This window comes from Lemur catta, chromosome X, assembly GCF_020740605.2.
Source record: "Lemur catta isolate mLemCat1 chromosome X, mLemCat1.pri, whole genome shotgun sequence".
Lineage (NCBI taxonomy): Eukaryota > Metazoa > Chordata > Mammalia > Primates > Lemuridae > Lemur > Lemur catta.
In genome coordinates, this window is record NC_059155.1 from 19,893,811 (window position 1) to 20,015,706 (window position 121,896).

Consider the following 121,896-nt stretch of genomic DNA (forward strand, 5'->3'; position numbering starts at 1 on the left):
GCCAAGAAAATCTCAAGATGAATTGAAAATAGAATCAACAGATGCCAACACCAAGATGACAGAAATATTAGAATTATCTGACAAAAATTTTAAGGCAGCCATCATAAAATGCTTCAACAAGCAATTATGAACACACTTGAAACAAATTTTAAAAAACCCAGAAAAACAGAAAATCTTAGCAAAGAGACAGAAGATATAAAGAAGAACCAAATAGAAAATTTGGAACTGAAAAATACAATAACTGAAATTTAAAAATTCAATGAATGAGCCAGATAGCAGAATGGAAGGGAAAGGGGGAAAAATGTCGGTGAATTCAAAGATAGAACAATGAAAATTACCCAACCTAAACAAGACAGACAAAATAGATAGGGCAAAAAATGAACAGAGCTTTCTGGGACTATAGCAAAAGGTATATCATTCATCTTATGAGAGTTCAAGAAGGAGAGGAGAAAGAGGGCAGGCCTGAAAGTGTACTCAAATAAATAATGGCTGAAAATTTCCCAAATTTGGCAAAAGACATAAGTCAACAGATTCAAGAAATGAGAAACCCTTAAACAGGATAAATTCAAAGAATTCTACATCAAGACAATGTCATAGTCAAACTTTTGAAAACTGATGACAAGGAAAAAATCTTGAAAGTAGCAAGGGAGAAATGACACCTTATCCACAGGGGAAATATAATTTGAATGACAATGGATTTCTCCTCTGAAACCATGCAGGCCAGAAGGAAATGGCATTATGTATTTCACATGCTGAAAGAAAAGAACTGTCAATCCAGAATCCTATACCCACAGAAAATATCCTTCAGGAATGAAGGGAAAATCAAGACATTCTCAGATGAAGAAAAACTAAGAGAATTTGTCACCATCTGCCATAACCTAAAAGAATGGCTGAAAGAAGTTCTCAAAATGAAAAGGAAATATTTTTTTAAAGAAAAGGAGTCTTGGAACAACAGAAAGGAAGAAAGAATGCAGCAAACAAAAAAATGGATAAATAGAATTTTCTTCTCTTAAGCCTTCCAAATCATGTTGGACAGTTGAAGCAAAAATTATGATGCTGTCTGATGTAGTTCTAAATGTACGTAGAGGAAGTCTTTAAGACAAATATATTGTAAAGAGGAAGTTTAAGAGAAAATAAAGTGAGGTAAAGTTTCTATACTTCTCTCAAACTGGTAAAATAAAGATACCAGTAGTCTGTGATAAGATACAAATAATGTAATACTTAGAGCAAAAAAAGTTACACAAAGAGATACACTTGAAAACACTATATATAAATCAAAACATAATTCTAAAAAATGTTCAAGTAACCTACAGGAAGGCAGAGAAAAAACAAAACAGAAGTAAAAGAGAAGGAGGAAAAAACAAAAAATAAAATGGCAGATTTAAGTTTAAAATAGAAATAATTATATTACATTTAAATGGTATAAATGTACAATTAAAAAACAGAAACTGGCAGAGTGGATTAAAAAACATGATTCAACTATGTGCTGCCTACAAGAAACTCACTTTATCTATAATGGTATACTCAGGTTGAAAGTAGAAGGACTGAAAAAGTTATAGCATGCAAATATTAATCAGAAGAAAACAAGAGTGGCTATATTAATATCAGAGTATATATAGAGACTATATATGCTCATATATATTAGCAACATGTATGTAATATTTACATAATAGATAATATAATTTTGTATATATATTTTATATTAAATTAAATAGATATATGTATATAAGTAATAACAATCATATAGACAGAGTATAATATAAAATACTCTTTGTACCCCAAAGATTTAACTGAGACAAAGAAAGATATTACATCATGATAAAAGGGTCAATTCATCATGACATAACAATCCTAATATATATATGTACCAAAAAACAGATCTGTAAAATATGTAAAGCAAAAACTAATTGAAGGAAAAGGATAAATAGACAAATTCACAACTACAGTGGGAGACTTCAACATCTCTCTCTCGATAATTAATAGAATAACTAGGTAGAAACCAGCAAGGATATAAAAGAACTCAACAGCACCATCAACCAACAGGATCTAATCAATATTTATGGAATATTTCACCAAGAGTGGCATACACATTCTTTTCAAGTAGCTACAGAACATATATCAAGATAGGCTCTCTCTCAGACCACAAAACAAATCTCAACAAATTTAAAATAATTGAAATCATACAGAGGATGTTATATGACTACAGTGGAATTAAACTAGAAATCAACAACAGAAAGACAAGAAAATCTCCAAACATTTGGAAACAAAGCGGCATGCTTCTAGTTAATCCATGGATCAAAAAGAAGGTATTAAGAAAAATTAAAAAAATATATTGATGTTAAAATGATGAAAAAAACAAATGATATTGAAATGAATGAAAATAAAAATACAACATATCAAAATTTGTGAAACACAGCTGAAGAGTGCCAAGAGAGAAATATATAACACTAAATGCATACAACAGAAAAGAGGAAAAGTCTGAAATCAATAATCCAAGCTCCCACCTCAAGAACTTAGCAAAAGAAGAAGAAAATAACCCCAGTGGAAGCAGAAGGAGGGAAATAATAAAGACAAGAGCAGAAATCAATGAAACAAAGAGCTAGCTTTTTTAAACGATAAAAAAGTAATAAACCTCTAGTAAGCATGACAAGGAAGAAAGAGAAAAGATACATATTGTCAATATCAGGAATGAAACAAGGGGTATCATTATATACTCTGCAGACATCAAAATGACAACCAGGAAATATTACCAACAACTTTATACATACATTCAACAATTTAGATTAAATGAACCAATTCCTTGAAGAACATAAATTGATACCAGTTCACCCAACATGAAATGGATCATCTGAACAGCCCTATAAGGAAATTTAATTAGCAATTTAAAAGACTTACAAAAAAGAAATCTCCAGATGGTTTCACTGTACTATTCTACCAAACATTTAAAGAAGGATTAATACCAATTCTACATAATTTTTTTCAGAAAATGGAAGAAGAGGGAAACATTTCCCAAACTCATTTTATTTTCCTAATACAAGAACTAAATGTAGTACAAAAAGAAAAAGAAACTATAGACCAATATTCCTTATAGCTATAAATACAAAAATTCTTAACAAATGTTAGCAAATAGAAATCGGTTATACATAAAAAGAATTATATACCACAAGCAAGCAGAGTTTACTCTAGAGATGCAAGCCTGCTTCAGTTTGAAAATCAAGCAGTGTAACGTACCATATTAATGTGCTAAAGAAAAAAAAAATAACACGATCATATCAGTAGATGCAGAGAAAGAATCTGACAAAATTTAAAACTCATTCAGGAAGAAAAAAAAATCAGAAAAATAGGAATAGAGGGGAACATTCTCAACTTGATAAAGAATATTTACAAAAACCCTACAGCTAACATCATACTTAATGGTGAGAAACTAGATGCTTTCCTTCTAAGATCAAGAACAAGGCAAAGATACTTGCTCTCACCACTCTCATTCATCATAGTGCTGGAAATTCTAAGCAGTACAATAAGGAAAGAAAATGAAACAAAAGGTACATAAGATCAGAAAGGAGGAAATAAAACTGTCCTGTTTGCAGACAATACAATTATCTGTGTAGAAAATCTCAAGGAATCTACAAAAAAATCTTTTAGAGCTAATATGTAGGTTCAGCAAAGTTTCAGGATACAAGATGAAATTGACTCCATGAAAGTCAATTTCTATGCACTTGCAATGAACACATGGACAGCAAAATTAAAAATAAACTTAACAATCACTCAAAAAAAATGAAATGCTTAGGGGTAAATCCAACAAAAATGTATAGGATGTGCATGCTCAAAATTACAAAATGTTGATGAAAAAAATCAAAGATCTAATTAAATTGAAAGACATCGCGTGCTCATGGATTTGAAAGACTCAACATAATAAAGAAGTCAATTATTTCCAAATTGATGTACAGATTTAATGCAACTCTTATCAAAATCCAGCAAGATTTTTATAGATATAGAAAAGATTATTTCATAATTTATATAGAAAGATAAGGGAACTAGAATAGCTAAAACGATTTTGAAAAAGAAGAATAAAGTGAGAGGAATCAGCCACCTGTTTCAAGATATTATGTAGCTACAGTAATAAGGACTGTGTGGAGGGACAGACACATAGATCAATTAACAAAATGGAGAACTCTGCTGCAAGGAATCTACTTTGTGCTTTTCCCCCCTTAATTTTACCAAATACTTTTATTAGAAGGAAATAAAATAAGATTAATCAAAAGATAAATACATAAAAACTACTGTTTATCCTAAGATCCAGAGATATTAATATTAATATTTTGGCATATATACTGTTTATATGCACATATACTCATTTGTGTAAAAACAAACGATATTAAATGGCACATTTTTAGTAATCTTCTCTTTTAATATATTAATATATTACAGATATCTCTTATGTCATTAAATATTATATATACATTATTTTTCTTTTTTTAAGGCCATTACCATTTCTTTAGGCATATTTTTACTTTCATAAGAAAATATATTTGTTGAGCAGGAACAGGCACACACCTGTAGACCCAGCTACTCAGGAGGCCGAGGCAGGAGGCTCACTTGAGTACAGGAGTTTGAGGCCAGCTTGGGCAGCATAATGAGACTCCATCTCTAAAAATAACTCTTTAAAAAAAGAAAATTTGGTGATTTTTCTAATTATAAAATTCATATTAGTTCAATGGGGGAAACATTAGGCAATACAGAAATATACAAATAAGAAAGGGAAAATTCTACTTAATCGCACCATCCATAGGTAATCACTCCTAACCACTTGGTCTAGATACTTTGAGACTTTCTTCCATGTATATATATATATATATATATATATATATATATAAATATACACACACATGAATTATACATATACATATTTAAACAAAATGGGATCACACTCTATATAAAGTCATATAATCTTTCTATTAGCCTATAAAATATGGATATATTTCCATACAAATAAATATATATCAATATATATTTTTATATAAATGAATCTTCTACATTTTATATTCTCCATCCTCATATTATGTCCTAACAGTATGTCCTAGATATCTTTCCCATGCCAATACATATAGACTTCTCTTATTCTTTTTAACAACTAAGGAGTATTTCATTGCATGAATTTATTACAATGAAACCATTCCTCAAATAATAAAAATGTAGGTTTTTTACTGTTATTCAATTTTAAAATTTACCACGACATTTGGTCATATGTGTGCATATGAGTGTTTACCTTTAAACTGTTTTCCAGTTATTTCTTTACAATAAATTGCTAGATGTGTAATGGCTGAGTTAAAGGATATGAACAAGAAATTTACACTTTACAATTCATGTTACGCAAATATGTGTAGCATCTTTACTTTTTTTCTATCTTAACTTTCTCACAAACCTCTATCTTTCTGTATGATACAGGAGGTATGCAGATTTAAATTTGCCAATTAAAGGCCGGGCGCGGTGGTTCACGCCTGTAATCCTAGCACTCTGGGAGGCCGAAGCGGGCAGATCGTTTGAGCTCAGGAGTTGGAGACCAGCCTGAGCAAGAGTGAGATCCCTGTCTCTACTAAAAAAAAATATAAAGAAATTAGCTGGACAACTAAAAACATATAGAAAAAATTAGCCGGGCATGGTGGTGCATGCCTGTAGTCCCAGCTACTCGGGAGGCTGAGGCAGGAGGATGGATTGAGCCCAGGAGTTTGAGGTTGCTGTGAGCTAGGCTGACACCACGGCACTCTAGCCAGGGCAACAGAGTGAGATTCTGTCTCCAAAAAAACAAAAAATTGCCAATTAAAGGTACCTTTGACTCTTCAAGTTTAAAAAACAATATTTTCCAAAAACTAAAAATAAAAAACAGTATTTTCTATTTCAAAAAATCTCCTTTGGACAAATTCCCAGACTTTCAAGTTTTCTCTCCCTTTTCTTTCCGAAGATGTCCTCATGGCAATGGAGGGTGGGACCCTGGCCTCTGCCTATTCTCTGGGTCTCTGCAGGTCTTTCATTCTATGTTATCACTGGCATTTTCTGAAGCCCATGGAGTCTGGTACTGGTATCTTCACCTAATCTGGTCTTTGAGACCAGTGATGTTTACTTTCTTGGTTCTATCTTTTTTTTTTTTGGAGACAGAGTCTCTCTCTGTCTCCTGGGACTAGAGTGCAGTGATGTCATCATAGCTCACTGCAACCTAGCTTCTTTTTCTATTTTTTGTAGAGATGGAGTCTACCTATGGTGCTTAAGCTGGTCTTGAACTCCTGGCCTCACACAATCCTCCCACCTTGGCCTCTCAAAGTGCTAGGATTACAGGCATGAGCCACTGTGCCTGGCCTTTCTTCATTCGATCTTATGGCACCTCCATTACAGTTTATTGGTATGGGAGTGCCTACACAGGCATGACTACTGTCCCTAGGACTCAACTCTAGAGATTGGTCACTCACAGCCTCTGCTTGGTGTCCTCTCATCCCACTGTCATTTGGGAAGTAAGCTGTCCCATGTCCCAGTAACTTTTCAGAGCCTTCTCCAGGCCCCAGTTATGCCAATCTTAATGCCCTGGTGAACTAAGGGATATTTTTTCCCTCTTCCAACTTACTATGCCATTGTACCATTTTAAATCTCTTATATAGGTGGCATAATGTTGGAAGTGGTAGTTCTGTGGGGGAGCTTACCATTTTCCCAGTCTGTACCTGGGGATAAGAGGAACTGGCTGTGTGCTCTAAGAATCTCCCAAACTTACTTGGGACCACTCCCTTCTCTTTCCTAGGCAGCCTCCTCTAGGAACTAGGAAGGGCTATATTTTACTTCCTTTACCTATATGGACAAGATGAAATGTCTCCTCCTTCTGGAAGTGGTATTCACCTTCTCCATTCCCTGGGGACTTAATAATGGAAAGTTATCAGAATACCAAAAGGGGAAATACATTGGAAGGTATTTCCAAAAATATTATCCGTGTCACATACATTTTAAGGCCTTAATAGATATTACCAAATTACCCTACAAAATATAGTACCAATTTAAACTCCCAAGAGCAGTATATGAAATGTCCTTTCGCATTGTCCTTCAATAGTGAACACTAAACTTGGCCAACCTATTTTGCAAAATCTTTTTATCTCAGTCTTTTAATTTTCATTTCTTCAAGTACTAGTGAAGTTGACACTTTTTGATACGTTTATTTGTTTTGTGAATTTCCTGTTCATGAACTTTGCTCATTATTCTATTGGTCTATTTATATTTTTCCTATTGATTTATGAGAACTCTATATATAGTAAAAATATTAACCAAAGTTTGCCATTTGCCTTTTCATTTTATTTATGATTTTTTTTGCTTTTCAAAATTTTAAAAATTTTTTATGAAGTCAAATCTATCTTTTTTCCCCTTTTATGTTTCCTGTTTTTGCCTTCATGCTTAGAAGGGTCTTCTACACACTGATTATATGAATGTGTATCTACATGTTATTCTGTACTTTAATGTTTTCATTTAAGTATTTAATATATTTGAAATTTATTTTGGTGCAAGATATAAGACAAGACTCTTTTTCTGAAATTATTAACGAGTTGTCCTAATGTCCTGGTGCCTTTTGTAAAGAAGAAAAATATAGTGCTCTTAATTTTCCAGAACACTGTAGCCTCAATATAGTAACTGTAAGTGACTACCATAAACTTATTTTCTGACATTACACCAACTCTGAGGAACCTAAGTCTAACCAAAATTCAACCTCCTAGGCACATACTCATCCGGACTTAGGTTGAGTGGTAAATATTAATAGAAAGGGTCCTTCCAGGTATATCTTGGAGACTTAGAGTATCTGATAATGGCTTCTTCCCTGTGTCACACACCCTGACCAATCAAAGGGATTACTCATAACCTCCTGGCTAGAGTTTCACTAGTCTTAAAAAACTTCTTGTGCCTCAACTGTCACAGTATTGTCCCTGAGCCAACCCACAGGTGTTTTTTAGAAAGAACAGAAGTGTGAAGGACACGTTCTCTTTGGTTGAGACATCTTCAAGATGCTAGACAAAGTATCAATTATCTTGGAGTGGAAATCCCCCTGAACTATTAAGAACATCAACCAATTAGTGGAGTTCCCCCAGTTTTCCACCCTAATAATCCTACTAACAGACCTTTTCAAGAAGAAAGGCCTTTACCTAGTTCCTGGCTACAGCCACAGCATGTCAGCAACTGAGATCCCTTTTACCTATGCCTTTATCCTTGCCTACCCTACTTTAACATGCTCCTAAGTTATTAAAACCAAACTCCAGTTCTATGGAAAGACCAATTTAATTCTATGTTTCCTCCAGAATATATTACCTTACTCTTGCATCTACTTTTTAAGGAATCTGGCTTTGGTCAAAGTCAAGTACATAGTGTGGAAACAGAAATTACTATCTTCTAGGCAGAGACATACTACTTCAAAGTCCTCAAGTCCCTGTGATTCTAAGGTCAGACACCACTGGCTGAAGTAACTAGGCAAATCAGAAAACTCAGTTTTTGACAAATAGGCAAAGCAGTATTTATAGAGATATTTGAGTTTCACATCTAATATAGGTGAGATCACTAAGCAAATACCCTATAACATAAGCCAAAATATCAGGAAGTCTCAGATACTGCCCACCCCAAGAGATGCCCTGGCCTAAAAAATTGTATCCATCTAGCATCATATGGAATTATAAATGTAATTACAGTAACACAGCAGGGAAAGAAAAGAAAACTAAGTAGAGCTATGCCTGGCTGGAGTCCAGGAATTCCCAGGGCATCCTTTGTAGAGATGGAAAGCAAGTAACAGAGTAAGGGTCTGAAAAGGGCAAAATGTTTTATGAGTTGTCTCTTTAAAACCCGCCACCCTTTTTGAGGAATTAAAAACCTGCACTCCTGCCCAGGGCCAGTAATCAGAGGGGCAGAGCTGTGATTTTTGTTTTTCGTTTTAAACCACAAGAGATGGCTCAACAGAATTGTCCAGGCAAAGGACATGAGGTCATCTTCACCAGAGATAAGGCCAACCAGGACCACCAACCGTAGTTAAACAATAGCCTGAAGCTGAAAACCCCCATTTAAAACTCTATATTTCTGCTTATAGGGAGAATGATGGTTCTTTAAGACAAGAGTCTCCCATCCTCCTCATTTGCCAACAAATTAATAAATTTCTCTTTCCTTTTCCTCAAACCATTTGTCCTCATTCTTCATTTGGCCACAGGGATGAGTGCCAAACTTAAGGCAACAGAAAGATGGATAGTCTTTACAAAGGACCTTTCATTTGTCTAAGGGGAGAAGCCCACACGTAAGTGATGTACTTCTGCCACAGGCAACACACACAGTCATCTGAAAAAGTACTCTCCCTCCCACATACCCACACTTGTGAAACACACACCAAAATCAAGAATGCACAAATTCAACAAATACTGAACATCATTTGTGTGCCACGCACCATATGAGAGGGTGAGAATGCAATGATGAACCAAACAATCATGGTTCTAGTTCTCACAAAGTTTAGGGTATAGTGAGGGTAGACACCTATTTATTACACATACATAATTACAATTAAGTTGATCATACTACTATGATTCAGAAAGTGCAGGGTAGATCCAGAAGTCCCAAAGGGTTCCCCTACTTATTCTTAGTTTCTAAAAAACCCCTGGGAAATTGTCCTCATTGATAATATCATACAGCTCTCCCTAAAGCTACAATTCATCTTGCTGGTAGCAGAGTCATGGACCTAAAACACAAATCTGGTGATGATGCAGATTTATTTCAAATTCCTTGGTACCTGCCAAATAAAGTTCAAGCTCTTTGATTAACTCAGCAATCAATATCCTTCACAATTTGGCCATATCTATTTTGTTTTCAGCTTCCAATGGGCACCACATTAAACTACTCCCCAAAGATACCATGTACTGTTAGGTTCCATACTAATCCTATTTCATTTTAAAAATATGTCCATTAAAATCTATCATCAGCTGCGCATAGTGGCTCATGCCTGTAATCCTAGCACTCTGGGAGGCCGAGGTGGGAGGATCAATTGAGCTCAGCAGTTCGAGATCAGCCTAAGCAAGAGCAAGACCCTGTATCTATTAAAAAAAATAGAAAAAAAAGAAAAACTTAGCTGGGCATGGTGGCATGTGCGTGTAGTCCCAGCTACTCAGGAGGCTGAGACAGGAGGATGGCTTGAGCCCAGGAGTTTGAGGTTGCTGTGAGCTAGGCTGACACCATGGCACTCTAGCCCGGGCAACAAAGCAAGACTCTGTCCCAAAAAAAAAAAATCTATCCTCAACATAACTGACATGATGATTGCAAAATGCACATGTAATTTCCCTCCTTAAAGCCTCTCAGTGGTTCCCCTTCACCCTTGCAGGATGAAATTCCAATTTTATAACATGGCATATAAGGCTGCCCATGATGTAATCTCCTCTTACTTCTCTAATATAATTCCTCACCACTCTCTGCCTTGCATTTCACGCTCTGCCAATTTAAACTGCTTGTAGTTCTCCACTTGCACCATGCTACTTCTCATCTCTGTCTTTCCTGGTGTTCTTCCCTCTGAGAATGCCTCAGCCACACTCACCCCCTTCATCTGCCTAATTCCTACATAATATTTAACACTCAGCTCAAATATCACCTCCAGGAAATTTTCCCTGGTACCTTCTCGCAAAGGCTGGGTTAAGTATCTCTCATCCATTCTCCCACAATATAGAATGTAAAGTTCTATCAGTTTTTAGTTCGTCATATTATAACCATATTTTTGTGTGCCAATGAACTCATTTGATTGGTAGCTCTCTAATGGGAGAGATTTTGTCTTATCTCTAGGTGTATTCCCAAGGTCTAACAATGTCTGGCACACAATAGGCCCTGGATAAATGCTTATTGATTAAATTAACAAATAAATGAACTCTATGCTGTCATTTGATAGCTAAACTAATTCCCCTCCCCAATCCAACAATGAAGAAATGCCTTGAGGGAAGACAAAAATCTGCTACAAACCTAGTCAGAAACATATTTTGAGAAACTTGTCAAATTTGGCTAAGACTATTTAGCATGGTGCATATGTAGCTTCCATACCCAAATATTTGGCCATAAGGACATCCTTATTGAGTGAGCTGACGTTCTAATAAAGAATAACTTGTATTCTACATAATTTCTTATTGTGATTATCTGTTTATGTGTCTGTGTCTCCCACAAAGGGTTTGGGCCATAATCCTGAAAGACACAATCCTGAACACCATAATGTGAAATGTTGAAATTCCAAAAGATCAGAATTCCTAAAGTTTAATATCCCCAAAATCACAATCTTAAAAATATAATTCTGAAAAAAATAAATTTAAAAAATTCTTTATTTACATAAAGGGGATTTATTTGAGAAACATATAAAAACATGAAAGAACACTCATAGGCTACTTTACACCACAAAGTAGGCAATAATGACATATATTTTTGCAAGCATAAACACTCAGGTATACTAATTACAGTCACATGAGTCATGAACGGACAAACCATATTTATGAAGAAACAGCTTATATAACTGCATTCATCTGAAATACCATGACAGACAACCTAAGTCTTTTGACAAATCAAAAACTTAAGTGAGTCATCACCGAATATGTAGTCGCCCAAAAAGCTGAGAGCTTGAGTAACTATCTTTCACAAATGTGGATGTATAAAAAGGACATCTCTTCATTTATTGAGGAAGTTTCAACATTTTTGCATACACACGTAATGCTTACAGACAAACTGAATGTTGTGATAATGCATTTTCATGGTGTCAAATTTGCAAAAAATACATAAAACGAATTAGAACCCTCTGAAAGTCTTTACACAATTTATACCCCCAAGTATTGGAAATGATGTGAAGATGAAATACAGAGCATAGTGAATTTTTTAAAAAATGCTGACAATTTAAAATAGTAGGGAAAAAAGCAAAAACAAAAAAAAGAAAGAAAGAACAAAGAAAAAACCACATGACAAATTAAAAAGCTTCTGCACAGCCAAAGAAACAGTCACGAAAATAAACAGACAGCCTACAGAATGGGAAAAAATTTTCGCGTACTACACGTCAGATAAAGAACTGATAACAAGAATCTATTTATAACTCAGGAAAATCAGCAAGAAAAAATCAAACAATCCTATCAAAAAGTGGGCAAATGACATGAATAGAAATTTTTCAAAAGAAGATATAAGAATGGCTAACAAACATATGAAAAAATGCTCAACATCCCTAATCATCAGGGAAATGCAAATCAAAACCACAATGAGATACCACTTAACTCCGGTGAGAATGGCCTTTATCAAAAAATCCCAAAATAACACATGTTGGTGTGGATGTGGAAAGACAGGAACACTCATACACAGCTGGTGGGAATGCAAACTAGTGCAACCTCTGTGGAAAGCATTATGGAGATACCTTAAACAGATTCAAGTAGACCTACCATTCGATCCAGCAATCCCATTATTGGGCATATACCCAGAAGAACAAAAGTCATTCTATAACAAAGACACCTGTACCCAAATGTTTATAGCAGCACAATTCACAATCGCAAAGATGTGGAAACAACCCAAGTGCCCATCAATCCACGAATGGATATGTATACCATGGAGTATTACTCAGCTATAAGAAATAACGGTGATACGACATCTCTTTGGTTCTCCTGGAGAGAGTTGGAACCCATTATATTAAGTGAAGTATCCAAAGAATGGAAAAACAAGCATCACATGTACTCACCAGAAAATTGGTTTCCCTGATCATCACCCAAATGCACATCGGGGAAGGATACCAATTGGATATCAGACTGAGACGGGGGGGGGGGGGCGGGGGATGCATGCCTGCATGATGAGTGCATTGCGCACCGTCTGGGGAATGGTCATGCTTGAAGGTGCTAACTCGGGGAGGTGGGGGGGGAGGGGATGGAGGTATGACTGCATGGTGAGTGCCAGGCACACTGTCTCGAGAGTGGACGTGCCTGGGGCTCTGACTCAGGGGGATGGGCGGGACACGGACAATGTATGTAACCTGAGGTTTTGTACCCCCATGAAGAGCTGAAATAAAAGAAAAAAGAAAAAAAGAAAAAATCAAACCAAAAAAAAAAACCAAAAACCCCAAAAAAACTAAAAAAATTTTTGACATATGAAAAGTGTATTACAGGGATAGATATGGGCAATTGTATGAAGGTAGTACACAATAGCTGGCCAACTTTCATGATCATTAACTATATTTTGAAGTCTTGCATTATGATAAATAGCTACTTTTTTCCTTTTAGGGCACGGCCCTACTCAGAGAATACATTTCAGGTTTATTTTCTACATAGCACTGCTCTTTTTGAAATTCTTTTATAATTCTATATACACTGACATAAGCATTCCCTATTAAATATTCCCTTCTTGGGTGCCTTGCTTGTATGTTGTTGTGGGTACATGGAAATCCATTCTGTGTGTGCTAATTGGCAGAAAAAACACTGTTTTGTGTTTTCTTATCCTGCCGCGTACATAATTATTTTTGAACAGTCAGTAACTTCACTGGCTTCTTCAGACAAATGTGGCTTTAATTCATTAAAAGCTCCTAGAATTTCATCAGCTGGAAGGAATGTCAATGCAGACAAATTACGCATTTTAAAACCGAAATTTCATCATTGCCATATCATGTGGCCAATTCACTCACCTGAATTTTCTGAATTTGGGCTGTATGGAGCAAACTTTATTGGCCAGACTTTAAAATTCACTTTTAGAAGCACTGATAGCACTTAATTATAAATCTGTCATTATGGCTTGGGGATTCAGTTAGAAGTTAGGGATTTTAGACTTTAGGGATTTAGACTTTAAGGATTATGGTGTTTAGGATTGTGTCTTTCAAGATTATGATCTGCATTGCCCACAAGACTAAGAATTTAAAGTCCCACACCAAGTATGATGCTTAACAGATAGTAGGCACTCAATAAATGCTTGTTGAATGAATGTATACTGTTTCCTCTACTAGGAATGCCTCTTCTGTCCCTTCTTTTCCACCTAAAAAAATTATACTTGTCCTTTAGAGTTCAGCTCAAATGTTCACCCATTTCGACTCAGCAGAAACAGAACTAATTACTTCCTCCTCTGGGCTACCATAGTTCATTATACATATAGTTCTTGTAGCTCCTATTACATTGTAGTGTAGTTAAATTTAAGAACAATCACCACTACTTGTGAACTCCTCAAGAGCCAGAACTTTGATTATTTACATTTGTATCCCTATATAATACTGTATCTAACACACAGAAGGCCCTAAATGATAGTTTGTCAAATTAGATTGAAGGGGCTGATAATAAGGATAGAATGGAGGAGATACATGTTGTAACAATGGGACCAAGACCAAATCAAGAGAAATTTCTGAATGAAAGTAGTGTGAGGAAGGAAAACAATAGAGAAAAAATCAAGGATGGTTTAAGGTTTTGAACCTGAATAACTACAATAATTGAGTCATTTGAACCTGAGTAGCACAAATAGAGAAATGGGTACTAGGCAAAGTTTGGGTAGGTGTGGGCAATAAGGTGTTTACATTCAATTTTGGAGATGTTGAGTTTAAGTTTCCAGGAAACATCCAGCCAGAATTTAAAACCCAGACCTGAATTTAAAGTGCAAGAGATGCAGGCTTAGCAGTCATGTATGGTTGGACCTATCAGGACTAAGGAACAAGAAAAAAAAATACTCACTTTCACCACATTGGTCTTAGTAAAAAAAATAAAAAGAAGAAAAATAGATGAGTGCTAAATATTGGAAAGGAAGAGCATATGTATTTGCTGATAATATGATCGTCTAACTGGGAAAATGAAAAGTATAAAATAAAAACCATTCAAATCATAGGAGTCAAGATAAAAGATGAATACTCAAAAATAAATTGCTTTCAGTATAATGATAATAATTAATTAAAATGCAATAAAAGCCTATTCATAATAATAAAACTATGAAATACTTAGGAAAATGTATAAAATCTATATTAGGAAAACCAAAATACTTTACTTAAGCACATAAAAGAACATCTTTAAAAATAGAAAAGCATACCAAGTTCCTGAATAGAATGATGCAATAGCCTAAATAAAATAATTCTTCCAAAATTAATATATAAATCTAATGTAATTTTTATCAAAAACCTAAAGAAAATTTTTTTGAAATATAAAAAGTTAATTCTAAAATTCATCTGTAAGAGCATATTCCAGAAATTATTGCAAAAGAAGAATATTGAGAATGGACTTGCTCTACCAGAAAGCAAAACTTACATAAAGCAACAACAAACAAAACAGTTCAGGAACATATCTATGTGTATCTGGGGATTCAGTATGTGATAATAGTGAAGTTTCATATCCAAGGGGAAGAAAATGATTATTTACTAAATGGAGTTAGAGCAGTTTTTATTCATTTGAGAAAAAAAATTAGGATCTCTATTTTATACCATAAATAAAAATAAATTCCAGATGGACTAAAGATCTAAATGTGAAAAACAAAATACAAAAGAACAGAAGGAAATACAGAAGACAGTGACAATATTGAGATAGGAAAAGCTTTGTAAGTAACTCACAAAACCCAGAGGCTGTAAAGTAAAAAAATGATAGCTCTGATTGCATAAAAATCTAAAATTGTACAACAAATGACAGCATAAACAAAAATCAAGTGTTTTTATTTTTAAAAGGACTAAAAATAAAACTGGGAGAAAATATATTAGCAAATTAAAGGATTTAATATACATTAAGAATAAAGAGTTCCCTCAAATCAATAGGAAAAGAGAATCCAAAGAAAAAATAGGCAAACAGGCAATTCAAATATAAGTACAAATTTTCAATAAAATATTTTAAAATGCTCAGCCTCACTAGTAATAAGAAATGCAAGTAGAAACAATGAAATCTTTTCTTTTTACTATCAGGTTGGCAAAAATAAAAATCATTAAACACTTGTTAATATCCAGTGCTACTAATAAGGGTATGTGAAAAGAACTCTCTTAAAATCCATTAGCAATAGTAATTATAAATCACTTCAAACTTTTCAAAGGCAAATTATTATTGACTATTAAAGCTCTACATTAAAATCTATAAAAATGTTAATTATGTATTTAAGTATCTATAACAATTTTAAACCTATATACTCAATCACCCAGCAATTCCATAGTGTGCTGTACATACTGTTATGAACTGAATGTTTGTATCCACTGCCAAATTCACATTTTGAAGACATAATCTCCAATGTGATACTTTTGGCAGGTAATTAGGTTTAGGTGAAGTTATGAAGGTGGTACCCTTATAATAGGACTAGTGTCCTCATAAGCAGCTACACCAGGCCAGGCGCAGTAGTTCATGCCTGTAGTCATAGCACATTGGGAGGCTGAGACAGGAGGACTGCTTGAAGCCAGGAATTCAAGGCCAGCCTGGGAAACATAGTAAGATCCCATATCCATAAAAAAATAAAAAATTATCTGGGTGTGGTAACATGCTCCTGTAGTCCCAGCTACTCAGGGGATCTCATGAGCACAGGAGTTTGAGGTTGCATTGAGCTGTGATTGCACCACTGCACCCCAGCCTAGGCAACAGAGCGAGACTCTGTCTCAACAAAAAAGAAAAGAAAAAGAAGCTACATCAGAGAACTGGCTCTCATTCTCTCTCCTCATCATGTGACTATACATCTGCAAGCCAGGAAGAGGACCCTCACCAAGAACTGAATCTGCCATCACTTTGACCTTGAACTTCCCAGATTTTGGGACTATGAGAAATAAATGCCTGTTGTTTAAGCCACCCAGTCTATGGCATTTTGTTATAGCACCCCAAACAGACTAAGACACATACCAGATTTCCTTCAGTCACACCAGACATCCAAACCTCTTATAATAATTTATCGTATTATAATTTAAACCTCAATTCTCATACCACTCTATTCATCTTTAAGATAAAGCAGTCTCACTCTTTTTACTCTCCCAAATTCTTCTGCCTTATGGAACTCAATTTGTATCAAATTAAACTTTGCTATATCCTCAGCTTCTTCCCTACATGTTACCTTCAACTTCTTGTTCTAATCAAAACCTCACATCCCCCTGAGCACATAGCTTTCCCTGAAGCCTCCCCGAGCAAAGGCTGTTTCCCTTCCATATAAATCATACCACTAGACTTGGAGGTAAAGTGCCTTCCTTGTTCCTCATTGTCCTTATAGCCATTTCTATTAATAATTCATTCTTCCTTAAAACTTACCAGCTCCACACCTGGCTATTGTCATCTAGCCTTCAGTCATCTATGGCTTTGTCACCAGGCTTGCTATCTTGTTCACCACTGCTGCTGTCATTATTCTTGGTGACTTTTGAGATTCACGTGGATGATTTATGAAACCCCCTAGGCAATTAGTTTCTTGACCTCTTCACATCTAATGATGTTTTTCTCCAGCCTACCTAAGCTGCTTACTTCCATTGCAATAACCTAACCACATAATCACCATAACTGAACCACCTCTGAATGTAACATTGCAAAATCAAAGACGATAGAGTAATGCCTTCAAAGTTCTAAAGGAAAATTATTTCCAAACTAAAATTCTATATCAAGTCAAACTACTAATCAAGGGACAGGGTAGATTCAAACAGGCAAGATCTCATATAATCCCTAAGGCCCAGATCAGCTGAGGATTCTAATTTCACCCCCACAGAAATGTTATGGTTTGACCTATCCTTAAGAGCTGGAGGCTAATGATGGTGAGTTTAACAAATACACAGCAGCCCATTCACTCTGGTCATATTCCTGCAGGATATTCACAACCTAGTCCATACTATATAGCCTTGCCAAACATCCTGACTATTGTGAACCATGTGTTTCTCAGGACAAGTGGTATTGTGGTTAGCTGGCTTTCCAAAAATATTTTTTTAATTAAAAGGAAAAGCCCTGATTTTAGAGCTTGTCAATTTTCATGATGTAAATATTTCCACCACGTGTAATTCCTTTTTAAATTTATTTTTAATTGACAAAAAATATATATATTTGTGTTGTACAACATGATGTTTTGAAATATGTATACATTGTGGAATGCCTAAATTGAGCTAATTAACATATGCATTATCTCACATACTTATTTTTTGTGGTGAGAATATTTAAAATGTACTCACTTAGCAATTTTCAAGTATATAATACCTTGTTATTAACTATAGTGACCATGTTGTACAGTAGATCTCTTAAATTTATTCTTCCTGTCTAACTGAAATTTTGTGTCATTTGGCCAACATCTCCTCCAACCCCAACCTCCCCACCCCATATGAATAATTTCAAACTGCTAACATGACATCAGTTTTCTGAAACCATCAGCCAGCTCCAGCCCTCCACTGAGTGACACAGCAGCACTCACCACTTTGCCTACTAACTTCCTTAGAAGGGATTCTTTTTTAAATTTCAAAATATTAAAGGGGTACAAATATTTTTGTTTCATGGATACCTTGTATAATGCTTAAGTCAGGGCTTTTAGTGTGCCTATCACCAGAATAGTGTACATTGTACCCAAGAGGTAAGTTTTTACCACTCACCCATCTCCCACTCTCCCCCCTTCTTGGTTTCCAATGTCCTTTGCATCTCGTTGTGCCCATGTGTGCTCACATTTAGCTCCCAAACACCACATGTACTTAGTAGAAGGGATTCCTACAAACTCTCAGGGAAGCTGAAGACAGGCTGTGCCCCAGAGACTCTTCCTCTGGGAGCTTTTATTTAATAGTGACAATACTGTCCTTTCCCAATACAGTGAGGTTAATGCTTGCTACTAATTTTTTCAAAATTAAATAATATTAATGTATTATATGTAGATGGTTATGTTATAAAGAATAAAACAAATGTCTGAAACAAAAGGCAAGATAGTGATTGCCTCTTGGTGGTAAGGGAAGTGGAAGTAATTGAGGAGGAGCACACAGAGGCCTTCTAAGGTATTGAAAATGTCCTATTTCTTAAGCTGGATGGTAGGTACATATGTGTTTATTTTATTGTTTTACGTCTATACTATTTTTATGTGAGATACATTTAATACTTAAAAATGATAAAATACAAAAAAGAAAGGAAGCACTTAAGTGAAAAATTATGTATTAAGATAAAATACAGTAGAAGTGAAGTATCCCAAGAATGGAAAAATAAGCACCACATGTACTCACCATCAAATTGGTTTCACTGATCATCACCTAAGAGCACATTTAGGAACAACATTGACTGGGTGTTGGGCAGATGTGGGTAGGGGAGGGGCTGGGTGTATATATACATAATGGGTGCCATGCGCACTGTCTAGGGGATGGACATGTTTGAAGCTCTGACTCAGGGGGGTGGGGGGGCAAGGGCAATATATGTAACCTAAACATTTGTACCCCCACAATATGCTGAAATAAGAATAAAAAAAATTTAAAAAAATAAATAAATAAAATAAAATACAGTAGAATATTTTTATATAATCTTCAATTAGGAGGAACTTCTTTAGCAAGATTCCAAATCCAAAATCCAAAAAATTGACAGATTTGATTAGGTAAAAATTTAAAACATCTATACAACAAAATATTTCTTAAACAAAGCAAAAAGACAAGTAATAGAGTAGGAAGGAAAAGTTTCCATTATGTTGGGAAAGGATTAATACTTTAACTATATGAAAAGCCCCTATAAATCAATGAGAGAAAGACAACCCATGAGAAATATGAGTAAAGAATATCAACAGAAAATTCACAGAAAAAATGCAAATAGTATACATATTTCAAAATATCCAATCACACTAGTATTTAGGGAAAAATAAACAATACTGAAATGCCAGTTTTCACCAATCTTGTTGGCAAAAATGCAAAAAATTGATTAAATTGAGTGTCGGTGAGGGTGGGGAGAAACAGGGTCTCTCAAACACTATTGGTGGGAGTGTAATCAGGTACGTTTTTCTTAGAGGACAATCTGGTTATATATCTGATAAAGTATCAAATGCATTTTCAACCAGGCAATTCCTCTGCTAGAGTGGTAGCTTTCAGATGCACTCACACAGGTGCACAAAGTATAGGTGTAAAAATAAAACTAAATGCCCATCAACAGGGGACTGGTTAAATATATTGTAAGATATTTACACAATGAAATTTATGCATTTGTTTAAAACTGAAGATGCACTGACATGGAAAGATGCCTCTGGTTTATTGTTAGATTTTTAAAAAGCAATGTGCAGATGAACACTTACAGTATGATTTTGTTTATGAAAAATAATATAGAAAAATATATGTGCATGTGTATATGTGCGTGCATATGTATACACATAAAAGCGTAGAAAAATATTTTCAAGAAAACTCACTGAACTGTTCATTATGGTTATCTCTTGTGGGAGAATGTGACTAGAGGATGACTAACAATTATAACATTTAACTTCTGTATTATTTGAGTTTGGCAGCATGTATCTGAAGATTTCTTGTGTAATTTTAATATAAAAATACTCATGTTTGCATAGTTGAGGGGAATTTTTACCAAAAATGTATCTGATAATGTACAATTTAGTATAGGTTTGATTGAGACAAACCTTTTATGAGTAATCCAGGTTACCTTTGTCCAAGCAGCCTATTGATAATATGAGATCACAATCATAATCACAAAATTGTATATCTCTGACTCCTCTCCTATATGCTCTACTGAAGTTATGAATAACCCTTCTTGAGATTTTCCTGAATATTAAATACATGGAGGCTATTTCGCATGTACTCTATAAATGAATCTGCTTTGCTGCCATGTGATGCCTGCCATTTTCCTCCAGTAATGATGTCTCCTGTTCTTGTCACCACAAAGAATGTCTAAGTATGTCAACAATTCCCATGAAGCCTGCACGGGCTGATGTCTGAGCCGAAGGCACCAATGCTGTTTGTCAAAGTCATTGAAGCTACCACTGCCAACAGAGCTACTACCCTTCAACAATGCCACTGCCAATATTGCTGCCACCATCACCATCATTTTGGTACCTCTTTTTCCTTCACCCCCACACCTAGTTTATCTAAAAGTCCTATAGATTCAACTTCCAAATTATATCTCAAATATGCCAACTTCTTTCCAAGTCCACTATTACCACCTTGGCCCAAACCAACACCATATTTTATTTGTGCTATTGCAAATACCCTACTAATTGATCTCCCTGTTTCCATTCTTACACCAATCCAATCCATTTTCCACAACAGTAATATGAATGATCCTTTAAAATATAAATTAGGTTTTACCATTTCCCTGCTCAAAATCATTCAGTGAGTCTCCATCATAACTTAGGTTAAAATTCAGGCTCCTTACCATGATTTGCTTGGTTGTACATGATCTGGCTCCTGGCTACCTCTAGAATCTCATCGTATGTCACTCTCTCCTCAATCAATTTGGTCCAGCCACATTGGCCTCCTTTGTGTTCCTCAGACATGCCAAGCTTGCTTCTGCCTTAGAGTCATTGTATTTGCTATTTCTTTGCCTAGAATGTTCTTTGCCCTGTTCTTCATGTGGTTAATTCCTTGTCATTCATATTCTACCTCAAACATCACCCCTGTAGAAAGCAATGTTCCATGACTTAGCAATCTAAAAGGCACCCATTCATTCTCTATCATATCACTATATTTCAAGCTCTGCACAGCAGTTAGTACTGCCTAATATTTTTGTTTGTTTGTCCACGTCCACCAAAAGACCCACTATAAGCCATGATCCAAGAGAGAAAGAATCTTGTCTATCCTGTTTGCCATTGTAACCTCAGCACCTAGACTAGTGCCTGCCACATAGCATAGGCTCTCAATAAAATTTTGCTGAATGAAGGGGTCATCATCATCAATACCTCCAATGTTGTTGCCAATGCCAAAGCTGTTGACTCCTTGAGCTTTTACTATCCTACTAAGTTTAGAGGACACCATTACTTCAGCTTTTACTTTTTTATTGTAACTTCTTAGACCTAGGTCTCACGTATTGCAATTCAAGTATGACCTCAGGTCTGACTCCCTGGGGACTGAGTTTAGGGACAATTTGGTTGCTAGACACATGCTGCACCCAGCAGCACTCTTCTCCTGCCTCATTGTTCAGTGTCCTTGACTCACACCTGTACATCTCTAGGCTCTCATCATCTATAGCAGCAATTCTCGACCTTGGCTGCACAAAGAATTACCTGAGTAAATTTAATAAATATTAATGTCTGGCCAGGTTCCACCATCAGAGGTTCTGATTAGTTGGTCTGGGATGCATACTGGGCATCAGGATTCTTTAAAGCTCTTCGGGTGATTCTGATGTGTAGCCAAGGTTGACAACTACTGATTTAGAAGAAATCCTTTCACAGAGAACCCTTGAAGTCCTCACATAGAAGACACAAATAGATTCTTGGTAGGGCAATTTCAAGTTCTCTAGATTCTCCTTGAATTATAATGAATAACAACCTTAGGATCAAGCTGGGATACTTGGTGCATAGATGTTCCACCACCCACTAATATTGAAATATTAGTACAATAATATTTCGACCAAACCCAAGGTCCTGAATATTCATTTCATGATCCCATTAACTAAGTTTATGCACTTCTAAGAAATGTAGTATGTGCTTGTTGTCACTAGAGGGCTGTCAGGTAAGGTAAGCCAGAGGAAGAAAAGAAGAAAATTTTCAGACTTTCAGAAAATCCATCTACTCTGACAGTTCCTATCACTTTGATGAGTATAAATCTAAATTTTCCATCTCCAGCCCTGTCCACTTTTTAAATGTCCAGTCCTGCATGTTCAAATGCATCCTAGTAATTTCTTCCTAATTGTCCATCACTCACATTTACCCAAACACTAAAATCAAACACATGCCTCCCAAAACTGACTTCTCTTTCTAAATTTTGTTTTGTCCATGATTTTTTTTCTCCTGGTCACCCAAATGAGAAACTCCACAGTTCCATGCCTCTTTTTCCCATGTGTCCCCTCCCTCCATGCTCCAAGCTGATTTGACTTCCCAAATATTTCTCACATCCATTTCTTCCCCTTTATCTCCATTGCCATGGCCTAAATCCATAACCACAGGACTTTCCACCTGTGTTATTGTAATAACCTCCTAACAGGTCTCTCTGACTTAGTTTGAGGTCGTCAACTCCTTCCTTAACACTGCCACCAGAGTGAGCTTTTAAAACCAAAATGTTGATCATGATCATGGTAATCCCCTGCTTAAAACCCTTCAGTGGATCCATAAAAAATACATAAAGTACAAATATCTCTCCAGGGCCCTTCAAATTCTGGCTCCTGCTTACTTCTCCAAACACATCTTTCATAGCCCCTTCTCTTGCATACTAAGATGTGACATTTCTGAACTTGCAGTTCCCCCATCTGTGCCTTTGCAAGTAATATTTCCTCTGTCTATAATGCCCTTCCTTCTCTTTTTAATCTAGTGAGCTACTCAGCATTCAAGACACAGCTAAGGAGTTTACTTCTCTTTCCAGGCAAAAGTGATGACTCTGGTACTACCTGGGCATCAGGATTTTTAAAAGCTCTCCAGATGATTCTGATGTGTATCCCAGGGTGAGAACCCCTGCTACCATATATCTTAAACACTACACTGTATATCAACTAGTTTTTAGCACATCTTTATTCCCTTCTAGATTCTAAGGTCTTTGAGGGAAGAAACCATATCTTATTCAATTTTGCAATCCTAGTACCTGTTGAGAATAAATGAATGAATGAGTGAATAAACCCTACTAGTAACATAAAAACACAAATTTCCATTAATACTTTTGTCATATCATAACCATATATAGTTCTCTTTTGTAAAATTATGATGTAGCATTACTTTATAAGAGTATAAGAGTTATCCTGCTGATTTAGGCTAAATATTGTCACCAATAGTGTAAAAGTACATGGTTGTCCTCACTGACATCAACCTCAACTTGCTCAGAGATATATCTGTACTAATTCTATCTTCCTGTAATAATTTATTATAAAACCCTTATAGGTGAATTAATAAATCTCTTCGGAAGCTATTTACAATTTTAGCCAGTCCTATTTCCTGGAGATAAATTTACTATTGGCATGCAGCAACATTCCAGGGCCTGGCAGCAGACTCAGAGGGCATGAAGCTGCCTAAAATTTTTCTTTTTTAGATAGAACTCTATCCTGGGATCAAGGACAATTTATCCCCAGTGCAGCTTCCCTAGATGGCTTCATTACACCATCACATTCTTACCAACAGCTGCTTAGCTAAAAAGTCCTGAGGACAGTTCAGCCAGCCCAGCTCAGAAAACTTGAAGATATTTATGGAATTACAAAAGAGAGAGTTATGAGAACATGGAAATAGAAGACATCTGTTGTTGTCATTTCACAACAAAGAAGACACCACAAAACTTTAGTCCTTGTTCTTCCTATATTCAGGTCTTAAAGGGTAAACACCTTGTTCTTTAATTGCAAGCTGTTTTGGGGGTTGCAGATGCACTGAAATAGACCTGAGCACCCTTCTACCTGGCTCCTCATTTTATCTCTACTGACTGGCTCCCTCAGTCTATTCCAGAACACAACTAAACCAAAAGCACTGACAGGAAAATTTGGGAAACAGTTACTTAAATTTGTAGTAATGGCAAATGATTGCTCAACTTTTCACAGGTGAAACTACTAACTAGGTCCTTCCAGTATTCACAGTTAACATTCCCTTTAATACAGAGGAGTGATAATAATCACTAGACCCCAAACTTGAAGTCCTAATTTTTTAAATTAATTTTCCCTACTTCCACTTTCCAATCCTAGATTACAATATACGCTTTAACTTCCTTTTTGGTTTCTCGAGGGACAAAGTCCTTTGTTATCTGGCCTTTAACAGATACATTTTTTGGCTTTGGATTGAAACAGCACTAACTTCCTGACTACCTCTCATCACCCATTTGGCTAGTTTCCCTCTGGCTGCTCCTAGGATGTCCTGTTTCTCCCTATCTCCTGCTCCCTTCTTGCAAAAGAGGCTCTGCTCCCACACTGTTCCTGATCCCTGTCCCCAAGATTATAACATCCTGAATAGTCTTCAGTTTCTCTCAATTGTCTCTCTCGAGACTCTCTCCCTGCCTCCTGCACTTTACAGCCACCACTATATATCCTGTACCCAGTTCTCATGAGCTTCTTCCCAACCCTGACACTGGTCATCCTGCATGTTTTATGTCCCTTCTCTTTTTTCCCAAAAAAAAAAAAAAATCTTGCATTTTGGATTTGTTTTTTACAAGTCTATCCTTAGGAATTACCCACCTACAATGTTGGGCTTCATCTCCTTACATCCCTCCAGTTTAAACTTTCCCCTCATTCAGAATTTAGCAATATACATCCTCAAAAGCACTCCTACCACCACCAATTGCCATCAGGTATTTACAAATACTTAAGATTCTTGTATTTATGTTTTAATATGCCCATTTTTAGACCCCCCCTCCCCAATTTCACAGTCACTTGGAGAAAGGAAGGCATTTCTGTATAGATCTCTTTGAGTATCTGTGGCTGGAATCCTCAATCTGATGGAGAAATGGCAAATTCTTACGATATGAAAATATAATGTGAAGCCCTTCAAATAAACCTTATTTAAAGTCTTATCTAAGGACTCCTTACATCATAGTCACTTTGGGGTAGTTTCTTAAAATGCTGATTGCAGGGCCCTCTCAGAGATCAGAATGCAATAGATCTGGGGTGAAGTTCCAGAATCTGTATTCCAACAGGCTCTCCAAGTGAGTATACAGTTTGAAAACCACTGCAGTAAGACATGCTGCTTACTTTTGGATTTACAATGGACTTCCTCAGAGATCAATGGTGTCCAGAGTCTTTCTGACGCTGCTATGAGAAATGGCTTAGATTTCTAGTTCCAACATATGCTATATGACAAGGGAAAACTGGTTTCTGCTACCGGCCTCATTGATTTTCATTCCTCAATCAAAATGATGGATTTTGAATAGCTGTCCACTAACAAATGCAGACCCAAAGGAAGAAGACTTAGAGTCCAATCAAAGAAATCAATGATCCCTTCTTAGACAAAGATTATGGCTCCTCAATAATAAGGTAGCTCAATTTCAAATGGACTGAAGCTTCATACTTCCTAGGCAGACTAGATAGCCTCACACACTCCTGGAAAAAAAATTGACTCTCACCTTCTACCCAAACAGTGTTCAATCTACTTTCTGCAGTTCTCCAGCCCAGAAAGTAACTGGCCTCTTCAGGACCTGCTACTAGTAGAAGTATTTATCGCATACTACCTAATCCAGGACCTCAAACACCCTTGTTTTCAAAGACATGTCTGCTGCAACAACTATGTAATGGCCTAATCAATATAGTCCCAAAGGCAGAACATGTATAGTTTTACATTCTGCCTAAAAGACTGTTGCCATGACAATTCCATCAGAACTTAATCCACCTATCCAAATCCTCATCTTTCTGTGGAACAGAATTGAATTGAGGATCTATGAAAGAAGAGATGGCCAAAAAAATACCTCCCAGTATAACATATCTTAAAATGATGATATGGGATTCCAAACTAGTACAACCTCTATGGAAAGTAATATGGAGATACCTCAAAGACCTAAAAGTAGAACTACCATTTGATCCAGCAATCCCATTACTGAGCATCTACTCAAAGGACAAAAAAGACATTCTATAAAAAAGACATCTGCACTCGAATGTTTATAGCAGTACAATTCACAATTGCAAAGATGTGGAAACAACCCGAGTGCCCATCACATCATGAGTGGATTAATAAAATGTGGTATATGTATACTGTGGAGTTCCACTCAGCCACAAAAAACAGTCGTGATCTAGCACCTCTTGTATTATCCTGGATAGAGGTGGAACCCATTCTACTAAGTGAAGTATCCCAAGAATGGAAAAATAAGCACCACATGTACTCACCATCAAATTGGTATTAACTGACCAACACTTAAGTGCACATATAGTGGTAATGTTCATCGGGTATCGGGCAGATGGAGGGGGGAGGAGGGGATGGGTATATTCACACGTAATGGGTGTGGTGCGCACCCTCTAGAGGATGGACATGCTTGAAGCTCTAACTGGGGTGGGGCAAAGGCAATACATGTAACCTAAACATTTGTACCCCTGTAATATCCTGAAATAAAAATAAATAAAAATGATGATAAATGATAGGTAGGATAGATGGAATATATCGTTTTAAATGCGTGGCTGATGGTTGAAATGGTGGGGATAAGAGTCAATAAGTGTATGTCAGCATTAATCCAGAATGAAAAAGAAGCTATGGAGCTGGCATTTACCTTTGGATAGCTTCTGGTTCCCAATAACTCTAGAGAGTAGCTTTAATGGGCCACTCAAGTGCAACGGACAAAGGAGACCAATTCTGGGACCCAAACAAGGTTAGAAGATGGATCAGGCACATACCATTCCCCTTGTTCTCTAGTTAAAGTCAGACCCCTAAAGGGTAATGAATGAACAGGGGAGTAAAACTACCACCCAGAGGCAGATGGTAGAAATATGTGCCTGTCTTGGTTTTGGCTCTGGGTGATATGGAGGAAAAAATGAGAAAAAAAAGTCCCTTGAGACTTCATAACCCCAAACTTGTACTCAGGCAGGTCTGGGTCCAAGATTCACACTATTTGTAGGACCAAGATACCTCATACCATAAATTAGTCTTAAAATACTTTGGGGCTGGTCCCAGGTGACTAGCAGGATTAAGTGCAACTGTTCTGTAGAAGAATGCACTTTAAACCCAGATCTCAAAGAATTTCCAAAGAGACAATTCCAATGAACCTATCTTAACAAATAAAGATCACAGTGCATATAAAGGAAAATATGAAAGACTGGTTAAGGCATATGGAGGCTACAATGAGAAAGACCAATGTACATCTAATGGGAGTTCTATTTAATAGAGGGAAACATTAAGGAGAATAGGAGAAAAGCAATATCTAATAGTTAATGGCTGAGAATCTTCTAAAATTAGTGAAATAAACAAATTCTAAGATTCAGGCTGCATGTAATTAGCATTCTCACTCTGTCTACTAAACCTAACAGGCTAATGCCAACCCTTTGTTTGCCACATACGTGATAATCCTGAATTAACCCAGTCATGACTTTATCCTCGGGAAAAAAAAAAAAAAAAAAACAAGGGACAGTGAGTACAGTTGCTTGAGTAAGCTTCATGGGTTGTTTCAGAATACTAGAACTGAGATTATGTATAGTCAATGTACACCTTACCTTCAGAATCTGAATTGGTATCTAGTAGGTGAGTTCTGTTAATTCCAACTCCTAGCTCAGCCATTCTGCAACCTTCAAAAGGAAAAATAAAGATAAAAGTATGCATTTGGTGTTGTATACTGAGAAAAACATATATTTAAGGGTCAGGCTCACCTAAGTTCAAATTCTGACCCTGCCACTGTGCTTCAGATCCCTACCCGAAATGAAAATAAAAACACAGTGGGGTAAGGTTTGAAAACTGAATGATTGAGATAACTTGTAAAATACCAGCCAGATTACAGGTACAGAATAAATTGTTATTCCCTCTTTACCCCCATCCCTCTTCTTAGGTCATGACTTGTAAACTTTTGCCCAAGACTGAAGCCAGATCCAGGATGAGTTTTTAAACAAGTTGTCTACTCTTAAAAAAAAATAAAATTAAAAAATTACAAAGCAAGTTGTCTACTCTTGACAAAATGGTTATTTTGGGTATAAAACTTTGTCAGAGAGTTGGAAGAGCTAAAATTATGTCTACTATTTCCCAACTTCAAGATGTATATGGGAAAGCCAGGTCTAAGGAAATAGATATTCCCAACTACAACAGCCAGCCAATGTGACTCAGGGGGGCAGGGTAATAAAGGTGGACAGGATAATGGAAGCTGGCAAAAAGATCCAGTAGGGCAAGCTAGGTTTTGAGTTCTGAACTTAGTACTAGCCAGGGGACATAGGAAGACTGTGGTCACGGCTGAATGATATCCAGAAGATTGGCTTCAAAGATGAGGAACATAGGCAAAAAAACACAAATGAAAAGTTAGAGGTTTAGTTTTTCAGCGACTGGCCAATAACTAATGGGAGCACCAGCCCCATCCCCAGATGAACTGGGTCACATGTGTCAGATTCCAGGCACAAAGTACTGGAGTTACAAATCAAAGCTCAAATCAAGAGCTTAGATGACAAGAATGAAAAGCTCAATCAAGAAGGACTGGGCCATACCATGTTAACCCAATATGTAGTACAATACCTGGTATATAGTGAGCTTTTAATCTATTACTAATTCTCTTGAAGAAGGGGTGAATGATCAAGCAACCACAGTGAAACCAGATAATGACACTGGAAGGTCAGTAGTAACATTAACATTGAGGAATACTATTCAGCCTTAAAAAGAAGGAAATACTGTTGTTTGTAACAACACAGATGAACCTGGAGGACATTATGCTAAGCGAAATAAGCCAGGCATAGAAATACAAGTACTACATGATTTTACTTATATGTGGAATCTAAGAACGTCAAACTTAAAGACAGAGAGTAGAATGGTGGTTGCCAGGGCACCGGGGAAGTAGGAAGGCAACCCAGAAATGGGGAGATATTGGCCAAAGGGCACAAAGTTTCAGGCAGACAGGAGGAATAAATTCTTGAGATCTATGGCAAAGCTTGGTGATTATAGTTAATAACAATGTATGTACACTTGAAAATTGCTAAGAGAGTAGATCTTAAATGTTTTCACCACAAAAAGTGGTAAGTATAAGGTGATGAATATGTAAATTAGCTTGATTTTATCATTTCACAAAGTATATATATCAAAACATCACATTGTATACCATAAATATATACAATTTTTATTTGTCAATTATACCTTAATAAAGCTGAAAAAAAGTATTTGAAATGAAACAAAAAAAGATTAACATTGGAACTAAGCCCAAGTTCTAAAGGTAAACAAGTTCACCTATTGGGAAAAGGCCACAGAAGCAGGGATCAGGCAGTCCCTAACATCCCATGGGTAGGAGGATTGCCAGGGCTCTAAAGAATATTTTGCAAATGGAGTTGAATTTTGGGTACATTTTGTGTATGAGTGTATGTAAAGTTGAACACTTCTTTCATATTTTAAATGCACGTTAGGTTATTTTTTATGATTTTATTGTTTAAGAGAGAAACACCTTAACGGTTACTCCAGTGTTACATTTATTTCCAAGTGCTTCTCAAGGACTTCTCCAGAAAGCAAACAGCCCCTGTTGATGTATTATTACACTTGTCTTTATCGTGTCCTACCAAGATCCATGGTTCTTAGGCAGGAGAGGGAAGTTAGGAATATTTACCTCTGTAGCAGTTTTCCATTGCTTCATAACAAATTACCACAAGGTTAAGGGCTTAAAACAACACCAATTTATCAGCTCACAGATCTGTAAGTCAGAAGCCTGCATACAATGTGGCTGGGCTCTCTGCTCAGAATCTCACAAGACTGAAATCAAGGTGTCAACCAGGTTGTATTCTCATCTGGGTTTTTTTTTTTTTTTTTTTTTTTGAGACAAAGTCTCTCTGTTGCCCGGGCTAGAATGCCGTGGTGTTAGCATAGCTCACAGCAACCTCAAACTCCGGGGCTTAAGCGATCCTACTGCCTCAGCCTCCCGAGTAGCTGGGACTACAAGCATGTGCCACCACGCCCGGCTAATTTTTTTTCTATATATATTTTAGTTGGCCAGATAATTTCTTTCTATTTTTTTTTAGCAGAGACGGGGTCTCGCTCTTGCTCAGGCTGGTCTCGAACTCCTGATCTCGAGCGATCCACCTGCTCAGCCTCCCAGAGTGCTAGGATTACAGGAGTGAGCCACCGTGCCCGGCCTCTCATCTGGTTCTTGATCCAAGCTCCTTCTGGCTGTTGGTAGAATTCAGTTCCCTTCAGCAACAGGACTGAGGCCTCCATTTCCTTGCTGGTTATCAGCTGGGAGTCACGGTTGGCTCCTAGAGGCTTGCCCACATTCCACACAGAGTGACCCCCATAGCCAGTTCATAACATAGATATTTGCTTTCTTCCAGGCCAGGCAGAGTGCATTTTTCTAACTTCCTCTTCCTCACTAGCCAGAGAAATCTCTGCTTTTAAGGAGCTCATGTGATTAGGCCATATCCACCTGTATAATCTCCCTAATCTTAAAGTCAACTGATTTGGGACTTTAATTACATCTGCAAAATTCCTTCACAACAGTATGTAGATTAGTGTTGGAGTGAATAATTGAGTGTGTATATCAGGGGCTATGAATCTTGGGGACCATCTCAGAATTTTGCCTACCACAACTCCCAATGTTGAGATGTACTCATTTATTTAATACATAAAGCATATAATAAAAAATGAAAAAAAAGAAATATCAACAAATTTCTTTAATTTTTACTTGTTGTAATATTATTTTAGATACTTCACTCATTAACATGGCTCATTTGCTACAAGGTAATAAAACTAGCACAAACTCTGGGGCGATAATGAAAAAACAAAATAATAAAATAAATCAAAGTGTGACCTTAGTTTCATATGTTGAAACCTACCAATGTGATGGTATCTAAAGGTGGGAAGGGACTTTAAAGATCACTAGTCCAAGCCTCCTGTCTGATACATGAATTCCTTCTACAAACTTCACCAATAAATGGTCATTCAAGGACATGGAGCTTACTATTATTATAAAAATTCCCAACATCTCAGTTTTCACACTTGTAAAGTGAGAATGATAATGTGATCTCTCCTACCTAAAGTGCATAAGAATTCAGGCTCTGGATTCAGATTGACATGGGCTCAAATCCTAACTACTAACTGTGAAATTTTGGGCAAGTCACTTCACTCTTCTAAACCTCAGTTTCCCTACCTATAAAATGAGAATAGTAGCATCTTCCTCATATAGTGTATGGATTAAGTGAAATAATATATGTGAAGTACTTAGTATAGTGCCTGGTACCTAGTAAGCACTAATTTAATGATAGCAATCATTATCATTAAGATAATAGATGAAACTGTCTCAGAAAGTATGAAGAGCTATTCTAATATAACATATTATCACTAGGTACACATACAGAACATAGCATTAAACAGGTGCTGTTATATATATGGTAGACATGTTTAGTATGTACACAAATTACTGCACATTTAATGTACCACCTTAATTGTGCAGTTGAAATTCCCAATTATCTGTGTCTCTGAACACATTCAGTATAAAAATATCAGTGTATATTCCCAAGATAAAACATAAAGAGAATTGATAATCATCTTTAAATAGATGAAACGTTTTGTATGGATTTAGTAACCAGAATTATAGTCAGCAGATGGAAATTAAAGAAATGCAGACTGGGGCTAAATAAAATGAAGAAATTTGTTAACATTTGAGCTTATCAAAAAATTGATTGGGTAAATAGTAAGCTCCACGTCCTTGAGTGACCATTTATCGGTGAAGTTTGTAGAAGGAATTCATGTATCAGATAGGAGGCTTGGACTAGTGACCTTTAAAGTCCCTTCCCACCTTCAGACACCATCACATTGGTAGCTTTCAACATATGAATCTTGGAGGTACACAAACACTCAGTCTACAGCACCATAAAGTTCTACTTGTTGCCATGTATGTGTACTTGTATATTAGCCTGGTAATTAATAGTTCTATATAAATGTTTACCATTAGGTTAAGTTTCAGCAATTAAAAAAATAAATAAAGATGCCATGGTGGCCTAGGGGAGACAAAAGTTGTCTTCTCCAGTTTACGATTCAGAGTAATTTTCTGAAGCATAAAGTTCACATGTTTTTGATTTTCTCTCTTTAAATCAGGCCACATATACTGTTTATTGTTTTGAAAAACAAAATTATGCTTAGTCCATATTATTAGAAGTGTACCTCCAATATTGTACCTTGCTCCTAGAAGCTCCACATCAGTTTCCCAGTTTTAGTGTTTCACAGCTGCTTTAGAAACTACCATTACTTATTCTCTTTGTATGTCAGACCTACAGTGCATAAAATATGACTTTTTACTGGTAGACTAAAATTGCATTCCAAAATTTGCTTTGTGGGTATTTTTTTCCAAGTCCAGCTTCTTGGTGGCACCTACTGAACTATTAGAGAAACTAAGTGTTTTATCTACAATAGGCCCAGGATTCATAGTCATGCACTGTTGGAAATGAATCTCAGGTCTTAATTTTATATGTAAATCTAACTTGTTTATGATAGGTTATATATTTTTTAATATTTTCCTTTTATTTACAAATTAATATATATTCAATGTTGAAAACTCAATCATTAGGCAAAGGTACAGATAAGGTACAAATCTCTTGTTATTACTATTTTAATCAGCAACCAAAGACAATCACTATCAATCCTTTGTGAATGTTCTTCCAGAATTCTCTATACACATAGCTATACACATATAGATACACAGAATATGATTTTACATGAATGGGATTATTCTATACACAGTATTCTGTAATATCTGTTTTTATTTAACATATCATGAGCTCTTGTCATGTCAATGAATATAGAGACTTAACCCTTAATAACTTATGGTAAGCATTGTGTTCCTGTCTGCTAGTATCTTTTTCTTGGGGAAAAAAAAAACCATCGCATACTCTATGCAGTTCTAGTGAGGAGGATAATCATGGTAGTCTCTCCCAACTTGGTTTGTGGCAGGCAATCAGCTGACCCAGGCCTGACAAATGAGAGTTTTCTATGCCCCTAGCTGGATGGGCTTCCTAAGACCAATCAACATCATTCCTGAGATTTAATATATAAATAGTGAAAGAGAGAAAGTTTCATTTCCTTTCAGATTGAGAGTTATTAAGACATTATAAGCTGAAGTTGCTTGCAGCCATCTTCAGTAACTATAAGAAGGAAGCTGTCTGCAATAGGAAAATTGAAGCCAAAGCACAAAATGCAGCAGAGATAAGCAAAGATGAAAGATGGACAGAAAGAAAATCGCCACATCTTGGGTCCTGGATCTATCCAGGCCTGAAGCTACCCCATATGGACTACGGTCAGTTATGCTACAAGGTGACACAGGCATTCCTAAAAATCACTCTGCTATGCAAAATTGTTCAATAAAAACCACAGGGCTTGTGGGGAAAATGGAAAAATGGAACTAGGGGCACAACATTCAAAAATTCCATCAGTGATACATACACAAGAAGATATGAACCTAATAAAAATGGTAGCATAGTTTTAACATGTTAAATGGTTAGGAAATACATAAATACTACAATAACTATGGTACTTTATTTTGAAAAAAACCCTGAAGTTTGCTTGTAGAAGTAGGTATCAGCAGGGTTGCAACTTATGAGTTATTATGAAGTGGTGGCTAAAGGGTTATCCAAAATCAGATCGAAAGTTGTAACACTAGATGTGAATGGGTGGGACTTAAAACACCACAGTGAACCGGTAGTTAGTAGATGTTTGATGCATGTGTGTGCATTTTGTATATTCCTATGTGGCTTGAATCAGATAGGTGTAGTTTTCGGCTTTCACCTAGTGTTTCTGGCTGACGAAATTGTGCATAAGCAAATGCGAAATTCACCTTATGTTCAATTATTCTCCGATATATTAATTACAATAGAACATACAAGTATAATACAGCCTGTATTTGATTATGCAAGCTAATAAATTCCCTTTTTCTGTTTAAGATGATTCCAGTTAGCTTTTTTCCAGATTCCTGAACAGTAGTACACTGCTATATTCCGTTATATAATAATAACACATTTTAAATCCCAGGCTGGCTTTTCTGTGTCTCTTAATACATTTCTAGACTATCTTTCTCTACTTTCAGTTCTTGTGTGCTCAGGGATTGAAAATTCATTTTAATATTAACATAAACTAACCATAATTAAGAAGGTAAACTGGTTGACTCTGAAAAGACATATAAAGATTCCAGAGCCAAATAGAAACAGTTCTCAAAATATTAACCATTATAATCTGTAACACAACCAACCTTTCAAATAGATAATTGAGGGTTGATGGTTATAGTATTTTATCTTGGCCCTGACAAATTTTGGCCAGTTTCAGAGTGATATTTTCATGGATTCTGATACTTCAAAATCCATTAAAACTCTCACAGAAATTATAATATTAAATCTTTTCATATCAATATTCTGTCTCAAATCACCTAACTCTGTACATAATCTTTTTTTTTCCTGGGCAGGATGCGGTGGCCCATGCCTGCACTTTGGGAGGCCAAGATGGGAGGATCGCTTGAGGCCAGGGGTTCGACACCAGCCTGGGCAACATAGTGAGACCCCCACCTCTAAAAAAAATAATTAGCCTGGCATGGCAGTGCACACCTGTAGTTCTAACTACTCAGGAAGCTGAGGCAGGAGGATTGCTTGAGCCCAGGAGTTTGAGGTTACGGTGAGTTATGATCACGATCACACAACTGCACTCTAGCCTGGGAACAGAGCAAAACCCTGTCTCTTAAAAAAAAAAAAAAAGCTCTACAATATACTTAGAACACTGATGTTCTGAGTGATTACCCTTGGAGTTGGGGTAATGAGGCTCCATGAATACTGCCAGTTTTTATTATTCTTGCCAAGAGGAGAGAGCAAACATCCCACAGACAAGTTGTTCTATACAGTAGCTATGACCTCTAGCTTTTGGAGAGTAGAGTTCTCACTGCATCGATAAGGAACTTAGCCAAGCATAAAACTTTTCCTTAAACCCATCTTAGACTGAGACCTGTGTAGTTTTTGTAGTCATTGGGAATGAGATAGGTGGGAAAAGGTTTTATTTTTATTTTTATCTATATAGATGATTTTGCAGCAATGTATGACTCTGTTTAAACCATTTAATTTTAGATCTGGTGTACCCTAGAAAATAGTACCCTATGGAGCAAGGATCAGCAAAATTTTTCTGTGAAGGGCCTGATAGTAAATATTTTAGGCTTCATGGGTCATACAGGCTCTGTCTCAACTACTCAACTCTGCTGTGAAAGGAGCCATATACAATACATAGAAAAATAGGCCCGGCTGTATTCCAAAAACATGTTATTTACAAAAACAGACAGAGGGACAGATTTATCCAGTGGGCCATAATTTGTCAACCTCTGCTTAGGAACAATAGTTTTCCATTTCTTCTTCTTTTTTAATGGGGCCTTAGGGCAGTCTCTAGAGACTAAAAGAAAACCAAGCAGGCAGGGACCTGAACGACCCCTGTTTCAAATAGAGCAGTTTTTATTTTTATGATATGTGGACTTTTGCATGAAATTAGGTTTGATAAAAGGGTTCCATTTCAAATACAGAGAAAAGCTTAAAAACCACTGCCTTGTACTAAACTTAAAACCTGCTGCTTTAAAACTCAAGAACAGGTGGTTCAGGCAAAATAAACACATCTTTTGACATCTTTAAAAATGATGATGGGTGGTATGTATATGTGTATTGATGTTTCCAGCAATTCATTCTAGCAATTTACTTTCTCATGCAATTGATAAAAGCATTTAAACAGACAAGCTTAATAGTTCTTAAAATGTTACCAATTTACCATTCTTATTCCATTTTAACTTTTTCTAAGAATAATGTTTAAGGTACCTTAAAGGGTCCAGGAGAGGGGGTATGTTACATCGGGGGGGGGAAAAAGCACCACACTGGGACTCCATATTTGTCTTCTCTGCTAGATTGCGAGATCCTGGAAGGCAGAAACTAAGTTGTCTTCTTCATCTTTGAATTGTCCTCAGCACCTAGAACAGTGTATGACACCAAATAGTATATGTTTACTGAATTGGGTGACTGGTTTCCTCACATGGCCTTTTGAAAAACCATTTTTTCTTTTAATATGTAAAGGGGTCAATACCTCTACCATATACAGAAAACTAACTTTACTTTTTGAGGAAAATATAAATTCACTATTAGATAACAAAGAGGAGAATAAATTCAGGGGAGTTATACCTTTCCTTATAAAGTTCTATCTTTCCACCAAGGTATCTTTCCAATCTTATAATTTGCCATAACCCAAAAAGGAAAAAGCCTATCTTTCTTAGTGAGCAAAAAAATTTAAAAAGTTAGTACTTTGAGATGCATTTTTGTACCTAGGAAGTTAATTAATATGTTTAAAACATATAAAACCTAATAATTACTAGCTTTTGACAAAAGTCATAGCCTCTCAAGGATCCACGAATCCCTTGTCTGCAATTCTGAAATCCAAAAAGCTCTGGAAACTAAGTTTTTATTTTTTAGTAACTTATTTGACAATCAAATTGATTTATCCTAAGCTTATTTGGCAGAAGTATCTGACCTGAACTGAATGAGGCTATTTGCTGCTATTTATTTACCCCGTATTAGCATACATTTTGCTGCAAAAATATTAATATATTTCATTATGTACTGTTTTCCCGAACCCCCCTGGGGTGTTAGAGAATATACAGTAAATGGCATTTGGTTTTATTCAAACCCACCAGACCACACCAAACCTTGCCCTGGTTGCTTTACAAGAAGTTTAGAGCCACTTTCCAGCCTTTCTGAGGCCATGCCCTTGGCTCCAATCCAGTCTTTTCTGCAGCCACCTTGAGTAATAGTTGAGGCTGCAGGAACAGCTCAAAAAGTCTGTCTATCATGACGTCAGTGGGAGAAATAAATATGCTTTGTGATCCTTTTGAAAGTCGATGTTACTACCTTGATGGTCAGTGACCCGTTGTTTAAGAAAGAACATCTCAGTCTTTCAAAAAGCACCTTTCTATTTTCATCACTGTACGCTGGGCAGTTGAGGACCAGAATTAAGTTACTAGCTCTGGGCCTTGCAACGGTATCTGCTCAATATATATTTACCATTTGGCTGACGCATATATCTTGGGCAACATGCAAGAATTTCTCTCACATTAAGTGTGGGCAGTGACAGATACGTGTGGAGAAAAAGTAACCGGAGGCCTTATATTGGCTCAGCTCCAGCAATAAATCCATCATTACTCCATGGAACTGGCACACTCCCCGAGTATCTCTCAAGGACCCCACCCTCAATTAGAGATCTTGTAGTGAATGGGACGAGTTATTTCTGTAACGCTAGAGGTGGTGGACCTGCCTACGCCCTAGAGTGGGATATTCTGGGCCTGGATAAGAAAACGTAAATACAAACCAACGTTTCCAAACAGCATTTCCTCACGAGAAAAGAAACAGACTTAAAATCATCCCTCTCAACATGCCTCTCTTTGAAACTGCAGTTAGTGGGTCAGACGCTCCGCTAGACGCCACCTACGTTGGGCGCGCGCCCTCAGAGCCGGGGAACCACGCTGCTCCTGCGCAGGTCCTAGGCTCCTCCCTTCAGGAGGCTCAATCCCTCCCTTTTCAGCTACTTCCGGCCCCCACCGAACGCCCTCAACGCGCTTGCGCCATTTTGATAGGCTTCTGGGGCAGAAGTAATCAGAGCGCTGCCTCTCTGGAACCGCCCCCGCCACCTCTTCGCCCCGCCCACGCTTTACCGTCCCCTCCCGAAATCTCGCGAGGGTAGGGGCGCGTCGGTATTTTGCGGGCAAGTAGCTCTCCCAGCTGCTGTAATTGCTGCTGCGGGAGAAATTGGAGCCGCTGTCGCCGGCGCGCCCGCTCTCCCCCACTGAGAAGAGCCGCCGCCTCCTTCGCGCTCCGTATACACCTATCGCTGGGAGCGGTGGTAGCAGCAGTCCGTGGACCTACCGCCGCCTCGTCAGGCGGTACCTCTGCTGGTCATTCCCGAAGCCAGGGAACTGAAGGCGCCCCCCTTCCCCTAACCGGCTTCTCACTCCAGGTCGTCTGCTCCCTCCTCAGCCTCGACTGGGACCCACTTCCCCAGTCTCGCTGAGGTGGAGGACGACCAGGAGGAGACGAAAGTCACCCTTCCTCCAGGCGGCGCCGGCCCCCTCACCCGCGGGTGTGTCCTATAAATGGCGTCGGAAAGCGACACCGAGGAATACTATGATGCCCCTGAAGATGTGCACCTAGGGGGCGGCTACCCCGTAGGGTAAGTAACTGCAGCTATGGCCCAGAAGCCGGGCATCCCGGTCCCCTGGCATCTCCTGTATCTTCCCCCTACACCACTCCCAGGTCCCGCTGTGTCCGCCACCTATGTTCCTCTCAGTCTCACTCGAGTACTTCAGAACCCAGACCTGGGGCTCCTTAGGGCGGGGTGAGTTGGAGAAAGGGGAATCGCCCACCTCGGGCACCCCCCCGCCCCTTTCCCTGATGAACGGGCCCCGGAGGCTCTGTTGGAGCCCCTTTCCCGTCTTGTCCGGCTTTCTGTGAGGTGGGACAGACAGCTTACGTGCCTTAGAGCCACAGATTTGTATCTGTGGGGTTCGGAGCTTACCTTTTAAAACATCCGTTTTGGCCTCAGGGACCATAGATTAAAGGAGCAGTAACAGAAATTGAACTTCCAGTTTTCTCTTTTCCTTTTACCGCTAACTTACCTATTCGTTTCAGAGGTGGCTGTAACTCTCCCCTATTTGTCCTCCTCTTTTCCTTGTACAGAACAAAAAGGAGCTGGGGCAAGGCTGGGTATTTACTTAAGAAAGTCCTCTAGCTGATGTACTCTAGATCAACAGTCTTTTATTAAAATAGCAATAGCACCTTACAGTGAGGCAGTGGAAATTGAAGACAAGGTACCATTAGGGAGAATGCAGAGTCTAAAAAGGTATCCGGACAGAAATGTTCACAGTCAACTACAGAAATACAAACAAGTGCTGAGTAATCTGGTGGTTGGAAGGAGAGCCCCAGCTTTGTGCTCTTTATCTAATTCTGCAAGATGTTTTAGTGGTGATTAATATGGGTGATTCTGAGTAGGAAGTACGGCAGTTGGAATGTTTTGCTTGACAAGGACTTCTACTTTCTTACCGACTTTTCCAGTTTTTGAAGTTGGAATAGTGTTTAAAACGATTTTACTGAACTCTTCTATAGACGTGTGTGGAACTAGAGGCAGTGAAATATATTTTCATGCTGTAAGAACTTGAGAATTGGTAAAATTTGTATGTTAGGGTAAATCACTAATATGGTTCTGGAGCTCAACTGCCTTCAATTCTCATGCTTACAAATGTGGAAGAAGTACCCCGTTTGATGCAAATAGAGTTATGCATACATTTAGAAGTCATATATTGGTATCCATTGTGTACCAAAAAAGTTACAGCAACAGAATCAGAAAGACATGTATGTTGGTAGATTGCAGATGTGTGTGTTTCCATCAATCTTAATGTCACTGTTGTGGGATTTTGGGGTGGCAGTGGCAAATCTTGAGATGGCACTGAATCTTCTTCAAGTTCAATATCTGAGACAAGTTCATAGCCACATACTAGAGGATAGGAAATACTTTTGGGTTTTCAAATGTAGTGGATTCCCTTGAAATTAAATTTTTTGCGTGTGGTTTTCCCTTCAAAGTAGTGAACTATCAATTCACATTAAATGAGAGACCAAATCCTTTAGTACTTTTGTGTATGTGTGTTGGAGTGGGGAAGAGAAATATCAATCCGTTTACATGATTATTATCAATTTAGAACTATGTGGATATGTTTTCTTTTCATTGAATAAGTTTAATTTCAAAGGACAATTACGTTTTATCAGGACCTGCGTAAACTGTCTAGTACAGTACCTGGCACAGAGAAAGCATTCAAATGTTAAGTCTCTTTCCTTTCTTGGCATTAGCAAATTTGTTAATTGTGGTAAAGTGTTTACTTTGGGAGAAAGTATACAGAACTTGGAGCTATTTTACTTTTCTAAACAGGATGAGTCATTTTGATAGAATTGATAGTTTCTTCTTCTTCCATGGGATAATATAGCTTCTCAAGCACTTTGATCCTCTGATACTAGGTGAAAAGTGAAAAAGTCTCTTGAAATCCAGCTTTCTAATTGTAACTCTAACCTGCCCAAATACTGAGCATGTTGAGCTCTATGGATAAAACTGCAGGGTCAGTTAGTGAATTATATGGCTCCTTGGCATACTAAGTGAGAGGATTTCGAAGAGAATAGACACTCATCTGGAGAATTGCATCTGTAAAGAACTAGCAGTACTGAGAGAATAGAAAAAGGTTAGCATCATTTACATTTTCCTCTGTCCCCTGTGGCAGATTTTGTTATTTGCATAAGGCACTGTGAGGAGACTTGGCTGAGCAACTACCTACTTAGAAATGCAGTAAGAAATCTTGATTTGTGGAAAAGGACGGCATCACTGGATATTTGGTCATTAGGAATATCTTCTGTCCCTTGATATGAACTGGAGTGGCGTACCGTACAAACTCTTAAGAGGTTTAATAGACTGAATTGGGTACTTTAAGAAATGTTCCTTGCTGTTGTGTGTTTGGGAGTATACAGACTTATTTCACCAAATTGTAGTAAACTGAGTAGGCAGTTGAGACTTACCTCGTATGTTTTGTTAATCAGCAGAATCCAAATATGCAGTCCATTTCCTAAAATTAATTTATTTCTTGCAATTCTTTTCCAATGGTGTCTTCAGCTTTATTAATCTACTCTTCGAAAACAAATTTAATAAGTTAAAAATCAGCCCACTTTTTTACAGAAAGACTTTTGATTCCAGTATAGCACACTTTTCCACAGTGGCAGATCATTTTCACTTGCCAAGCTTTGCAATATATATCATATTTATAATACTTTGATTGATATTTTAGGTCTGTTTTTATTATTCATATCTACATTTTTACATATGAAGAACCTTAGGCTCAGAGAGTATTAAGTGAATTGTTCTAGGAGATACAGCTTGTAAATGGCTGAGCTGGGACTTGAAACCAGCTCTTCAGACTCCTAGTCCAGTATTTTTTTTTCTAGTATATCATAGCTGCCCCACACTATGTGTAGAGGGTGATGGTGCGGTGACGGGGAATTGGGGAGAGATCCTCCCCTAATAGATCCTAGAGTGAAATGTTTTAGGACCAACTTGCTGAATTGAATTGATGCATCTATTTAAAACCAGCAGCCCAAACTTTTTAGTTCTCTTGGCTAGAAATTTTCACATTATCTTTCAAGAAAGCATATTTTTGTTTTGTCAAATAGGAATTTTATAAGATCATAGCCTATTACAGCTAGAAGGGACATCTCTTTCATATAAACTGTTGTGAAAACTGAAGCCCAGAGAGGGAGAGTGACTCATCCAAGGTGCCACAGCAAATTAATGGCAGAGATAGGACTAGAACCCAGACCAGTTTGACAGTCTGATGTTCTTTCTGCTACTGTGCTGTCTTTTGATAGAGCAGGAAAGGGAGGAGGAACTGTAGTATAGTAGAAAAGAGCCCCGGACTATGAGTCATTTCATTTCCTCATCTTTAAATCGAGATCATACTCTTGAGAACACTTCCAGCTCTAAATGTCTGTCATTGTATTGAGGTTTAATAGTGTATTTTTATTGATAAGCTTTTGTTCTTGGGAAATCTTTCCCTGATTTCTTTTTTGCCTTTTAGTTTAACAAACTTAATGGTGTTTGGTACATGGTTTAAGACCCATAGATTTGAAATTAAGTATTTACTGGGTAATTATATATGAGGTGACTGCTCTGGGTAATTATATCTGAGGTGAATGCTCCTGCTAACTCTTGTGGTTTATACCTACACGTACTAAAGACTGGCACTGAGAATATGTTATAAAAATAAATGTTATCTTTTCAGCACTTTATTTTTTTTACTGGCAGCCAAAATATTTTTGAGGTCTTGGAAGAAGGGTAGAGTCACAATATTTTTAGAGTAGGAAGGGAGCGGAGATCATTTAGCCCAGCTGTCCCATTTAACCGAAAGTGAAACCTAGGCTCAGAGGGGGAAAGCAACACATTGCTGGTTAGTGGCATACTTGGAACTAGAACCCAAGTCTCTTAATTCCTAATTTATACCATGTTGCCATGTCTGTGGAAGGAGGGAAAGTATTGCTGGGTATAGCTGCTATAGGTTTCTGGCACTTACCTTGTTAGCCGGGATCCTAAGATGGTCTACTGCTATCTAACTTGACCATTTCTTCATGCCTTGCCCATCAGAGGACATTGACTGTTTTAGGATCCTAACTTTTGCTCAGTAATTTTCTAAATCAGGATAAAAAAAAGTGGCAGGATAGCTTATCTAAGAACAGTGGTTGTTATTTATATTATTTTATTTTTAGGAGTTAGTTAGTGTTGACCTCAATCTACCACATTCAGTTTAGAGTAATGGCAATTAATTGATGAAATCATGAGAACTGAAACCAAACTGTCCTGAAGAATTGTTAGGTCTAAAAAAGTTGCATAGCCGCCTTTGTTGAAAACTCACCTTCTCACTTTACTATGGCATCAGAAACATTTCTCTCTAAATTGAAAATTGATATAAGCCTTAATTTTAAAAATATTTATGTGATATGAATTACTTTAGGAAAGTTTCCTTAGAATGGCTGTTTATTCATGAGTTGGCATTTGATCAAAGATTATATTTGATTGCTGTTGGCTTTGTGGATTGATAGAAATATATTTATAAATGCTGTTTTATCACACTCATGTAGTATATTGAAGTAGGGGAAAACCTTCTACATATTAGTAAATTCAATTGTAAATTTAGTGACCTCCAGCTGTGGTGACTCATGGAGATAGGACAGTCCCTAGCTGTATATGGCAGTTTGGGGGCTCAATCTGAATCTGTACAAACTCCTGTAAATTGAAGACTGTATTTTGTTCTTCTGATAACCTACTTCATAATATAGGGTAGATAAAATTTGATTTTTAAAAATGTAAAAACCTAAATAATTTTAGGATGTTAAGTTCAGTGGTGGTTTTATAGAACAGAAAATAATTTCTAATTATTGGTATTTGGGACTTACTGTATAACCTTTACATTACACAACACTCCCTATGTTCTCTTCAGTTCATTGTTATGACTTTGACAAAGTCAAGTGAATTTGCCAGGCAAGCCCTTTGGAAAGCCGTTTGTTTCCTCCTCGTACTCTGTCTACAATTTGGTAGTTACTCCTGAGGTAGTAGAGGTGGTGGTAGTGGAGATGGAGGAAGGGAGTATGAAGAGGAAATCATGGAGTTTGTGGTGAGGCAGGTGAAGGGAGCCCCAGCAGCGAGTTTAGAAATCTGGTTATAAGGCTGCTTCCTGGGGTATGGATAGCTGAGATAAGACAAATCTCACCATTTAGGTACACACATACACAGTGTGATTTATATAATCCTTTCTGTAGGAGGTTAATAACCTGTAAGAAATACCTCAAACAAAAGTTAAAATAATAAAAATTGTAGATATTTTATGATGCCCTACTGATATTTAACTTGAATTGATACTTAACCTACATTTCTGTTTTCTATCGAGAGCTAAGCTGATTTCTGTAAACTTTCACAAAGTCTCTTCCCCTCTCACTGTTGGATATTATTCAGCTAAACAGTTAAACCTTTAATTGGGTGCTTTCCTTACTCTTCAGAGTGGAACTCTGTCTATTCTCTTATTTCAAACTGAGCAGTCTTTGTGTTAGTCTGTCATCTCATGATTCAGAATTGAGGAAAAAGCACCTAAGACATAATGTGGGCCTCATACCTGATGGCAACCCCAGTGTTTTTCTCCAGTCGGTATACAAATTTATCTTGGTTACTATGGCAACCAGTCTATCAGTTATTCTTCTAGCTCTTTTGCCTTCTCTCAGATACTAGGATTACCATATAATCAGGTTCTGCTAAAGCACTTCAGGTTTTAGCATTTTATTACCAGCTGCAGCTGTCTGGCAGTTTACAATTTGGCATTCCATCAGAGTCAGTTGCTTTTAAGTCCACAAAACCTTTTTGTCTCCAAACCTTTTTTAAACATACAGAATTTAACAAAAACATGTTTAGGCAGCAATTTCCTCATACTAATTTTCTCAGTTTCAATGTTAGTCATTGCCTTGAAGACTGAATGCCTTGCATCATTGACATCCAATGGCCATCCCTTTGTGATACCAAGTAAAATAAATTTCAAGATCAAAGGTGACCATTTAAGAAATATATTTACAAATGTGATTGTATCAGTATCATCACGAACTAGCTAAATGACTTAAAAGTATCTTGATTCATCAGCAGCTACCAAATAAATAATCTGTCTTTTAACAAAAATGATTTCTATAGGTTGTAGAAAGAATGGCCTTTAATTCTTTTTAATTTGAGAAAACTGTTTAGAAATTTAATATGAAATGTTATCTTTGTTTTACAGCCCTTAAATAAACAGGAAGAGAAAGGTATAGACATATGTGTCTTTGTTTTAAGTCTTTCATATTACTTGATGTACATTTTTTATCTCTTAAAAATTTCAAGGCTGGGTGCAGTGGCTCATGCCTGTAATCCTAGCACTCTGGGAGGCCGAGGCAGGAGGATCACTTGAGCTCAGGAGTTCAAGACCAGCCTGAGCAAGAGCGAGACCCCCGTCTCTACTAAAAATAGAAAGAAATTAGCTGGACAACTAAAAATATATAGAAAAAATTAGCTGGGCATGGTGGCGCATGCCTGTAGTCCCAGATACTCGGGAAGCTGAGGCAGTAGGATTGCTTGAGCCCAGGAGTTTGAGGTTGCTGAGAGCTAGGCTGACGCCACGGCACTCTAGCCCGGGCAGCAGAGTGAGACTCTGTCTCAAAAAAAAAAAAAATTCAGAATTCATATAACTAAAATAGTTTTAGAAATTATAAATATATTTACTTATTAAAAATAAGGATAGTGAAGAAATATTTAGAATATATAAGCTGTTCCTGTTATTGTTTGTTTTTGGTGTTCATGCTTAATATTGCACTGTGTAGTAATAACTTCTAAATATGCACAATTAATCTCTTGGGTTAACTGAATTGGAGCTGGTTACTCCGTCAATGAATTAACCAATATTGCCACCTATTCCCATATATAACAACATATGTCATTTCTTTTTTAAAAAGAATTTTGCTTTTAAAATATTATGTATACTTTTAAAAAAGTATTTATCTTCCTGAATTAGAAGATTATTATAGTAAGCTTGTGAGTTTGTATTTTTGGTAGTGAAATGATTTAAGTGCCCAGGAGTTTGAGACCAGCCTGAGCAACATAGTGAGACCCTGCCTTTACCCACCCTCAAAAAATTAAGTCTCCCTGGCTTGAATTTTTATTTAAATCATGATTTGAATGGTTTCATTTTAAGATTAGTATATCCTATCCAAAAACTGTAGTTAAATTCTGATAATGCCCCAAGGAGAACTTTAATTGCACAAATAGACCTAAGAGCAGTTTTCCTTTCTCCACAGAGCCCTGATCCTTAAAACTTTCAAAGGGGGAGGAGTGTCAATTTTTTAAAAATCCAAGGGTGAAGTGTAAGCTTTTTGGAAACTTCCTGTAGAAAACTTTAACAGTATTTTCCAATAGGCAGCCTGTACAGAACAAGGCATATCTGTATAAAACCTACTTAACCACTACTAATTGTAATAAACTATTCCAGTACAAAACTTATTGAATTGTGGGCATTCTTATGAAGCACAAATCAAACTTTCTAGAGAACCAGTAAATGGTATGTAGTGCTCTATGCAAACTCACTTTCTCAGAAGTAGGCATCTTGGTTATTAAGTGGGCTCAAGAGAAGGGGTGGGCGTGTTCTTTCTGACATTGCTCTTGAACTGGTAAGAATAGTTGCAGATGAACTTAATCTGTAGTCCTCTTTTAACTCTGTCCTTGAAAGTCTTTATTTAAATTGAGAGACTGATGGAATCATCGTTCTGGTTATTAGCAGTACTATTAACAATTTGAGTGTTTCTTTAAACCTCTATTTTGAAATATGCTTATCTAACCCACATCATACTGAAACCACAGGTGATTTGAACATTTCCCTCAGCCAGAATTTTGCCCCTTTCACTGCCAGTTTTCTCCTTCTTAGTTTACCCAATGTCATTAGTACAGAGATTTCCTAGCATAACAACTTCTTGTTCCTTACAACTGAGAAGGGTCAGTGATAGAAGAAGAATAAAGGGTGGGAACTTCTGGAAGGAGTAAGGGAAAATTGGTTAAATTGGAGAAAGTGGAAGAGTTGGTAAGTAGGATTATTTAGTGCAGCAGCCCCCAACCTTTTTGGCATCAGGGACCGTTTTCATGGAAGACAATTTTTCCACGGACCGGGGAGGGGGTCATGGTTTCGGGATGATTCAAGCACATTACATTTATTGTATATTTTATTTCTATTATTATTACATTGTAATATAATGAAATAATTATACAACTCACCATAGGTTGGGCAACCCTGGGTTAGTCACAGGTAGGGGTCAGTCATTGGATTAGTGGAAGATAGGAGAGTGGAATGAATCGGTAGCGTGATAAAACTAGTACCTTTGTGAGTGAAAGCAAGTAGATTTGTCCATACTTTGCAATGGATATTTTATCTTTATTGGATTTGTTTAAGGGATTAAGGTTAATGACTGGGATCAGTCCTTTTTCCTTTAAGTGAACTTTACTATCCACATTATGTCCCTGGTCATAGCTCTTAGCTGTTGACTTTAAATTTTTGCCTTATTTCCCAGGACAGAGATGTCCACAGTTGATGTATAGTAGTGGCAGAAGATTTAGGTGGGGATGGGTGTGGTAAAGTAGGCATGCTTTGTGGTGTCTACTCTTCACAATTTCTTCTACTTTTGAACTTCCTGGTTCTCTTCAATGTCCACCCAGTCTCCCCCCAAAACACATACACACACACACACCCCAGTTCCTATAAAAGGAGAGAGATAAGGGAGGGAGCTGAGGCAAGGCGAATGATTTGGATCTATGGGATCTTTGTAACTTGGGGACATCTTGTACTTAGTAAATATCAAATGTTAACAGTGAAGCCTTGGGAGGTGTTGCCAGTTATCCTGTACTCATGTCAACTCCTTGTTACCAAGTCTTTTTTCCAGGGATGAATATGTTCACAAGTAGAAAGAAGTATTATAGTCCTATATGTTGTTACACGCAAAAGAATGATAATGCCAACTAATGTTGGTCATTCATTTTCAAAGTTCTTTCACTCGTGTTATTGCTTCTGTTTATCCTGCAGTTCTGTGAGATAGGTAGGACAATTATTGGCAGCTCAGGGTGGGTAAGATACAACCATCAAAAGGTGGAACTTCACTAACTTGTGGTAACTAGATGAATGGAGACATAGAACATTAGGTTCCTCCCTACTTTACTTTTCTAAACTGTAAACATTTTATGATACTATATTTTAAATGTGAATTATTAGAATGACAGAGCTAACTCTCCTACCATTTGGGTATGTACAATTTACTGTGTAAAACAATAAAAAGAAGTATTGTTACGCCCTTCGTTTTAAACTTTGATATTATTGATTATTGTATGGTAGCCAGATCAGAAAATGACCTTGCTACTGAAAGAGCTGGAATTCCAGACGCTGTTCACTGCATTTCAAAGGGTATGGTCTTTGTTCCTAAGGGAAACCCCCTCAGGGTATGAGCCACTGCTAATTTGGATTTCGGTGCCACATCAAAAAGTCTTAATCCCAGATATTTTTTTTCTGTAATTGTGTTACAGATTGTTGTCACCTGTTAGGCCACATTGCTTTTGTTTTTGTTTTAGTTTAGTATAGTTCTGATTCATATTTTTGGCCACAAGTCACTAACTAGAAACACAATGTTTCTTTTTGTCCTCTTCCCCCTCAAATGTTTTCTAGCGCTCACAATGACTGTATGTAGTAGTTATTAACATTTTCCACCTAATCAAACCTCTGTTGGCTATCAAATTAATGGGAAAAATGGATTCCTAATAGCTAGGTAATTAGAAAAATCAAATGATTAGTAATTACTATTAAAGATATAAATAAGATTAAACAATCTTTTTTGTAATTAATAAAGGGCCTAAACTTGGCCTACAGAATGGTTTTATGTAGGTAAGCATTGTAGGTAAATCAAGATTTTTCTAGAATATTTATCAAGTGCTTGATACATATTTCATAAAAGAATGCAGAAGTAGAAATTCAAATACATAAAGCATAGAAATTGAATTTATAAAATAAAGTGCTTAATATTAAATCTTACTGAAATATGTTTGGTTTTCTATTATTCATGATATTGAGGAAGAACGTGAATAATTGAAAGCTACCATTTACACCAAAATCTCAGTTCAGCCATTAGTTTACAACTTCCTTTCCCATCAAACCTTTTATCAGAGATAATAACAGTAGATTGTCTTTAATTAAAAAAACAATATAAATGGTTTGATTTGAGTTTTGTTCCTCTGCTCAACTTTGGTGATGAGCAGTGAACTCAGGAAGAAAAATATGGATCTTGAAGAGTGAATAATCAGCTCACTGATAATAGAATTGATCAATTTAAATTTTTTAAAGGGGGAAGTTGTGACAGGTGCTTTAGAGTACTAATTTTTATTTAGAAGTTACTGGCATTTATTTTTTAAGATTAGTACTCAGTTGAATATTTTAGATAACTTACAAAAATCATATTAGCACATTAACTTGATAAAGCTTCTGTAATATGGCCATAGCCCAACATCTTGTTTGTTTACTTTTTTAAAAGTAAGTAACAAAGTAATTTAGCGTGATTACATTAGGTATTGATTTCTCCAGGCAGGCATAAGTTAGTTATCTATTTCTGTCTTGATTTTACTAGCAATTACTTTAAATAATTAATACATGTGACTTTTATTCTAACTTACTTTGACAGATTGGGACATTGTGATATAGCTTCCTTACCCTGGAGTTATTGTTTTAATGTAGCTATTTATTGAATGGTTGTAAACATATAGAGTAGAATGTTTTTAGCTTAGAATTCCTGAGCAGGCCCAGGGAAATGATTTATTTTTCCATTATTTTGTCAATAAATATATTATCAAGCTGTTATTTTAGGAATATGGCATAAAACTATACTATATAAGTCATTTTTGAAAAATCAGTTTATCATTTTAGACAAGATATACTTGCTTAAGGGTCTATTTTTAAGTTCATAGTTACCGTATATGTGAACAGATTCTTATTTCACAACAAAGTTTTCTTTGATTCCATTGAAGATCATTTACAAATATTGCCACAAAACCTTTCAAAAAACATACAGCTATTGTGCAAATTTTCATACCATCTATTTCTATTAATATCATTGATGAAATTATTAGGTATTTTTAGATACATTCTACTTCTAGGCTTTCATAATATTTAAAACTTAAATGTCCTTTCAAAGGATAATAAAAGTAGTAATTCACATCTTGAAGGTTCAGTTAATTCTCTGTTAGATAATTGTCATAACGGTATTCCCAGCTTTTCGTTAATCTTGTTAATAAACCAGTGTTGCCTTATGTCAAGGTGATTTTGAGTGATTCCTATTTTCTACTGCCTAGTTAAAACATAACATTTTAGGATATATTAGGAAAATCAGACTAGTTTATGATTGCCTAACACTTATTTTTTTCCAGCTGTTTGCTAGACTTCTTAGGTTTAGTTGGGATTGTTACTTTTGGTAGTAGCCAACTTAAAATAGTACTATGAGAATGGGAGTGATACTGTCAGAAATGATTTGGATTTGAAAGTTTAGCAGACTTAGATGCCATTTCTTCAATTTGAGTATTGTTGCTTTTAGGTTGAAGGTGCTTCTTGACTTCCCAGTCTTCTATGAGGGGTTTTCATGCTTAGCATAGAATCTAGTAACTTTCCACAGAATATGACTAATTAATGCAATCAGTATATACAGTTCAACTCCCAGTGTATTATACAATACTGCATACCAAATTTTAAAAGCTATACACTTACAGCAAGATTTAAAAACAAAGAAAAACTATCTCTTGTTGTCTAAATATGAGCTATTTTCAATTTTTGGTTCAACCTGGGGTTGGTTGGTCTGTTTTTATTTTTGTTCTCTGCTTCATTTTTGTTGTTGTCATTGCTGCTGCTGTTTTTCTGCCTGGCCTCAGTGAGCTAAAAAAAAATCAGCATTTTCTGAGCACCAGAAATCTTCTGATTCCCTGTTTAGACTTAGCACTTTAGTGTTGGTCTTAGTTTGCTATCAGATCTTACTTGTTCGGCTTTAGAAATTAAAACGCTTTAAATTAGCTGCTTACTTTAATGACTGGCTAAGGCTTTATCTATGCTCATATCCTGTTCACTTCAAGGACCTTAGAATCCCTGCACCTTCTTAGTACAAGCAAGCAATTCCTTGCTCTTCTTGATTCAATTCCTTGATGTACTGCTTAGGCTCATCTTATTCTTATATTAATATTTTCCTTAAGGGAAAGGATAGAGAGGGATAAAAACAAAATTAAGCTGTAGGGTAATTCCCTGTTAAATCTTTTGTAATCACTTTCCTCTAAGAAAAATGTTTCTCAAGCAACCTGCTTTATTTCAGCTGACTCACTACATACTCCCTCCTTCCATGTCATTGCCCCTTTTTACCTCTGTAGGAGCCTGTGAGGAATTTTACAACCTTACAAGAGGCTTTCTTCAGAGCAAATCATCTTTTTTTTCTCAGAGCCTTAAAGAAAAAGTGAGTCTTCATATTACTAGAAAAAAGACCTTGTTAGTCCATTTTTCTGTGTTTTCCAGTTGTTTTGGTATATTCTTTTCATTTAGTGTAATGAGGGTCTGGAAATGGTGTTGTTAAGTGTGAGATTGTTCTTATATTTTATTTTTGTACTTTAAGAGGTGGTTCTTCGAGTTCCCAGTTGTTTAGTTGAATGTGAAGCAGGTGGCAAAGACAGATTTAGTCTGCAAATATAGATTCCTCCCTATTCGCAGAGGGGTTTGTTTGTTTTTCTTTCAGATAACCCTCAGGTAAGGAGTAGAGTAACACCAAACACAAAAAGGCAGAAGGATTTATCTGTAGCTAATGGGTGAGAAACTAAAGGTAGGATGGCTTTATGGGCTCTGGCTCTTTGAAACCACAGAAATTCGATGTTCTTTTTAAAACATATACAAAAGCACTGCACCAAGATTTTAAGTCCTGATTACCCCAAGGCCATAGCACATGAGTGATGAAGATATGAGTTTAAAATGAGAAAAGGTGATCCACTAATTGCCTGGAGAAAAACCACTTGGGGAAGCTCTGAAAAACCCAGGTTAGATTCCTACTGTAGTCAGCCATGTCAGTAGCTGATTTTGAAACGTGGGTTTTGCAGTAAGCCAGTCAAGGCAGTGCAACTGGCTTCTATTTGGGGAATCTAATCTATACAGGTTCTTAATACAAATTTATATTCATTACCATTCAAATCTAGAAGCTATTAGTGCTTCAGGTTGTGGGAGGATGTAGAGATTGTGTGTTGACAGAACTGAGCGACAAATCTATTTCATATTGCAGAATGCTCATCAGGTATTTTATTGATATAGAAATAATATGACTGAAGTATTTCTAATATCCGTTTTATACAGTGAGGAGAGCATCCTACAATGACTTTTGTGGATGGAAAAATCCAAACTCTGAAATATTTGAAAGAAGTTTATTCTAAGCCAAATTTGAGAACCATGACCCGGAGCCACGCCCAAGAGGCCTTGAGCATGTGGACTCGCTGTGGCTGGGTTACAGTTTGGTTTTATACATTTCAGGGAGACGGGGGTTACAGGTAAAGTCATAAATCAATACGTGGGAATCATACATTGGTTTGGCCCGAAAAGGTGGGGCATCTCGAAGAGGGGGATGGCTTACAGCTTATAGGTGGGTTTAAAGATTCTTTGGCTGAGAGAGTTAGGCTTTATCTAAAAGACCAGAAAGGAAATGCTTAATTTAAGATAAAGGTGCAAGCACCCTAGGAGGTCCAGGCAGGAGAATCTCTCAAGATAAGGATCTGCTGGAATGCTTGAGTTAAGATGGGAGCCTTCTATCTTTTAGGTGTTGTTAATGCTATACCCAAATCAGGTTGGGAAGTAAACCGTACTATATTTGGTTAACAAAAACCTGCTTAGTGGGATTTTACCATTTGTGAGCCTGACTCATCTGGCCTCCTTAGGAAGGAATTTGAACAAAAGGAAAAAATCAGAGTTCAGTCCTCACTTTGTATGTGTAGGAACTGAATCCCTTTTTTAATGACAATGTAAGTTTAATTGATATTTATCTAGAAAGTTGGCTGTTGATGTTTATTTGACCTGTATAGGTTAACTTCATTTTAAACACATTGACTGAGGATGGTTTCGTGTAAATATCTTTATAAATAATGGTTATATGTCAATTTACACGTCTAGAGATTTTGTCAATGTGTTAGAGTAGCCATCTTGTTTTTTTGGAGGGTTCGGGGAGACAGTCTAAGCCAAAAAATGAAGCTGTTAATATATCTTCCTACTCTTCACTGAGCTTTTTTTGATAAATGTACATAATACCATACATAGTATTTGCATTAGAGCATACATACTAAATGCAGTCTGGAAGAGCTCAGACTGAATACACATGTACAAATTTTTTCCCCTTTCAGTGAACAGTATTGAATACTTAGATGAATATTTATGCAATGATATTGGCCATGCAATTCTTCCTGCTTTGTTTCTTCATTACACTAACAGATCATAGGATTAATTGTCTACCTAATTAACTTGGGCATGGGGTAGAGTGGCTAGATAAAGTACAGTACACTCAGTTAAATTCCAATTTCAGATAAACAGTAAAAATGTATTTGTTATTTTAGTGCAATGGTATTTATTTTAGTGTCTAACACTTTTGGAAGTGCATCAGTGGAAAAAAAGTTGAAAAATAGCAAAACTTATATATTGTTTAGGGATACATGCATCTTCAATGAAACTTTTTAAAAATGAAAAAGTAAGAGAACAATAAACAAAATCTAGAATAGTGGTTACCTCTAAGGGAGAGGCGGGCAAGTGGAATAAAGCACACAGTAGCTGCACTGGTATTGATGCTGTTCTAATTCTCAGGTAACATGGTGAGTCACAGCAGTTCATTTTATTTGTTAATGCTTCATAATTACACATACACATTGTACATATGAAATACAGAATAATAGTTTAAATGTTAAATTAAAACATAGATTTCAATAAGAAAATCAGCCTATATACAAAGTTTAACTGTATATACTTTCCAAAATAAATCCAAAGTCCCAAAAGTAAGGTGAAGAGGCACCAGTTTCCTAAAGATCATATCAAGTAACTAATGGATTCTAGAATGATTACTTGCCTGCATCTAAAATAAACTCCTCAATTTAGGAAAATTTCATTTTTGTTATTTGATCTCTACAGTGGCGAAGCTTCAGTGTTTTTCTTTACTTGAAAGATTACTAATTGTTTGCCTGGCACATGGTAGATAACCAATAAGGATTTGTTGATTTAATGAAAGGACCTAAAGGCTCAACTAATCCAGCTCCTTCATTTACAGGTGTGGAAATTTGAGGTATAGAGAGATTGTGACTTTAGAAATAGAAACAAGAGACCATAGGGGTTGTCTGTTCCAATCTTTTGCAATATCTCCGTTAAGGTATCATTACATTTCTGTTTGAATACTTTATCAGGGAAGCAGCTCATTCCTATTTCTAAACTCCAGTTGTTATTAAGCTCATTAGGTTGAGCAAAAGCCTACCACCTTGTAATTTCTACGTAGTCCTAGTTCTGCTGTGTGATGCCTCAAACATTTGAGGACAGCTACTTTTTCTTCCTTATCATCTCTAGATTAGACATCCTTAGTTCTTTATATCATTTCACTCAGTTTCTAGAACATTCACCAGATTGGGTTATCTCTTTTGGATATGTTCTATTTCATCATTGTTTCTTTTAAAATGTATCCCAAATAATACACAACGTTCTTTTTTTTTTTTTTTTTTTTTTTTTTGTGAGACAGAGTCTCACTCTGTTGCCCGGGCTAGAGTGAGTGCCATGGCGTCAGCCTAGCTCACAGCAACCTCAAACTCCTGGGCTTAAGCAATCCTTCTGCCGCAGCCTCCCAAGTAGCTGGGACTACAGGCATGTGCCACCATGCCCAACTAATTTTTTTCTATATATATTTTTAGGTGTCCAAATCATTTCTTTCTATTTTTTTAGTAGAGACGGGGGTCTCACTCTTGCTCAGGCTGATCTCGAACTCCTGACCTCAAGTGATCCTCCCGCCTCGGCCTCCCAGAGTGCTAGGGTTACAGGCGTGAGCCACTGGGCACCCACAACATTCTTAAGTATACTCTTATCAGTGAGCAGTAGAGTAGAATTTACCACTCCCCTTGCTCTGGACATGATAGTTCTGTTAATTCAGCCTAAGAGCACACTAGTTCTTTGGCAGCCATATCACAGTCTTCACTCTGAGCAATCAACAAAAATACATGAAATGTTTGCACATGATTTGCTGTTAAACCATGTCTCCTCTATCATGCATTTTACATTACATCTACTACATTTCATTCTTTCAAGATTTGAGCCATTGTTCTAGCCCATTGAAATTTTCATGGATCCTGTAGCCAGTATATTACCAATCCCTCTCAACTTTGTGTCATCTGTGAATTTGGTAGATATGCCATCAGTGTTCTCATCCAAGACATTAGTAAGAACATCAAGTGGAATAGAAAATTTAGTGTTTAAATCCAGATTGTTTTGTGTACAGTATTCCCTTTACAGTCTAGGTAGTAACCCTATCAAAAGGGAAATTAGGTTAATCTTGCATGATTGGCTTCTGTTAATGCTTGCTGACTCTTAATGAGTATCTCTTTTCCTTGCCTAAAGATCTTAAGCCATTTAACAATATGTTTAAGAAATTTGTTTGGGATTGACATCAAGTCAATCTGTCCATAGTTTGTGGCATCTACCTGCTTTCCACTGTTGACTATTAGAGCATTTTCCTTTCAGCATCGTCTTCCATTCTCCCTGATTCTTCAAAGGTTTTAGATGGGGATTGAGCTTTGCAAATTCTCAGATACACTGGGATATAATTTATCTGGGACAGTAGAAATGAACTCATTTAGAATAGTTAGGTACTTTTATCTCCTTGAATGCTTTGGGATTCAATTTCCCCATTCTGCAATTTGTTTTTCCCTTTCTGGGTTGACTATCAGTAATCTTAATTGGAAAAAAAAAAGAATTGAGGCAGCCTTTTACATTTTAATAATGTGTACTTATCCACTATAAGCAGACCTGCACTTTCTTTTTGTTGTTCTTGTTCTGAGTATAAATTAAATCTTTGTCTCTGATATTTTTTAAAAATCTTAGCACATTCTGAGTATCAGCCTTTCTGATACTGTCCTTACAGGCTTTTGAAATTTTCCTTGGATATGTGCCAGTTCCATCCCTCCAATCTTTCCTGTGTGTTTTCCTTTAAAATATTTCTTATGACATGTCGCCATGGAGATGCAATCAACAAAATTCTACAGGATGAGCAATGTACTTTCTTCAACACATGAATTGTAGGCAGTAAAAGAGATTGAAGAGGAACCTACTGATTTATTGAAAGAGATGCATCAACTGCAATGTATGGACCTTATTTGATTAAAATAAGCCAACTGTAAAAAAATTGAGGCAATCTTGGAAATCTGAATGTTGACTGTTATATAATAAGTAATTGTTCAATTTTATAATGGTGTTGTGGTTTTGTTTTAAACTTTTTTTTTTTTTTAAAGAGATGGGGTCCAGGCTGGAGTACAGGGGTGATCATAGCTCACTGCAATCTCTTAATTCCTGGTCTCAAGCTATCCTCCTTCCTAAGCCTCCTGAGTAGCTGGGACTATAGGCACAATCCACTACGCACGGCTAATTTTTCTTATTGTAGAAACAAGGTCTCGCTGTGTTGCTCAGGGTGACCTGGAACTCCTGGCCTCAGGTGATCCTCCTGCCTTGGCCTCTCAAACTGCTAGGATTACAGGCATAAGCCACTGCACCCAGCTGTAAAGAGAAATCTTTATTCTTTTTAGATGCATACTGATATGTTTATGGTTAAAAATTAAATAGTTTGTGGGATTTACTTGAAAATAATCTGCCTGGCAAGTAGAGGGAGGAATATTAATATTGATCATTATTGAACATGATCAACATGTACAGGGGAGTCATAATGTTATCCCAATTTTTTATATGTTTGAAATATCCATAATTAAAAGTTGGAAAAACTCCCCGAAAATATTTTTTATTGTCACATAGATTGTTACTGGCAGATTCAGAGCTAAAACTCAGGTCTTCTGGTTCTGGCTCATGTTCTCTTATTGTGTTGCTAAAATTATAGCTCTTATACTTCCAAATTGATGTCATGTTGTCCTTTCAGTTTCTGGGACCCCCAAGATTTCCCTGGGAAATTTGTAGTGGTACTTCTAAGTTAAATCAAGGCCTTAATAAATGGCCACGCGTCCACTTGACTGGCTGTCTAACCATGTGAAACCATGAAGGGACATTAGAATTATTAGGGTAAATAGGCTGCATGGGTTATTAAAACCAGCAAAAAACTTGGGTCCTAGTCCTCACTAAACCTTAGCATAAGTTCTAGGATGGCAGGGACCATGTTTGTTTTGTTCACTACTTTATACCCCAGCACCATGCCTGGTACATAGAAAGCAATAAGTAAATGTTGAATATATTGATTAATTTAACCTTTTTTGGCCTCATTTTCCTCACATGTAAAATGAGAAAGTTGGTCTAAATGATTCTTAAGATTCCTTCAAAAACTAAAAAAAACCATTCTTGCCTTCTGAATAATTCTTGCTCACCAAAAGCACAGATAATAAAAGCAAAAGTAGACAATGGGATTATATCAAACTAAAAAGCTTCTGCACAGCAAAAGCTTTTAAAAAGTTTTTTTTTTTAAAGAATTGTTTTAGGATTTTGAAAAAGACTACGGTACATTTCTTTAACACTAGCTAACACTGATAAGTAATATGCTCATTTTGAACAACTGTAATAGAAAAGCCATAGTTCTTATATTGCATCCAAATCTGTTTAAAAAGTAGACTACTGCTATATATTTGCTGTTGGATTGACTTGTTTTTATAAAATAAGTGAATACTGTTCTCAACATACTAAATTAGAGAGTCAGGTTTAGCAAGTTCCAAAGTTGAGCCATGTCAAAGGGTTAATAAAATGTTGCTTTGCTAACATATGTGTATCTTTTGCTGCAATTGTATTGAATACAGTCCTATTATATCAGAGTTTATTAAAGGATTTGACATCTTGCTTCCTATGGAAATTCAGGAGGCAGCTTTTGAGTAAGTTGGCAGTTATTGTCATCAGATCCATCCCAGGGACTAGGCACCTACCCTTGGGAGCAATGACCTTATTATTCACGTGAAATTTTGCTTTGGGTATCTGAAGGTTATCATTGGATCAGGTCAGAGTTTATAGAAGAAAAATAATTCCTATACTATTCTATAAAATCACCAGAAACAATGTTTTGAAGCCATGTAAATTTTTTAAAATAGTGACTATTGCACAGATATTAAAATACATTGGTACTGAACACCAGTACTCTAGCTGCAAAAGAAAAACTTCTATAATTAAAATGCTAAATGGACAGGGAACAGAGAAAGCATGTCACACATTGATTCATATTCAAACATGAGCTTTCTTAGTATAAACTAAACATTAGCTAGTGTGTGGAATAACTTTCTCATAGAAAACAGGATATAATGAATTAAAATGTTCTATCTGTATTGAAACATGCTAAAGTAGTCATCTGAAAAGTGCCTTTATATTCAAAACCTAAATGGAAGCCGTACTAAATAATTTTAACATTTGATCGGAAAGCGTTGTGGATTGTTTAGTAGAATACCAATACTTAGAGTTTATTTTGAAGCTGTTTCAAAAATTGCTTGCTTTTCATATTTAAATTTAATAGCACCATTGATGGACACTGCCTTCAATTTTAGAAACTGTGCTGCAAGATCAAAAATTTACTGTGTTTTTGACATTGGTTTGGGCAATGATTTTTTTGGATTTGATCCCAGAATCATAGGCAACAAAAGCAAAAATAGACAAATGAGATTGTTATCAAACTAAAAAGCTTCTGCACAGCAAAGGAAACAACAGAAGAAACAACCTACAGATTGGGAGAAAATATTTGCAAATCATACATCTGATAAGGGGTTAATATCCACAATATATCAGGAACTCAACTCAATAGCCAGAAACAAATAAACCAATTTTAAAAATGGGCAAAAGGACCTGAGTAAACATTTCTGAAAAGAAAATATACAGATGGCTAACAGATACATGAAAAAAAAGTTCAACATCACTAATCATGAGGGAAATGCAAATTAAAACCATGATGAGATGCCACCTCTTATCCGTTGGGATGCCTGTTATTTTTTGAGACAGAATCTCGCTCTGTCACCCAGGCTGGAGTGCAATGCCACAGTCATAGCTCACTGAAGCCTCAAACTCCTGGGTTCAAGCAATCCTCCAGCCTCAGCCTCCAGAGTAGCTGGGACTACAGGCACGTGCCACCATGCCTAACTAATTTTTTTCATTTATTTAGAGACAGGGTCTCACTGTGTTGCCCAGGCTGATCTTGAACTCCTGGCCTCAAGTAATCCTCCCGCCACAGCCTCCCAAGTAGTTGGGATTATAGGCATGAGCCACTGTGCCTGACTCTGGATGGCTACTATTAAAAAGACAAAAAGTGATGCTGGTGAGGATGTGGAGAAAAGGGAACCCTTGTATGCTGTTGGTAGGAATGTAAATTGGTATGGTCATTATGGAAAACAGTATGGAGGCTCCTCAAAAAACTGAAGGTAGAACTACAGTATGACCCAGCAGTCCCACTACTGGTTATACATCCAAAAAAATGAAATCAGTATGTTGAAGAGATATCTGCACTCCCATGTTCATTGCAGCACTATTCACGATAGCCAAGATATGGAATCAGCCTAAGTGTCCATCAACAGATGAATAAATAAAGAAAATGTGGCATATATACACAGTGGAACAATATACAGCCTTAAAAAAGAAGGAAATCCTGTCATTTGCAACAACATGAATGAACCTTGAGGATGTTATGTTAAGTGAAATAAGCCAGGCACAGAAAAACAAGTACTACACTCACTTGTATGTTGAATCTAAAAATGTGGAATTCATAGAAGCAGAGAGTAGAATGGTGGTTGCCAGGGGCAAGGGGGAGTAGGGGGGCAGCTAGGAAATGGGGAGATACTGGCCAAAGGGTCTAAAGTTTCAGTTAGACTGGAGGAATAAGTTCTGGAGATGTATTACACAGTGTGGTATCTATAGTTAATAATAATGTATTGTGTATTTCAAAATTGCTAAGAGTAAATTTTGGATGGTCTCACCACAAAAAATCGTCAGTACGAAGGTGACGAATATATTAATTACCTTGATTTAGTCTTTCCACAATGTATACATATATCAAAACATCTCATTGTGCCCCATAAATATATAAAATTATTATTTGTCAATTAAAATTTTTTTAAAAATTTAAAGATTTACTGTGTAATTAGTATTAATATGTTGGAAGTTTTTTGCTTTGTGGTTTTTTTCCTGCTATTAGTTGAGCAAGGAAGCTTAGCTCTTTAAAGTTATATTTTCTTCAACTTTGTAAGGAGCACTTTATTTTACAAAAGCTTTGTTAATTAGACATTTAAACACATCAAAAATATTTGATTTAAAGTTACCCTATGATGAAACCTTTTGAAATGAAAAATAAACTTTTCAAGTTCTCATTTTGGTTTATTAGGTTTTATTTTAAGTGGGGTCTACCACCAATATTTTAATATATCTACATGTAATTTCAGGGTTTTCCAAAAGATTTTCCATTTATATGGGGTGTAATAAAGTTATTTTATGTAGGCATTTGGTCTCATTCTGGGAAAAATTACTGACCTTAATATTTTAAAAGGAGAAATCTAATTTGCCCTATTTATTATAGTATCTACAGAATATTTTGAAGAAATATTTTTCTAATTAACTAAATATAGCAAAGTATTACTGGACATTTTTTTGTGTGTGTATGTCAGATTATGTCCATGTTTTGTGTATAAAATGTAGATCATTATTCATGGTGTAAATTATATCTTCACTCCTGAATTAATGAGGGGTCTCAAGGTAAAATTTCCTAAAATTAGGGAACTCTAAACCCTTGTTTAAGATCTTAGAGCTCGTTGGTGGGAGAGCAAGAGAACTTAAATTTTCTTGATATCTAGTCTCCTGTTTCTTCCTCTCATCCCTAAACTTGAACATGAATAGTTGTTTACTTTAAGTACATAAACAATGGAATAGTCTAATGTTATTATCTCTACTTTGATGTTAGAGACTGAGGTACAGAGAAGAGTTGAGTTGTCTAGGGATACCAAAGATTAGTAACACCTCACTTATCTGGTGGCCACTTCTTTGGTAATGACAGTTCTCGGATACAAACAGCTGAAAACAAGAAATAAACACTTAAAAAAAGCCTCAGAACAATCAAAGAAGTGCCACAAAGTCCAAAATAAGGTCATGTACATAAAGTCTCATGGGAAGACCTCTAGAATGCCTAGATTCTTCCTTTACTGTACAATTTCATTTTTTAAAAATTTGAATGTTTCCCAGCTCAATGCAAATGAGAAGCAAGAATTAGAAGGGGAAGGGAAGAAAGCTTTTAAAAGCAGGCTCATGGCCAGCTGTAAGAAGTGACCACTTAAAGTGAGGAAGGAAACACAAAACTATAAAACACAAACATTCCAGGCATAGTAGTCTTGGGGCCTGTAGTGTGAAGGCAAATAAATCCCCTGCACTTTAGGGTCCCTGGAGGGCATTATTGTATTAAAATATAGTGTAGTATTTGAGCGTGATAATTAAGGAAGAAAGAGAAAATTGTACATTCTTTAAGAAGATATTTTCAAGGGGAAATTACTGAAGCTGCAAGGCTTAGTCTGTTTATGTATTATACGTATTTACAAGCTGCTTTTGAAATTTTAAATTCAAAAATAGTTAAGATTATCAAAAGTTTGGCACACAAAGAAAAGCTTTCATCTTTTTGTAAATTTTACATATGGAATATTTAATTATTTCTTCCCCTGGCAGTGCCAAAGCAATTAGGCATTAATTGTAGTTGTTAAAGGCAGGTCAGGATTCAGAGCCTTTGACTTAATCAGTTTAGTCCAACTCAAAAAGCCGTGCTAATTGCCTTTACTTTGGTACTCATACACAGCACCAGTTACAATCTTTCCATAACCATCATTTTTTCAGACCTTACCCAGAGAGGAGGCAACATTGCAAAGCACTTGAGAGAATGGGCTCTGGAGTCAGACTGCCTAGGGGTCAAATTCTGGCCCTACTATTTACCAGCTGTGCAATTTAAATGACCTAATCTAACCCAAGCCTCAGTTTTTTGCTCTGTAAAATAGGAAAAGTAATATATTAAATAGCTACCTAATTAGGAGGGTTGTGAGGACCAAAGAAGCTAAAACATGTCATGTGTTAGCATAGTTTTTGGCACATGCTTAATAAATGATGGTCATTGTTTTATTATTATTTACAAGGCCCTTTAGGAAAGCTTCATGTGGGAATACTAAATGATTTCCTGCTTCTTATGGTGAAATGAATTGTTCTTTTCTCATCTTGGCACATGATACAAATTATTTTAGCCAACTTTGTAAATCATACGTATGCTTTTACTTTTTCTAGGCGCTAATGTTCTAAAAATGAATCAAAAAAATTATCACAGAAGAATTCTAGTCTTATAGACTACCTCGTTAAAGACAGTTTTAGGCTTAATAGACTGGAAGAAGCTATGGTAGTTTGAAATGTTTTACCACCTATCAAGACGTTAACAACTTTGTAACATTTAAAATATACTTCAAACATGAGTGTCTTCTGTTAATAGTTTTTTGTTTAGTGATATCACCCATTTATAAGCAGGATCCCATTTTAATCGCCAGCTCAATATAATCTGGCTTCCCCCCACCCCACGTTTCCTGTTGTTAAATGGGCTGAAGCTTGATAGGCTGTAGGGAACCTTTTCTGTGTTCTAGAAATTGGTCTCAGGCCCTCCACTACTGACAGACTGTCAAAATGCCTTTGAGAAACTTACAGCAATTAAAAGCTGCTGAAGAAACTACCACTTATCATGTGTGCCCCACATACTCTCTCAATCCTCACAGCAGTCCTGTGAAGTAGATGGTTTTACCACCTTTTACAGAGGACGAGATTGAGGATTGGAGAAATTGAATGGTTAAATTATTTGATCCCACATAGGATAAATGGTAGAAACATATTCAAGCAAGGTTTATCTGCTCAAAGGTCTATTTTCATTATGTCCCCTTGTCTCTCAAAAAATATAATAAATTACTCTGTATAGTTTGTATACAGTTATATGTAAAGCCCCACCAGAATCAATCTGGAATATTTCTATGTGTGTCAACAATTAGTCAATAACTTTGATGTGAATCAATAGCCAGAAAGTGCTGTTTTCAAAAACCAGTGACACAAGAGATAAATGTGGCTTCCTTTTTTTTTCTTTTTTCTTTTTTCTTTTCTTTTCTTTTCTTTCTTTTTTTTTTTTTTTTTTTTTTGATAGATAACTAAAAGACCTGGTCAGATTTCTCAGGTGTGAGGGTCATGGCAAAGGGAGATTTTCTTCCCTTCTCTACCTCATCTGGGGCTTAATTTTTAAAAATCTTATCTCCTCCTGCCTTATGCCTCTGTTGCAGGTGATTGACATTCAAAATTTGTACCACATGGAAATTTGAGCCCCTTCAGGTTTTTTGTTTTTTTCTATTTTTGTTTTGATTGTATTTGTATTATTTAAGACATTCATTTGCATGGATCTTTCTTTTTTCTTCATTTTTTATTCTGAGATTGGAAGAGCCTCAGTCCTAATCAACTCTGGATAAACAGGATTTTTGTTATATAGCAGTATAGAACTGTCAGCAGAGCTAATTGTCCATATAAAAGTTTTCATTTCTGGAAACTGTCCTTTGTTAACACAAATTTATATTTACCAGACATTGCATTTAAATGGGCACTATTTTATGATAGCTATTTATTTTGTTTTCTAAACAAACTTTAAAAACCCTTCCAAGGCCAGGTGTGATGGCTCAGCTATAATCTTAGCACTTTGGAAGGCCACTGGCAGGAGGATTGCTTGAGGCCAGGAGTTTGAAACCAGCCTGAGAAAGACCAAGACCTCTGAGACACCAATCTCTACAAAAAATAGAAAAATTAGACAGGTGTGGTGGTATGCGCCTGTAGTGTCAGCTACTCGGGAGGCTGAGGTGAGGCAGGAGGATCGCTTGAGCCCAGGAGTTGGAAGCTCCAGTGAGCTTTGATGATGCCACTGCACTCTAGCAAGAGTGACAGAGTGACACCCTGTCTCAAAAAACAAACAAAACCCCTCCAAAATAGAACTGTGTCTAATTCATCTTCATATCTCTAGTCCTGGTACCTAGTAGGTATTCCATAAATGCTTATTGAATAAAAGGATTGATTTTCTGCTATGCAAAAGTAACTTTTTATCAAACTAAGTTTTGATTAGACATCAAGGATTCCTATATACCAAATGTTATTACCCAATTTGGCATATAAAAACACGGTAATGGGACTCCATGCTTCTTGGTTCCACCCCTAAATATGACTTTGAGGAAAAGTCACAATCTCTTGGAATCTCAGTTTCTGTATCTGTAAAAAGAGGCTGTATGATTAGATGGTCTTGAAAGTGCTTTTCAACCCAAACTTGTATCATCTGTGATCATTTTATTTTTTTAAATTTCAGAATATCATGAGGGTACAAACATTTTGGTTACATATATTGCCTTTGCACGGCCCAAGCCAGAGCTACAAGGGTGCCCATCCCCCAGACAGTGTGCTCCACACCCATTAGTTGTGAATTTACCCATACCCTCCACCCCCCTCCCACCTGCCCGGCACCCTATGAAAGTTACTTTCATGTGTGCACCTAAGTGTTGATCAGTTAGTACCAATTTGATGGTGAGTACATGTGGTGCTTGTTTTTCCATTCTTGTGATACTTCACTTTGAAGAATGGTCTCTAGCTCCATCCAGGATAATACAAGAGGTGCTAATTCACTATTGTTTTTTATGGTTGAGTAGTACTCCATGGTATACACATATCACATTTTATTAATCCACTCATGTATTGATGGGCACTTTGGATGTTTCCACATCTTTGCACTTGTGGATTGTGCTGCTATAAACATTCTAGTGCAGATGTCTTTTTTATAGAATGTCTTGGTCTTTTGGGTAGATGCCTAGTAGTGGGATTGCTGGATCAAATGGTAGTTCTATTTTTAGGTCTTTGAGGTATCTCTATATTACTTTCCACAGAGGTTGTACGGATTTGCAGTCCCACCAGCAGTGTGAGTGTGTCCCTATCTCTCCTCATCCATGCCATTTTATTTTATAAAAAAAGATTTAGGAATGGTATATTATTTAACACTGTTTCTTACTGCATAAACCTGAAGTAAAATAAGCGGCCATAAGGGTATCTATGCTTTGAAGCAGATATCAGATTATTCCTATTTGGAAAAAAAGTGGGGGAAGAGCCAAAAATAATTGGTGAAAAGTTACTTTTTAAAATTATTATATCTAGAGTGGTTTATGTTTAAGAATAGAGTTTTGCTCCAGTAAAAAAATAAGCTGACAACAAAAATGGGTATCTGTCTACAGAAACAATTGTAAATGTCTAATGCATATGAAAATTTTCATCCATACTAGAAATCAAAGAAGGCAAATTAGAATAACACTGAGAGATATACTTTTGCCAGTCAAATGATAAAAGTTTTAAAATAATACTCATTTTTGGCTGGGGTATTAAGAAACAGGCATTCATAAAGCAGTGGGAGTATAAATTTGGTACAGTTCTGGTTGGCAGTTTGAAAGTTTCTCAAAATTCTGGAAAGTTCATATACTTTTGACCTGCAGTTCTACTTCTAGAGGAATTTATTTTAAGGAAATTTATTGTGGAAGTATACAAATTTTTATTTACAAGGATGTGTTTTTGTAGTATTATATGTTACGTATCTAGAAAGACTGATACTCAGATCTCTGGGTAGTGAAATTATGTATGAATCACTTTAATTTTCTTTACTTTTTTATGTTTTCCACATTTTCTATATACACATAAGACTTTTCAATCACAAAATATATGCATGTTTTTTAAAATATGGGCTTGTCTATAATAATTGTGTATAGAAGTATTTCCCTTCTCACCTTCTCTATTCAATACCTCCTTCCTTTTATTTCTGAACAGGTCTCCAGGAGAAGTTGGGCTTGCAACATGCATGGTAAGTTGTGCTTTCTGAAAGTTATATTTTTAGAAATCATGTATACTTTTTAATTCATGCTTTCTCTTTCATGTAATTCTTCATTATCTTGCTTTTGCTTTCTTTTACTTAATTTTTGCTCCATGATATTGTCACTATATCCTACTGGGTATAATTAGGTACTCTAGAAATACCTAACTAAATATTATGCTGTAAGGAAGGGGCTATAAGTATTTTTTAGATTTCCACTAATTTTTATTTGTTTTATAATTTTTAGGATAAAAGAACACTATATAATACTTGTGTGTGTGAATTGAAAAAGTAATTTCACTTGCTTGCATGGCAAAAATTTAGGGTAACCAAAGCACGTGTATAGTTCTTGTGGACACATATATTGGTACTGTCACCGTATAGGCATTCCCCAGGTTACAGACAACACAACTAAATGGCATTGCATATTTACGAACAGGCTCCCAAGGCTCCCCATCAGGGTAATTTATAATTAAATTACTAATTCGGGAACTAATATCCTTTTGTGCATGTAAACAGACCCACCATGGTGCTAAGCAGTTCTTTGGCACCACATCTTTACACTAGTGGCTAGTCTGATTGTTTATATGGTCACTTACACACAGCATCACTTTTGTCTTAACTTTTTTATTTGATTTTGTGAGTCTGTGTTTACTCTTGTGAACATGCCTCCAAAGTGAAAGTCCACTGCAAGTCCAGGTGAGCTTGCAACAAAGAGAGAGGTGATTACAATGGAAATGAAAGTATTAATAGAAATAAGCGTTCGGAGAAAGGCCAGACGCCATCATACTGGGAAAGCATTAGGCTTCAGTTGCTCGACTATCTGAACAATTACAAAGGATAAAGTGAGAATAATGGAACATGTGAAAGGCAGTGCTCCTATGAAAGCATCAATTATTACTAAGCAGCATAATGGATTAATTAATGAAATGGAAAGGTTATTACTGATTTGGTTAGAAGATCAAAATAAGCATGACATTCCTATTAGCCTTGCATTGATACAACATTAGATGAATGTTAACCTTTAGATTCTTTTTTGAAATTTATCCTATCTCCTATCTAAACTTTTTGTATGAGTTTGTTTTTATGTTCTTTTTGTTCGAATTAAAAGAAAGAGCACAATAGTTTTTGTGACTTGTTATTACAATACAGGAATATTATTATTACAGTATTACACTGTATTATTATTATCACATATGATTCATTATAGTAGTAGTAGTAGTAGTATTACCATATATGCATTGTTCATCAGGGAGATCTGAGTTACATACAAATCTGATCTAAAGATGTTCTCAGGAACATATCTTGTGTAACCCAGGGACTGCCTGTATATAAGTATCAATCTCAGCAGAGGAATTTGATATTGAGACATTATACCACTGAGAGACATTTTATTTTTATTTTATTTTGTTTTTTGAGAACCATTTTAAGTGCAAGAATATCACCAAGCAGAACTGTTTACATAAAATAGAGTATATATTGTATAAGTATGTTTGTGTGTATGTGTACATATGTATGTATAATCTCAAACCTGGTCTACTTTTTTTTCAGTTCCAAGATCTACCTTCTATTTATATACATTGGATACCAGCCCTTTTGATAAATTGTGATATATTAATATGGAATATTGTACAGCAGTGGAAATGAATAAATTAGTTATACACAATGACATGGATGAATTTCAGCATCAGAGGATTGAGTAGGGGGAAAAAGTCATAGAAAAACTATATATAGCAAGGTTCCATTTATGTTAAGTTTAGAAGCATGCTAAATTAAAGAATATATGAGCTAGAGATACAAGCATGGTAAAACTATAAAGAATGACAAGGGAATGCTAAACACAAAATATAGAGTATCAGTCGTCTCTGTGGGAGAGAATGTAATGGAAATGGAGGATACACAAGAGCCTTGAAAGCCAATGGTAATGTTCTTTTTCTCAATTTAAGTGCTTAAGAAAGGTTATATTATAATTCTTTATTCCTTGTATGTTGTAAGAATTATTTTGTGTTTACTCAATATTTAATAAAAATGTTTAAAAGTAATACATGTACATAGTTGAAATTCACTGAGAGCAAAAGGTGTATGGTTGAAAATGTAGCTTTCCCGCCTATTCCTCATTCCCCATCTCCCAATCTTATATCCAGAGGCAGGTGCTGTTTATGCTTATGGCTTTTAAAAGCCACTTAGCTCTAAGATATTTTTAGGTTATAAAAAATAGGTTTTGAGAATTTATTTTAATCCCAGTAATTATAGATTGTCTTTAACTTGAATAAGATTAGATAGCAGATGTACATATTTAGTAAATAAATATGAGGGATATTCCTTCTTTACTTTTTATTCTGAAATAATTATAGATTCACAAGAAGCATTAAAGATATTAGGTCCTGTATATCCTTCATCCAGTTTCCCCAGTGGTTATATCCTAATTATAGTGTAATATCAAAACCTGGAATTTGACATTGGTGCAATGTGAGTGTATAGCTCTACGTCAGTTTATCAGATGTGTATGTTCATGTAACCACCACCACTGTCAAGATGCAGAACTATGTCATCATTACAAAGATCTCCCTTGTGCTACCGCTTTATGGTTACATCCACCACCTCCCCCATATCATCCCTAAATCTGTTTTTTATCTATAATTTTGTCATTTGGGGAATGTTCTATAAGTGGAATCATATAGTATGTGACCTTTTGGGATTGGCTGAAGTGATTGAGATCCATCCAAGTTGTTGCATGTATTAATGGTTTGTTTCTTTTTATTGCTGAGTAGTATTCTATGATATGGATGTACTGAGGCTATTGAGTGTACATTATGAATAACAATGTATTACTCTCTTAAGCAATACAAAGAAAGGTCTCCTGATTTTTGGTGGTGTTACAGTCTGACAGAAAGAGACATGTATACAAAGGGGTGATATATGAGGTCCTGATGTTTGGAAAATAGAATAGACGTACTAAAGTGCCACAAGGAGTTTGGAGGAGCAAGAGGAAGATAAGAGTAGATATGAGAGCACTATTACCTGAAATAGCAAAGAAAAATTTCAAGGGGGAGGTGGAACTTGGGAGAGGTGGAAAATGGGAGAGGTTTTCATAGATAGAGAAAAATTGGGAAATCATTGTATGTTAGGAAATAGTATGAACTAATTAATGTACAAATGCATGGGATTTGCTGGAGACACTGAAAGACTAGTGTGACTAGTATAAAAGATTGAGTGGTAGAATGTTGGAAAAGTAAATTGAGGCCAGATTGTGATGAGCCTTGAATGAGTCAGATTACCTGATTGGATCATTATACTATGTATACATGCATTGAAACATCACACTGTACCCAATAAATATGTATAATTATTGTGTATCAATTATAAATTTAAAAATTAAATTTTAATTTTTTTTTTTTGAGACAGAGTCTTGCTTTGTTGCCCGGGCTAGAGTGAGTGTGGCGTCAGCCTAGCTCACAGCAACCTCAAACTCCTGGGCTTAAGCAATCCTCCTGCCTCAGCCTCCCTTGTAGCTAGGACTACAGGCATGTGCCACCATGCCCAGCTAATTTTTTCTATATATATTTTTAGTTGGCCAGCTAATTTCTTTCTATTTTTAGTAGAGACAGGGTCTCGCTCTTGCTCAGGCTGGTCTCGAACTCCTGACTTCGAGTGATCCCCCCGCCTCGGCCTCTCAGAGTGCTAGGATTACAGGCGTGAGCCACCATGCCCGGCCTAAATTTTAAATTTTTTAAAGGAGAACTCTGGCCTTTAAAATTTTGAAGCAGGACATTTACAAAGTCAGTTTTTATGTCTTATAGCTGTGCTACCCAAGGGTTTTTTTTTTTTTTTTTTTTTTTTTGCTTGGAATTAAGAAATCTGGCAGAAGAAAGTTTAGAGGAAAGAGACTTAAGTGCAAAGAAAGCTGTTAAGAGGCAGTAAGGATGTCAACACATGAGACCCCAACAAAAGGAATAGCATTGAAAGGAATGGATGAATGGATATAACAGCCATTTAAGAGTTGTTTTTTTTTTTAATTTTCTCAGCAAGAAAGAGTAGAAGTCACGTTTCTAAAATTTTTTTAAATTTCATTTTAGTCACTGTTGGTTTTTTGTTTGTTTGTTTGTTTGTTTTGTAGAGACGGGGTCTCCCTCGTGCTCAGGCTGGGCTTCAACTCCTGAGCTCAAGCAATCCTCCTGCCTTGACCTCCCAGAGTGCTAGGATTACAGGCGTGAGGGACTGCAACCAGCCACAAGTCACTGTTAATAGCTTCTTCACACTACTAAAAACTAGAAGTGACCTGAATTTTTTTATAATTAATGTTTTTAGCTTAATGTTATTTAATAAATAATAATGAAGATTTCTGGCCGGGCATGGTGGCTCATGCCTGTAATCCTAGCACTCTGGGAGGTTGAGGAAGGAGGATTGCTTGAGACCAGGAATTCCAGGTTGGCTTGGGCAATATAGTGAGACCCTGGTTCTACAAAAAATAGAAAAATTAGCCAGGCATGGTGGTGCACGCCTGTAGTCTAAGGTACTCAGGAGGCTGAAGCAAGAATATCGCTTGAGCTCAGAAGTTTGAGGTTGCAGTGAGCTATAATGATGCCACTGCACTCTAGTCTGGACAACAGAGCTAGACCCTGTCTCAAAAACAAAAATAATAATAAAGATTTCTGTGGATACAGATCACTTTTATACAAATACTTTGTTGGTTGTGCTTGTTAAAGTTAAAAAGCTCAAATCTTATAACCAAATACTGTGAGGAGGGTACAAGCAGCTCTTTAGTATCCAGCACAGATGGAGATAACTGAGGTGTGAATTGCTAGAAGTTGAATAATTTACTATACCTTTTAAGGAATTATATTTTTGATACTGTGATAGGTAGGGGTCAGAGAAATGGCCTGATAGTAGGGAAGCTGGGATTTAGTAAATCCTGTATTTTAGTAATGGGGCAGCCCATTTCCAGAATTAGGTAGTAAATGAGGACTGTCTTAAGTATGCCCAAGCTGGTGTTGGTTGTCTGCAGGCACATGCTTGGCCTCCATTGCTTTGTCCCCAAAGCCATGATCAAGATGTTGGAAGAAAGACCTGGACCTTATACATGACTGGGAGAAAATCATAGTTGACTATATTGACTAAGCCAGGTTTTACTAAGAAATCTTCTGATTAACTTCTCTGGAGATCAGGTCCTCTGTTGGGTGCCATATCACTTCTTTAAACTTGTGACTTAACAGCAATTTACTTTATAGGAGTTACCGTCTTTCAAAAGTTCAAAGTCCAAGAGAGTTTTGTTAAAGCCAAATAAGGCTGGCACAATGGCTCACACCTGTAATCCTAGCATTTTGGGCGGCCGAGGTGGGAGGATTTTTTGAGACTGGGAGTTCAAGACTAGCCTGAGCAAGAAAGAGCAAGACCCTGTCTCTACAAAAAATAGAAACATTAGCCAGGCGTGGTGGTATGCACCTTTATTCCCAGCTACTTGGGAGGCTGAGGCAGGAAGATCACTTGAGCCCAGGAGTTTGAGGTTGCAGTGAGCTATGATGATGCCGCTGCACTCTAGCCCAGGCAATGGAGAAAGTTTCTCTCTGTGTCTCTCTCTCAAAACAAAAAAAGCAGCTAAATAAAATAGAAGTCTAATCCCTGCTTGGCAGTTTTGGTCAGTGTAAGGATGTTAGTCTGTGAATTTTGTAAGTACTTGATTACAGCAAATTAAATTGAGATCCAGGGATTATTATGTATATTTTTGCTTAGCTTAATTTAGAGAAAATGTCCACAGAATTGTGTTGTACAATGCTCCTAATTTTCCTACTAATGAACAGTTGTTGGAGGATGATTTGATTAAAATACCTAAATAGTAGGACAGATGAAGATGTGTCTCTAATATGTATGCATCAACTGTTCTTAATGATAATTGGCTTCCAAGTGTTCTCTCTCCATCTTGTCAAGGCTATTTTACTGATTGGTTTTGGTTAGATTTTCTTTAGTTTAAAACCAGGATTCAGTTAAACTAAGAAATATACTTAAGATATGTGTATTAACTGTAGCAAAACCAGAGCATGCATTATTCAACATTCATTCAGCAAATACTTAGTGCCAGGCACTGTTTTAGGTACTAGGTAAATAATGGTAGACAGCAAAGACAAGGTCCCTGCTCTCATGGAGCTTACATTCTAGTGGGGCAGGAAAGAGACAAAAAAAGCAAGTAAACAAGGTCATTTCAAAAGGTAATAAGTGCAAGAAAGAAAAATAGGATAATATGACAGAAAGCTAAGGGGATTAAGGCTATTTTAAGATGGTCATAGAAATATTTTCTGATAAAGTAACACTTGAGCTGTGACCCTAATGGCAAGGAACTATCCAGTTTGCCAGAGTATGGTTGTGGGGGGTGATGTGAGAAGATGAGAAGTGTAAAAGACATCAAAAATATAGGCAGGGGCCATATCATGTTAGGCCCTCATCAGCCGTGGTAGAGTTTGGATTTTGCCTAACACTCATCTGTACCCAAATGTTTATAGCAGCGCAATTCACAATTGCAAAGATGTGGAAACAACCCAAATGCCCATCAATACATGAGTGGATTAGTAAAATGTGGTATATGTATACCATGGAGTATTACTCAGCTATAAGAAATAACGGTGATATAGAATCTCTTTTGTTCGTTCTCCTGGAGAGAGTTGGAACCCATTCTACAAAGTGAAGTATCCCAAGAATGGAAAAATAAGCACCACATGTACTCACCAGCAAATTGGTTTCCCTGATCATCACCTAAGTGCACATTTGGGAATAACACCAATTGGGGGTCAGACAGAAATGGGGGATGGGGGGAGGGGATGGGTGTATACCTATAGAATGAGTGCGATGCACACTGTCTGGGGAATGGACAGGCTTGAAGCTCTGACTCGGGGGGACGGGGGTGGGGCATGGGCAATATACATAACCTAAACTTTTGTACCCCCCTAATAAGCTGAAATTAAAAAAAAAGATTCCATGAAGCATTTTTTCTCTAGAAGAATCTGTGTAAGATTGGTAGTATTCCCCTAAGTCTAGGGAGGCATTCCATGAATCAACTTTCCAGATTGAAGATTTTGCAAGTCCTACAGAAATTTCACTAGCACATTAAATCTTTAACATTATATATATTAATCTCTGGAGTAATTTTATCATGGAGTGTATCATGATTATATCCTGATACTTTTATAACACCTTATGTGCCTTGGGTCCCTTATTTGTCAAAAATGGTTATAGTGACCTTCCTCTTAAAAGCTCTGTGATGTGCACCAAGAATTATTAATTTTTTTTCCTCTCAGTATCAGTAATGGCATTCAAATTGCTGTTTTCTATAAATATAAAAACAATTTAAAATTGAATGGGATATTGTGTTAAGATTTGCAAATGTACAATTGTCTTATCTTACCCTAATTTTTTTCCAGCAGAAGTGCAGCATCCATTTCTAGCCTCTCTAACCTCCCAAATATATATATATATGTACGTATGTGTATATAAATGTATACGTAGATATATATGTATTTTTGGTGGGTTTAATTTTTTTCATCTCTTGTTATTTTAGGGGCTTCATTTAACTTCTGGTTAAGTTTTGATTTCTTTAAAGCATGTAGACTTAAGAAAACTATTCTGTGAATATGGTTTTCTGTGCTATATACTTTTATATATGTGAATATTTATGGAGCAATACTTTGGGGAAAATAACAATTCTGATTCAACCCTTTGCTTAAATACCTAATCCTTTTCAGCTACCAAAGTACTTAGAAGTTCTTATCTTCCATTACAGTTTTTTAATGTTAAAAAGCTTCACATTTAAAGGTAAATATCCTATTGTAGAATAATAGAAAATCACTGATTGCTAATTTTCTTGTGTAACTTACATTGTCTCATTTGGCATAAAAATCTCTGGGCATCTATCAGTATACAGCCATCTAAGCCTTTTATGGGCCTTTGATTAATGTTATATTTTCTCATTTGTACCCTTTTAAGTATATTCTTAAAGAAAGGATGTCATCATTTGGTCTCTATTTCTTTTCTTTTTTTAAACAGGAATCAGAGAACACTGCATACAAAGTTGGAAATGAGTCCACTGTACAAGAATTGAAACAAGATGTGTCTAAAAAGGTTGGAAAGATATAATGCCAATATTGGTTTATAGCAGACATCATAATTATGGTATATTTAAAACAGAAAAATTTTTATATTTCTTTAGTGTTCTGTACATGGTGGATGTTCAGTAAATGTTTCTTGAATCTGTCAAATTTGTGATTAAAGACACATCAGGCTTTTTAGAAGTCATTTTCATATTCTAACTAATTGGCAATTTATCCCTGAAATGATATTTTGTAAAATATTTTTAATTTTTATGCTTGTATTTTTAAAAGAATAAGCCATAGCTACTCTTGAGGTTACTAGCAGGAGTTCTATGTATTGAAAACTCAGTGCAACAAATTCTGATGTCTTTAGGAATCAGAGATTACAAGAAGTCCTTACTCTGATAGTGCCTTTGATACCTTTTAAAGAATTGGTGCTATTAGAGGAGACTGAGCACAAGAGAAATATTTTGAAAATAGGCGTTTCACAGTGTCAGGATAAAACTCAGGGAGAAAGATAGGATGGTGTGTATTCATTCATTTATACAAATTTTTTGGGATTTTTTTTTTTTTTTGAAACCGGGTCTCACTGTGCCGTCCAGGCTAGAGTGCAATGGCATCATCATAGCTCACTGCAACCTCAAACTCCTGGGCTCAAGCAATCCTCCTGCCTCACCTTAGCCTCCCAGGTAGCTGACACTACAGGGGTGTGCCACCATGCCTGGCTAACTTTTTTTTTTTTTTTTGTAGCGATGGGAGTCTCAGGGGTCTTGCTCTTGCTCTGGCTGGTCTCTAATTCCTGGCCTCAAATGATCCTCCCACCTCAGCCTCCCAAAGTGCTAGGATTATAAGCATGAGCCACCACCTCACCCGGAGGAGGCCAACAAAATGAAACATTCTCTACCCCAGAGTTTCTCCAATAGTGGCACTCTTCACATTTTGGGCAGGATAATTCTTTGTTGTGAAGGGAAGGGGGGACTGTTGTATGCATTGTAGGATGTTTAGCAGCATCCCAGGCTTCTATTTACTAAATGCCAATAGCATCCCCCACCCCTTGACCCCACTTGTAATAGCCAAATGTGTCTCCAGATATCACCAAATGTCTAGGGAGGGTTGTGGGGCAAAATTGCCCCCAGTGGAAAACCATTGTTCTGCCCTTAAGGAATTTAGAAATTTAATGTACTACATATTTTAATATTGATCATACTTTTTCCTTTAAAAGGAAAAATTTCCCTTTTTGGAGAAGTAGTGGTATTGTGTATCAGTGTACATAATAGGATGGAACCATTTTTTAAAAGAATAAGAAATTACCCACAATTCTATACTATAACAAACAGCTGTCTTGATTTTTATCATTCCTTTCTGGTTCTCACCCATTTGCATACATTTTTTGCCTAATTGTAGTATAGATAGAATTTTTTTTTTTTTGAGACAGAGTCTCGCTCTGTTGCCTGGGTTAGAGTGCCATGGCGTCAGCCTAGCTCACAGCAACCTCAAACTCCCGGGCTCAAGCAATCCTCCTGCCTCAGCCTCCCAAGTAGCTGGGACTACAGGCATGTGCCACAATGCTCAGCTAATTTTTTCTATATATATTTTTAGTTGTCCAGCTAATTTCTTTCTATTTTTTTAGTAGATATGGGGGTCTCGCTCTTGCTCAGGCTGGTCTCGAACTCCTGACCTCGAGTGATCCTCCCACCTCAGCCTCCCAGAGTGCTAGGATTACAGGCGTGAGCCACTGTACCCAGCCTAGATAGAATTTTATATTCTACCTTTTACCATTTTTAGGTCTTCCTCATATTTCTACATAATTTCAGTATTTAGTTTTCATTTGATGCATCACTTTCCATCAAGAAAATGTATTACAATGTATCTAGCCGTTTTTACTGTTGAGGACTTTCAGTGTTTCTATTTTTTTCCATTATAGCTTTTCTTTCCCTTTTTAAGAATTTTTTCTTAGGTTAAATTACAAATGAGTAACTATCTATAGCTAATGGCAGAAAAGGTGATTTTAAGGTGAGTTTAGAATGTGAAAAAGTAGGGAGAAAACACTGTGGGACAGTAGAGTGAGGCTTAAAGACTCTAGGTATCACGTTTTAAGTTCTAGCCTTTTCAGTTGAATTAAGTATCAAGCATTAATAATAAAGACTGCAGGGATATACCCTGGACCAGGACATAGTCCTTGCTCTCAAGTAGCTTACATTTTAATAGAGGAAATTGGATAAACACAAAACTAAATGTAATAAGTGTTCAAGTAAACTTACAAACTATTATCAGGACAAAAGGGAGACTTTACTTCTTGCTTAGGGGTAGGAATGAGGATGACTTCATGGAGGAAGTAGCATCTGAGCTGGTTCTTGATGAATGGATAAGACTTGAGCAGGCAGAAATAGAGGAAAGGCATTACCAAAGACATGGAGGTGTGGAATATGCAGAATGTTTTGAGGATGAGTCTAGAGACCAAAAGTTAGGGCCAGACATAGGAATGCCTTATGCCATACTAAAGTAGTGTACACTTTTTATTTTATAATCACTGGGAAAGCAGTGAGCTTTCTGAAGCAAACAGTGCTTTTAGCATGATCATCTCTATGTTGGTCTTGGTTCTCACTGTTCTCTCCCTTTTCGATACCTCCTAAAACCTAGAAAAAATGACAGAGCTAAGGCACCATAAATAGGTATCATGGTGGCACGTCTCCCATCCAAGTACTAACCAGGCCCGACCCTGCTCAGCTTCAGATATCGGGCACATTCAGAGTGGTATGGCCGTAGACAATGGTGGCACGTCAAGAGGCAGAAAACATGGGCCTTGCTCTCCAGAAACTAATTATCTGCTGTGGAAAAATAAATATGCAGAGCTAGCCCATATACTGCCTTGTATTTATATTATAGTTCATAATATAATGAGCAATAAGAATGCTCATTAGGAGGGAGAGATTGTTCTCAAGTAGGGGATTAGGGAAGACATGATTTTCAACCTCATTTTGACCGCTTTATGGCATATACCTTTCCATTATACCTAGTGATTATTTCAAACCTTTATGCTCACCTCATGCTCACTATACCTACTTGAGTCCCCCTGACTTTCATCAGATAACCTTGTTTCCATTTGCATGTAGACATTAGAGGCTAAGAAGCCTGAATCCATTCCTTTCCATCATCTCTCACTTCCTTACCGATACACTTGTTTTCATCTCTTACCTATTTTTCATGTCATCCAACACTGAAGATTTAGTACTTTTTTTTTCCTTTCCAAAGTAGCATAGTATAATACAAAGATCTCAGAATTTTTAAGAAAGACCTGGATTTCAATTTGGGCTCTGTAGCTTACTAGCTGTGGGACATTGGGCAATATTCTTAATGCCTTTACCTCAGATTCCTGCTTCTGTAGAAGGGAGATAATATAGCTTCCTCACAAGGCCTATGTGACACTTAAATGGCCTATGTGACACTAGGTATCACTTTTTAAGTTCTAGCCTTTTCAGTTGAATTAAGTATTAAGCACTAATAATAAAGACTGTGGGGATATACCCTGGATTTAACTGAGAATGTATACTGGGCATAATACACAGTAGGCCTTCTTTTCTTTCTTCTCTAGAACATTGCCTTGTTCCTTTCCAGTGGCTCCTTCTCTTCAGCTTATAAAAATGCTGACTCACTTTCTTGTAGCCTCTTCCATTTATAGCCAAGTTTTTGGAAAACATAGACCATACTCACTCTATGTCTTTACTTCTTATTCATTCTTAAACCTATTGTAATCTGACTTGTGTTATCACTGAGGTCCTCAGTGCCCAATAACTACCTAATTGACAAATTATTAATAGATGGACTCTGATTAATATTCCTCTGGTTAAGGTGAGGTAATTTCTAAGATTAACAATTTGAAGATTGAGATAAACTAATATATAGAATATGCTAGGAAATCAGGGATGAATATTATTGAACAGCAATAATATCCAGTTCAAGTTAGCACAGTATTGTGGTAAACCAGATCAGAATGGTTCTGCGACACGTTTCGTTAACTTTCTAGAGCCAAGAAATTGAAAAAGCAGAAGTTATCCATGATGGCAGGATAAGTGGGCTGGGAGATTTAATGTGTTAGTAATGACAAGACTGAGTGGGCAGAAAATATATTTTCTTCTAAATGTTGATAGAAGACACAGAAAGACTCTCTATATTTTTTTCAGCTACAGATAAGAAATAAAGGAGGGGAAAAAGGCAAGGTAGGCCGAATGAACTCTTTTCATAGTCTTGCCATCAGTATAAATAGTAGAGTATTAGGTATAGTCTGTTTAAAAATGTTAATCTTCTGGGTGCAGTGGCCCACGCCTATAGTCCCAACGACTTCAGAGGTTGAGACAGGAATATAGCTTAAAGAGTTCAAGACCAGCCTGAGCAACATAGCGGGACCCATCTCTAAAAAAATTTTCAAATTTAGGTGTGGTGGCAAACGCCTGTAGTCCCAGCTACTTAGGAAGCTGAGGTGGGAGGATCACTTGAGCCCAGGAGTTCTAGGCTGCATGAGCTATGACTGTGCCACTGCACTCCAGCTAGATGACAGAGCAAGACCCCATCTCTAAAAAATAAAAATGTAAATCTACCTCCTGCTGGCTTTTTGTCATAGGCTTGAGTTCAGAGCTAAACAACTTGAATTCTTGTCCTGGGTAGATTTGGATTCTCATGATTTTGTTAAGTAGGCTCAAACCAGCATGTTGTTGTAAATAATTCAGCATAAATATGTAAATGAACCAAGATATTAAGAGTCTTATTGAAGGTTTAGGTTTGAACTTTATTTTATAGAGTGGATCGAACTTTTGTGACTATATGCACTAATAGGAATTCCCTATTATGATGGTTAAGAGTATAGATTCTGGAACCAAACTCCCTGGGTTTATACCAGCTTCATCACTTACTAGCTTTGTGACCTTGGGCAAATTACTTGATCCCTCTTTGACTTATTTTCCTCGTTTGTAAAATGATGACAGTAGGAATGGAATCTTACAAAGTTGTTGTAAATATTATAACATGTAAAAGGTTAAGAATGTTGTCTGGCTCATACTAAGTACTATATAAATGATTAGCTATTATTATGTTCTTATAAATAGCTTCATTTTTAAAAACTGCTTTTTAACCTTTCATCAGATTATTGAAAGTATTATTGAAGAGAGTCAGAAAGTATTACAGCTTGAAGATGACTCTTTGGATTCCAAAGGAAAAGAACTCTCTGATCAGGCTACTGCCAGTCCTATTGTGGCTAAAACAGATCTTAGTAATATACCTGGACTGTTAGCCGTAGATCAAGTACTGCAAGAAGAATCCAAAAAGGGAGAGAGTCAGAGTGCATTTCAAGAAACTGAATCAAAAAAATATTTTCCTTCTGATAACACCTGTGAGAAGCCAGTAGATGAAACCACTAAGTTAACCAAAAGAAGTTCAACTGAGCAGCTTAATGTGCCTGAACCTGAAACAGAAGTGTTGAACAGGGAAGAAATGGAAGTCAAACAAAGTGATGTTCTAGAACCTGTGTCCTCAAACTCCTTGTCCACTAAAGATTTTGGTGCTGTGGAAGAAGTGGCTCCTGCCAAACCCCCAAGACACCTTACTCCAGAACCTGATATAGTGGCTAGTACAAAGAAGCCTGTTCCGGCACGCCCACCCCCTCCAACTAATTTCCCACCTCCTAGACCCCCACCTCCATCTCGGCCTGCTCCACCACCAAGAAAAAAGAAAAGTGAATTGGAGTTTGAGGCTCTTAAAACACCTGATCTAGACGGCAAGTACTGAGAAATAACTTTTTTTGTGGGGAGATGTTGGAGTTGAAACTGTTTAACTTTCTGCTTTTGTTTCAGTTTATGCTATGTAAAACCATGCTGATGACCAAGTTATAAAAATTATTTCTGTAGTAATAGACAAAAGTGAAAATGTTTACAATGGTGACAAGTTACAGTACTATAATATTTCAGCAGACTTGAAACTTTCAAATCTTTTGCCATCCGAGATGCAGTGTGGCATGGTGAAAAAGAACATGGGATTTGGGGACTCAAGGTCTAAATTCAAGTCCTGCCTCTTTTTATGTATTAGCTGTATAGTCTTGGGAAACTTAAATATCTTGTTTGAACCATGATTTCCCCATATAGAAAATAAGAGCAAGAGTAATCAGGCCACTTTCCTCACAGTATTGTTATAAGAATCAAACAAATAAAGGTTAAAGTACTCTTTAAGCTATGTATAAGGTTCTGTATAAATACCACTTATTACTGTTGTTACTATTATTATCATTGCAGTTCCCAAAGAAAATATTACATCTGATTCTCTCCTAACTACAAACATGGCTTCAGAGAATACAGTTAAGGATTCTCAGCCTTCTCTTGATTTGGCAAGTGCTACCAGTGGAGATAAAATAGTTACCGCCCAGGTTGGTGAATTAGTGTTATATTTGACATAGGCTTTATCAACTTTCTACAACTAGCCGATTTGTTGATTGTCGAACCTTCTTTCTTCTTTAGGCTAAATATTTTCTTGTCCCCCAAACCTGGCTTCCTTTATTTCCCTTGTCCAGCTCTGCTACTAACTAACTGGGTGAGCCTCTCAGGTTGTTTAGCATCTGAGTCTTAGATGTCCCATTGATAAACTAGGGAGGGGGAAAACCTTCCTTGAAGGATGAAATGAGCTGGCAGGCATTCAAAAAATGAAAGGTGCTGCTATTTGTAATACTGTTGATATTAACAAACACCAATTGCAGTCTTCATTTACCTGACCTGTATTAGTCAAAATTGAGGACTTTTAAAAATAATTTCCTTTTTCTAATCATAAACTTTACATGTTAGGCTGTGGGCTATACAAGACTTGATAACCTGAATTTTACCACAGCCAAATTCTGGGACTCAATGTTTCTTATATAGTAACTGTGGTAGGACAGGCTCTCAGACTGGGACATACAACACTATAGTCTTGTTATAGCCTTAAAGCAAGGGTCAGCAGCAGCCTATTTTTGTAAGGTCCCCAAGCTAAGAATAGTCTACATTTCTAAAGTGTTGTTTAAAAAAAAAAGGAAGAATATGCAACAGAGACTATATGTGAACAAAAAACCCTAAAATAATTACTATCTGGCTCTTTACAGAAAAAAGTTTTCTGACCCCTGCCTTCAAGAGATGTCAACGTACAGCCTAGGTTAATAGCAATCCTAGTAGAGAACTGCTTTTAAGCCAAGTTCAAATGGAACATTTATTTGTTTTCAAAGACTACTAAGACATTATTTCATGGGCAGCGATAATGTTGGCACCTAATGTTTTTTAGCATGCTGGGAATAATAAAGGACTAAAATGGAGGGTTCCTTTTAAATTTTCAGTAGGCTCCATTATCTAAATTATGGATTCTTTAGAACTGTGTGTGGTAATGAATAATTGAAAATTTATAGAAATTGACTCAGTCTAATTTCTGTTTATAAAATTATAATTTCAGGAAAACGGAAAAGCACCTGATGGGCAGACTATTGCAGGTGAAGTGATGGGCCCTCAGAGACCTCGATCCAACTCTGGGAGAGAGCTAACTGATGAGGTAGATTTAGATTTTTTGTTGTTATTCTTGAAAACATAAAGTATAAAACATAATAGGGGGCCGGGCATGGTGGCTCATGCTTGTAATCCTAGCACTCTGGGAGACTGAGGCGGGAGGATCGCTTGAGCTCAGGATTTCGAGACCAGCCTGAGCAAGAGCAAGACCCCATCTCTACTAAATTAGAAAGAAATTAGCCGGATAACTAAAAATAGAAAAAATTAGCTGGGCGTGGTGGTGCATGCCTGTAGTCCCAGCTACTCAGGATGCAGAGGCAGGAGGATCACATGAGCCCAGGAATTTGAGGTTGCTATGAGCTAGGCTGATTCCACAGCACTGTAGGCCGGGCAACAGAGCGAGACTCTGTCTCAAAAAAAAAAAAAAAAAAAAAAAAAAACAAGACGTAATGGGAAGATGAAAAAGTTCTGGAGATGGATGGTGGTGATGATTGTACAGCGATGTGAATGTACTTAATGACCCCAAAATATACACTTAAAATAGTTAAAATGGTAGGTTTTATGTTATGTATAGTTTACCACAATTTTTAAAAATATTTTTAAATTTTAAGTTTATTGCTGTTAGGCAAGAAAAAAGGTCATGTAGAAGAAAAAAATGCAAATTGAAGATTAGCTTAGTTTTTGATTTTTGGGTATGCTGGATCTTGCATCTCTGACTTAAAACTTGCCTGTTTGCACCATTACATAGTAGAAAAAATATATTCAAAGCAAGGTCCATATTTTATAGAAAGTGGCTTTAAAAGAACTTGATATTACAGATATATGATACTATACAAACATGAAATTGTTTTTATTATTTTAATGTTTTTTTTATCATTAAAATTTAGTATGCATCTATTGGCCAATTTATTCAGAATTAACTTTTGCAGCAAAATCCTAGTTTTTGTTTCTTTAAAATAACACATTTTTGAAAAATATTGTACTTTGGAAACCAGTTTAGAAGTTCCTCAAAATGTTATTAATAAATATGGTGTTACCATGACCTAGCAACTCCCATCCTGTGTATATACTGAAGAGAAATGAAAACATATGTCCACACAAAAAATTTATACAAATATTCATAGCAGCATTATTCGTAACAACCAAAACTAGAAACAACCCAAATGTTCATCACCGATGAATGAATAAAGTGTGGTATGTGGATACAATGGTATATTTTTCAGCAATTAAAAGGAATGAAGTCTTCTTTTTTTTTTTTTTTTTGAGACAGAGTCTCACTTTGTTGCCCAGTCTAGAGTGAGTGCCATGGCGTCAGCCTAGCTCATAGCAACCTCAAACTCCTGGGCTTAAGCGATCCTACTGTCTCAGCCTCCCGAGTAGCTGGGACTACAGGCATGCACCACCATGCCTGGCTAGTTTTTTCTATATATATTTTTAGTTGGCCAGATAATTTCTTTCAATTTTTAGTAGAGACAGGGTCTCGCTCTTGCTCAGGCTGGTCTCAAACTCCTGACCTCGAACGATCCACCACGCCTGGCCAGGAATGAAGTCTTGATACCTGCTATTAATACGACATGGATGAAATTTGAAAACATCATGCTAAGTGAGAGAAGCCAGACACAAAAGGCCATATGTATGATTTAATTTATATGAAATAATCTGAAATAGACAAATCCGTAGAGATAGAAAGTAGATTAGTAATTTCCAGGGGCAGGGAGGAAAGGGAAATGAGATATGACCGCTATGGGTAGGGGTTTTCTTTTTGGGGTGGTCAAAATGTTCTAATTTAGCAGTAATGGTTACACAACTCTGTGGATATACTTAAAAACATTGAATTATATGCTTTAATGAGTGCATTTTGTGGTATGTGAGTTATATCTCCATAAAAATCTTAAAAATTATTGTGCACAGTATTGAATGTTTCTAAAAAGCCTTTAGCTTAAATTTTGGACAATTTTATAGACTCAAAAGGTCATCTTGGTGTGTTTTTTTTTTTTTTAACCTCAGGAAATTTTGGCCAGTGTAATGATTAAGAACCTAGATACTGGAGAAGAAATACCTTTGAGTCTTGCAGAAGAGAAACTACCAACAGGTATTAATCCTCTCACTCTACACATCATGAGAAGGACGAAGGAATATGTAAGGTATGGCCTAATGCTATTATTTATTATTTGTAGTATTTCAGAGTGGTGAAGTTTCCTTTTTATGAACTATGATAGTCCCTAATTTGGTTTCATTTAGTCTTCTTTTTTTAATCTAGAATTAAAATAGAGGTAATTCTTTAACTTTATTTTCTCTTGTGACCATACAATTATCTGGGGAAAATAGCATAAATCTTAAATCTCATAATATTTAGTTTCTCGTTTTTAAAATGATTTATATTATACTTGAGACAGTATAAAAACATAATGAGGCTAAAAAGCCATATGGAATGAACACCTCATCTTCTGAAACCTCACTCTAAGGGTCGTGAATTTTATAAATATTTGTACTGTTTTTGTAGGATCAGAAAATGGCTTTAGAGTGAGGTGATTGACTTTACCGTGGGATACATGTAGATTTAAGAAATAATTTCTGTAAAAGCAAAAGCTTTTTTATTAAATATAATATATGATGTACCTGATGAATGGGGAGGAAGATGCCTACAAGTTACTTTATCATTTCTGTGTAGCACATTTTGTTCAGCAAAAATGCTTGCTTGTAGTAGATTTTTCCTAAGTTCCTAAATTGCATTCACTTATATTTTTTACATTGTACCTTACTTAAAGATTCTATTCTTCAGTCTCTGAACCCTTTATATTCTCAGGGCCATCATTTATATTAAAATTATATAAAGCTTATTACCATAGTTTTTTCCTATTTTGACTCACTAATTACATAGTAAGTATAAATACAGATTTTTAAGAAGTGTAGGAGAAATGGTTTCTTTTAAAACAGCTTCTTTTCTTACAGTAACGATGCAGCACAGTCAGATGATGAAGAGAAGTTACAATCTCAACCAACAGATACTGATGGTGGAAGGTTAAAACAGAAAACGTGAGTTACAGTATATCCCTTTTCTTCATTGCAAGCTTTTATTAAAAAATATGAGAACTGCCATGCTATTTTAAGTCTCTGCTCTATCCAGTTTATGTGTCTACCCACCACCACTACTCCCTGCCGCCAGCTGATGGATTATGAGTTCCTTGAGGTTGTATTGGTTATTTTTAAAGCATCTGACATATATAATAGTAAATGACCAATAAGCTTTGCATCATACCTGTATCGTTTTTCTGCTGATAAGGTACCAGAAGTGTTAGTAAGAAGAACATGATCATCTTTGAAGTTGTCTTTTCTCTTTCTCTTCATCTGTACAAATTATATTTGTCTTTCTAAATCCAACTACAAATGTGAGATTCTTCCTGACTAGTCCAGTTTATAGCAGATTTCTTTCTTTTCTCAATTTCAGTGATAACCTATAGTTTATAACTTTTTCCCTTTCACATATATTATCTTAAAAACTGTTTTTTTGATTTTAAAGGCAAGACAAGTACATGTTAAACAGCTAAACCATATGTTGCCAAAGGATTGTGATCATGCCATCCTTCTGTTTCCCCTACAATCGTCTAGCTAAGTGATAGGCATATAGATTTTGCTTGATTATACACAACTCACTAAATTGGCAATAATTGAGTGTAAGGTCCAAAGTGAATTCTCCACTTGAGTCTTATCTTTCCCTAGTGTGTATCAAAGAAGACGTTGAGAATTTTTAAAAGAGATGTACCCAAAATGCTGCAGGTATATGATAACACCTCAGTTATCTGGAACTTCGCTGTCTAGCAATGGCAACTATCAGGGACCTGAGAATTAGATAAGCATACAAGGGAGAAGTCACGTAGTTTACTCACTAAAACTCATCATTTTTCTAAGAGAAAAGCTCCTCAGTTTTGTTTTGGTTTTTTTGGTGTTTTTTTTTTTTTGGTTTTCTTTTTTTTTTGGTTTTTTTTTTTTTGGAGACAGAGTCTTGCTCTGTTGCCCAGGCTAGAGTGCCGTGACATCAGCCTCACTCTCAGCAACCTCAAATTCCTGGGCTTAAGCAATCCTACTGCCTCAGCCTCCCGAGTAGCTGGGACTACAGGCATGCGCCACCATGCCCGGCTAATTTTTTCTATATATTTTTAGTTGTCCAGATCATTTCTTTCTATTTTTTTGTAGAGATGGGGTCTCACTCTTGGTCAGGCTGGTCTTGAACTCCTGACCTCAAACAATCCTCCCGCCTCGGCCTCCCAGAGTGCTAGGATTACAGGCGTGAGCCACCGCGCCTGGCCGGCTCCTCAGTTTTATTTAAAGCCATCATACTTCATTTCTTACATCATTTTTTTAAAAATCTGGTCATCTAATGTTTGAGCTCATAGCAAAATAGAAGTAGCAAACTGACAACATGTAAGTGGGCATAAAGAAATGGCAGGTAATATCCTGATTGTAAGACAGTAATCAGAAAAATTATAAAAGGACTCATAACATAGCACAGCTATTTCATACAACACTGCTTTCCAGCCTTTTTGTATGCCATGACACACACAGAACATGATAATGTTTGCACTGAATGCTGGGGTAAACTGATGAGACAGCTGAGAGCCAGAGGAGCTTGGCCCAGGGTTCTGGTTTCCCTGGGTCCTGCCCCATTGCCTTGAAGGCTGATGGGGAAACCAATAGCATGGCCCAGCTGCAATCCATTTGAAAAGACCCTGAGTGTGATAAAGAATAGTAAAGATGATACCAGTAATCCTATTCATCAAAGAATCTTATGGAACATTAAGTGCCATTTAAGAAGGCATTAAAGTATATATTTTAGAAATATTCTTATCCAGAATGATTAAAAAGTCTGCTTTCTTGGCGTTTAAAGTGGTAGTAAACCTATAGTTATCCAGAAAATATAACTTCAGAGTTATAGGTAGTAAAGACCTTATAATGGTTTTAAAAATAGTTTATTTATCATCTGTGTTTCCTGGTTATCAAAAATAATACAGAAATATTTAAAATAGAAATCAAAGTTTCTCCGTCTTACCCCTAGAAATAATCACTGTTAATAGCTTAATGTATTCTCCATAGAATTTTTTTTCTGACAAAAGTGGGGTTATACTATGCTTATAGTTTATCAGCTTTCTTTGTTTTTTTTTTTTTTTTTTTTGGAAAATCCAATATGTAATAGATATCTATTTATATCAGCACCAATATTAAATGTATTGCAGTCTTTATGTGTGCCAGACATAGGAGTTAGGTGCTGGGGATACAACAGTTAAGAAGAGAGTCATAGTCTCTGCCTTTATAGAGCTTCCAGTTAAATGGGAGAAACAGACACTAAACATGTAATTACATGGATAAATCTAGCTATATTTGTAGTGAATGACATAAAAGAAAAGTTCCAGGTGCTTGAGAGTATACAGTAGTGTCCCCCCTTATCCACGGGAGATAAGTTCCGAGACCCCCAGTGGATGCCTGAAACTGCAGATAGTACTGAACCCTATATATACTGTTTTATCCATCTGACAACAGAGAAGACTGAGTGACTAAAGGGCGGGTAACATATACAGCATTGGATACATGGGACAGAGGCATGATTCGTGTCCCAGCTGGAACAGAGCAGGATGGCATGAAATTTCACCAAGACTACTCAGAATGGTGCACAATTTAAAACTTTTGAATTGTTTATTTCTGGGCTTTTCCATTTAATGTTTTCGGACTGCAGTTGTCCAGGGTAACTAAAACCACAGAAAGCGAAACCGCGGATGAGGGAGGACTACTGTATACAGGAAAACCTAATCTAAAGTCAAGGAAGGCCTTTTTGAGAGAGAGCTGTGTTATCTGAGTCCCAAAAAGTGAGTAAGAATTAGCCAGGGAAGGAGTGTTCTAGGCAGAAATAACCATACATGCAAAGCCCCTGATGTGACTAAAAGCTTGGCATATTTAAAAAACTAAAGATTACCTCATTTATTTTATTGTATTCCATTCCTCTCCTGATGAAAATGTAGTTTATTTCTACTTTTTAATCTATTCTAAACAGTGCTGCAGTGAACATCTATGTATATATAACTTAGAAACTTTTAAAAATACTGTCCCTCGTGAGCTCCCATGAATTGGTAAAAATTTACTCCGGATTTGTACATATTTGGCGAGGGGAGGGTTTTTTTTTTATTGGGAGAGAGAGTCTTGCTCTGTTGCCCTGGGTAGAGTACAGTGGCATCATCATAGCTCACAGCAACCTCAAACTCCTGGGCTCAGGCAATCCTCTTGCCTCAGCCTCCAGAGTAAGTGGGACTACAGGTGCATGCCAAAACACCTGGCTAATTTTTCTATTTTTAGTAGAGACGGGATCCTGCTCTCGCTCAGGCTGGTGTTGAACTCTTGAGCTCAAGCAATCCTCCTGCCTTGGCCTCCCAGAATGCTAGGATTATAGGCATGAGCCACCGCGCTTGGTCTTTCTTTCGTTTTAAATATTATATGTTGTGCTTTGCTTTTTATAATCTTAATATATGAAATCTGAGACTTAGATAATTGAGGAAGCAATTAATAAATAAGTCCTATTTATGGAAGCTTCAGCTATATACGTGTGTTACATTGTGTTTGGGAGTACCTACTGGAAAAGCGCAGCCTAATTTTATTACATGCAAATACCAAAACTGAAAGAGAAGGGACAAGGGACCATTTTAGGTTGCAAGAGGATTCTATTTTGTAAGTAAATACCTCTTTACCTTTTCTTTTTATTGGTAAAATATGTGTGTTGGGGGGGTGTTTTCCTTTTTAAGACATGGGATCAGGCTGGGCGCGGTGGCTCACGCCTGTAATCCTAGCACCCTGGGAGGCCGAGGCGGGAGGATCTCTCAAGGTCAGGAGTTCGAGACCAGCCTGAGCAAGAGTGAGACCCCGTCTCCACTAAAAAATAGAAAGAAATTATCTGGACAGCTAAAAACATATAGAAAAAATTAGCCGGGCATGGTGGCGCATGCCTGTAGTCCCAGTGAGTCAGGAGGCTGAGGCAGAGGGATTGCTTAAGCCCAGGAGTTTGAGGTTGCTGAGAGTGAGGCTGATGCCACGGCACTCTAGCCAGGGCAAAAGAGCGAGACTCTGTCTCAAAAAAAAAAAAAACAACAAAATACATGGGATCTCACTCTGTTGTCCAGGCTAGAGTGCAGTGGCATAATCATAGCTCACTGCAGCCTCAAACTCCTAGGCTCAAGGAGTCTTCCCACCTCAGCCTCCCAAGCAGCTGGAACTGACTACAGGCACACACCACAATGCCCAGCTAATTTTTTTCATTTTTTTTTAAGAGACAGCATCTTGCCATGTTGCCCAGGCTGATCTTGAATTCCTGGCCTCAAGTGATCTTTCCACCTCAGCTTCCTGAGTCACTGGGATTACAGGCATGAGCCACCACACCCGGCTATAAAATGTGTTTTTTTATTTGCCTTTTTTTTTTTTTTTTTGAGACAGAGTGTCACTTTGTTGCCCTGGCTAGAGTGAGTGCCATGGCGTCAGCCTAGCTCACAGCAACCTCAAACTCCTGGGTTTAAGCGATCCTACTGCCTCAGCCTCCCGAGTAGCTGGGACTACAGGCATGCGCCACCATGCCCGGCTAATTTTTTCTATGTATATTTTTAGTTGGCCAGCTAATTTCTTTCTATTTTTAGTAGAGACAGGGTCTCGCTCTTGCTCAGGCTGGTCTCGAACTCCTGACCTCGAGCGATCCACCCGCCTCGGCCTCCCAGAGTGCTAGGATTACAGGCGTGAGCCACAGCACCTGGCCTAAAATGTGTTTTTAAGGACAACTCTCTAAAGCAGTCTTCTCAAAGTAATTCTCACTGAAGATTCATGGCCTCACCCTAGACTCTCTAAATCAAATTATCTGAGGATGGGGCCTAGGTATCTGCACTTTACACAATCTCCATCCTACTTCTGCCAGTCAATTATTATTCACCATTGAAAACCAATTCTCTAGGTTATATGATATTGTAAATTGGGGGAAATTGTCTGTATTTCCTTTGTAGCCATATTGACTTGAACATGTTTATTCCACAGAGCAAGGGATTTGGGAACTCAAACATCTATTTATGTAAAAAAAATTATTTTCTGGCCGGGCGCGGTGGCTCACGCCTGTAATCCTAGCTCTGGGAGGCCGAGGCGGGTGGATCGCTCGAGGTCAGGAGTTCGAGACCAGCCTGAGCAAGAGTGAGACCCCGTCTCTACTAAAAATAGAAAGAAATTATCTGGCCAACTAAAAAATATATATACAAAAAAATTAGCCGGGCATGGTGGCTCATGCCTGTAGTCCCAGCTACTAGGGAGGCTGAGGCAGTAGGATCGCTTAAGCCCAGGAGTTTGAGGTTGCTGTGAGCTAGGCTGATGCCACGGCACTCACTCTAGCCCAGGCAACAAAGTGACACTCTGTCTCAAAAAAAAAAAAAAAAAAAAAAAAAAAAAATTATTTTCTAAATAATGTACTTTATCAGCCACAGCTAATAAGCTTATCTGTGAATTGTTGAACTTTTATAATTAGTTAATAATTTTTTTCTTATTGTTAAGGACTCAACTAAAGAAGTTCCTTGGAAAATCAGTAAAGAGAGCAAAACATCTTGCTGAGGAATATGGTGAACGTGCTATAAATAAAGTTAAAAGTGTTAGAGACGAAGGTGAGTAAAATAGAATAATTCAACTGAATATTCAGTTAATTTGTCATCTTCTAAATTTAGCCTGTAGTTTATAAGAAGCACTCTATTTTATTGAAAGTAATAAACCTTTATAGCTAACATCTTAATATTTTAATAAATCATAAGTTACTCTATCACTTAATTTTATGAGTATGAAGAAAAAGGAATTTATATGCCTTATACATGAATTTGTACATATTTTGTGATTGTAACAACCCAGAAGTTTTGAGTGTTCAATAATCAGTTGTAAATTAGTTTTGTAAGGCTATTTAGTTTTTACAAATACAGTCAGTCCTCTGTATCTATGGGTTCTACATCAGTGGATTCTACTAATCACAGATCAAAAAATATTTGAAGAAAACCCATAAAAATAACAATACAACAATAAAAATAATACAAAAAAAACAATACAGGCTGACACCTATAATCCTAGCACTTTGGGAGGCCAATGTGGGAGGATTTCTTAAGGCCAGGAGTTCGAGACCAGCCTGAGCAATATAGCAAGATGCCATCTCTACAAAAAATAGAAAAATTAGCTGGACATGGTGGCCTGTGCCTGTAGTCCCAGCTACTCTGAAGGCTAAAGCAGGAGGATAGCTTGAGCCCAGGAGTTCAAAGTGTCAGTGAGCAATGATGACACCACCACACACTAGCCCAGGTAACAGAGGGAGACCCTGTCTCAAAAAAAAAAAAAAAAAAACCAAAAAACTGATATAGTATAACAATTATTTACGTAACATTTACATTAGGTATTATAAATAATCTAGAGATGGTTTAAAGTATACAGGAGGATGTGTGTAGGTTATATGCAAATACTATACCATTTTATATTAAGGGACTTAAGCATCTACAGATTTTGGTATCTATGGCAGGTCCTGGAACCAGTCCCCCCCAGATACTGAGGGATAACTGTATTTTCAAAGTTAGGTAAATTTTCTAAATTTGCACAGATCTAAACCTCTTATGCCTTTGGCATTATTGTACTCATTTGTTTTATTTAATAAACACATAGTACTTATTCTGTGACAGACACTGTTCTAAGCACTTTTACCTGTATTAAAATAACTTGCCTGTGGTCACACAGATAATAAATGACAGAGCTGGATTTGAACCTTAGGCAGTATGGCACTAGACTCCGTGCTTTTAACCAATATGTTATGTAATAGTGGACAAATTTTGCTTTTTCCTATAATGAATTTTCTTGGTAAGTAGTAAGTATGAAAATATGATAGGAACTATATCGATATTAGCTAGTAATGATTTCTGTTGCTTTTCTGTTCAGTGTTTCATACTGATCAAGATGATCCTTCATCAAGTGATGATGAAGGAATGCCATATACAAGACCAGTTAAATTCAAAGCAGCACATGGTTTCAAAGGACCTTATGATTTTGATCAGATCAAAGTGGTACAAGATCTTAGTGGTGAACATATGGTAAGCAACCATTTCATTTTTCAGGATTGATAATGTTCTCATGGAAATGAAAATATTTCATATTTTCCTAGAAATAGAAATATTTCAAAAAATACTTTGGCTTCTATAAAACTGATCTCTTCCTGTGTATGTAATTTTGCTAGCCTGACTCAAGAAGAATGAATTTATATTAATATGATTTAATGAATAGGTAATGCAGTCTATCTCTGAATTGTTCAAAAAGTGAGTTATTGAGTAAGTAAACTCTAGGCCTGTATCATTAATAAAGCTATGCAAAGGCATCAAACTTTAAAGCAGTGAAATTAGAGGGCAGTCTGTACCTTTGAAAAATGTTTAAAATGTTCCCCACTACATTTTAAATAATTTATAAAATATTTCAGAAGCTTAATACATTTTGTAAAGTGAGATACTCAGCTAAAACATGGAGATTGTTAGAGGTTCAAGTTCTCTGTCATGGTTCAAATGTACCAATGTAGATAAAAGTACACAAATTGTATTACAATTACCTCCTGAAAATGCTAGGAACACAGGGAAGGCAGTGATAAAACTCAGAACTGGGTAAATGATGCTGTTCCCTTGATCAGAGAATGTATTTAGATTATAAATCTAAAAGTTGGCTTAACTAGAAGGAAGAAACCGTAAACATCAGATGGGAGCCAGATCAGAACTTAAATTTTGGTGCTTGTAATCTACACATAAAATGTTTGAGTTGGTTATAGTACCTTACTTGAGGAAACTGATGAATTTCCTTGTACTATATTGACTTTCTTTTTTTATTTTCTGTTTTAAGTATTAGTAAAATTTCATTGTAGTGGACTCCAAATGACAGATTTTTTACTATGCTTGAATTTTGCAGAAATGAATAGTTATTTCAGTAAATGAGCTGTTTCATAATCTTTTTGATACATCTAGATGTGTATTACAATAGTATTTGTTGTAATGGGATTTGGCCTTTCTTATTTAAGGATTCGTGTCTCCACCCACTGCCACACACCACACACCACACACCACACATCCACTTCCACACTGTTTTCAGTATCTAGAGTTTCTGGCCATATACTGTGAAATTTGTTTCTGGGGAGAAAAGCAAGATGAGACCACACCATTCCAATACTTCTAAGCGCCCAATGCTATGAGGGTCATTGCTAAGGCAGACTTTATTCTTCCTCAGTCCTGGTCAGGAGTTGTTCATGCTGTACTGAGGGCTCTGCCACCACCACCCCCCACTCTCACTTTATGGTCAGCTAGGGGACTGAGATCCAAAAGTAGGATTCGTACTTTTCCAATTAAGATTTCTGGCCACTTCAGAGCTCCTATTTCCATTAGTATGTGGACAAGGTTTGGGGTCTTGAAGTTGTTAGTTTAGATCCTGGCACACTGCAACCGTCTTATCCTGCTTTCTTCTGAAAGACCCCCTTTGTGGTATTATAGCACCATCGGACTTTTGGCCTTAAGCGGTATTCATAATGTGAGCATTATCTTAGTGTGTATAATTTGGCATAATTTTAAACTTTGGTTTAAAAGTAATGTTTATAAACTTTTAAAGTATAACTTTGAGCCTTCTTTTGTTTTCATAGGGAGCTGTTTGGACCATGAAATTTTCCCACTGTGGCCGATTACTTGCTTCAGCTGGACAAGACAATGTAGTGAGAATATGGGCTTTAAAAAATGCTTTTGACTATTTCAACAATATGCGAATGAAATACAATACTGAAGGTATTTTTGATTTATTTAAAAATCTAGAGAAATCTGGAATTTTTACATATTAGGTATACTAATGCCCTCCTTATCTGGCAGTCATTTGCTACTTTCCATAATGGCCAAAAACTTAGGAGTAAGACAGAAATCAACTGCAAAAAGCCTCTAAACCCAATGAAAAGAGCTACCACAAAACTTGTGATTTATCCCCTTTCAGGTGTAGTGCATAATTAATTTCATCAGCTATTGAGAACAGTTATTTGGTTTCCCCTGGCAACCTTCAGTTCTATCCTAGGTGAAAATGAAATAACTAATTAAACTAGAAAAAGAATGAAAATCATGTATACATTCAATAAGTAAAGAATGATTAAGGAAACAGCCATGGAAAGTAAGTGTGAATTGTCAGTATATCAAGGGATATATGAAAAAATGTTAAATGGAAAAGAGAAACACCAGAACATTATATATCTACACATTGATTACAACTATGTACAAATATTTATGTATTATGGTAAGTTATCAGCAATGTATATAGAATTGATGTAGATAGGGGCTCTAAGTTTATGGGATACTTTTCTTGTAATTAATTAACTGTGTAATAAATTTTCTCCACAGTGCACCCCCACCCCCAATCAGCTAAGGCTGCAACCAAGAAGTTAGGAGATGGGAGAAAGAAATAGAAAGTGGCCATAGAGTATAGTCATAGCACCAGGAATATAGAAGTCTAGGGAGATTCACTAAACTGGCAAGCGTGACCCTATATACTTTAGTAAACCTTGCAAATATTGCTTGTATTATGTTGCAGTACTTAATTGAAGATAATAATGAGTTGAAACTAGTTAAACTATGTTTCTTATATAGTGAGCGTTTCTAGTCCTAGCTCTTTGTCATTTCTTTTATTGCCTTCCCTGGTGCAGAAAGACTATTTTCAGTGGCCCTTGAAACAACCCCAGCACTGCCCCTTTCTGCCCCTTTATTGTTCCTCTTGCTACTTCTTTTTTTTTTTTTTTTTTTTTGAGACAGAATCTCGCTTTGTTGCCTGGGCTAGAGTGAGTGCCATGGTGGCAGCCTAGCTCACAGCAACCTCAAACTCCTGGGCTTAAGCGATCCTACTGCCTCAGCCTCCCAGGGGTAGCTGGGACTACAGGCATGTGCCACCATGCCCAGCTTATTTTTTCTATATATATTTTAGTTGGCCAGATAATTTCTTTCTACTTTTTAGTAGAGACGAGGTCTCGCTCTTGCTCAGGCTGGTCTCGAACTCCTGAGCTCAAACGATCCGCCCGCCTCGGCCTCCCAGAGTGCTAGGATTACAGGCGTGAGCCACCGCGCCCAGCCTTCTTGCTACTTCTTATGATTAAAAAGAATGTATTCACTTTGAATACTGAGGATTTAACAATATTTTCTTTACTGTGTTAGGAAAATAGTTAAGCCACTTTATAAAGATTTTATGTAAAAATGATCAAAACAAATACTTTGGTGTTTATAGAGTTATGTTTCACTTGTTAATATTTTCTAGCATATTCCATTCTCTGACAAGCATTGCTATGTCATTATTTCTGAATGTTGTATTTTGGGGGTTGTGTGTGTACTTACATGCCTTTTTACAATTATTATGTTGTTTTTAGGACGTGTGTCCCCATCACCTTCTCAGGAAAGTCTAAGTTCATCAAAATCTGATACAGATACAGGGGTATGTTTATTGTTTTATGGTTACTATTTGTGAAATGCTGTTATTTAATTTGTTCCATACAATACCTTTTTTATCAGAAATTACAGTTGCACAAAAGCACTTAATTAAAATTAGAATGTATCATTAGAAATAAGACTTTTCTCTATTAGAATTGGTAAATGAAAAATTTTGATGTTTAAAAGTTACAGACAGTGAATAATATTACTCAAGGTACTGTTACAGCAAGTGTTACAGCGAGTGATCCCGAGGACAAACTGAGCAGCACACGGAGAGTCGGAGAATCAAGGTTTATTCGCCGGCGGGCTCAGAGGAGTCTCACCACCAAATTCTGAGCCCCCTCTACCCAATTTTTCCCACTTTTATTAAGTTGGGGTGATCCAAGTCTCAGGTGACTAATGCCTGCCAGGTAATAGGTTAGTTGCTGCACCAGGTAATAGGTTTAGTGTTATGCTGATGTGCCAGGTAATAGATTAGTTGATGGGCCAGGTGTTAGGTTAGTATTATGTTGATGTGGGTCTTCCATGAGGGGTGGGGGTCTCAGGTGGCTGCTGTGCTAAGGGGGTTTTCCTTATCAGTACCAAACCACTCACTAATGTAAACTTAAATGACACAAAATCTCCTCCTCTCAAATCCATGTTAGATATTTTTAAAATAATAATAATATATACCCGAATAAGAGGTAATTAAGGAAATTACAAAAGATATTTAAATATTTTAATTCTCTAATTTTCTTTGTTTAACAAATGCTTTATCACAGTTTCAGATAGTTTAAAGTATCTTAATGATTTTCATTTGGTTTTAGAGCTTGAAGTTTGAATATAACCAATTTTAAACTTAAAAAGCAGAATATAAAATGTTGTGCTAAGTTGTCCCTTGTGCTTCTTATGTATTTTGCTAGGTAAGGCTGATATAAACAAGAGAACCTAAAATGTCCACCTTCTCAACAGTATTTTCCTGAGATTTCATTGGCTCTCTCGTATTTAATGCTAACTTTTCCCCTCCTCTTGGCTTTCGTGGTTTTGTTTTTCCTTGTTTTCTTCTTATATACTTGGTCTCCCTTCCATCTTCTTAAATTTGCTCTTTCTCAGGGTCTGTCCTTGGCCATTCTCAATGAATACATCTACTTTCCCTCCAGTCCTGAACTGGCTTTAGATCCATAAGTCTTTGTTTCCTTTCAGTAGCTTTATGTTTTTTAAACAAGAATGTGATCTTATTGTGTGTGTTGCGCTTTTCACATAACAACGTATAGGATCGCTCCACCTGCATGTTCTTCAGGCACATCAATTAAGAGATCCAAACAGAACTACCTCAACAAATGTTTTTTCAGTGCCTGCTATATGTATGTGGTGGATTCTGCTAGATGCTATAAAATCAAATGAGACATATTCTCTGTCCTCAGGAATCTGGGGACTAGTGAAATAGATAAATCCACAATTACAGTATTGGATAGTGATGTTCTACAGAAGGTACAACACAAGAGTAGGTTAGCCTTATAAACCAGGGTGTCAGGAAAAGCTTCATGGAGCCTTGATGTTTGAGCTAGGAGTTAGCTATATGAGGGAAGGAAGAGGCATATCAGACAGAGGGAATAGTAAGAGCCAAGACATAGATGCTGAGGAAGCAAGGTATGTTAAAGGTACAAAGGAATTTCACATGACTGGAGCAAAGGGTGAATACATGTGTGAGATTGGTAGGAGACTAGGCAAGAGTGGGATTTTAAAAGGCCTTTTGTGTTAAACAAAGACATTTGAACTTTATCCTGTAAGCGTCTAAGAAGGGGGAGGGGCTTAATTAACATGTTCAGATTTTTGTTTTTGAAAGAACATTCTGGGTAGTATTGTGAAGGATAGACTAGATGGGGGCTCCAGGCTAAAGACAAGGAGATCCCTTAAGAGGCTATTAACCCAGGAGAGGAATGAGTACTTTGATTATGATGATTATGATAGCAGTGGGGCTAGAAACTGTAAAGATAAGCTGAATGGGGAGATGTAAAAGAAGTTGAATCTCTAGGACTTGGTGACTGACTAGCTGGGGTGCCAAAAGTGAGTCGCCTAGGATGAATTGCATGTGTCTGGCTTGAATAACTGGCTAGATGCTAATGGTCATTCATGGAAATATTTTTATCATCTACCCACAAAACTTGCTTCTCTCTTCTGAACCTTATTTAATAGCATCAACTGCTACAAGTTATCTTTTTACCTCAGTCCAAACATGATATTACTTTTTCTTCCTTACCCACATACGAAAATAGTTACAAACTCCTAGCCATTCTACCCCCACCAAAAAATGCCTGTGGAATCTGGCCCCACATCCGCCATTATCATGCATATTGTCTAGGTCCTCTAAGCTCATTTAAATGTTTGCCTTAGTCTTTTAATTGTTTTTTCCGGCCTCTAGTCTCTACCAAATTCATTTTCTACACTGCCACCAGTTGGTTTGTTCAAAACAGATCTGACTATGTCATTTTGTGGTTTAAAATCTTCTGATGGCTCATTATCGCCCTGCAAAATAAAGTCCTTCCCAGTACTGCTGTTACAGCAAGTGTTACAGCGAGTGGTCCCAAGGACAAACCGAGCAGCACACAGAGAGTCGGAGAATCAAGGTTTATTCGCCGGCAGGCTCAGAGGGGTCTCGCCACCAAATTCTGAGCCCCCTCTACCCAATTTTTCCCACTTTTATTAAGTTGGGGTGATCCAAGGGGTGGGGTCTCAGGTGACTAATGCCTGCCAGGTAATAGGTTAGTTGCTGCACCAGGTAATAGGTTTAGTGTTATGCTGATGTGGCAGGTAATAAATGAGTTGATGGGCCAGGTGTTAGGTTAGTATTATGCTGATACGGGTCTTCCGTGAGGGGTGGGGGTCTCAGGTGGCTGCTGTGCTAAGTAATAGATAGGGGTTTTCCTTATCACTGCCTCAGCTTACCTTTTAACTCAGTTCTAATTCTCCAGTGCTTGTGCATCTTACTTGCCATGCCAGATATAAACACTCTCACCTTCATGTCTTTGTCCATGCTGTTTGCTTTCCCAGGGTTGCCCTCTCTGTCCTCTTTCTTACAGGGTAAGCCCTACTCATCCTTCAAGATTCAGCTCAGATACCTTCTCTTATTATTTTCACTGCATGCAATAGGCAAAATTGTTCCTCATTTGTTTCCTTTCTTTTTTTTTTTTTTTGAGACAGAGTCTCACTCTGTTGCCTGGGCTAGAGTGCCTTGGCATCAACCTAGCTCACAGCAACCTCAAACTCCTGGGCTCTAGCAATCCTTCTGCCTCAGCTTCCCAAGTAGCTGGGACTACAGGTGTGCACTGCCATGCCCGGCTAATTTTTTCTATATATATTTTTAGTTGTCCAGATAATTTCTTTCTATTTTTAGTAGAGATGGCGTCTCGCTCTTGCTCAGGCTGGTCTCGAACTCCTGACCTCGAGCGATCCTCCCGCCTCGGCCTCCCAGAGTGCTAGGATTACAGGCGTGAGCCACCGTGCCCACCCCTCATTTGTTTTCTGATAGTACATCATATGTACTTTTATATTGATACTGCTTACCACGTCTTCCTTGTTAGTTTGTCTAACTGGCTAGGCTCTGGGCTGATTTAAGGCAAAGAACTGTACTTCACAGATTTTAGTATCCTTGGAATCTAATCCCAATCCTGACTGTAGAAGACCTGTAATCAATGTTTAATTCCTGCCTCTGGACCTTTGTTTGTATTTTTCGCCTTACCTGGATGCCTTGATCTCCCTTCTATTCAAAGCTTGGCCATTCATCATGGCCATAAAGTCTTCACTGACTAATGTAGCAGTGAAAATTTTAACTACTTTGCTTAAGGGAAAAGGGCTTATTTTTGTTAGTTTAATTTAACATAAAGTTTCCAGGCATTGATTACTATGAAAAATAGGGACTATCTGTACTATCTTATATTATGCTTACTTCAACTATCCTACTTAGAAATTCTTAACTACTTCCATCTAACCCCAAAAATACCTAATCAATTCCCAGTTTTATTAAATACAAAGCCTTTTAAATGAGGAGTAACACTTATATCCTTCATTTTCAGGAAAAGATTATTTGGGGTTTCTTTGACTTCTGTCATTCTATTTCAAGACAGTTAAAAGAGGCCTCTATTTCATATTTCACACCTTTAGAGTTTGGTATTGGGAATTTTCTTTTCTTTTTTTTTTTTTTGTTTGAGACAGGGTCTCCCTCTGTTGCCTGGGCTAGAGTGCAATGGCATCATCATAGCTCATTGCAACCTCAAACTCCTGGGCTCAAACCATCCTCTTGCTTTAGTCTCCCGAGTAGCTGGGACTACAGGTGCACATGCCACCACACCTGGCTAATTTTTTTTTTTTTTATAGAAATGGGGTCTCACTATTGCCCAGGCTGGTCTTGAATTTTTGGCCTCAGTCCTCCTGCCTCAGCTTCCCAAAGTGCTAGGATTACAGGCATGAGCCACAGCGCTCAGCAAGGAATTATCTTTTAACCCAGCACTAGCCACAATGAGGTGCAGTAAGCACAATGGAGTTTATGTTCCTGACATGTATATTCTTTTTTTCCCTCATGATAGCAATCTTATTCATCTCTTTTGAAGTACTTTTTCACTCTTGTCTGCTCAGCATCCATGTAAAATAGAATATATAAAAGCACCTATTGTAAAGTTGAACATACAAAGTGATTTACCCAAGATCCCTGACCTACTCGTGAGTAATGGCAAGCCTAATAATTCTGGCTATTATGCTCTTTGTTTCTGTTGATTTCCAAAAGTAGCTCAGCAAATGTAAGAAAGACAAGAAGAAAGGTGCATGTGTAGTTGGCTCCATTATGCTAGAGGATTTTTTAATAGTTGGCTTTAGTAGACTGTTAGACCTCATGGTTTCTGTGAATGCATAATGGGGTCAGATTGCAAGTATGAATATTCTGTATCTATTTTAATAAGTGTAAGATTTATTTTTGACACTAGAAGTCTTAAGCATATATACTATTTACCTAGAAATTAATGTTTTTCTTGGGTAAATCCCTCCATGTTTAGTGTATTTGATTAGTGGAACATCAATATGGGTGTTAAAGCGCTTAACTGCTGCTTAAAGTTTTTGAAGCCAGGCTGTGGTGGCTTGTGTATGTAGTCTCAACTACTTGGGTGGCTAAGGCAGGAGGATCACTTGAACCCAGGAGTTCAAGGCTGTAGTGAGCTATGGTTGTGCCACTGTACTCCAGCTGGGGCAATAAAGTGAGACTCAGTCTCTTAAAAAAAATCATTAGAACTAACTGTAAGGGAATGAGGTAATTTTTATGAGATATAGATATGTAGCATTTGATACAAATATGCATTGGTACTATTAATAACCTGATTTTACAGATGAAGAAGGCTTAGAGATGTTAAAGTAACTCACCAATTTCACGATTTCACACAGTTGGTAGATACAGCATTAGAATTAGAATCCAGCTCTGATCTGTCTCTAGAGCTTATGGTCTTAACCATTATGCTCCACTAGTTGGCACTGAGGTCTAGAACTATATTTTTATTCAGTCCACAAATATTTATTGAGTGCCTACTATGTTCTAGGAACTAGAGATATAGTAAGTGAACAAAAGGGGTAAGAATATATATTGTTATGGAGCATACATTCTAGTGGAAGAAGACAGAGAAACAAAATAAGTAAATTTTGTAATATATTGGAAGTTAGTTTTTTAAGCCACTCTGTTGAGGTATGATTGACATACTAAAAGCTGTACATATTTAATGTCTCCAACCTGATGAGTTTTAAGATAAGTATGCACCTGTGGAACCATCACCACAATCTGTGCAATAAACCTATCCATCACCTCCAAAAGTTTCCTCTCATCCTCTTTTTATTTTTTTTTTTTGTGACAAGAACATTTAAGGTCAGCCATCTTAGCAAATTTTTAAGTAGATGATTCAGTGTTGTTATCTATAGGTATTGTGCTATACAGTAGATCTCTAGGACTTACTTATTTTGTATAACTGAAACTTTGTACTCTTTGACTAATACTGCCCCATTTCTCTATCCCCCAGCCCCTGGTAACTACCATTCTACTCTCTGCTTCTACGAGTTTGACTATTTTAGATTCATCATATAAGTGGTACAATGTAGTATTTGTCCTTCTATATATCTGGCTTATTTCACTTAGCATAATGTCTTCCAGATTCATTCATGTTATCACAAATGGCAGGATTTCTTTTTTATGACTGAATAGTATTCCATTGTGTATATATGCCACATTTTCTTTATCCATTTATTCATAGATGAACATTTAGGGTGCTTCCATGTCTTGGCTATTGGGAATGATGATGCAGTGAACATGGGAATACAGACATCTCTTTGACACTTTGATTTCATTTCCTTTAATGTATACCCAGAAGTGGGATTGCAGGATCATATGGTAGTTCTGTTTTTAATTTTTTGAGGAACCTCCATAGTGCTTTTCATAGTGAGTGCACCAATTTACATTCCCACCAATAGTGTTCCCTTTTCTCCACATCCTCACTAACACTTGTTATATTTTTTTTTTATGATGGTCATCCTATCAGGTATGAGGTGACATATCATTGTGGTTTTGATTTGTGATGCAAATCAAATCAGCTTGATGACTGGTAATGTTGAGGATCTTTTCATATACCTGTTGTTCATTTGTATGTCTTCTTTGGAGAAATGTCTATTCAGGTTCTTTGCCCATTTTTTAATTGGTTGGTTGGGGTTTGTTTTTATTTTTGTTTTTTCTATTTTGTTTTTGTGTGTCTTTTATTATTCAAGTGTAGGGGTTTCTTATATATTTTGGATATTAACCCTTTATTAGATATATGGTTTGTAAGTATTTTCTCGTCTTCTTTAAGTTGCCTTTTCATGTTGTTGGTTTCCTTTGTTTTGCAGAAACTTTTTAGTTTGATATGGTCCTACTTGTCTATTTTTGCTTTTGTTATTGGTGCTTTTCGTGTCATATCCAAGAAATCATTGTTAAGGCCAATATCAAGAAGGTTTTTCCCTGTTTTCTTCTAGAGGTTTTATGGTTTTAGGCCTTACATTTAAGTCTTTAATCTATTTTGAGTAGATTTTTATGTATCGTGTAATACAAGAGTCCAGTTTCACTCTTTGGCATGTATATACCGGTAATAGTTTCATGGGCAAAAATAAAGCAGTTAAAGTGCGGTGGCAGTGGGTAAATAAGGTAGGCAAGCAAAGCTTCATTCAGAGGTTATCATTTGAGCAAAATCTGCAGGAGGTGAGGAAGTGATCATATGATAATCTGCAAGAGAAGACCATTCCAGGTAGAAGGAGTGGCTAATGAAACTGCTATAAGGCAAGAGTTAGGTATGTTCAAGAAATAGCAGCGAGGCCTGGGTAGCTGGAGCTAGTGAGGTTGGGAGAGGAGTAGAAAGTGAAGTCACAGAGGTGCGGACAGGGGGATCAGAACGTGTAGGACATTGCAAGGACTTTGGCTTTTGCTCTGAGAAAGACGGGAGCCATTGGGTTTTTGAACAGAGAATGATATAATCTGATATATTTTAAAAGGATCATTCTGATTTCAATACTGAAAACAGACTGTAGAGGATAAGAAATGTCTTGTTTATTTTGGAATCCCAAATAATACAACACAATATCTGGTATATACTATCTGCTAATGAATATCAAAAGCCTTACAATTTTTCCTAGCAATCTAACTTTAAAATGACATTTTTAGATAATTGGGATATTTAAATATGGATTAGATACTAAATTTTACAAATAGTATTTCTTAGGTGTGATAATGGCATGGTAGTTACATTTTTATTTTTTTATTTTATTTATTTATTTTTTTTTGAGACAGAGTCTCACTCTGTTGCCTGGGCTAGAGTGAGTGCCGTGGCATGAGCCTAGCTCACAGCAACCTCAAACTCCTGGACTCAAGCGATCCTTCTGCCTCAGCCTCCTGAGTAGCTGGGACTACAGGCATGTGCCACCATGCCCGGCTAATTTTTTTCTATATATATTTTTAGCTGTCCATATAATTTCTTTTTATTTTTAGTAGAGACGGGGTCTCGCTCATGCTCAGGCTGGTCTCGAACTCCTGAGCTCAAACAATCCGCCCGCCTCGGCATCCCAGAGAGCTAGGATTACAGGCGTGAGCCACCGCGCCCAGCCGGTAGTTACATTTTTAAAAGGGCTTATCAGTTGGAGGTACATATAGAAGTATTTACTAATAAAATTATTAGTGTCTAGATCTCATTTATAATGCTCCAGCAAAAATAAAGATGGGAGGATTGATAAAACAAGATGGGTAAAATGTTGATAATTGTTAAAGTGGTGATGGTTGCATTATACTAGTCACCTACTTTTGTTTATATTTGAAATGTCCATAATAAAAAGTTAGGTATGTATTTTTATATGGAGATAATCTCTCCCCCCATTTGTTGGATACACACATACACACACACACACACACATACATACATACATACACAAACACAGATACAGATATATATATAATGTAAACATTTTACTTGGTAATTCTACCTTTAATAATTTATCACAAATAATTAGAAAAAAGAATACAAAAAGCATAAAAATAGAACAAAACAAAAAATACTTAGATATTCCCAAAGATATAAGTAAAAAGATTTTCATCTTAGTGTTCTCATAATAGCTAAAATTTGAGCAACCTAAATTTCTTACAGTTGGAAAATAAAAACTATGGTATAGTCTGTACAGTAGAATACTATGTAGCCCTTAAATTGTTTTTAAAGACTATTTAATAACATAAAAAGTATTCACAATAGGGCTGGGAGCAGTGGCTCATGCCTATAATCCTAGCACTTTGGGAGGCTGAGGTGGAAGGATAGCTTGAGACCAGGAGTTTGAGACCAACCTGGGCAACATAGTGAGACCCACTCCATCTCCACAAAAAATAGAAAAGTTAGCTGGGCGTGGTGGCATGCACCTGTAGTCTCAGCTACTCGGAAGACTGAGGTGGAAGGATACTTGAGCCCATGAGTTTGAGGTTGCAGTGAGCTACGACAGTGCTACTGCACTCCATCCTGGGAAACACAGTGAGACTCTGTCTCTAAAAATTTTTTTTAAAAGGATAAGGACTAGTCAAATATGGGTAAAGATTCATGGCCCAAAACGTTTGTTGAATTACAATTTACATTAGCAAAAAAATTAGAAATGAGTAAGTGACCAACAAAGGGAGAATGAATAAATTATGATATATCCATATCATGCGGCCAGTAAATGTTTTCAAAGTATGAAATACAGAAAATGCTCCTGTTACAATAAAAAGGAAGGTAGTGAGTTATATGTGCAATATGATTTCAATTATGTTTTTTAAAAAAATGAAAGGTTGAAGGTGGTCAAAATGTTAGCAGGTTTTGGGTGTTTTTTGTTTTCTGGGTTTTTTTTTTTTTAAGAGTTGGGGTCTCACTGTGTTGCCCAGGCTGGTCTCAAACTCCTGGCCTCAATATGGGTAGTTTTAATTGTAGTTTTTATGTTTTCCATATTTTCTGAATTGTCTACACTGATCATGCATTACTTTATGATAAAAAACATTTATTTAAACATTTTGAACAAAGAGTATAGGGAGAAGAAAATATATGTTTAAGGAGAAAAGAAGAGGTCTGGAATCACTGCTAGGGGAAATGTGCTAAGGAGTTAATGAAACGCAAATGATCATTAATTAAACAAAAAGTTGACTTTTATGTCATGGGGCAATCCTGTTCAGTTGTATGTCTCCCATCAGTGCTCACTAGTCTGGTAGCAAAATTAGGGGAAGTAGTAATCATCTAGGATTAGGAGTGCTTGGCAGAAGGTACAGGTGTCCATGTTGGTAGTCTGCCTCCATGGTTCATGTGAAGATGTTTTTTATAAACTGTAAAGTTCTAGACAAATAATAATGGTAGTTTTTATCTAATCCCATGGCCACTGTCCTAATTCAAGCTCTCATTATTCTTACTTAAACTTACTGACTGGTATTCCTGCTTCCACTCCCTCTCCCCAAACCATTTTTTACATTATTGCCCAGAGTTCTCTTTCTAAAGCACTAGTCAGATCATGTTATTTTTTTCCTTTTCAGAAACCTGTGTTGGCTCTCCATTGCCTTAGAATGTCTGAACTTTTAAGCCACAAATTCAAGGCCCTTTCTAATGTGGTCTGAAAGTACCTTTCTATCGTCATCCCCTACTATGTCCATATACTTTTTTCCTCTGTTCTCATCATCCTACCTACGCTTCCCTAAATACACAAGGCTTGGCTAACACTGTTTTTGTTAATGCTACATAATCTAAAACATTTGAGGGACAAACTCTGGACTTACAGTTCGAGGACTTGCATTCCTGCTTTGGTTCTGCTGTTCACAGGTAGCTGTGTGACCTTTAATATATTATTTTAACCTCTTTGAGCCTCAGTTTTTTTCCTAATTTCTTCATCTTCATAATGTTAATACCTACCTCAAAGAGTTGTTAGGATTCATTCAGATAATGAATACAAAAGCATGTTGTAACTAAATGCACAGCACACATGTATGGCATTATTTTCTACCTACCTCTGTCAGGATGCTTTTGACTTCAAATAACAGAAACCCAACTGAAAATGGCTTAAACAATGAGGAAGCAACTCTGGAGGTAAGGCGGTTCCAGGGTTGGTTAATTCAGCAGCTCAATAAGTGTCATCAGGGACACAGGGTGCTACCATCTTCCTACTTTGTACTTTTTGTTTTGTTCTTTTGGGTTCATTCTCCTGTGGTCCTAAGATGGGTTAGGTATTACATGCAGAATGTTCCAAAGCAGGAATGGGAAAGATCCCTTTAGTATGCCCCTTTTTTTGTTTTTGGTTTTGGTTTTTTTGAGACTGGGTCTCGCTCTGTCACCCAGGCTAGAATGCAGTGGCAAGATCACAGTTCACTGCAGCCTCCCAGCTCCTGGGCTCATGCAATCCTCCTGCCTCAGCCTCCCAAGTAGCTGGGACTACAGGTGCACACCTCCGTGCCTGGCTAATTTATTTTTATTTTTTGTAGAGACAAGGTCTCACTATATTACCCAGGCTGGTCTTAAACTCCTGGCCTCAAGAGATCCTCCTACCTTGGCTTCCCAAAGGGCTGGGATTACAGGCGTGAGCTACCACACCCAGCCTAGTGTGCCCTTTTTTAAGAGTGAGGAAATCCCTCTAGAAACCTCTCCTTATTCCCTGTCCCATAAACTTTCCCTTATGTCTAACTGATGAAAATTGTAGCACACAATTATGTCTAAACCAGTTGTCACTGGGAAGGGGAATCAGCTAATTCATTAGTTTGGGCCAATCATGATTTACCTCCTGGTGCTGGCCTCACCACTCCTGAAGGAACAAATGCTGAGAAAAGGACAAAGTGGGGGCTCTGTTAGGAAGGGAAAAGATTGTGATAGCACAATGTCTTCAGGGATTCCTGGTTTATTAGGACAAAGAGATTAAAAATAGTAGATCAGCATGCAGGGGAGCTTGCTTTTGGTAGCTGAAGATTTCAGTCAGGCATCATACAGAATGATGAGAGAACAGATGTGGTGGGAAGAGTATGAAGCTTGTTTTGCTAGTTTTATATCACAGTTTTAAAGTTTATTTTTGTGTCTAAATAGGTATGCAGTGGAACTGATGAAGACCCTGATGATAAGAATGCACCCTTTCGGCAACGGCCATTTTGCAAATATAAAGGACATACTGCTGACCTCCTTGATCTTTCATGGTCTAAAGTAAGAAATTTTTATTTGAATTATATATTATTAATAATTGTATGTAACTGTGACTTTAGGATAAAAAGTTTTATTTTTATGATTGTCACACTGTCAAGTGTTTGGATGTTCATGTATCCTTTGTGTGAGTTATCTACGTATTAATCTAAATTAAAGAGAAACGTCAGATTAGGCTAATAAGTAAATGTTTACTTCATATTACTTCACATCTATCTAGATCTGTTTGTATATTTGTTACTTTTTGCTTCTTTTATAAGCAGTAATTTTGTAAAGTACCTATCCTCAAAAAAATGTATTGACTTCAGACATAAAGGGTGAAGTCTGATCCATCTCATCAAGCCTGCTTTGCGGCTAATCTGCTACATTCACAAAATTATTAATTTACATTTAACAATTATAATCTACAGACCAATGATAAGTCTTCATTTTGATTTTTTTTCCTTAGAGCAAAATTATTTCAAAAGTAAAGGGTCCATTTTGTCACTGATCAAATATCTTAATGGTTTTGTGAAACTTTAAAGAGATATCTTAAATTTTATATAAGGTGTTTGAAGCATGAAACAGTTTCTAGAATTTTTGCATGATGCCTTATACTTTCTTTGTATTAAAATTTGTCAGTAAACATAATCTAAAACATATTAAGAATTTTGGGGGAAAAAGTAATATTTAAAAGGGTTGAATTGAGAAAGTCTGCTGAGTTAACAAAATAATATTGGGGATACCATTGGTGCCCATATATTTTAATTATGCCAAGAGAACCTCACGTACCACAAAAGATATCATTGGTATATTTTGGCAAGTCAGGCTTTCTCTGAGCTCTAGCTTTAAATCACTCCTACCATAGCTGTTTAAATATTCTGTATGCTTTTCATAACCCATCTGTCATGATGTATCTCTCTAACCTCCTGAAATAAGCTTGGGCCTGACCTGGCAGTCGGGTTTTTAACACATTAACTGCCATGTGAGTTGTATCGAACTCATGCTAGTTTTGATCCCAGGGCCTCGTGAAGCATATGTAACTCACATGTCTCTTCACCTTGGGAGCCACATGAACTATTTTTCAAGTTGCATATAACTCACACGCAAAAAACAATAAAAAATAACATTTTTCATTGAATTAGAGAAGATCATTTTATTTTCAAAGTTTTTATTCTGTTTTTGTAATAAAACACCATGGCCCCAAGGAAAAAATATTTTTTTCTAGTGTGTCAATGTGTTAAACTGAGCCCTAATTGTGTCCTTATTATACTCCTTCCCCACCCTGTGCCACTGAGATGTCAGAAGATGGAAATCTGAGGTGTCCTTAATCTGATAATCATATTCATCTGGAATAAGGAATACAAAGCAAATAATTGGGAACCCTGGACTCATTTTACTTTTTTAAAAAGAAACCAGTATTTTTTCTGAAATGTAACACTAACTGGAAGAAATTTAATCTATTGACCACTGTATCAGTCAGGTTTCTCCAGAGAAACAGAACCTCTTTATTTTTTATACATGTAAATCTCTTCATGTATATATGAAGAGATTTATTTTAAGGAATGGGCTCATGTAATTGTGGGGGCAGGCAATTTTGAAATCTGTAGGGCAAGCTGACAGGCTGGAAACTTAGCAGGAGTTGATGCTGCAGTCTTAAGGCAGAATTTCTTCTCCAGGAAACCTGTTTTTGCTCTTGTGGCCATTCAACTGATTGGATGAGGCCCACCCACATCATCAAGGGTGATCTTCTTTACTTAAAGTCAATTGATTGTAAATGTTAACCACATATACAAAATACCTTCACAGCAACAGCTATATTGGTGTTTGATTAAATAATTGGATACTATAGCCTAGCCAAGTTGACACAAAATTAATCGTCATAACTACCTTCTTATCAGAATTAACATCTTTTATTTGAACTCATTCTCCTTAACCTTTCTCTAGCATTTGATGATTTGATGCTATTGATCTTTCTTGAAATACTCGTCTTGATTTTGGAGCACTGTACTTTCCTATTTCACTGACCACTCCCCTTGTTTCCTTTATGGAGGAAACAGTAAAAAGAACGTTATTGAGGATCTATGCAAATACACCTGCTACATACCAAGTACTTTTCATTTCCTGAAAACATATATGTTGATGACTTTACCACCTGGTTAAGAACATGAGGTTGGAGCCAGATTCCTGGGGTTCATATCCTTCCTAGTCTGAGCCTTATAGTTGTGTGACCTTGGGCAAGTTACGTAACTTCACTGTGCCTCATCTGATAGATAGGCGTAATAAAAGTAGCTTCCTCATAGAGTTATGTTGGGAAAGATTAACTGAGCTAGTCAATATAATACACTTGCCTAGAACATAGTAAATGCTTGATTAATATTCACTGTTATGATTATGATGATGACCATCATCATCACTATGTGCCAGGTAGCATTTTAGGCACTGAGGACACAGACAAAATTTAAGCATTTTACATGTGCTGTCTATCTGTACCCCCAAAATATCCTTATGAGGTTGTTGATGTTTCCTTATCAAGAATTTAGGCCAGGTGCAGTGGCTCACGCCTGTAATATTAGCACTCTGGGAGGCCGAGGCGGGAGGATCGCTCGAGGTCAGGAGTTCGAGACCAGCCTGAGCAAGAGCGAGACCCCGTCTCTACTAAAAATATAGAAAGAAATTAACTGGACAACTAAAAATATATAGAAAAACTTAGCCGGCATGGTGGCACACATCTGTAGTCCCAGCTACTCGGGAGGCTAAGGCAGGAGGATCGCTTGAGCCTGGAGGATCGCTTCAGCCCAGGAGTTTGAGGTTGCTGTGAGCTAGGCTGACGCCACGGCACTGTAGCCCAGGCAACAGTGGGACTCTGTCTCAAAAAAAAAAAAAAAGAATTTAAAAAAACCAAGATTTCATACAGGTTAAGAAACATGCCTAAAGACATATAGTTAGGGAGCAGGAGAGTTGAAATTCAAATCCCATAGTTTTGGAGCATTAACTCTCTAGCCCATTCCTGGGTTAGAATAGCTAATCACTACAAGAGAAAAGGATGACAAAAAAAGTTGGACATGTTGCAAAAATTTGAGAAATGATAAAAAATTTATACTTTTCTAGCATTTTTCCCATTCTTTCCAAGTCTCTTAGGGGGCAGCAGTAATATGATTTAGTATCTATGCAACTACCTCTTGTCTCAAGTGAATAATATGCATTTTTAAGGACTGGTGCTAGTCAGTAAACTGGGTCTTCCTGGTCCTTGATGATAGGAATATAGAATACCAGTTTGTGAAGAGGTAAGTACAGAAACAAAGAATAAACCATTTAGAAATGTTTATGGCAGTTTTTCAGAGTAATTTTATGCCTATTTAATCCTTTAAAATCTGAGCTTCTGTTTTATATAATAAAAAATGGGTCTTGTATTTTATGACTTTTATGTTCATTTCATTTTTCTACTGATTGTTCTGTATTTTATAGTAGTTTTAGTCCATGACTCATTGAAAATTTAAAAAAAACAAAAACAGTCCTTCACAAGTAGTTTGAGAAGTGCAGGTGTACATGAGTTATTTCAGTGAGTCTCTGCCCATATAGACTTGGTTCCTAAGAGCTTATCCTCACTTTCCCAACTCTTCACCCTCATCCAGAGGAAAGAAAATTTGTGCAAGAAGATTCTAAGCCCCTCAAGAGTAGGGACCAGATATTATTTTGTTGTTGTTTGTCTTCAGTGTCTGATACAATCAGTGTGTATAGTGGGTTTTCTATTTGTTGAAGACTTATTTTGTGCCAGATAACAAGAATTACTTTGTTAATTCTTACAATAACAATCCCATGTGATAGATAGTCTTTTATTTTGTAGATGAATATACTGGGCCCCTGTGACCCATCTAAGATCATAAAACTAGTTATGAGTAGAACTTCAATTTTAATCTCATTTATTTGACTCCCAAGACTAGTGCTTAGTTCAAGAAAATTATTTAATTTCATTTATTGAACGGAAACCTCTTGGCATGATAGAACTAGTCTTAACATGTCTTCAGCGCTTTCACTTAATATTTTAGGGATATTTTCATATGCTTAAAACAATGGACTATTGTAAGAATTGAATATTGTCAGTTTTAATGAACAATGAGCCATAGGTTTAGTTTTTATACAGTTATTAGTTAACAGGAAATTATGAAGCAAACTGCATACAGTCTTAAATTTTTCTGGAACTGAGTGGCTCTTGAAAGTAAAAATAATTGATATTAGATATTTCAAAGATTATTGTAAATCTTCCAAATTATATTTTATAATTCTTTACATTTAATCATAAAATATACCACCTATTTAAAAACAGGTATACTACATAAAATGTATACTTTTAGACTAGCCCAAAATAGCATATATTTATCAGTACAATTACATATCCAAATCAATATTTACACTTAGTCCTTTTACAATCAAAGATTAAAGGTTCTTAATTACTTTTAGCAAGTGACAAAGCATCTTGGTTTTCATAACATGTGTTCTACTTAAGCACTCTGCAGAACGGTGTAGTGGCCAGAGCCTGGACCTAAAGCCAGACTACTGGGGCTTGCAGTCCCACCTCTGCCACTGATAAGTTGTGTAATCCTAGGCAAGTTATTCAACTTCTCTGTGCTTCACTGTTCTCATTTGTAAAGGGGGATAATAATATACCTACCTCACAGGGTTGCTGTATAGTGTTAAGAACAATGCTTAACACACCATAAGCACTCAATAAATGTCATCATTACCTTAATTTGTTTAGCACCTTTAGGCATACCAAAGAATACTGGGGTCTCGTTTGAGTTTCCTCATTTGGTATATGTCATAGTTCTCCCCCTTAAATAGATTATGTTTAGGAAATAATGAGCTTCTGCCAGCCAGAAGCTTTTGACAAATAGATGTTTGGTTCCCGGGTAATGGGGCCATAACAATACTGCCTAAATCAGTTATACTATCCTCTTCTAGCTTTGAAAATGCTCTGATCTATTCTGAGAGATTTGACAATTTCTATTCTCTAATTTTCTTGCCTAGGGTGTGACAGGTACACAATAATTTTTCATTTCCATGCTTCATTATACGGTAATCTTTTTGAAGACATTTTAAATGACAATTAAAGATCTATGTGAGTTAAAATTCACCAGTGTTGTCAATGTGAAAATAACTGAACTAAAGTGACAATAAGATGAATAGATGCCTTATATTCATAGCTGAGTTCCAATATGTGCAGGCAATAACAACTAAGGCACACCTTAGTCCTCTGCTGGTGCCTGATAGATTCCTTTGGACATCGATTATAAGATTCATCCTAATTTCAGAACAGGTAGTGTGGAAAAGTCTTAGAATTGATGAAATATGGTATTTTAATTGTTTGGGGAAAAATGGGATCTTCCAAGTGAATTGGATAATCTTTTGTTCTTTCTAATGCTGCATATAACAATAACAAAACTGTTGAAGTACGTAAAACTGAAAAGTTCACTTTTATTGTGTAAGTAGTTTTTTCATAGGGTGATAAAATAATTAATGTCATTTTCTCCATAGAACTACTTTCTTCTTTCTTCTTCAATGGACAAAACGGTCAGATTATGGCACATTTCCAGAAGAGAATGCCTTTGCTGTTTTCAACATATAGATTTTGTCACTGCCATAGCTTTCCATCCAAGAGTAAGTAACTGTTTATACATTTTTTTTTTGTTATACTCTGAGGAAGGTGAGGGAACCTAGTTTCTCTGGAGGGCAATTGAACTACAGGAAAAAGATGATTAACAGATCATAGTTAAGAGCAGTTTAATTTTGTGTTCATTTTGCTTTAAAAGTGAGAAAAGAAATAAATATTCTGCTAATCTACATTGGAAAAACTGGAAATGTTATATTGTAAATATAACAGTAAAAAGTCACCCCAAATCTTTAATAAGACATGCAAGGTATAAATAATGAAATAAAGTATCCTATTAAAGATGAGAGATATTGGAGATGAAGGAAGAAGAGGAGATAGCAGATGAATAAATGAGTAAAGGAAGTACATAGGCAGGAATAGTTATGAGAAGATTGGGGAGGGAAGAGACAGAGGAAAATATTGAAAGAGGCAAAGACCAAAATTCATTATAAGTTATACTGAATTCCTATTGTTGATCTTAATATCCCTTCTTCATTTTCAATGTAGAAAATCCTTTAGTATCTTTCCCCTGGAAAGAAAGTATTTCAGGTGATTTCAACCAAGGAGAAAAATCTACTGTTATGGAATTCTAGACCTATTATATGTCCTTAAAGGACAGAGAGCCACCAAATACTTAAGGCTAAATTAGTTTTAGTTTTAGTTTTTTGTAACTATTGGCACAAGGAAATCACATGTTGGTGCTGACTCTACTAGCTAGATTAAAATAAGTGGAGAACTTGAGCTGACTCTACACTGACTTTCCGTCCCCTACTATACATTGATGTATGTGTGTATGGGTATGGTATAGGATATGTTTCCCGAAGCATGTTCTTTGGAGGTGCTAGCCCTGTTAGATATTCCTACCCAACTCCCCTAATGCCCCTGATCTGTGGTTAAATAAGCTGGAAAATGCTACCCACTTTATCCCCTTTTTAGAGATTTAAAATGCAGGTTAACTGAGAATACTGTTTAACTTTCAAGAACTTCTCAAACTTATTTGATCACAGTACCTTCTTCCATGTAGTACACAAACACATTATCTTATTACATCCATACCTTGGGAAAAGCAGTTTAAGGATGTGATAAAGTGATTAGAACGTTATTTCTCCAAAATTAATAGTAAAGTTTCTAGTTGTTGTTATTGTTTTTAGTGCATAACATAATGTTTGCTTGATGAATACTTTTAAAATGAGATCTAACTTTAAAACACTACTTTCTAATAGACTTACTATTTCAATTTGCTGATGAGTTTTTTCTTGATGTGGTAAAATGAAAGCTTTCTTCTTCTGCCACCTTTTTAGGATGACAGGTATTTTCTAAGTGGGTCATTGGATGGAAAACTCCGCCTTTGGAACATACCTGACAAAAAAGTAGCTTTGTGGAATGAAGTAGATGGTCAGACAAAATTGATCACAGCTGCAAATTTCTGTCAGAATGGCAAATATGCAGTGATTGGGACATATGATGGCAGATGTATTTTCTATGATACAGAGGTAAATGACTATCTGGTGTAAATTACATGATTGGATACTTATTAAAATGCTTTTGTGGTTTTGGACAAGTTGTTTATCCCCTCTGGGCTTTAGTTGCCTTGTCTGTAAATTGGGGCAAATAATACTATGTCTGTCTGAGTATTGGATCAGATGATCTTTGAGGTTTCTTCTAATTCTGATATTTTAAATATATGATTTCTTTTTAGCATTTGAAATACCATACACAAATACACGTCCGATCTACTAGAGGGCGCAACAAGGTTGGAAGAAAAATTACTGGCATTGAGCCTTTACCTGGAGAAAATAAGGTACTATAGTATTCAAAACCATCTCTCTCAATACTCTATGTAGACTGTTGAAAGTTAGTTCTTGGCCGGGCGCGGTGGCTCACGCCTGTAATCCTAGCACTCTGGGAGGCCGAGGCGGGAGGATCGCTCGAGGTCAGGAGTTAGACCAGCCTGAGTAAGAGCGAGACCCCGTCTCTACTAAAAATAGAAAGAAATTATTTGGACAGCTAAAAAATATATATATAGAAAAAATTAGCCGGGCATGGTGGTGCATGCCTGTAGTCCCAGCTACTTGGGAGGCTGAGGCAGTAGGATCGCTTGAGCCCAGGAGTTTGAGGTTGCTGTGAGCTAGGCAGACGCCACGGCACTCTAGCCTGGGCAATAGAGTGAGACTCTGTCTCAAAAAAAAAAAAAGTTAGTTCTTAATATCTTGGCAAAAAATGTATTCTCTTTTCTGTGGAATACTGCTTTTTCTAATTTTGAGGTACATTTGTATGTGTGTAACACCCTTTTTTGGTTATAGTTTAACTTGGATTAAAAGATGATATTTTTAGCTTTTCCTTTGATTGTATTTTTAGATACTGGTAACCTCAAATGACTCTAGAATCAGACTATATGATCTGAGAGATTTGTCACTGTCCATGAAGTATAAGGGTTACGTCAACAGCAGCAGCCAGATCAAAGCAAGTTTCAGGTAAATTGGCAATGATTAATTCCCAAAAGAGATCAGAATGTTTCCCTCCCTCCCACTCCCGTTTTTCCATTGATCTATGCCTTATGTTTATGAGGCATTTTTAGGAGGGTTTTTGCACGTTTACAACTGGTATCTCATTTTATCATCATGTAATACTTATCTTGTCCACCTGTATGGTAGCTAGAGCTAGAATGGCCCCTATTCTGCAGATGAAGAAAAGAAGACCCAGAAAATTAAGTGATTGGCCTAAAGTCACAGTTGTTGCAGAGCCAGGATTATAAGACTCTCAGCTTCAGACTGTTTGCTTTTGTACTTCTCTGTTGCCCTTGCTAGAGTGCAGTGGTATCATCATAGCTCACTGCAACCTCAAACTCCTGGGCTCAAGAGATCCTCCTGCCTCAGCGTCCTGAGTAGCTGAGACCACAGGCGCGCGCCATGATGCCCGGCTAATTTTTCTATTTTTAGTATAGATGTGGTCTTACTCTTGCTCAGGCTGGTCTCGAACTCCTGAGCTCAAGCAGTCCTCCTGCCTCAGCCTCCCAAAGTGCTAGGATTACAGGTGTGAGCCACACTCAGCCTGCTTTTGTACTTTTATGTAATCTTATAACAGAGGGCTTACAGCTCATCCCTGTCCTCTTGTCCACTGTCTTAAACCTTTTAGGTATAGAAGCCAAGAAAGCATTTTAATACCCTACAGCACAGTGCCCTGTATTTAAACCTTTACATATTATTATTTGAATACTTCATTTGAGGTCTGGAGGTTCTCCTGAAACAGGGTTACCTGCCTTTTCTTCTTTCTAGCCCTGTTTTTTCAGCCCTTTTCTTACCAGTTCGTTCGTTCTTCTTGAATTACTCAGTAATTCATTTGGTAAAGTACTCTGCTTCTCTCTCTTTCATCCCTTAAATCATCATTCCTCTCAGTGTGAGTTAACTAGCATCACAGTTTCTAGATCTTTGATGAAAATACAAATGCCAGGCCCCTACATCACACCTACACATTCAGAACCTCTAGAGTGACATTATGAGTCTACATTTTCAACACCCTCATCAGGTGTTGTTTTAGCTATGAAGTATTTTAAAGTAGGAAACACTGATAGAAGAAAACTTTAAAAAATATAAAACCACACACAAAATTTTTTTTCCTTCCCCAATTTTAGCCATGATTTTACTTACCTCGTTAGTGGTTCAGAAGATAAGTATGTTTATATCTGGAGTACTTACCATGACCTAAGCAAGTTTACATCAGTCAGGAGAGATCGTAATGACTTCTGGGAAGGTATTAAAGGTAAGTAAATGCCTACTTTTGCATGTCATATAAGAGAATAAAGTTAAAGTGGAGATGTGCTAGAAGTAAATTTGTATAGGCATTATTTTAGAGAGGCAGTTTGGCAGTTATAACTGCTTTTGCTTTGTGTTTGGCTTTGCTTGTATGATTTTTTACCCTGGTTAAAATTTGAGAAGTCATAGAATCTCAAAACTTGTATGTAGTATTTTTTTTAGGAAATATTTTTGGGTTTTAAATTGCTCTTAGTTACTTCTATGTTAGTTTTTAAGGATAGTTGGCATATAACACTGTCATATTTGTCTTTATGTTTAGTTTCAAATTTATCGGTTATCCTGAAGTAATTTTATTCCCCCAGCACATAATGCAGTTGTTACATCAGCCATCTTTGCTCCAAACCCAAGTTTGATGTTATCTTTGGATGTGCAATCTGAAAAATCAGAAGGGAACAATAAAGATGAAGATGCTGAAGTTTTGGATGCCACGCCTTCTGGTAAGTATTCATATTTTATTTGTCCTACATTTTTTTCCAGTTGTCTCTTAGTATCCTCATTGACCTAGTACTAGGTATGATGAGATTTTCACAAGTATAAAGAATATTTCTTACTTACAACATAATGGTTGACAGATATGCATTTCTGAACATTTCAGTAATATATTTCCTGCAAGTTTTACATTTTTAAAATTTACCTGAGAATTAAAAATGAAAAATTTGAAAATTCATATTTCTATAGACAACCATTCTCTTTAGAGAAATGCAAATGAGATATACAAATACAAAACTTCTTTATTATCTGTCTCTCCTAGTCTGTAATCTCCAGGAAGACAGAGACTTTATATGTCTTATTTATTGTACTGCCAGTGCCTAGCACAGTGTTTGCCTGCATATAGTAGGTGCTTAATAAACATTTTTTGACTAAATGCATTAAACCTAAATGAAGCAGAATTCTTTTCTACTTGCTACAAATCAACAGCTTCTTGAGATAGGTAGCTGTTTATAAGCTTGTCATTTCTTGCCATTTGTAGCATATGCTTTGGGAATGAGTAGTAATTCTGGTTATATAATATGCCCAGATTAGGAAGTGAAAAGAAACTGTCAACAAGCATATTGAGTGCCGATGAATTATATAAAAATGGTTCCTGCTAGTCCTTAAGAGTGTAGTAAGACCAGGCAAATTTGGGCCAGTTGTTAGTGAAACAAGTTTATATTATTAAAATCAATTGCATAATAGTTTATTAAATGTGTTTTCTCACTCCACAGACTACAACCAGCTCTTTTAGAGAGTCAAAACAATAGATATGAAGTACAAAGGGTGCTTCTGAAGTATTTGGATGCTGAAAAGTTTTTGAGTACTTTAATTTAATCTCAAGTAATTTCTCTTGAATTATTTACACTACCCACTCTACTCAGTACACTATTCCTTCTGTGTGCTAAGAAAAATTTTGATAACCAAGATGAACTTCAGTCTAGTACTTCTTTCAATTACAAAATAAGCCAAGTTGGGGACAGACACTGTGGCTCACACCAGTAATCTAGCACTTTGGTAGGCCAAGGTGGGAGGATCGCTTGAGGCCAGGAGGGAGTTCAGGACCAGCGTGGGCAATAGCAAGACCCTGTCTCTACAAAAAAAAATTAATTTTTACGGTGTGGTGGTACACGCCTATAGTACTATATTCTAGCCCCAGGCAATAAAGCGAGACCCTGTCTCAAAAAAATAAATAAATAAGCCAAGTTGGAATGATTAAACCTTTACTAAATGCCTATTTGGAAATATTGCTTTCTGTTTTCTTTTTCTTCTCAGAAGCAAATCCAGGTTCTTTCTTCTAACTTAAGTCATTTGGTGTTTTTTCCTTTTCTTTTTTCCCCCAGTGTATACTCTATACACTTGCCCTACACATTTCACAGGAAATTTTACCTTTTGAGGAAAAGTAAAAGGTACATTTTATAACTTCTGAGAAATATATCACATTAACATGGTTCAGTTAATTCACTGGGTCCTTTTTGAAGAGGCACAAATTTTAATGGATCAGGCTCAGATTTGTGTTTGTCATTTTGAACCTATCTAGGTATAAACTAAGAATAAACTCTTAAAAACCAGGGTATGGGATCATAAACTATATATATGATTGCCCTTTCTTTTTATTCCTGACATATTTGGGATATGAGCATCAGTTTTCCTCAAATGTAAAATGGAGGTGATAACCTCGTTTACAGAATTGTGATAAGAATTAAAGATAACATGTAAAGTGCCTAACAGAATGCCTGGCATATAGTAGACATTATCGTTACCATCTTCATTATTGTGCTTTATAAAACATTTTTTTTTGAGACAAAGTCTTGCTCTGTCGCCCCTGCTAAAGTGCAGTGGCATCAGCCTAGCTCACAGCAACCTCAAACTCCTGGGCTCAAGCGAGCCTCCTGCCTCAGCCTCCTGAGTAGCTGGGGCTACAGGCACCTGCTACCATGCCCGGCTAATTTTTCTATTTTTTTTGTAGAGACAGGGTCTCGCTCTTGCTCAGGCTGGTCTGGAATTCCTGAGCTCAAGCAATCCTCCCCCCTCAGCCTTCCAGAGTGCCAGGATTACAGGCGTGAGCCACCATGCCTGGCCAACATTTTTTTTTTATGACACAGGATCTCACTCACTCTGTCTCCCAGGCTAGAGTGCAGTGGCATCATCATAGCTCACTGCAACCGCAGACTCCTGGGCTCAAACTATTCTCCTGCCTCAGCCTCCGGAGTAGCTGGGACTACAGGCATGTGCCACCATGCCCACCCAGCTAATTTTTTTATTTTTTTGTAGAGACAGAGTCTCACTATGTTGTACAGGCTGCTCCCGAACTCCTGTGCCCAAGCAATCCTCCCGCCTCAGCTTCCCAAAATGCTGAGATTACAAGCATCCATGCCCAGCCTATAAAGCATTTTATATATATGATGAACTCTTTTCTTCTCTAGCCTTGTTATATCCCTAAGTCCTTTACTGGTGCTACTACAGCACAGCACTACTTTGAGATATGCCAGAAGGAATGTTCAAAGGCTTAGAATATGTTTTTAACACATCTGAGTGAAGCCATTTTTTCTGACTCACCCTATGTACAACTTTACAATTAAAGTTTGGATTATTTTCTTTCTTGCTACTCAGTCCTTCTTGGGTTTTTTTTGTTTGTTTGTTTTGTTTTTTTTGAGACAGAGTCTCACTCTGTTGCCTGGGCTAGAGTGCTGTGGCATCAGCCTAGCTCACAGCAACCTCAAACTCCTGGGCTCAAGCAATCCTCCTGCCTCAGCCTCCTGAGTAGCTGGGATTACAGGCATGCGCCACCATGCCCAGCTAATTTTTTTTCTATATATATTTTTAGCTGTCCAGATCATTTCTTTCTATTTTTAGTAGAGACGGGGTCTCGCTCTTGCTCAGGCTGGTCTTGAACTCCTGAGCTCAAACGATTCACCCACCTCGGCCTCCCAGAGTGCTAGGATTATAGGCGTGAGCCACCGTGCCCGGCCCCTCAGTCCTTCTTAAATCTACATTTTTTTACCTATGCGTAATAGACTTAGTTAACACAGAATTTGATTATTAAATGCTTTTACGCAACTGGCAAATGTAAGAGGTAAGCATTTCTTTTGCTGTTTGGCATAGCAACACAGCTCTTCAATAAGGACCATAATGGCAAAAGGTATTGTCAGCATTCACAGAGAAACTGTGTGTGCTTCATTTCTTGGCAGTTTCAATATGTCTGCTATACAGTAAACCTTACTGTCAACCTCATTAGACACCCCTGTTAGCAACAGACTTGCCCAGCTGATCCCGTTCTGCCAGTACTCTAGTCCTGGTGCTGAATAACATGCTAGCTTCTTGCCATGAAATGAAGCATTGGACAACTTAGAGGCCTAGCCTGCCTGGGAATAAATCCAGGCATCCAGGCCCCAAGGGACTATAATATCCTCAAGTCAGGGAAAGACCAGCTAAGACAAGGTAAGTGGAAGTGAACCTCGGACAGGAGGAGAGGTACAGCAGGATGGAAGGATTACAGGAGCCAGCTGGAAAAGGAGACTGAAAAGGTGGGGAGATGATCTTCCTCCCCAAAAGGTGGAAGATCATGGGCATGTGACAGTTGTGGCAGCGGGCTTCATATTCCTTTAAAATCAACTTAAAACTATTTTTATGCTTTTAAGGTATTATGAAGACAGATAACACAGAAGTTCTTCTCTCTGCCGACTTCACTGGAGCCATCAAAGTGTTTATTAACAAAAGGAAAAATGTATCTTAATTTGAAATGACATTTAAAATAAACATATCAGTAAGTTTCTCTATGTATCAGAACCGAAAAAAAATATTATACTGTTTCAAGCTAACATTCTTTTTTTAACTTTTATTGAAAGTTGTTCATATATAATATATTTTTTGAGAGGTGGTGTTAATGATCTAGGAAACTCTGGACTGATAGACTAGAAAGGAATGTGGCCAGAATAACATTGCCAAACATTAGGCTTTATGTTTTGTTATGTTTGTGTTTTTGTTATATAATTATGAACATGCGCAGGTTTCTGCATGAAAAGATATTAATATATTAATCACATGTGTGTGCCTTTTGGTTACATGCACTAAATCTAACAGTTAAATTATTTCAGTGGCTCTTTTGGCCTCTTACTAGGGGGAATAGTCTTGTTTCTAGCTTAAACAATTTTTTTTGCACAAAATTTCATTTTTAAGAAAAGTGGTATCTTTTGACTGAGTTATTGTTTTGAAAATGTTATATAGGTTTTCAATAGGTCAATAACCATGTGTAAATGGTTTTTATAAATTTCTCAATTTGGGGACAAGATTTTTTTTGTGGTCTAAATTGTGGACTTAAGATTCTTTTCTTTATATGTGTACATATAATTTTTTTTCTTTGCCACACTGGAGCACAATGTTTCTATGTAAAGAATTCTTTTCATTCTTTATCCATGAGCACCAGGCTTTGCTCACTTAAAAAAAATTAAGCCGCATTAAGGAGTGAGTCTTCTTTTTTACAATAATGTAAAAATGAACTGTTTACATTTTTTTTAAAGCATTGTAGTTTTTAAAAATTAAGCTGTTTTGTTTTGTGTTGTTGAATTTGAAAGCCTTTGTAAATATCAATACAATGTACCAATGAAATAACATTTGGGGCAGTGGAACCCCGATCATGTTGTTGATGGTAAGCATATGTTTCTGAAAATTAAATATGTATTATTAAAAGTTGGTCGCCAACACTTGTTTAAATGTGACTTTAATTTTAGATGCCTTCAGTAAATCAAGGAATGCTAGAAAAATAAACTCTTGTTTTAATAATTTAATTTTTAGCAAGCAGAAGACCAGGTTTTAGACCCCTAAATTATAATGCATTAGCTACATGCCTTTGAAATTTTTTAAAATTATAGTTCTAAATTGAACACTGCTAAGAATTCATCTATATGATTATATGTTCTTTATTGCATTTACTTTCAGTATGTATGTGAGAAGCTGGGGAGCCACGGTCATATTGTTGTTAATCCAGCATGGTCTTGGAGTGTTCTGGGCTTTCTAGTAAATTACATATTTTTTGCCTTTATGCTGCTTTCTTCTTTCTTCCTCTTGCCAGTGCTATACTCTCTCCCTCACCCCTCCCTCTCTCTTTTCCTCTTCTTCCTTCCCTTACCCTCTCCCCTCTGCTCATCTCTCCTTGCTTACTTTGGCTTCCTCACTCTCCTGTACTACCTGACAGATTGAACTGTTATGCCATTGGCTTTCTAATAACCAGTCATGTTTTCTTTAGTCTCAAAGTCTAGGTGGCAGTGTGATTGATTGGTCCAGTGTTTCTTTTGAACTCGATGTCTTCA

General features: G+C 36.7%; 1 protein-coding gene across 1 annotated transcript; it reads left to right on the top strand.

The window, feature by feature from the left end:
• Positions 1 to 38,296: 38,296 nt before the first annotated feature.
• WDR44 (WD repeat domain 44) lies at positions 38,297 to 121,288 on the top strand. Its single transcript, XM_045538710.1, has 20 exons — positions 38,297 to 38,808; positions 65,846 to 65,879; positions 73,920 to 73,994; positions 79,100 to 79,730; positions 80,242 to 80,372; positions 81,419 to 81,514; positions 83,476 to 83,612; positions 84,421 to 84,504; positions 90,028 to 90,134; positions 91,435 to 91,586; positions 93,164 to 93,302; positions 94,913 to 94,977; positions 106,565 to 106,678; positions 112,190 to 112,312; positions 113,606 to 113,797; positions 114,004 to 114,105; positions 114,663 to 114,778; positions 115,936 to 116,063; positions 116,419 to 116,553; positions 120,229 to 121,288. Exons 1-20 carry the CDS (start codon positions 38,732 to 38,734, stop codon positions 120,321 to 120,323), a joined length of 2,733 nt encoding a protein of 910 aa, XP_045394666.1. The 5' UTR covers positions 38,297 to 38,731; the 3' UTR covers positions 120,324 to 121,288.
• The last annotated feature ends 608 nt before the right edge of the window (positions 121,289 to 121,896 follow it).

Bases quoted from the DNA above. Each gene is read 5' to 3' on its own strand.
- WDR44 (XM_045538710.1), top strand. From the start codon at position 38,732: ATGGCGTCGGAAAGCGACACCGAGGAATACTATGATGCCCCTGAAGAT. The intron at 65,880-73,919 runs GTAAGTTGTGCT...TTTTTTAAACAG, and splicing joins TTGGGCTTGCAACATGCATG to GAATCAGAGAACACTGCATA. The intron at 93,303-94,912 runs GTATTTTTGATT...TGTTGTTTTTAG, and splicing joins AATGAAATACAATACTGAAG to GACGTGTGTCCCCATCACCT.